Source organism: Halichoerus grypus, chromosome 3, assembly GCF_964656455.1.
Source record: "Halichoerus grypus chromosome 3, mHalGry1.hap1.1, whole genome shotgun sequence".
Classification (NCBI taxonomy): Eukaryota; Metazoa; Chordata; class Mammalia; order Carnivora; family Phocidae; genus Halichoerus; species Halichoerus grypus.
Genome location: NC_135714.1, coordinates 37,838,531 through 37,982,709, shown reverse-complemented (window position 1 = coordinate 37,982,709; position 144,179 = coordinate 37,838,531). Strand labels below are relative to the sequence as shown.

General features: G+C 34.4%; 1 protein-coding gene across 2 annotated transcripts; it reads left to right on the top strand.

Annotated features, from left to right (window-relative positions):
• Positions 1–46,913: 46,913 nt before the first annotated feature.
• On the top strand, positions 46,914–117,207 carry GABRG1 (gamma-aminobutyric acid type A receptor subunit gamma1). 2 transcript variants are annotated; one of them, XM_036072268.2, is made up of 9 exons: positions 46,916–47,211; positions 60,704–60,852; positions 75,289–75,356; positions 96,214–96,434; positions 97,261–97,343; positions 100,547–100,684; positions 100,809–100,961; positions 105,534–105,745; positions 116,758–117,207. In XM_036072268.2, the coding sequence occupies exons 1-9, from the start codon at positions 47,108–47,110 to the stop codon at positions 117,025–117,027; spliced, it is 1,398 nt and encodes a 465-aa protein (XP_035928161.1). In that variant the 5' UTR covers positions 46,916–47,107; the 3' UTR covers positions 117,028–117,207. The 2 variants fall into 2 exon arrangements, with proteins under 2 accessions (XP_035928162.1, XP_035928161.1); XM_036072269.2 differs by lacking the exon at positions 105,534–105,745 and having other exon boundaries at positions 46,914–47,211; positions 116,758–116,951.
• Positions 117,208–144,179: the final 26,972 nt, after the last annotated feature.

The window sequence follows — 144,179 nt, the reverse complement described above, 5'->3', positions numbered from 1 at the left end:
ACCTTCAGGTTTGACCAATTATACAAGGCTATACAGAATCTGATTGTTTACTGTTTCCATCTCGCCTTACACCATTCTCATGCTCCTTTACTACACTGCTCATGGTATCTCTTTCTGCTTGCAATATTCTTTCCCCTGGTCTTTTCAAGCATCTTTCCGTTTTGTCATACAGATCTCCTCTCCATTGTCATCACATTAGAGAGGTCTTCCCTGACTGCCCTGTGTAATATGTTACCTTTCATCTCACCCCTGAGTCACTCTATGAAATCACTGTTTTATTTTCTTCATGGTACTTAAACTATCCAAAATGACCTTATTTATATATTTATATTTTATTTTTCTCCTTGTATTCTAAGCTTGAGAAGAAAAGTACGTATGTCTATCTTGTTCATTACTGATGTGTTTCCAGACCCAAGAACAAATGACTGGCCTATGGTAAAGATAGAGTCGATATTTGTGAAAAAGACAGTGGGTGTTGATAAGTGGGTTAGAGCAGTTGATATTAGTCATTCTTAGTATGCAGGGGGGTTGTGAGATTAATCAATGAATTGCACATTTCCCCAGAAATATCATTTGGGAAAAGATTGTGGGTCTCTTCATCAAAGCTAAGTGAATATGTAAGGCATTTACCATCTTTTTGTGGTTGCTTAACAAGAAAACTGTCCTCTCTCTACTGGTTTTACTCATTGATCTTGGCAGAATTATGTTTATATCTCAGACATCTCTGAATTATTTTGTTAATGCTGGGTCAGAAAATTACCTAGTCATGGTAACGTACAAAATAATTCTTTAGGAACATCATTATGTCACAAAGTTTAATTAGGCTTTGTAATTATCAAAGATAGCAGTAATGATAATTTATAGTTATCAATAATCTAATTAATAATGAATAGCAATCATTATTGGCTTGACAAAGTATGTAAACAAAGTGCTATATTCCTTTTACACATGAAAACACTGGGGTTAGAGAGGTTTAGTTGTCTGAAGAAGGTCATAGCTGCAATAATTATGAGGCCAGTTTTTCCAGACAAGTTGTACTGATGCTAAAGTTTGTGCACCTTAACCATTTTCCTAACTGTCATCAGTAGTATATGTTTATTGAGTCTTGTTATGTCACACAGAGCTTGGATATGAACCCAAATAGTTTGATTTCAGAGCCCATATTTGTAACCAGGATTCTAAGCTATTCCTATCTTGTTTTAAATGTTTACTCTGGTCTTCTTTAGAGACATACTGTTATTTTAAAAAGTTATTTCATGTTACATTGGTATATTTTTAAGGATTATCTTGTCTGGAAGTCTCTTAACAAACTGTGAATGAAAAAAAAATGAAAAAAGAAAAGAGGAAAGTGAGAAATCATCTATAATTCCCTCCTTACAGAAATAACTACTGTCAAGAAGTCTTTGGATTAGAAAACAAAATTGCACTTAGTAGTAAGAGAGAGGAAATTTTAGAAAATATAAAATCCTTTAAAACTCTCAATCAGAAAGTATTCTAATCATCAGAAGAACCATTTAAAACTCTCAGTTCTCACATAGTGTTATAGATAGAAACCACCAAAATGTGCGCACAAATTGTCATATAATATGGTCACTTATCCTTTTGGCACCCAGGTCCTCCTTTGAAATACAAAAATAGTAAGCCCTAACTTATCTATCTTGTGGATGTTTTAAGGATAAAATTAGATTATAAATGTGGCAGCTCTTTGAAATATCTTCCCTTGCTGAGCACTTCCCCACAACTATATTCTATTACTATGGCCTCTGACCCTTATTCTCACTTGAGAATCACTGTGTCTAAGTCGGGGCTTTCTTTGCCTCCTTCAACACAGCATGGAAAATTGCTGGACTACATACTCTCTAGGCTAATTTCTCATTCAGTGCTATGATTTCTGGGAAGACATTAGTGACAAAGTTGCTAGGGAAAAAAAAGGCATACAGAAAAATGTTGGAAAATAGTTATAATATGTCGCCATAGGTCCAATCTGTCCAGGTCTGTGCATCTCCCCTGAGTGGTAAGACTGGTTGCCAAATGATGAAGCATTGAATGATTTTCATACCCCCTACTTAATTTCTTCATTCTGGGGGCTCTCATTCTACCATTTCCCATTTTGTTTTATTTTCAAACTCTCTTTATTCCTATATCTTTTCTACCAGTCTTTAAATCTCATTTCTATCTCATTATTGTCTTATCTAATATCTTATTTTCACGAATAGTCTCTTCATACTGTTGTCCAAATGCACTGATTCTTCTTACTTCCCTCCTCAGGTATACTTTCTTAAAATCACTTATGAAAGTAATATATGCAGTAATGAACATTTCAGGTTAAAAGAATTTATAATTATAATCCAGAATCTCAGTCTCACTTCCCAAAGTAATATTTTCAAAGTCAGTCTCAGGTCCTAAAGTCCACCCATTGTCCCCCCCACATGGCCCTCTCTCAGATCCTCTTATACAAGAGAGCTGAATTCTTCTAGGTGGGGCAGAGAAGCTCTGGTGCTTTGTGTCTCTTCTTATAGGGAATGTCTGCATTTTTTTTTTTTTTTTAAATGGGTCACCTTTAGATCAGGACAGGCTCATTTCTCTTTTGGTTAACTCAAAGTCAACCATCTGGACCTTAATTAAATTTGTAAAATCCATTCACCCTAGCCATATTCTACATACATTTAAAGAGAAAGGAATTGTAAAATCTTGTGGTTTTCAGAAGCTAGAAATCTTGGGAGCCATATTAGAATTCTGCCTACCATAGATTCCTTAGTGTAATGTTTGCATTTGAGTCTGCTTATGATGGTTTTTCTATAAATATATTAAAATTTTATGTAAACTAAATTTTATCAGTCTTTTTCTTTCTATCTTTGGATTTATGCTTTGTTACTAAATCTTTTCCCATTCTGATATATGAGAACAACATATATGGTGGTTTTTTTTTTCAAGTGTTTTTGCAGCTTTATTTCCTTCTTTATTTTTTCTTACTGCATTTTTTTTGTATTAATTCTTTGACATATCTAGATTTTTCTTTTTCTTTCCTTCTTTCTCTCTTTCTTTTTTATTGCTGTTACTTAAAGATCTTCCCAGTTGCCCCAGTGCTATCTATGGATTAAAGCACTTTTTACCTACTGGCTTTAAATGCCACCTTTATCATAATAAATGTTGTGAACAGTTCATTCTCTTGCTTAAAATCTCAATTCTATTTCATAAATCTATTTTTTCTGCATCAAAAGAAACTACTTTTTTATTTCTGTGGCCTTATACGTGTATCTACTCTCTTGTAGGAATATTATCCACTATTTTCTTTTCTTGTACTCAGAATTTTCTTGGATATTTCCAAATGTTTATTTTTCCAAGTGTATTTCAGAAACAGTTTCCCTAAATAAAAACAGTATTGGTAATTTTTATAGGGTCATAATATGCCATATTAATTTATGAATAATTTACACTATAATAATATTGCATGTTATACTGATGAATAATGGATTTGGTTTAGTTAATTCTTTTATGTCCTTTAATAAAGTTTTACTTTTAGGGATCTTCATGCTTTGGGTTCAGCAGATGTCCTGAACTTTACTTTCATGTTTGATTTTATAAATGTAATATTTTTTTCTTGTACTTTTTAAAAAAATTGTTTATTTCCACTGATTTTTGTAAAATAACTTTGGGTCAAGAATCATTTTTTAAATATCTTATTTTTAATAGTTTTTCATTAGGCATTTTAAATTTTCCAGTTATATAATCAAATAAACTGGCAGTGTTGATATTTTTGCCTCTTTCTTTTTCAACTATATTCCTTTTTTTCCCCTCTTGACAAATGATATTGGAAAGTGCAGCCCCCAAAATATTAAATAATGATAATTATAGTGAGTTTTCTTGACTTTTTTTACCATGAGTATTATTTGTCAGAAATTAATCATTATGCTAGAATTTGATCAAAATATATGTATTATGAAACCAAATAAATAACCATCTGACTTATTTTAATAAGCACTTTCTTTTTTATCATGATTTTATTTTATTTTACTTTTTAATGTTTATTACTGAAGTATAATTCTATACATTACACAATGCTCACCAGGTAAGTTTAGTTGCCATCTGTCACAATACAGTGTTATTACAATATTATTGACTATGTTCCCTATGCTGTACTTTTCATCTCTATGACTTATTTGTTTTATAACTGGAAGTTTGTACCTCTTAATCCCCTTCACATATATCACCCACTTCCCCACTACCCTCCCCTCTGCCAACCACCAGTTTGTTCTCTGTATTTATGATTCTATTTTTATTTTGTTTTGTTTTTAGTTCGTTTTATTTTTTAGATTCCACATATAAGTGGAATCATACAGTATTTGTCTTTCTCTGTCTGACTTATATCACTTATTATAATATCCTCTATGTCTATCCAGGTTGGCAAGATACATACTTTTTTATAGCTGAGTAACATTCCACTTTATATAGACATATATAAAGTAATAGATATATATAAATAAAGTGATATATATGTATATAGGTAGATATATATATCATTTCTTCTTCAACCATTCATCTATCGATGTATACTTGGGTTGCTTCCATATCTTGGCTATTGTAAATAATGCTGCAATGAACATAAGGGTGCATATATCTTTTCAAATTACTGTTTTTGTTTTCTTTGGGCAAATACCCAGTAGTGGAATCACTGGATCATATGAAAATTCTATTTTTAAGTTTTTGAAGACTCTCCATATTATTTTTAATCCTGATTGCACCAAATTACATTCCCACCAACAGTGCATGAGGGTTCCCTTTTCTCCACAACCTCACCAACACTTGTTATTTCTTGTCATTTTGATTCTAGTCATTTTGACTGGTATGAGGTGATATCGTATTGTGGTTTTGATTTACATTCCCCTGATAATTAGTGATGTTGAGCATCTTTTCATGCGTCCCTTGGCCATCTTTGTCTTCTTTGGAAAAATGTCTATTCAGGTCTTCTGCCCATTTTTTAATCAGCTTGTGTTTTTGGTGTTGAGTTGTATAAGTTCTTCATACATTTTAGTTATTAACTCTATTGAGTATTTCAACTCCTTATTGAATTTGTACATATCTTCTCCCATTCATTAGGTTGCCTTTTTGTTTCATTGATGACTTCTTTTACTGCGCAAAATCTTTTTATTTTGGTGTAGTCTCGATAGTTTAATTTTGTTTTTGTTTCCCTTTCCTGAGGAGGCCTATTCTTATATAAATTTGTTGCTAAGGCTGAAATCCAAGAGATTACTGCCTATGCCTTCTTTTAAGAGTTTAATGGTTTCAGGACTCACATTTAGATCTTTAATGCATTTTGAGTTTATTTTTGTGTGAATTATAAGAAAGTGGTCTAATTTTATTCTTTTGCATGAGGCTGTCCAGTTTTCCAATACCATTTATTGAAGATATTATCACTTCCCCTATATATATTCTTGCCTCCTTTGTTATAGATCAACTTACCATATAAGTATGGGCTTATTCCTAGGCTTTCTATCCTATTCCATTAAGCTATGTGTCTATCTCTGTGCCAGTACAATACATTTTTTATTACTATAGCTTTGTAGTAAATCTTGAAATCTGGGATGGTGATATCTCCAGTTTTGTTCTTTCTCAAGATTGCTTTGGCCATTCGAGGTCTTTTGTGGCTTCAAACAAATTTTAAGATTCTTTGTTGTAGTTCTGTGAAAAATCCTATTGAATCTGTAGATAGCTTTGGGTAGTTTGGACATTTTAATAATATTGTTCCTTCTAAATCATGAGCATGGTATATTTATTTGTTTGTGTTGTCTTCAATGTAAAATTCATATTTTATGTATAAAATTCAAGTGTGAAAATATCAATGGTTATTTTTTTTACCACATTGGGCATCTATTACCATAGATCAGCTTTAGAATATGTCACAATCCCAATTTAATAGTACTTTTTGATTTAAAAAAAATAGTGTTTGACTACCAATTTTCCACTGTGCTCTTTTGCCTTATAATTTATTTTTTCTTAATGTTTTGTTAGTTATTTTATAATTTTAATCTTTATTTTTTATTGACCAAATTTATTTTATTAAGAAAGAAGATATATTTAACATCTCCATATTACTTGGGGTTTTATTTAATATTTATTAAATGAACTGTTATTTTCATTTTACTGTCTTGTATTTCCCAGGAAATCTAGACTCTAGAACATCACAGTCTTCTGGTATTGTCGATCTCTCTTTGTGCCATTTCTTGGCTCCTCTAGCATTCTCCTTCCTCTGATCTTTTACATAATTTGTTTCTTGGGAAATTGATTCTTTTCCCTATTCTTTTTCTTTTAAAACATATTTTGTCTGGGTATCACTCATCTACATGGCTTAATTACTATTCCTTTGCTGATAGCCTCATATCAACATATTCACCTTGCACCCTTTGCCAAGCCACACATTTGTGCAACTGTGTAGGAACCTCTCCCTTGGAATAATGTATAGGCACTTAAACGTACAATGTTCGGAATAGAGTTCATTGAGTTCTTCTGCTTCTTATCTCCTAACACCCCTTTGCCCTTTTTGCCTATTTGATGCCAAATAAATCATAAGATGCTAACTCTGTTACCTGCTTTATAAGGCTTTTGTTCTGTACTTTGGGTTTAGAATGTGCTCTGCCTCACTCCCCTCTTCATTCATTTCCCTTTTCTTGCTACCCAGTCAACTCCTTTTGTTTACATAACTTACGGAAAGACATTTCAGAGTGTGGTTAAAGGCATGGCCTCGGGCACCAGACTGCCTTCTTTCAAATCTGATTCAGTCACTCAGCTGTGTGATTTTGAGTCATTCTGTGAGCTTAATCTTTCTCTGTCTCATAAAATAGTACACCCATTACAGGGTTGTAATAATGATTTAATCATAAACATATAAAGTAACAGTGCCTGCCAAAAAGTAAGAACCCGGTAGATGTTTGCTTTTATTTTAGGTCCTAGGTCATCTATTTCCTATTACAGAATCCAAAAGCCTCTGGAAACAAAAAGAGTTTTGGAGATTATTTGGCAAGAAAATCGGACTCAACCTGCCCTATGCTTATATGGAAGCAAGATCTGCTTGAACTAATGTGATAACTATTATTTACTAATTAAAGTGAACATTCACATTTCTCTGCTGAAATAGAAATATTTTAAATGCTGGAGTGCTATCTAACTCCCATCAGGAATGTTACATAACACACTATATAACCACCATATTACCTTTCTAAAATGTGAAAAATTCTGAAGTCGGAAACGCATCTGGCTCCAGGATTTCAGGAAAGGGATCATGACCTATATTACACCTTGGACCTTAGATTCAGTATCACCTTCTTGTCCAAGCCTTCCCTGAATTCCAAAACTGATTTTGAAAATCTCTTACATGCTGGCAATTGTGTCTTAAGTTAACCCCATCATAGCACTTTTGAACTACTTTATTTGCTTGTAAAGTGTGTGGTCTTTTATCCAACATAGTACCTGGTAACTGGTAGGTATTCAGTAATTATTTATTGCAGACTATCTGAATAAATGTATTGGATAGAACATCCCTACAGCAAAACAGTCATGTTAACATTTATTTAATGCCTGTTGGGGATTAAATTTGATGCTAGGATTGCAAAGGCAAATAAGACACAGAATCAGCCTTTGAGTCAATTCTAATACAGTGGTTGAAACAAAAACATTAGCACGTGAGTCACTTAAGAGAGATTTATGCTTTGATAAAAAATCCACAGGTGCTTTGGGAACTTTGAGGAAGTATCTTTGGGATCATTGCAGTATTTCCTAGGAAAAAAGGACATTTGAGCTGAGGGTGAAGGAGGAAAAGTTGTTAGCTCTACAATGAGAGGGCACTCTGAGCAGTGAGAGCTAATGAGAAAAATTCAAAAGCCTGACACTGCTAGCTGAGTTTGAGGAATCAGAAGCAAGATGATTTCCTGGAGACAAGGAAGGGTAGGAGAGGAGATTAATAAGAGTCAAAGTCGATTGATGTATCTCCTGTAGACTAATTAATAATAATTGTTTTGCTTTTGTAACTGGAAGAGCCAAAGAGCAAGTGAAATTGTGCTTGAGAAGAATAAACTGTGAATCTATACTAAGCAACTGACTCTTCTAGTGAGGGTCCCATAATCTGAGATTTTCTTCAAATTTAACTTTTAACTAACCATGATTATTTCATGATCAGGTTCTATAAACTTTGGTTTCCTTATCTGAAATTTTTACTGCTCAATTTCTGCCTCTTACAAGTTTGACATGAGAGGAAGTGCAAAATGATTTTTGTTTAAATAGGAGACTATAAAAAATCCAGCATACAATAAACATCCAAGTCCATTATCAAGACTCCTGAAGATTAGAACATCATCCATTGCGATAATTTTGTTAGCAATATTCTGAGATAATATTTTAAAAGTTCAAATTACTGTTCTGAGGAAGGTTAAGATTAGGACTTACTAGACAAACTTTAATACGAACAGCTAGACTAGTACATTTTAGAAAGGAAAATAGATCAGATTTAGATCTCTGGAGAAATCCTCTATATTGTTGGCTTTTATAACTCCTGTATGTAGCGTTCAAACTTATCCTATTCAAAATACAGTTACTTTAACAATATTGGCAACTTGAGGCATTTGAGTTAAAGTAGAAAAAAGGGATGACAAAAACAGGGGCTGGACATTAGACCCCATTGTAACTTGTAGCCTCAGACTTCTATTCTGGAATTGTAGGCTTCTGGTTCATTAATTCAAATTTGGGTAGTGAAAATATGGATTTTTTTTTTTCTGGAATATTTGGAAACTTAATTTCTTTTTTGTAAAGAAAACAATGAATTGTGTTTTGCTATTTGGTTCCTAGGCATAATGTTAGCTTTCAGGATTTAAAAAGAACCACAGTAAGTCAGAGGCTATGTCCAGGTGATACCGATCATAACCAATGGAAAACTGGTTGGACTGAGCAATAAGAGAACAAATCTGTGGATAAATATAGAAACTTCCCTTTTCTCTCTCTCTACATATATTTTACAATATCTTTATTGGATGCTTTGGCACTACTCAATATTAAAATGAGGTTATATCTATAAAATTATGAAAGGTAGAAGGTAATAGGATACTTATTTCACTGAAACAACAGAGGAAGGGTAATCTATTTGGACATTACTTTCAAAGAATTAATTACCAAATGTGTAGGGTAGAAATCATGAAATCCAAAGTTTCACGAATGATTTTTTTTTTCAAGTGCATAAAGCCAATAAAATGTAAGTTCCACAGGGCAATTACTTTGCATGTGTTTTATTATACAAGGAATCCCCAGGGCCTGCATGTTATTTGGAAACAGACATGTGCTAAAAAATAAAATAAAATGTTGGATGAGTAAATAAAGAATGACCATAAAATGGGACATTTAATAAAGAGGCAGGAGGAGACTACTTGCATGTTTTTGATAATTACCTTAATCCTCACAGTAAGTCAATGAGGTAGATGTTAGTATACTCATTTCATGAATGAGAAAATTAAAGCCAAGGTAGAAAGTATATCACCCAAGTTTGTATATATATATATTTATATACATATAATATTTATTATTGTACATATTATATATATGTGCTTGTACACATGCACGTATCTATCATCTTACCTCTTACCTACCTGTCCACATGCCTCCCATCATGTCTAAAATAGTAGATGCTGAATAGATATAAATCTGCTTCTCTATTCCTCTTACTAAAGGTCCTATATTTAACATGCAGATTAAATAAAATCTTACAATGAATTAATATTTAGCCTAGTATAATACTCTTAAGTTCATCAGGTGATTTGAACAGTGAAACTTTTTCTTTCCCTCTCCTTCTCTCATATATATAATAATAATTGATTTGTCTAGCTTTCTTTCCCAATGACTTAGACAAAGATTTTTGTGTCTCAAAAATTATAGCCACCTTACTTGTTCAGAACGTTTATTCATTTCTATGAAAAACCCGACGTTTCTCTATATTTCACACAAATTACCATGTAATATACTTTACACAATATTTGAATTTGTGTCTAGGGATGTCGAAAGGCCAAGAGCTTAAAAGATAGATACAGTGAATCAGAGAGCTAAAGAGATATAAAATTTAGGGCGCCTGGGTGGCTCAGTTGGTTAAGTGACTGCCTTCGGCTCAGGTCATGATCCTGGAGTCCCTGGATCGAGTGCCGCATCGGGCTCCCTGCTTGGCAGGGAGCCTGCTTCTCCCTCTGACCCTCCCCCTTCTCATGTGCTCTCTCTCTCATTCTCTCTGTCTCAAATAAATAAATAAAATCTTAAAAAAAAAAAATAAATAAAGAGATATAAAATTTAGAGTAATATATTCATCTTGATTGTGCTAACCTTTCCCCACAGACTTTGAATAAAATTACTTCTGGAAAAGAACGAGTGTTCAGAGGCTTTAGGTTGTCGAGAAAATGAGGTCAGTACATAAACGGTGGTTAAATGCATCCATAAAAATGATGACTTCAAATTCTGGTATACTTGAAGGAAGTGTTTATCAAGTCATATAGAAAATTTTCTTATAAAACTTAGGGATCTTAATATTGTCCCTTTCGGGATTATTTAGCAAGGCATATTTAACTGTCTCAATATATCATTTTCAGAACTTATTCTTTATAAGTAATTCAACTACTTCACTGTGATTTGTGGTCATTTGGAAGAGATTTTAGGTCTTTTTGCCAAATATTGAGCCAAAGGTAGAATCTAATTCATCTTTATTTTTCCAATAATAAAAAATATTACAGATTTTTTAGAAGAGAAACAAATCCATTAGATAAAGTGTGTCACTCAGACTGATTGCAAACTGTTGACTATTATACCACTAGCCAGAAAATATAGAAATTTTAGTTTTTTATGTAATACAATGCTTTGAAATATTTTAATAGTATTAATTTACGTCCCGGTGAGTTATTTTGGGCCACTCCCATACACAAACATTTTTAGGTCAAGTTGAAAAATTATTTCACATATCTTTGTGGTATATATTTAGATTGTCTTCCAAATTTGATGTGGCTGTGTGACTTGCTTTGGTTAAAGTAATGTGTGCATTTTTTTTTCCCCTAAATGGAAGCCTTAAAATCCAGTGCATGGTTACTTCTATTTTATTTCTTCTGCTACAGTGAACCTGAGAACATGTCAAGGTGGAGTTCTTGTCAGACCAGGTCTCTGAGTGACTATAATGAACAGAGCTCCTTTGCTGACCTAGGTTGCATATGGAACATATATGAGAAATGTACCTTTTACCCAATTCTGTTCTTGTTTGTCTCTTCATTGTAATTTAGCATCTTATGACTGATACACTATGTGGGAAAAAATAATGTTTATGTATATGAATGGCATTTATGTGTATTTAAAAGCATAGAGAAAGTTACACATGAACATGATTGTTAGTAGTTTTATCTAAAAAAAAACTAGACACATATAGTACCTAGGAATAAATAATCATTATGAATTATGACTATGTCAATTCAAATCTAGCCTTCAAGGTTGTTGAGAGAATTCAACCTGACAATGATTGTATGGCTAGGACAGTACAGGGCCTCTTATAGAGGGCACACTTCTATCTTTAGCTTTTAACTGGTAAGGCTCTAACTAGTTCATTTTTAGCAACAATTTAGAACTTGACTAAAATCAGTATTAACTGTGTAAAACTTGAATTATTGAATTCTCAGGTTACTGCATTAATAAAAGCCCTCATTCAGAGTTCTAGAGGGGAAGGGTGTGGGGGGATGGGTTAGCCTGGTGATGGGTATTAAGGAGGGCACATATTGAATGGAGCACTGGGTCTTATACGCAAACAATGAATCATGGAACACTACATCAAAAACTAATGATGTAATGTATGGTGATTAACATAACATAATAAAATAATAAAAAAAAAGAGGGTAAAAAAAGCTCTCATTCACAAAGGATTATAATTTTTTTCTTTTTTTCTCTTTTCTTTATTATTTTATATTATTTTATTTTAATTCCAGTATAGTTAACATACAGTGTTATATTAGTTTCAGGTGTATAATATAGTGATTCAACAATTCCATACATCAAAGGGTTACAGTTTTTAATTAAAGCATAAAGCCCTAAATTATCAGTGATCTACTTCCTCCAGGATAAAGTAATCATATTAGGTGGGTTTGTATGTATTGATAATTCACAAATTAATACAAATACTAAGTCATATGTGTATATGTGCCATAAAATGGTTGGTGTGTCACTGTTGATATATGATATATGCCATGTTTTCTCATAGCTACATGCTTACCCATAAGCTGCTTAACACATAATCACCAAATGCCTAATAAACTGCCACATACTACAATCAGATATAGTTGTTTCTCTTCCGGACATGTCCATTTTCTCCACAACATTACGATTTTCTGGATTCCCAAGAGAGGCTTCATTAACAATTTTATGTATTTTAATGTTCAAAAGAGTGTCAGATATTTAGAAATGACAGAAAGAAGCAACTAAACCTGATTGGGCTTTAACTTATTTCTGTATTTGACTTTCCTGTGATGAAACTGGCCATTTATATCCACAAAATACCCAAAGTCTGACAAATTTCTGCCACATTTCCTCCTGTCATTACTTTAATCTTGACTTTTATCCTTTCACAGAAATTACCACAGTAACTTTTAACTCACTTACTGCAGTCCATCCCCCTCTTCTTATTAATTCTGCATTAAATCACCAGAGTAAATCTCCTGTCTCTACTCTGTACAAATAAAACAAGCACAGCAATACTAGGAGACAGCACTCCTAAGACTACCCTCAAATCTCTCCCATATTTCTATATCCAAGTGGTATGAACCAAATATCCCTATTTCACCAAAGTGGTCAGTGACTGACCAGTGTCCTAGCAAGGGTTTGTCTTTCCATATGCAGGTTAAGTTCCATATTAAGCAATTTCTTCCCTCACTAAACCCCTAAAGAACTTTTATCCCATAAACTTCATTTGGTATTTATTATTTATTGCATAGTATTATGAATTCCTTTGTATTGCATCCACACATTATTTCTGTAACTAAATTTTAAACTCATAGAAAGAATGTTTTGTATTCTCCCAAAATATCTATGACACCTAATGGATATTTATCAATTTAATTCTAAAAATTGATATACTTTAATTTTTTTAAAAAAGAACATTGAAAATTGTCACATTTGTAAGAATTTATATGAGAATTACCCTCAAAAATGATAAACTTATAAATAAATATGTTCTGAGACTTAAAAAAACAAAAGATTTTATATTCTCTAATATTCAGAAAATTTTAGTAGTCTCAAGATCTCTTTTTGTGAAAACTAGTTAAATAAGAGAATTGATCCCTCCTCTCCAATGCTCAGCTTTCACCTTTTGGCATTTATAAATAATTATCCAATCAAGGTGACTTCCATTTTAGTGTGATACTATCTCAAAATGGAGAAGAATAAAAAAGATCCCCAAAATATCTTTTAGAAGAGAAATATGGTTAAAAAATTTAAAAAGACGGAGAAAGAATGAAGGAATGGAAGGAAGGAAGGAAGAAAAAAAAAGGAAGAAAGAAAGAAAAAGAAAGAAAGAAAGAAAAGAAAGAAAGAAAGAAAAGAAAGAAAGAAAGAAAGGAAAATGTTTGTTTTTGTCAAAGCAAACAACAAAGGTAAAGTGGTAAAAGATGGCATTTGTTGGGGTGCTTGGGTGGTTCAGTTGTTAAGCTTCTGCCTTCAGCTCAGGTCATGATCTCAGGGTCCTGGGATTGAGTCCCATGTCGGGCTCCCTGCTCAGTGGGAAGCCTGCTTCTCCCTCTCCCACTCCCCCTGCTTGTGTTCCCTCTCTCGCTGTGTCTCTCTGTCAGATAAATAAAAAATAAAAAAAAGAAAATCTTAAAAAAAGAAAAGATTACATTTGTTAGTGAGCAAATGGAGCCTCCATGTTAATGAAACAATGGGAGATGTGGTTGTAAACTTAGCTACAAAAATAAAGATTGAAAAAGATGAGGAGGATTCATAAAATGTAAGGAACATAAACAGAATTTCAAGTCCAATTGTTGCAGGTGTGTGGGGAGTTAAAATTGCACATTGCTGGAAGCAGGAAACAGCAGAGTTAACAATGATAGTCCCAGATATTTTATAAATAAAGTCCCAGATATTTTTTTTTTATTTTATTCCATTGTGTATATATATATATATATATATATATATATATATATACCACATCTTCTTTATCCATTCATCTGTTGATGGACATCTTGGCTCTTTCCATAGTTTGGCTATTCTGGACATTGCTGCTATAAACATTGGGGTGCACTTACCCCTTTGGATCACTACATTTGTATCTTTGGGGTAAATACCCAGTAGTGCAATTGCTGGGTTGTAGGGTAGCTCTATTTTCAACTTTTGGAGGAACCTCCATACTGTTTTCCAGAGTGGCTGCACCAGCTTGCATTCCCACCAACATGGAGAAGGTATGTTTACTGTAGCGTAGAGCAATGATGACTGGGATGGGTCCTTGATAGCAGTCCTCAAGTATTTATAGGGCTTTCCCTGGGAGAGTGGCCCCGCTTAGGGTCTGGGTGTAGGGGACGACACACTTTCTCTGCGAACTGGCACGAACTCTGGATCGCGGGCCTGTCTCAAAACCCATAATGGCTCCAAAACGCCCAGCTGTAGGCACCAGAAGTTTAGCCTGGAGGAACCTAAAGCAAAGTCCCAGATATTTTATGAGCAGAGTCAGTCTATTCTCTTCTCTAAGAATCTGGAAGGCCAGTGGAAAGAAGAAAGAAAATTCTCAGTCTACAAAGACTAACTAGCCAATTGCTTAAATACTAGATGATAAAAAGTCAGTCCTCCAAAAGGTCACATACCTCCCTTCTGTTTCCAGATCCCCTTAAGAAATAATAATATCAGGTTAATTTTTATAAAATATTTGGTAGCAGAAAGATAGAGCTGGTTTTGGGACTTAAATTTAGAGGGATGACCTAAACTAATTTTTAAAAAAGCTAAATCTAACATAACTGTAAATGCTTTCAGAGAGGAATTATAAAGCAATTGTATCATTTCCCTTCTCCTGGCATTAACCAAGGCCAAGGACAGGATTCAACTCTGGTGAATCTTGGGGTTTATCGGCTAAAGAGCCAGATTCCCCCTTGCCCAGGATACAGGGAGAACAAACTTCCTCCATGTTAGAGATGGTGTTGAATCATGAAGATGGTAAACTTTCAGAGTTCTTAGATTGGATTCCTGCTCTTCTGAGTATTTGGAAGCCTAACTTTTGCCTTTGTTTTACCTCCTCACACCTGGTTAAATTTCTGTACTGTGTAGCAATTCCTCTCTGTCCCCCTTTCCTCCACTCTATCCAGTCCACAAAGCTCCTACATTTAGATTTCTTGTCTCATTGTTCCACCATAATGCTCTTTCATGCTGTGCACCCAAACTACAGATGATGGCTATGTGTCAAGTGACATAGGTCTCTAGTCAAGTCTCAAGTCTTGCCATAGACGATTAACAGCCAGCAAGTTGATTGTTGAAATAACATTGTTCACTGTGCTTGATAACAACACTATTTTTTGCTTTCTTTTAGATGGAAAGAACAATGCATTACAATGAAGGATCTCCACATTTCCTTTTGTCACGGCTCATCTTCAATAAAAATATTAAAATATGATCGTGTCAGCAGCAAGATTTGTATTTATACCAATAACGTGCTAAAATTCCAAAGTATATGTGGTTTTAAATACTTCCACCTGCCCTAAAAACATGGAAATAATCCAATCCATCAAGAATACTGATCATTATAGCTGTGTGAATAGTACCTGGGAAAAGTTCATTGAAGTTTCCATACTTACAAATGGTAGATCAGCACTTAATAGTGTGTATTAAATGCCAGATGGTGTGGAGAACACTGTCAATGCCTCAACCCACCAAGTTTTTGCTCTTGTGACACAAATATTTGTATTTGGATCTTATTCTCTCAAATTCTCATTCTCTATCTTCTTTCTTCCTCTTTCCCTTTCTCTCTCTCTCTTTCATTTTTATAAACAAACCCTGGATAGGAAAACTTTTTTATTTTTTAATACAGAGTATATTTTCAGTTGTGTGTGTGTATATATATAATATATATATATATATAATATATACATATATATTATATATATATAGGATATGTTTGTTGCTATTTTGTTTCATTTAATGTACTATGTATATATCTATTTTTTATAATGTAAACACATTAGCATTTTTATGTGTTTTCAAAATTTTTGTTATTTCTCAACGTAGACATCCATAATTTCTGTTATCTTTCATAGGTCAGTCTCAGGAGCTAACCACTTTAGCGGTTCTTAACCTCTAGATTGCCATTATCATGTTATCTCTCTTTGTGCCTAGTATTTGCTCATCCTTAGTGTTGGATCCTCCCCTCTGGTTTTAGGTCAATTTTTACTTCTGTTATGCTATGGGTTTGCCATATTGAACATATCTGTGAAAGGAAGGCTATTTTTCCCTGTGTTCCATATTACCACTTTTTACTTAAACTATATTAACTATACATAATACTTCCTTGGAAATGTGCAAGAGATTTTCTATTTAGGAAAAAAAGTGAATTCTGTTCGCTATACATTTTTTTCTCTTTTATGCCCAGTTTTTAGTTTTTTCTAGCATATCTAGCATATCTAGCCCTTCTTCCACCCCAATGCCACTTCTACCCAACTATCTCTCTGGTCCACAAATGTTGTCTGCCATTGTTTCTCTCTTTCTTAAAATATTTTCTAAAAAAAATGTGCTTCTTAACCTTGATGCATGACATCTTGAAATAATTACCTGTAGGTTCCATGCTGGAACTTACTAGAACTGGAACTGCAAAGACTATTAACAAAGTTTCAAAAATTGTTGCCCATCTAAGTTGTGAAACATGATGCCCACTATTGTTTTAGTTTACATTGCCTACCTTTATGATTATCTTTCAATTTGAGAGTATTTCTATGTACTTACAAGCTAATTTTAGTAGTATTCACATCTTTATATTATAAAGATTTCCTATTCCAGAATATGAAATATTCTAGTTTATTCCAGTTGTCTTATATGTCCTTCATTAGTGTCAGCAATGCCTTTATACGGACCCTACACATTTGTAAGTTTCATTCCTAGGTTTTTCGTAAGTTTGTTGTTTTTTTTTTTCATTTAATTTTTTCTATATTGCATAGAAAAGTTATGAATGTTTATATATCATTATTTTACCTGGTCACTTTAACACTTATGTATTATGTACTGCTATATGCAATGACATTTCTAGTTTCTGAGGACAAAATAGTCCTTGTTCTTATAGAGTTTACATATCAGCTTATATGATGAGCTTAATGACAGTTACAAATCTTCCTTTTCAAGAGATATAATGTGTGTGTCTTATCAAAGTGCTTCCAAGTTCCCCTCAATTTTTCTGTGAATCTTAAACTGCTCTAAAAAATATAAAGTCAATTTAAAAAATACTTCTAAAATAGTACTGAATAAGAACATCATTCTTATCTAGTCCTTGGCCATAATTGAAAATGTATCTAATTTTACAGCATTAAGTTTGAAGTTTTTGATAGATTTCAGATAGATATTCTCATTAACTAAACAATTTACTTTTAAATCTAAAGTTGTTGCTATTTCTTTGTAATCACAAACGCATGTTAAATTTTCTTGAGTACTTTTTCAATATCTATCAAGATTAAATGGGATTTCTCAACTATATTCAGGAAGGATAATTAAATTAACCATCTTTTCTTTCCTGCAATTAACCATATTGTCATAATATATGATTACTTTAATCAGTTTGAGATTTTATGTCATAATCATCAACCATTTTAAAATATGGACTGTGATTCATAGCTTAATTTCTTTCATTATGCTTAAGAAGTAATTTAGATTTTAAACACTGGTTTAACCATTTTACATTGTAGCTAATGTTTATTGTATTCTATATCTATCTCTTTATTTAAATTGCTTTGTAAAAAATTCTGCCTTACATTCTCATGGAATTCTTTTAAAACTCTTTAAATGACAAGCTGATGAACTAACAATTAATATTTGAAGAGTACTTTTTGACTGAAAATATGTTTCATCTTCCAAAGTTAAATTATTACTGGGAATACAGCTTTGAGTTGAAAATAAATTTCATCCAGAAATTTAAAGACATTATTCTATTTCTAGTATCTAGTGTTTAAAAAGAGAAATTTGATGCAAATTTTATTCTTATTCCTTTACAGTTAATATTTTCATTCCCTCTTAAGGCTTTTAAACTCTTCTTTCATCTTAAGATTTCCATAATTTTGCCAGTTTGTTAATAGGTCAGAGTTAAAGGAAAGAATGAAATGATTGTTTCTCAGCATTTGATAGATTCTTTCAATCTGAGGACTAGTTCTAGGGAAATTAACCCCTTAAAAAGTAAAACTAGGGCAACAGCAAACAAAAGCAACTATAAAAGCTACATACATTTCTCCTCTTCCATTTTCTTTATTCTCTTCTTAAGGAAAACACATTAGCTAGGCCTCTAAATATCTCCTTTGGACTGATGCTCTAGGTTCTGAAAAATTTCTGATTTTTCCCTTCAGGTAACAAATTTTATTTTTATCTAAATCCATCTTTACTTAACTATATTTTTAAATTATAAGTGTGTTATATTGGTTAATATTATCTCCTTTATCCCAGCAGCCTTTTTTTTCCTGGATTAATTTTTCCCAAAAACTGCTTGGAGGGGCACCTGGGTGGCTCAGTCAGTTAAGCTTCTGACTCTTGATGTTGGCTCAGGTCATGATCTCATGGTGGTGAAATCACGCCCTGCTTGAGATTCTCTCTCTACCTCTTCCTCTGGCCCTCTCCCAAGCTCATCTGTGCATGTGTGCTCTCTAAATAAGTAAATAAATAAATAAAATCTTTTTAAAAAACTTCTTTGAGAATTTCTAGTACTCAGGATCTTCTTTGACTTATTTTCTTTCTTCTGGGCTCAGTTATTTTGGTCATTCACTTTTGTCCTTCTCTTTAGGTCTATTAATTTCCTCAAAATTTTAGAAAATTTATTACATTAAGGAAGGAAAATGGAGACTTATATAGGTATAATGTAGGTTTCCATTCAAGTGATATAGGTTGATTTCCCGAACAAGTCTCATCCCAGAATTGGGGCAGGGAGAGGGAGGCTGTCTTCATATTCTGTATAAGTAGGTAAAGTGTCACCTGGCGGGTTTCACTTGAGACTATATGAGTGAAGCATAGAAAGCCTGGTTATGTGCCTTCCTAATTGCCAAAATAAAGAGAATTTTATTCTTGGGATATTGACTTTTTGAGGAGTCCCAAATTTCTAGGCTCTCTTATACCTTTTCTTTTAGTCACTCCCTACCTCTGACCCTTGTCAACACACTAATAAAACTCTTTAGGGGCACCTGGGTGGCTCAGTCGTTAAGTGTCTGCCTTCAGCTCAGATCAGGATCCCAGGGTCCTGGGCTGGAGCCTCACATCTGAGCCTGCTTCTCCCTCTGCCTGCTGCTTCCCCTGCTTGTGTTCTCTCTCTCTGACAAATAAATAAATAAAATCTTAAAAAAACCCCACAAAACTCTTTAGAGAGCTATGCTGTTGTAACAAATTTAACTTCAAGGAAAGTTATATTATTAATTAAATACTCTGAGAATTGACTAAGGAGTCCCTCTCCATCCCTTGTTTCTTTATGTTAATTTTGGAATATCATGGAATTACAATAACCTTTGCAGTAGCTTGCTTTGTATTTTACATTGTGGTGGGTTTGCTTTAGGATCATTATGATCCTAAAGATTATCTATCTCCTAAAAGTTTAAAAAATACATGGCCTATTTATGGTGTACTTTTGTTTTCCAGGGCTATTAAGGGTTTTCCTTTAACAAAAATAGCATTTATGCCAATTCATGATATATAGGCTTGGAGGAGATATATAGGTCTTCTTGATCCTCTGCCTTGATCCAATTTTTGAACCGAACAATCACAATTTGTAAAATAATGCACCATCTTAGCACACAAAGTTGTATTTGGGGTAGATTGGCCCACTTGAAACACTATTCCAACTTCCTTTAAGTGTGTTGAAACTATCTTTCCCAGTTTCCTAGGAGTTAGGACCTTGGATCTGATTTCAATTTTGCTAACCAGATGAATTAGTGTGAGATTTGAATTTGGAAATGAGCTAAGCTAAGTGGGGTAAGAGGTGTCCAAAGCATTTTTTTTTCTGCTAGGAGATTAGTGAAATGGCTCTGAATCCAACATTCTAGAGGGCCATTCTTAATTCCTGATTATAACTGCAAGCCAGTTGCTCTTGGAGCTGATAATTGCAGTTGCGGCTTTCTGATCTTACAATTTCCTGGTCATGACAGAGGTTTAGGGAGTTCTTCCCAAGAGGTTTAGCCTTGAGTTTGCTACTAAATTCCTTTCGTTTAATATCTTTAAAAGTATTAGAAAAGTGCCAGGCACAAGTTAAGCACACTCAAAAAAACTTTAGGTATTATTATTAATTGAATTTTTGTTTTCTGCTTACTATATAGCTTCCATAAAAGCAAGGTCTGTGTTTACCTGAATCTTTTACACTAATGTACTCTTGCTGAATATATAAGTACAAAAGGAATATATGAAACTTATTCAAAATAATTTTTTTAATTCACAAATGTAAACTATAAGACCTATGTTAGGTTTAAATTTTACATCTGAAACATACAACAGAGATTTTATTCTTTTTCCTTAGCAGTGAATAACTTCAGAAGAATGTTTATCCTCCATTTTCATAAAAGTCAAACAGTATTTTTAAGTGTATTCATCAGGACACACTATTAACATAAAGAATAATAATAGAAACTAAATATGTGTGATCATATTCAAGCCAAGATTACAAAGTAATTATCAAGTAAAACAAAACCTACACCATTTTTAAATAATGAAAAACCTGTAATAGCAATTTAAAAATTATTTTTCATTAATATTTTAAAGATTTTTTGGAGAAAAGATTTACTATAGAACTGTACACTCATTAAATTCATGAGTATGGCAATGATTTAATTAGATTAAGAAAATTGTCTTACAAAGTAGTTGAAGAGTAAACTGTGGAATTCAAAATGAACCACACTTGAGAAAGAATCTTTAATATTGAATTAACTTTCTTGTTTTGTATACTTTAGCAGCTACAACTCGGTTAGACATTAAATAGAAGGCATATTAAAAGGGGTCACACAAAATTATAAGATTGAGAACAAATTTGTTTAAAAGTAAGTAGAGAGGGATGCCTGGGTGGCTCAGTCGTTAAATGTCTGCCTTCAGCTCAGGTCATGATCCCAGGGTCCTGGGATAGAGCCCGGCATTGGGCTCCCTGCTCAGCGGGAAGCCTGCTTCTCCCTCTCCTTCTCCCTCTGCTTGTGTTCCCTCTCTTGCTGTATCTCTCTCTGTCAAATAATAAATAAAATCTTTAAAAAAAAATAAAAGCAAGTAGAGAAGTATTTCATTCCTAACACCTTACTGATTGTTTTAATGGTTTATATAGGAAATCCTGATAATTGCTCAATCATAGCAAGACAGGTATGCCAAGAACAGGGTAGGGAGATGGTATGTTATTTTAATTATAAAAGCTATATTATTATATTTTAGATATTTTATTTAGCTTTCATATTTATATTTTATTTATTTACATTTAATATGTTTTATGATTTATATACATCACATATTTTATTATTTACACACACATTTTATAAATACAGTATTTTTTATCTACCCATTGCTTAAAGATCATGTAGTAGAATGATGGTTTTCAACTAGACTCTTTGCAATGCTCATTTAAGAGATTAAGGATTATTGTTGAATGGTATGTGATAAGAACAAACAGCAATGGAAGAAGCAGGCAGGGCTCTGTTACCTGTGCCCTTGATTTATCCATTTCATCTCTGTCTTTACCTTTTTTGTGTATTGGGATTTGTGGAAAGTTTTCCTCTGAGAACAGGACTCTATAACTAAAAATAAACAAAAAATAAAAAATAAACCAAATGTTTAAAAACAACTGATCTAGTTCAAGCTCTACAATGTCAGATGAAGGAACTTAAAACATGCTTACATTAATGCCAAAATCACAATCTAAGACCAATTCCTAATTCATGCTCCAATCCTATTTATGCAATGACATATTGCTTCTCTTTATGTTAGTCTTTATTCATTCTACTTAATTGCTTATCTCAATGAACCTATTACGCTACTCCTGTATTCCATGCATATATTAAGCTCTAGAGATGTGAAGATGGATAATACACGATTTCCTCCCCTCCACAATCTCAGTTTATTTAAAAGACAAGCAGCGAATATAAATTTTTCAGAATACACAAGTAAATGCTATTGTGAGGGGCATCATACTCAAATAGAATTAAAGTTTTGTTATGGCAGAAATAATTGAAAAAGGGATTTTTTCCTGATTTTCTTCATTTTGGGAACAAAAATCTTAATTCTAACATTCAGAAAACATCCACATGGTTCATATATCTATATGAAACAGTATTGGGTGTTTTCATCTTTGTTTTAACTCAGAAATATTTGAAGTTGACAAAAGGATTTACTAGGCATAACTAAGTCTACACTCATTTATGAAAACTATATGGGATTTACTATACCGTTATTATACAGTGAACTCTAAAGGAGAATGACTTTTTAAATTTATTTCCGGTTTCTCTGCATTAGGTAACAAATAACATTTACCCGCCCCCTTTTTTTTTAATAAAAAAGAAGCTGTCGTCCAGTCTGTTTTTTTTTTTTTTTTTTTCTGGCATTCATCATGTTCTTTTCCACATCTTCCAGTCAATCCTGAAATGTTTATATTTCGCTTCAAGACTCCTGTTACTGAAGTCTTTTCTCCTTGTCACTGTAATGACTGATCTCTATCTCTGATCTGAATAATTGTTTCTCTTGAGCCTCCATTGAATCCATGAGTTCCCAAAGGTATCAATGTTTTTCTGACTGGTAGTTAGAGATGGGTTGTACTTTAAATCCCTTTGGCTACAAAAGTTCCTCTGTTCAACATAAAAGAAGGCTCCCATTTGCACAGATGACATTCCCAGGGAATCATCATCAACAATAGCTCAGGACCTGACTTTTTAATCGTGTACTAGTCAATATCACATGTAATGCATAAGGTGAAGCTCAGTGTAAGCTTAATTTATCAGAATTTTCTGCAGCCTTCATTAGAAAATGTCCTACAAGGAAATATCATAACCTGACAGAACTCTTCTCCTCTTTGAGTTATATATACAATACTAGCTTCAAATATCTTTGAGCTATTACCAAGCAGCTATTTTATTACCAGACAGTGACTTAAAGATTCAGAGACCATGGCTCATATTGCTTATATGAATGATTTTTATTTTCTAGTATTTCTCTGTAGTCACCTTTACTGTTTTTACTTCTATACCTGATAAATTATGTTCACCTCTGTAACATTGTGATTATTTAATCTTGTCTTTGAGTAAACCTATGATCTCTTTAATGAGATGCTATGATAAAGACACTTGAGCTGATGTTGTGAGACTGATTTTCTTCATTAACAGATTCTGATATCCTGAGTTTAATTTGCAATCATAAAGTACTGTCAATGAACCCATGCATCTAATAAATTAGAGCTAGTGAACAAAGAAAAGATTGGGAAGATATCTTTAAATTTAGGTGGGAAACATTATGTTAGTTATTTTGGGTATTCGCGTGCCAAGTTTCTCTTATGATTAAAGAAACCAGTGCTTTTTTACCATTGGTATCTAATTTGCAATTTCCTTCTTTGATGTTTTGCTGGCATCATGTTACTTAAATGAAGCAAATATGCTCTTAGTTTTAAGCAGCTACTTAAATCCTTTTGAAGTATAGTAGAAAACAGCAGGGCTCTGGAGTTAGGAAGATCTGAGATTTAAATACCAGCCTGCTATTAAGTAGCTGTGTAACCCTGGGCAAGTTATTTAACTTCTCTGAGTTTCCTTTATTTTGTCTATAAAATAAATATAATAATATTAAAGTGGAAGATTTCTTCTAGGGATTAAATTAAATGAAAAATCTATGCAAAGAGATACATACAAATCCTACTAAAAAGTAATTGTTCCTTTAATGGCACATATTATTAATTTTATATACTGACACAATTTTTAATTTTAATAGTTTACTTTGAGTATACAAATATTTTAGAATAATATCTAATTTCAGCTAATTTTTTCTTTCAAATATTCTAGAAGCTTTCAATTAGTTTTTCTGACATAGTTTTTTATTTCCCCCTGTGTCTCAATCTTCTTTCTCAATTGTGAAATCTACTCTTTATCTCCAGATGAAAGATATTTCAGTAGGAAGTCAAATGACTGAATGCTAAACCAGTGTCCGAAAACTACCACATGTTTGTCAAGGAAATATGCAGTGAAGACACTATAGCAAAATCATTTTTTATTACAATAAAGTGTTTTGTAAAACATTCTATAGACTCTTTAAGCTGTGAGCTAATCTAAGAAAACAAACAAAACAAAACAACAAAATGAAGATGGAGCTCTTATAGTTAATACTAAATATTAATAACCCTTCTTGGAAATTCATAGAATACATAAGCCTTTGAGAATCCCTACAAGATAGGAACCTCAAGTCTCTTGAATCCAGTATTTTCATTTTCATTTATTTGAAACAAATGCAGTTGACCCTGGAACAACATGTATTTGGACTGCATGGGTCCACTTATACGTGAATGTTTTTCAATAAATGCAGTACAGTATTGTAAATGTATTTTCTTTTCTTTATGATTCTCTTAACATTTTCTTTTCTTGAACTTATTTTGTTGTAAGAATACAGTATATAATACATATAACATACAAAATATGTGTTAATTGACTACTTATGTTATCAGTAACATCAGCTTCTGGTTAACAATTGGTTATTAGTAATTAATTTTTGTGGAGTCAAAAGGTTACATGGATTTTGACTTCACAGGGGTTGGTGGCTCTACCTCCCACATCTTTCAAGAGTCAACTATAACTATTTTTTGGAATAAATTTTTGGAAATAAATAAAATCCTTTAGAATTAGTGTTGTGTGAAAGCACTTTGGTAAATCCTGACACATGGCTTTGACACCACACCTTTACAAAGAACACTGAGCTCTGATCAGCAGGGTTGGACAATACATATTTGTATCGATAAGACTCTCTGTATTCCTTTTCTATGGTCTTCATTAAGTATACTGAGTTATATCCTTGGCTCTTTTCTTATGGACTCACAAATTTCTATCTTAATTCTTAATATTTTAATGGCAAGAAGAATAAACTAATGACAAACTCAAAGAAAAGGAGACAAGCAGCACAAAGTATATTTCTGATCTGAGTATTAAATACCAGATTTATAGTTTTGGAGATGGAGCATTTAGGTGCAGAAGAGTGATGAGTCTCTAAATTTGAGCAGAGGAAGAGATCAAGAATCTAAGAGACTAGATGATAGAATTGTTAAAATGCAAACACTTTATAAATTTATTGTAAATGGGATAATTTGTGTAAAGTACATAAGAGTATGCCTAGCATATAGTAGGCATATACTAAATGATATGTTCATTCATTGTTGGTATCCTCAATTTTTGGTAATGATGATAATCAACAATTTCAAAGCATGTCTTAAATTGAAAAATGCTTTTGCAAACCAATGTGTAAATTTGATATTTTTGTCTCCGTTTTATAAATCTGCATATTGAACTCTGAGAGGTTAAGTAATTTGTTTACACTTACATATTTAGAAAAGTACAAGAACTGAGAATAAATAAATAAATAAAACATTTATCTCAAACTACATTTCTCCTTTTACTAATTTCTAGTAAAAGAATATTCACTTTTCTACTTATAAGTACCAGTTTTATTCTTCACAGGGAGCTACAACAAGATAGCTATCATATTTTGCTACTTAATATGATTTCTCATTTGTCTCCTAAACAACCTGTTTCATACACTAATTCTTTAGTCTCCTAGATTGTTCTCAAATGTCATAACTTTTCATTTGTTAATGTTCCTCTTTATGTAGGACAACCAGAATTAAAACATACAAATGTAGTTTCCTTACTTCAGCATTCAGTTTAAACTTTGTTTTCCTTGCTCTTTAAATAGACTTGTATTAATTTAAGTTTTGATATGTATGTACATAAAAGATGTGGTACTTTGACTTCTTTTTCACATGGATTATAGTCATTCCAATCCTTACTTTTTCTGTCATTGTATAATTATTTTTGTATAGCTAAGTGTAAACTTTCATTTCTGCTTAGGATGTAGGAAGCTGCAATGAATGTTCGTGCTACCCTAAAAACAAAAAAAGATTAATAATCTACAAAATCAATACTTTCTTTGATCCCATCAGATTGCTAAGGGGTAAAGGCAACTATGTAAACAAATTCCCAAAGAGGACAGAGGTGACACAGAACTGTTTCACTTTTGGCAAAGCTTAGAAGAAAGAGGAGATCACCATACAACTGAGTAAGAAGAAATTAAAAAAAAATAAGAATAATTAAAGGTAAATCAGGCTAACATACCAGTTTGGAATCACTGGGGGCCCCGGATAAAATGGGAGTCCATGTTAACTAGGAAGCTTTTCTTAACAGGACTTCATCTTATTTTCACAAGAAAGGTTGAGGACAAGATAAAAACAAAACAAAACAAAACAAAACTGGAGAAAGCTGTACTTTGTGGTGCTGGTATACATGAAGATAGGAAACCAGAGGGGGACCTGGTGGTGACAGTCTCAAAGCCCTGCCTGCCTTCCTGGACCCTTCTTTCCAGCAAACTAAGACACTTCACACCACTAGGGAAGAGGCAACAAACAGTTTCACATCAGGATGCAGAAAAAGACTTATTGCTTCTGGGGGAGGAGTAAAAGCAAAAATTTCTACCCCTTAAGAGAGGACTAGGAGACTGGGGCTCAAAATTCTATGTATAATGAAGCATACATTTGGTACCACTGGGAAAAAACAGGGGACGCTACCCCAAGACTAACCATATATAGAAGGAAGAGTTTGGCTGTCATGAGGAGGAAGAGAATAAATGCACAGAAAGCCCTACTCCAAAGTCTAGTAATACAGGGTTAGTCAAGGCTGAGACTGGACCAGGGAAATAGCAAACCACCATCTGTGCACAGCACACAGTTCAAGTACCAAACAAGCATCAACGGTCTGGCACTTGAGAAAGGGCAAAAATGTGTAGAAAGATCCTACTTGGAGTGCAGGTGTGCAAAACTGGTTAAAGTTGAAAAGGGAGCAGAAACACTAAAAAAATGTCTAGCACTCTACTCCTTGCTTTATATACAAGGTAACAACAGCCCAGTTCTAGAGGAATTTGAAGACTATGTATCTATATTAGTCAGGGTTCTTCAGAGAAACCGAATTAATAAGATATATGTGTGTGTGTGTGTGTATATATATATACACACAGATGTGTAGGAAAAGATTTACTATGAGAAACTGTCTCATGCTATTATGGAGATTAAGAATTCCGATGATCTGCCATCTCCAAACTGGAGGCCCAAGCCGGTGGCGCAGTTTCAGTTCAAACCCAAAAGCCTGAAAACCAGGAGACCCAATGGTGTACATCCTAATCTGAGTCCAACGGCCCAAAGTCTCACTTTCAGCCCAAAAGTTCAAGAATTAGAAGCATTGATGTCCTAGGACAGGAGAAGAGGGATGTCCCAGCTCAAGCAGAGAAAGCAGATGAATCTTGCCTTGCCTTATTCTGCCTTTTTGTTTTATTCAGGTCCTCAACAGATTAGATGATGCCTACCTGCATTGGTGACAGTCATCTTCTTTACTCAGTCTACCAGTTCAAACCCTAATCTCTTCTGGACCAGTCCTCACAGATGCACACCTGGGAAAAAAAATTTTTTTTTTTTTTAAAGATTTTATTTATTTATTTGACAGAGAGAGACACAGCGAGAGAGGGAACACAAGCAGGGGGAGTGGGAGAGAGAGAAGCAGGCCTCCCGCCGAGCAGGGAGCCTGATGTGGGGCTTGATCCCAGGACCCTGGGATCATGACCTGAGCCGAAAGCAGACGCTTAACGACTGAGCCACCCAGGCGCCCCTGGGAAAAATGTTTTACCAACTCTCTCTTAGCCCTGTCAAATTGACATATAACATTAACCATCATAGTATCCCTAAAGATAACCATAACAAAACCCAAATTGTGTTCAGCTATGAACTAAATAAGCACATCCCCTACACTAAGAGCATGCCTATTTCCAATAATAAATATTATTTTTAGTCTTTATCATTGTATATACAATGCCTGATATTTACTTAAAAATTGAGACACACAAAGATGTAAGACAAAAAATTAAAATTATTGTCAAGAGATAAAGTAATCAATGAAATCAGACTCAGAAATGGCCTGATATTTGACTATGAGATAGGGACTTTAAAATAACTAAAATTAATATTACAGGAGATACTAGAAAAGGTAGATAATATATATGTATGAGGAAATTTAACAAAATGTAGGATAATTTAAGAAAGTAAAATAAAAAATGCTAGAGTTTTTAAAAACACTATCAGAGATGAAGAATTCTTTTAATGGGTTTATTATTAGATTGGACACAAAAGAAGAGAGAAAAGAAAAAAAGAGAGAATCCCAGAGCAGAGAAACAATAGGAAACAGGCAAGCATACATGTATTGGAGGACCAGAAGGAGGAGAGAAAATTGGGATACAGAGAAAATATTTGAAGATATAATGGCCAAGAAGAGCACAGAACCCCCATCAGCATATATACTAAGAAAACAAACCAAAACCCACCCACCTAGGCACATCTTATTCAAAATATGGGGAGAAAAGGAGAAAAAGAAAACCTTAAATGCAATCAAGAGAAAAAAAGGACACTTTATGTACCAAGAAAAATATAGAAATTGTCTTAAACTTATTGACTAGAAATGATGCAAGCCAAAAGACAATTGATTTCCATCATCACACCACTGGAGGAAAAAAAATAAAAAAACGGAAAGCAGAATTGTACATAAAAATATATCTTCCAGTATTGTTAAAATATCAATGATCCCAAATTGATTTGTGGATTCAACACAATTTCAAACAAAATCCCAGCAGTGCTTTCTTTTGGCTGGGGGGATTGTTTGGTTTTGTTATAGATTGAAAAGTGTATTCTAAAATATTTATAGGCATGTAAAAAACCTAAAATAGTCAAAGAATTTTTGAAAATAAAGAATAAAGTAGAAGAACTCCCAATACTTGATTTCAACATTTAAATCTACAGTAATCCAGGTAATTTGATATTGGCATAAGGATAGACATGTAGATCACTGGACCAGAACAGAGAGTTCAGAAATAGGACTTCATATCTATTAGAAATTAATTTCCACCAGAAGATGGCAAAGTAATTCAATGGGAAAAGGATAGTCTTTCCAACAAATGGTGATGCACCAATTGGGTATCTACAGACAAAAAAGAAGATTTGATGCATAATTAGCAAAATAAAGAAAATTTAACACAAATTGAATCATAAAATGAAACAAAAAACCTACAACTACATCTAGAGAAGTCATACGAGAGAATCTTTTTGACTTTGGAATAGGCAAAGTGTTTTTAGACAGGACACACACAGCAGAAACCATAAAAGAAAACTGAATTGACAACTGTACTTCATCAACCTTAAAAATTTTTAGTCTTCAAAGAACTAAAGAAAATAAAAAGACAAATTGCATACTTGGAGAAAATATTTACAAACCCTATACAGGCATACCTCAGAGATACTGCAAGTTGGTTCCAGACCGCTGCACTAAAGTGAGTTAAATGAGTTTTTTGGTTTCCCACTGCATATAACAGTTATGTTTATACTATACTGTAGTCTATTAAGTGTGCAATATCATTATGTTTCAAAACACAAGGTACATACCTTAATTAAGAAATGCTATGTTGCTAAAAACCACTAACCATCATCTGAGCTTTCAGTGAGTTGTAACCTTTTTGCTGGTGGAGGGTCTTGTCTCGATGTTGACGGCTGCTGACATCAAGGTGGCGATTGCTGATGGTTGGGTGGCTGTGGCAATTTCTTAAAATAAGACAGCAATGAAAAAAAAAAGACAACAATGAAGGTTGCTATATCTATTGATTCTTTTGTGAACAATCTCTCTGTAGCATGCAATGCTGTTTGATAACACTTTACCCACAGTAGAACTTCTTTCAAAATTGGAGTCCTCTCAAATCCTGTCACTCTTATGTAATATTCTAAATGCTTTGTTGTCATTTTAACAGTCTTTGCAGATTTTCACCAGGAGAGAGAGAATCTCAAGTAGACTCCGTGCTGAACACAGACCCGGATGCCAGCTCAGTCTCAGGACCCTGAGATCATGACCTGAGCCGAAATCAAGAGTTGGGCGCTTAACCAACTGAGCCACCCAGGCGCCCCAGAAGTAGATTCCATCTTAAGAAACCACTTTCTTTGCTTATCCCTAAGAAGGAACTCCTCACCCATTAAAGTTTTCTCATGAGATTGCAGCAACTCAGTCCCATCTTCAGGCCCCACTTCTCATTCTAGTTCTCTTGTTACATCTACCACATCTGCAGCTACTTCCTCCACTGAGTCTTGAACCCCTCAAAGTCCTCCATGAGGATTGGAATCCACTTCTTCCAAACTCCTGGTCTTGTTGATATTTTGACCTCTTCCCATGAATCACAAATATTCTTAATGGCATCTAGAATGGTGAATCCTTCCAGAAGATTTTCAGTTTACTCACCATCAGAGGAATCACTACCTAATGGCAACTATAGCCTTATAAAATGTACATTTCTTAAATAATAAGACTTTAAAGTTGAAATTATTCTTTGCTCCAAAATGGATGTTGTATTAGCAGGCATGAAAACATTAATCTTGTTACACATCTCCATCAGAGCTCTGGGGTAACTAGGTTTACTGTCAACAAGCAGTAATATTGTTTTTTATTTTTTTTAAGATATCATTTTTTAAGTAATCTCCACACACAATGTGGGGCTTGTACTCACAACCCTGAGTCGCATGTTCTATCAACTGAGCCATCCAGGCAGCCCTGAGCAGTAATATTTTGACATAAATCTTTTTTTCTGAGCAGCAGATCTCAACAGTGGGCTTAAAATATTCAGTAAACCATGTTGTAAACAGATGTGCTGTCTTCCAGGCTTTGTTGTGTCATTTACAGAGCACAGGCAGATCAGACTTAGCATAATTCTTAAGGGCCCTAGAATTTTCGGAATGTTAATGAGTCTTGGTGTCAACTTGAAGTTACCAGCTGCATTAGGCCCCTAACAGGAGAGTCAGCCTATCTTTTGAAACTTTGAAGCCACCATTGACTTTTCCTCTCTAGCTCTAAAGGTCCGAGATGGCATCTTCTTCCAATACAAGGCTGTTTCATCTCTATTGAAAATCTGTTGTTTAGCGTAGCTACCTTCATTAACTATTTTAGCTAGATCTTCTGAATAACTTGCTGCAGCTTCTATATCAGCACTTGCACCTTTATGGCCTGGAGATGGCTTCTTTTCTTAAACCTCATGACTCAACCTCTGCTAGCTTCAACCTTTTCTTCGGCAGCTTCCCCACCTCCCTCAGCCTTTATAGAGTTGAGAAGAGTTAGGGCCATGCTCTGGATTAGCCTTTGGCTTAAGGGAATATTGTGATTCGTGGTCTTCTATTCAAACCTCTCCAACTTTCTCCACATCAGCAGAAAGGCTGTTTCTCTTTCTTACCATTCATGTGTTCACTGGAATAGAACTTCTCATTTCCTTCAAGAACTTTTCCTTTGCATTCACAGCTTGGCACAAGAGGCTTAGCTTTCCATCGACCTTGGCTTTCAACATGCCTTCCTCACTAAGTTTAATCATTTGTAGCTTTTGATTTAAAATGAGAGACATGCAGCTCTTTCTTTCACATAAACACTTAGAGACCATTGTAAGGTCTAATTTTACTATTGCTGTATCTCAGGGAATAGGGAGTCCTGAAGAGAGGAGAAAGGAGAGGGAACGGCCAGTTGGTGGAGCAGTCAGAACACACACAACATTTATCGATTAAATTTGCTGTCTTATATGGGCACGGTTTATGGAGTCCCAAAACAATTACAATAGTAACATCACCGTAACAAATATAATGATAATCAAAAAATTTGAAATATTACAAGCATTACCAAAATGTGACACAGAGACATAAGGTGAACGAATGTTGTTGGAAAAATGGCACAAATGGACTGGCTGGATGCAGATTGTCACAGAACTTCAATTTGTAAAAAACACAGTATCTATGAAGCACAATATGCCTATATCCATTCAAAAGCTTGTATGGACTCTCACAATTCAATAATAATAGTAACACTAATACATCCACTAAAAGTAGAAAAGAATTGAACAGGCTCTTCCTTATAAAAGAGATATGGATGGCAAACAAACACATTCAAGAAGTTCAGTATCATTATTTATTGGGGAAATGCAAATGAAAACCCAAATGAGATTCATTACACACATATTAGCATGGCTAAAAAATGGCAATGCCAAGTGATGACAAGGATGCAGAACCACTCTTATACATCGCATTCAGGAAAGCACTCTGGAGAGCAATTTAGCACTTCATATATAATATATAAGATGCACGTATTATGTATGTAACATAATATAGATGTAATATGAAAATAATATAATATCGATAATATAATATAAATAATATAGTATAATAATATAATATGCAACCAGCAATCTCCCTCCCAGTCATCTAGCTAAGAGAATGAAGACATATATCCAGAAAAAGACATATATACAAATGTTTATAGTAGTAACTCTATGCATTAAGAAACATGCATCAACTGGTGAATAATAAATAAATCTTGATATAGTCACACAATTAAATATTGTTTAGCAATAAAGGAACATAATATCAATAACACCTAATAAAGTAGAATCTTAAATTTATTATGCAAAATGAAAGACACAGACACACAAGATTGCTTACTTTATGGTTCTATTTATATTACATTCTGAAAAGGCAAAGTATAGAGGTAGAAATCAAGTCAGTAATTTCCAGGGCTGGTTGTGACATGGACTAACTACAAAGGTGCATGGGGAAACTTTGTAGTAATGGGAATATTCTATATCTTCATAGCAACAGTGATTACACAACTGTATCCATTTTTTAAAACCCATGTAATTTTTCACCTAAATAGAAAATTTTACCATTTGTAGATTATACTTCAATTACCATGATTTAAAATAACTTAAATGTTGTTCTTTATATTCATTTCTGCATCAGGGTTTTTCAAAACTTAATTCTGTCATTTAGCATATTAGTAAACTTTCTCTCCTAGTTCGTGTATTTCACTGTCTTGCAAAAAAGTCTTTTAACCTCCCTTCAAGGTGACATTGATCAATTCAATCTATACTGTCCTTGTTTGGTTGACTAAACAACTTTAAACCCACAAAGACTGAAGCTACTAGACAGATTGAAGTAACATGGACTACAAGGACATCAAAACTATGACCTTCCACCCTGTCAACAGAAAGTTCTTGCAATGCAGGTAACTAAACTCTAGAAGAGGGTTGAAGTTAATGAAATGATCTCAAAGTACCAATCTCTATCTTGAATTCCTTTATGGAAAAAAGACAAAAACAAAAACCCAAAACTTCTGTGGCTATTCCATACGTAAATTAATGTGGATAAGTCTTATTGTCTGACTTTCTTTCTCGATCACATGTATCCTTTTTATTCTAAGGGTATATGAGTTCATGGTAATTGCACTATGCTTAAAATTTAAATGATGTTGGTGGTAGGCCTAGAGGAAAGATCAGCATACATGCAAATCAACAGCTGTATGAGTACTTTAGGCCAATAGCCCTTAACCTTTGAGGGAAGGAAATAAGGATCCCTGTAGGTAGTCACATATTTGCTGAATCAATGAGAATGAGATGGAACTTCTTCTGGGGCTGTGGGGGTGGGGAAGCATGTATTTTATTTGTGTAAAAAGGAGTTCAAAGACTGTGAATCCCAACCGTCCTTTCATTATGAGGTCACCAAACTCTAAGAGAAGGATCACTATTATAATGGCTTATAAATACTTGCTAAGTTCTTGGAACTATTTTAACATTCTTAGGAAGGTGAAAAATTTAGCAAAGCAGTAGTTTACTTGTATATTCACTGAACAAATATGTACCAAATGCATTTTGACATTGTATTTGGTGATTTTTATGCAGGTTCTCATATCCTTTACTTATGTATCTACTGAGAGGTTTCTTACAAATTTCAGGATTTTACCTACTGAAACTCTGAATCAGATTGTACAGAATTTCTATTTTTAAGTGCTCCACTAGGTTCTTCTGTTAAATAGGCAGGTTTAGAAATATGGTTCAAAACTTAGTAAGTCCTGTGTTACTTTTCAATGTTTATAAAGGCATGAGATTATCTAAATGTTCTTTATGTTAAACTTCTTTTCAATGCAAAAAATTGACAATGATAAATTTATTTCTAAAGACCATGACAGAAAATTCCATGCCTTCATAACCATTTTAAACATTCGTTCTGGGCAGAATAATTTATAGATGCCTTTAGCAATAAGGAAGAAACCATTACCAAGTGAAATACTGACTTTAGAGAACTAATAATATAACAATAAAATAAAATATAATTTTCAGAGAATAAACACAGATGTTCATAATTTTTTGATGGGAAAAATATCACTGAAATTAATACTATAAAGACCTTTAAGAATCAGCACTAATCAAATATTCAATATTAGAGAAATCCTTAAAATATTATGCATATATGTTTTGTAAATTTTTTCCTTCCCATCTACTCTACTTATAAAATATTTTAATATAAATTTGGTTCTATATTCATTGCCTCATAATTTGCTTCAGTAATTAATTGTCCATACTCCTGGTCTATAACACTACCCTGTATATCCAGACAAATATATTCCTCTTTTTTACCCATGGAATCTGACACAATTTCCCTGATAAACTTTCAAGTCTGTTTTGATGAACAAAAATGCAGTATACACAATTCTGAAGGGCTCAACTTGCACCAAATCCTTGTACCATCTTTATTTCTGATGAGAAAACTCTCCTCATATTAACCTTTATATATCCCATCCTATGCACCCAAGTTTGTAACAAGTCTCCAATTCTTAATTATGTTTTTATGACTTAAATGTTGTTCTCATTTCTGTAGATATACATACTGACAGATAATTCAAAAATTCACTCTTTTTCATTCAACTGTTATAGTGTGCCCACTATAGCCAGATATTAGGAACACGAAGACAAAAACGAGAGTCTTTGCCATAGAGAGTTTACCATTTAGTGACAAACACCATAATATAAAATACAAACTGCTATAAATGGAATACAAATACAGTGTAGAATTACAGAAAAACATGTAGATATCAGATGATGATTACTGTGTCATGTGAGATCTGTCCATAAAGATTTTAATGTAAAAATACTTCAATACTGTGACTCAACACATTAGACCTTGTTTATTTTCAAATACTCTTGGAGACTTTGTAATTTGGACCTCTTACTTTTGCAAAAAATGAGTCAGCCTTCTGTAGAATTTTGTAGGTAGGACCAAATAGCAATTGTGGAAGAAGTGAAAGGATAGAAAGTGAAGAAAAATTGGAAACTGGGGTGTTTTTCACAACCTCCCATCCTGACAATTCAGCTAACTTGCAGAAGAAAATGGCATCCTTGGAAGGGTCCCATTTAATCAACTTATTCCCAGGCAGCTAGTTGATGTCCCTGGGGAATGGTACCATATTGGGAGCTAAGTATTAGTATCTGTTATTAAAAAGCTGGGAAATTGTTTGGGTGCCTGGTGGCCTGGGATCAATGGAGCCCTGCATCAGGCTCCCTACTCAGCAGGGAGTCTGCTTCTCCCTCTGCCCCTCCTCGGGCTTGTGTTCTCTCTCTCTTTCAAATAAATAAGTAAAATACTAAAAAAAAAAAAACAAACCTGGGAAATTGTAAGTCAGACTATATTTGTTGAATCTATGTTGTTGGTACTATGCATAACATTCATCCCTGCTGCCATGTCCACTTTATGTAAGAGACAGTCTGTAAGGACAAGGGTGGCTGGAGAAAGAGGCTGATAGTCATACAAGACATCATCTTGTTCATGTGATTATAAACATCTTATTCTGCTGAAACTACTCCTTGGTGAGCATTCACAGATGGATCAAAAAATATCTTGATATTCTGTGCTCATTCAGAGATATCTATCCAGATATCTCTTCCCATTTCTTCCTGTCACGATTTTTCCTATGTGTTCCTTCCAATCTCTGATCTTTAGTCACAACTTAGGAATCAGTGTGGATCCTGCCTCTGACCATCTCTCACTTCAGGAAAAAAAACCTTAACAAAATAGTTATACTACTCACAAGTTCTGCCTACTGGGAGGACTTTTCTTCCCTGCTTTATTTGGAGGCATCATGGAGTGAAACTGTGGAGCTGCTGTTGTCTGCTCTGGGGTGGTTCTAGTCAATCCTACAGAGCTACTTGTAAATAAGGCCTGATTTTTCCTTCCTCAGTTACTAGTCATAGGAAACTCCTAATGGGGTTCTAAGGATAATGATTGAGAGAGAGGGGTAATGGAGCTGGATTATGGGCCATAGGCATCTGAGCCATTTGTTCATGTGACTTTATCTATGCCTTCATGCTTCACTCAAGCCTGATCTCATGTGTGTTGCTTTCATTTGTTGATAGACTTCTGTCCATGCCCAACAATACCAACTGGTGAAGGGTAGCTCAGGTTGTATGGTAACTTGGTGGCTCATAGAAAGTGTTCATTTTCTGCTATAGACCAGTAGCAAGCCAGAATCTATTTCTTAAAAGAAGAAAATAATCTGAAGAGAATGGCATTGCTTTGCTCTAAAATCTTAAAAGTCTACTTTGTGGTTCACCAATAGGAATTTGTCCATCAGTGCCATAGAGTATCCCTATCTGCTACCATCATTTCGAACATAATTGGATTTGCCGTATCCTGTGGCCCAAATGGTAGAGCAACTTATGCAATAATCTAAACTTACCGAATTTTTAGAGCAGTTTATGCAATAATCTAAACTTACCGAATTTTCTCTTTTCTGAGTCCTGATAAAAACAATAAAAGCACTAATAAAGAACAGACTTTAAGGTTACCTGGCAAATGGGTTGGAGTAATAAACCGGAATAAGGAATCTGTTGCCTCCAAAATCCAGAGACATTCTGTTCCTTCCTTAGTAATAGGAAGGATCTGATACAGCAAATTTCCTTTCACCTTCACAGAGATATCTGAACATGTGCAGGCCATTGAACCCCTAGAAATTTCATCAAGGTTGTAAGGCCCTGAATTTTTGTGGAATTCTTTACCACCTTCAGTTAGCATGTGTCTTATCAAGGTGTTTCGCATAGTGCCTTCTTCTTTTTTACCAGGTCCAATCATTATGGTGTCATCAATGTGACAGAACAGTACGATGTCTTATACAATAGAAAGGCAACTGAAGTGCCTTTAGACTAGATGATGTCCTCAGGATGGATGTTAGATTTAGCCCTGAGGTAACTCAGCAACAGTGTATTGCTGACCCTTTCAGCTAAAAGTCAACTTCTAATGGTTTTCACCAATAAAATATCTGCTAAATACTATTTGTCATGGGATTGTGGAAATTCCAGCAATGAAAACACATGATAACAACTCTAATTGGAATCATTACCTACTTAGATATTTTATAATCCACTGTTATTCTTTCATATCCATTTGCCTTCGGCATAAGCCCACTAGACAGACTGAATATGTATGTCATAAGAAGCACTACTCCTTCACCTTTTAAGTCCTTGATACGGCAGAAGTATGGTACTACATTTTGCCTATTTATTTTGGTAGATAAATGTAGTTCTGTGGCTTTTACCTGGGTTTTTCTCCACAAGTCAAGGAACAAATCTGGTTTTCTGCCAGTTGCTGAGTCTGTTTCTCACAACCATGCATTTTATAGCTGGGATAAAATCACATGATGAGTTTAGGTGCACACAGGCTTACTGTGGTAACCAAACCATTTATCCAGTTATCTCTATAGACATCTACCATGGCTACTGGACTACAGTTGCATTTTGGATCTCCAGGTATTGCCTGTTAGTCAGAACCAGGGCCTTAGAGCCTCACAGTCTAGATATTCAACTTCTACAATACACAGTCACTCTGATAAATGTTGTCAGGGTTTCTTAGAGGAAGGCCATCAAACTGGATTCCCAAAATCCAATGGTGATAATTTAATTCTAGTGATTAAGTGCTGCCACTCAGCTCCTGCGGTCCTGGGGTTTTATCACACCCACTGAATATAGGGAATCCCTGGGATCCCATTATCCCCATTGGATTTTGGGAATCCAGTTTGATGGCACCATTTGCCACTGTCATCCCTGGCCTACAGGTAATAGCCACCCCAGAATTCTTCAAGGCTGCTGGAGCTTCCCTGAGGAATACATTAAGGTTAAGGAAGTATCCTTGGACAAATTTAGGTGCATAGATTAGAGTTGGTGAGTGGGACAAATCTCTGCTAATAACCATTTCTTCCTAAAACTTTGGATACCTACTTTTCGGTATCACAAATGTTTTAACTTCATTATTTCTTACCTTGGGGTAAAAGCTTTAATCAACCATTAAAGCAAACTGCTACAAATACTCTTAGCCCCTTGATTAAACATATTGAATCCAAAATCTTTGCTTAGTACATGTGCTCATTTAACACATTTTGAAAATCCAGCATTATAATCCTTCCACCCTGATCCAACAAACTTAGAATTTATACTTATAAGGGCTCCCCAGATTTCTGTCAATAAAAATAATTCTTTTGGTGTACATGGTACCTCGTCATACAGCTAAGAGGAGAGTTGAAGACCGTACATGGCTTCCCAGTATTTACCTGTAGTTGCTGTGTTTTTTGCCTGACCAAGGGCTACAGTGAGACAATAGAGGGGGGAAATAAACAAGTTGAAGGACCTCTGGATCTTAATGGCTATAGGAAACTATATTATTTTTTAGCTGCTAGCCAAAACCACACAAATAAACATATTGTGGGCTATAAACTAGATGTTAAGGGAGTTAGGTATTGGATAGGGCTCATTCAAAGATGCTCTGGGGCTACTATTTCAATGCCAGTCCTGCTAGCCAGGCATTTTTTAAATAAAATATATTAGACTATATGAGTAATTGATATAATAAAGCTCCATCAAGACCTTTAGGTTTTTCATTAAATGTCAGGCTTTGATGAATCTCCAAGTGCTGGATCTCTCTCCTGTAAGTGTCTCATATCCTAAACAGGACTATATTCCTTTGAAACATGGCTGCTTAAGGGTCATTTTTAAAAACTCTTTCCCACCTTTGACATATTTATGGGCTGGCCCTTTAAAATAAAATATGAAAGATTTTCACAATAATGATGCCCTAGTATGTAGTCACTGAAATAACAGTGTTGGTTAACCTGAGGGGGGAAAGATGTCTTGGCAGACATATGGATGATTTCCTTTAAAGCTGAGATCATGACTTATTGGTCATCTAAAAGACAATATCATGTAGCAGGTCAAAAAATGGGCTCTGAAACCTGAATCCCTAGATTCAAATCCCAGCTCTACCACCTACTTGCTATGTGATGTGGGGAAGTAAATCTCTGCTGCTTAGTTTTGCCATCTGTAAAATAAAGGAATTATAATAGTAAATGTCTCCCAGGATTGTTACGGGCTTTCAATAAATTAAGATATCTAAACAAATTAAGATATCCAATGTTTAGAAAACTGTAAGACTATGTCATTGTTAGTTCTTGATATTTTGTATTTCTTTGTCATGCCTTCTTTAATTACCATGATTTTGTATTGATCATCAAAAAATAATAATAATATCAACAACGAATATTTCTATATCATTTAATGATTTACAAAGAGTAATACTAAAGTTTTTTTTTAATCTTCATATGTGTTTTGGTAGGAGTAATTTTCATCTCTATTTTCTAATTGAGAAACCTTAGGTTACTGAGATAATTGAGAGATATCATGGCTTGCTAAAAATCACAAAAATAATTAATGTAGAGGGATTTAAATTTATGTGACCTAATTCTACATTTCATCTTTTTCCAAATATAACTTAATTATATGATTCATGGTGCTTACAAGGGTTTACTTATGTAATTCCAACTTTCTTGTACTTTCATTCCTTCATTCATTTATTCATTCAGGAAATGGCTCTGATGGGGCAGGATACCAGACATTGGGGACAGTGTGCAAAAAGAAGAAGAGATAAAGTCTTTTGTTATCAAGGAATAACAGCCTAAATAAGAGACAAAAATTAAACAAATGTTTATGGAAAATATGTTTAAGATTGAAGATATATGTAATTTATATTATAGAGAGATCAATAAAATGCTAGCTCCATGAGAGTATGAAACTGTTTTGTTTATTATGGTATCTTTAGTATATAGAAGAATGCTTGAAACCCTAGTGTTTAGTGACTGTTTCTTAAATCAAATAAATCAGTGAATTATAAAATATAGCAAGTGGAAGGAAGGAAGAAAAAGTACTGAAGAAGGAAAGGAAAAGTACCAAGGAAGGAAAGGAAAGGAAGGAAAAGTATTGAGTGCTATTGGATGGCATAATGGAGGACTTAATTTAAATTGGGGAACTAGAGCTTGCTTGGAAATGTGCCTGTTAATCTGAGACTGAAAAGAGGACAATAGCCAGATGAAGGGGGAAGGGTGAATGGAGTGATCCAGGCATGGGGAAATCACCTGCAAACCCCAAAGGTATCAATGAGTCACAACAATGAAAAAACCAAAAGAGGGTCATTCTGGCTGGAATACTTTGAAAGAAGGAAAGGGGTGCTAAGATGGAGTAGGGGAGAAAGGGAAGGATCAGAAGCTAGAGGGTCTCAAAGGCCATAATAATAATATTACAGTTTTATCCTACAATAGGAAATCATTGAATGATTTGCACAGAACATAGTCAATTGTCTACCATCTGCTAGTTATATGAAAAATAAATCAGAGGTAAGTATGACTGGAAATGGAAGGTGTTGTAGTAGTCCAAGTAAAAGAGGATGGCTGCTTGGATTAATTGGCAGTAGAAATAGAAAGAAGTTGGAGAATGATAATAACAACGGCAATAATTAAGATTAACTGAGCGCTTACTATGTGCCAGACACTGTTCTAAGAACTTTATATTCATTAACTAATTTCATTTTTACAGCAATCATATGGGAATTAAGGTATTAAAAAATAAGTAAGCTTCTTATTCTTACACAGTTAGTAGTAGACAATCTTAAGTTTGAACAAGGGCTGTCTTATTTATGAGACCATGGTCACTGCAATCTACACTGGATAGATTGGAGATAAGATCTGGGAATATTGAAGAGTTCATGATAGATTAGATGATGTGTATATCGAGAAAAACTGTGAGGTTTCAGTTTGACTAGGCTGGTATTAGTTGGACATATGTGTCTGAAGTCCAATAGAAATTCCAGACTTGCAATGTGATTTGAAAGGAATCAAATTTTTTAAAAAGATATTTTTAATTTTTTAAAAGATATTTATTTATTTATTTATTTATTTATTTATTTATTTATTTTAGGTGGGGAAGGGCAGACGGAGAGGGAAAGAAAGAATCTCAAGCAGACTCCCTGTTGAACGCAGAGACCAAAGTGGGGCTTGATCTCACAACCCCGAGATCATGACCTGAGCTGAAATCAAAAGTCAGATGCTTGACATAACTGAGCGATCCAAGTGCCTCTTTCCTTTTTTAAAAGTTACATATAGATATAGATATAGATGATATAGATAGAGAGCTTGGGAAATAGATGAGGTTGCTTAATATGAGAGTGTGATGCAAAAAGAAGTTGAACTGATATTTGAGCAATTCCACAATGTTGGGGCCAGATAGAACAAACATGTAAAGAAGCTTAAAAAGAGTTAGCTAAAGATGCATGAGAAAAACCAGGAAAGCATGGTATCATGACATGTATGAGTGTTTTGAGAAAGGAAATTGTCAACTGGATCAAATGCTGATGAAAGATCATAGAAAGTGACTAAGTGGAACATCTACAGGATTTAGCAACATAGAGGCATTGGTGTCATGGGGGCAGAAGGCAGACCATAGAGTTTGGTGAGTGATGAATGGGGAAGAAGTAGGGAAGGATGGCTATTAATGGGAGTAAGTGATAAGCATGGAAGACAGAGTGGGAAATGAGGTTAATATGTGTATATGCATATTTTAATGTTATACATGAGCATATTTGCATATTGGTGGGGAAATCAGATAGAATGGAAAATAGGGAATAAACAAGAAAAAGTAGAGAAAACCAGCAGCAGAAAGCTATATTAAGGAATTACAATACAGAACCAAACAAAAAAATGGGATGGACTTAGGGTTAAAAGCTATAGATCCATTGCTGTCTGCCACCAAGGATCAGTTCTGAACTCCCTCTCTTGGCTGCATTCTAGAGACCACATACAGGATTCAGGAGGTTGGACAGATTGACAGTGTGCCTTCAGTCTTGAAATCTCTTTGTGTTGGCCCTCTCTTCGGTTTAAGTAATAACTTGATTATATAAATTAAGATGACGTGGTTTGTTAATTTTGATCATATTGACCTATATATAGGAAAAGTAATTAATTCCCATGGTCCCATGGAAGGAGTAAGTTAAGCAACACAATCTAGATTTTGTCTACTTGGCGATGGGCACTGAGACTTACGCTGTTGAAGAGAGATCCCTTAAGGGCTCCAGAAATATATAAAAGGATTAAAGCCATCAATGTGTTTATTCATTTGATTATACATTGAATACTTAATTATTCTGCAGATATGTATTGAACATCTATTACTTGCTAGCCACTGCTTTGGACAAAGGGGGTGATGAAAATAAATGAAATCTCTGCCTTCATTGAGCTACACTCTAGGGAGAGAAAGGTAAAGATACACATACTATCATAATATTAAATATACACATATGAGGTCTGATAAGCACTATGACTCTTCAGTATAAAATTTAAAAACACAAAACTGACGGTTTGGGTAGAAATCCAGATAGTTTCCAAAAATGGTGATATATTCTATGATACAAATATGAAGTGGTTACTTTAAGTGAACAGAGGACTATATGCACCTGTAATTTAGAACTGATAAGTATAATGCCTGGTGACACATAGTAAACATTCAGTAGGTTTTAACTATTATTATAGGACAGACTACTCAACAGACTAGCATGGAGTGAATAAGCAATAAGGGCTTGGGGGAAAAATAAGCCCTAAACTTAACTAGGAAGGATGAAGAGAGCAGGCAAATGAAGAGGAGGAAAAGCTTCCTAAGCTGAGGGAGGAGCATCTGACAAGGCAAAACAAGTATGATACTGAGGGATACATTTAGGAACCTGTTATTGTTTTGACTGAAGTACAGTTTGTGGCCATCTGAAGAAAAGTGCATTGGAAGAACCAGAACAGGACTCCAGTGTCTTCTAGCTCTGGAGAAGCCAGGAATCATGGTAATGTTGAGGGTGGGGTGAGAACAGCAGTGTCCCCTAATCCTCTCCACTCTCCCTATTAGACTGTAGCTACTAGAAATAACTACCTGGTGCCAGGTATTATACTTAGGGCTGGAGGAAATAAATTACATTTGAAACCTACTTTCAATGAGTTAACAACAATGACATTTTTTTGAGTAATTTCCACATACATGTACTGTTTAAAGTGATCCCCATATATTAATCCATTTAATCCTTAAAACAACTCTATCAGCTAAATAGAATTCTTATTTCCTTTTTATAAGTGAAGAAACTGAGGCACAAAGTTGCAAGTCTTGTTCACCATTGTATTCTTAAGGCCAGGCATACTGTCTGACATCAGAATTTTTCAATACATATTTTTAATGAATAAATTAATAATGACCAGATGAATCATGTCAAAAACTGGGTTTGTTGGGGCCAGGGTTGCATGTACATAATCAGGTCACTGTCTCCCTGGTTATATTGTGAGATGATTATAGGACAATGGTTCTCAAACTTTCTGATGCATGATTTTCAGAGGCTCTTGCTAACAATCTTATTAGGTCTAGGTAGAAGCCCATGAATCTGCATTTTTAATAGGGATCTCAAACATTTTATTCTAAGATGATACCTGAACAAATTCTGGAAAACAGAAATTTGCTGTGCACCATGAGTTGATAGTCATTGGAGCTAGATACAAGACGAGTGATGGTGGTTGTGGCTCAGCCTATCAAAGGAAGGAGGAGGGGAATGGTGACTGCTAAGAAGTATAAGGAAATCATCAAGTGCAGTGGAATCTGGTTACCTATCTCCTTCATCCATATTGCAGGGGTTCTCAACTTCAGTTTATTGACAATTTGAACTTTTATAATTCTTTGTTGTAGGACAGCTTTCTTTTCAGGTATAGAATGCGTAGCAGCAACTCTGGACTCTAACCCTAGATGCCAGTAGCTTACGCCTCCCCCCCCACCCCAGTTGTGACAACTGAAAATATCTTCAGATATTGATAAAGGTCTCATGGGGTCAAATGACTCGAGTTGGAAATGACTGCCACAATGGAAGACAGCGAGCTTTCTCCAGTCCCTTAGCGGTAGCAATTTCTGGCCTTCTAACCTAGAATCATGCATGACACCTGATCTGTTTTCTCTTGAGTATTACTCTGTGAGACACTATGCTTTTTTTTGACAAGTATAGTATACTTACTTGGCTTTTTCCAGGACTCACAATATGTGTCACCCACCACCCCCCCCATCTGGTTTATTAAATCAAATGAGACAGACTCTCAGGGTCAAGACATGGCTGATATCCAAAATAATTATTCTTTCTTTGGGTTCTGGAGGGCTCAGATCCCTTTTACTCAGTTTACAGGGAATTATAATTAACTATGACAGCAGTTATCAGTTTCCCAGAAGATATATATTATAAAAAGGAAAAAAAATCAAAGAGATAGAAATAGTCAGATAAAATTGCTTGAAAGAAAGGAGTGAGATAAATTTGAAAATATTTCAGCATAAAATTGTCAAAAATCTAGAGTTTGGAAAATACAGGAAATTTCCCAGTCTGGAAATTACTCCAGTCCTTTATCTTCCATAAAAGTAAACTGGCAACATGTAATCACCCAAGGGTATATCCTTCACCTTTCCTCTCCATTAATTTCTCTTAACTGTTCTCAGCATCTTTCAGTTATATATGGGAACAATAAGAGTGAAACCTTGTTAAGAATTTTTGATGGAATAACTATCAACTACTATTGTATAACACTATGCAGTATCATATCCCCAGTAATATATGCAAAAATCTTACCTAATCTTAGCATAATGCAAAGAGTAACCAGGCAAGTATTTGCTATTCACTACATACTTCTAGTGAATTAATTCCTAGTTCACTGGCTAATCAGATCAGTGAATTAGTGTGGGCATCCAATGAAACAGTTAAATAGTTATCCAAAGCACATTCTTAATTAAAGCAGAAAAAAAAAATCTACTCAGATTTATATTGACTTCAACTTTTAACTAAATTTATTTACCTCAGAATCTATTATAACAAAACTTTATTGTTAAATAAATTATTTGGTATGAGCTACCTTGACTAACATGCTTTGTTGAAGAGAATAATGCTGCCTAATTAACGTTTAGTAGGAGAAGAAAAACAAGGAGGTCAATACTATTTTCAGAGGAGACCAAAAAGATGGAGAATCAGTCAGAGAGAAGAGAAAAGCCCAGCACTGCACCATCTGTTATTCTGGGCCAGGAAATATCTGTAACCTTGTTACCCCCATCCAGTTCCTTTAAGTGATTTCAGAAGATAAGGTAGCAACAGTTACCTTATGCTCATGCACAAACACTGTTACTTCTGCCTTGAATTGTCTGCCCGGAGACAAATACTCTCAAGTAACTCCGTGGTTTTTACTTGCCGTTCACCCCTGAATCTGGTCAATTCCAGGTGGTTGTGGGGTGATCAGCGAGACAGCCAAAGACTCCAACTCCAGGTGGCTTCAGTGGGAAGCAGGGATTGAGGAAAGCATAAAGGCAGAAGACGGCTGGGCAGAGACAGCCTGCTTCTACCACCACCACCACCACTGTCTTCGCCTGTACAGTTGTTCAAGCTGCCAGAGGCTTCTGGTTGCCATGGCAACTGTTGGGCTCTGCTGCAAACTCAAAGCAGAGCCTCTGAAGTTAAGTACCAAACACGGAGCTCAACATACCGGAAGGCAACTGGGGAGGGAGCAGAGAGCAAGGATTACCCATGCAATAGGTCTCCAACTCCTATGGCTAAAAGGACCATTTTAAAATAGAATTTTTGTTTATGTTTCTGTAAAATGCGATAGCTCTTGCCGGGCATTATTCATGAGCATCCTTTGGTGCCCTGAGAGAGGAGACTGCCAATCCTTTCACTCGTAAAGGCAGCGAAAGGGGGGTTGGAAATGTGATTACCAGGAATGCACCGAGCCCGCTCATTCATTCATGCAATTAGATATTCAGCCTCTCCTGAGAGCTCATTTGTGCCGGGCACTGTGCCAGGTGCTGGGACTGCAAAGCGAAATGAGACACCGCCCAACACTCAAAATTAACGATAATTAACAAACATTAGCAGAACCTTCGTGAGCCTGGGGAAAACCGATTAGGTACTGTAAGCTTGCCACGGGTCTCTCTGGGAAGGCGGATTCAGAATTCAAACGCGGGAGAGAAAGAGGCAGTGGCCCCCGAAATAGTGTCAGGCAGGAGGGTAGGCCAGGGGGGAAGAGGGAGGCTTCTTCCCCTAGGGAGGGATTCTGTCGAGGCCACTCAAACGTTTCTCCGAGGCTGAGAGAGAGAGAGAGAGAGAGAGAAAGAGAGAGAGAGGTTTGTTTTTCTTTTGGAAAGACGGAGCCCTTTTCCCCACTGGGCTCGATTTCTAGTAGGAGAAGCCCCGCCTCTTTGGGCCTTAGATTGGCCCAACTCTTTTTCAGATAATTTATGCCAGCATCCTCTGGGTCTGATTGGCTCCCCGGCTCAATTCCGCTGGGAGTCGCATCCTACCTGGTTGGGAGGTGTACTGCCTTGCCACTCTCCCCCGCCGTACTCTCCTGGCTGCTGCCGAGGTGCGAGAAAAAGTCCTAGCTTGGAGAACTGAGCGGAAAAAGCGATCCTGATGGGTTCTTGGAAAGCTTTTCTCTTCTCCCCTTTTCTTCTGTGGAGTCAAAGTAGAGTGGTGAGGCTGATGTTCTTGTTACTGACCCTGCATCTGGGAAACTGGTGAGTAAATTCAAGGACTTAAAACTATTCTTTGGGATCAACCCCCTTCCCCCTCATTTCTTTTTTCTTTTTTTTTTTTTTTTGAAAACCATTCTAAGTTAAGTAAGTGGCATTTCTCTGGGCACAAGCGCGGTATTTTACCATCATTTTATTTTCTGGTCAGATACACTTATTTTCAGATAGGATGAGACGAGCCTATGTATGAAAGCATGGAAGGCAGTTCAGTTTTGGATTTGTTTTGTTTTGGCTTGTTTGACTTGGCATAGTAGAAACTAGTAAAGGTTCAGTTCCTGGGAGACGGAGTAAAAATGATTTTGCTACTAAATTTAGCGAATGAATGTCACTGATGAACTTTCTGGATAATTCTGCATTTTAAAGAGAAAGTTATTTTAGAAACTTGTTACACAACATGGTATGTATGATGATTTTCTATAAACAAATATTGCTTTTTCTCTTACCTTTTTTTTTTTTTTTTTTGCTATTCTGGAAAAACCCAAAGTTACATATGGAGAGAGATTATAAATATGGCTTAAAAATCAGGCTTGAGAGTGTGTTATATTTAAGTTAGAGATAACCATGTATATTTTATTGAGCTATCTGAATAATTTTTGTTTTAATTGGTTATCTACAAGGAGGTAAAAAATTGTATGGATATGAATGTGTGTGTGTGTGTGTGTGTGTGTGTGTGTGTGTGTGTGTGTGAGACAAAGAGAGAGAGAGAGAGACATTAGCAACCCCAAGCCTCCAATTTAACAGGAACAGGATTTGGGCTCCTTGGACTGTAATATCTTCCAATAAAACTTTGAAATCGTTCTGACAGAAAAATAAAATGCTCAGGTATTGTACCTGGATATAAGAGTAGTGGCTGAATGGAGTTAAAATATATTAAGACATAGACACTATTAAGGTCTTGGACATACTATTCATATCATGTAACTGTATTTTATATAAATGTATATTTAACATTATATTATTGTATTATGTGATCTTGTTTAGAACTCAAGTAAAATGCAATCACTATGCAGATGGAAACATGTCTTTATAACTACTTGCATCATTACTAAAAAAAAAATGATGATGATGATTAATTTTACTACACAGCTAGAGTGAATATTTATGTCATTACCAGCAGATAGAACAACTATATTTTCTCTCCCAAAACAGAGAATGGATTAAGCTATGCTAAGCAATATTTGACTGGCCAGAAAATGTTTGACATATGATTTTTTTTTAAAAGTATTATGGTTTTAGTTTATTTACCCTTTCCCCTTAGAAACTTAAATTTGTTCTGCATGGGCACGAACATACTACTGACTAATTATTTCCTGTATATAAGTTGTATCATAATCACTTATTTCTTTGAATATATTGTAAAGTTATAGAAGATATTTTGGCCGATCATGTATCAGTGTTTTCATGCATCTTCATAATATTACAAATGAATCTGTATTCTCATAAGTAAAAACAGATTTACCCAGTGGTTTTCTGAAGTAACAACCTGTATGCTCCTTTGCCATTGTAAGTGCAAGTTTCCCTTGGAACCTAATAGACAAGCTGATTGACGAAATATCTAAAACAAAACATCTAAAGAGAGTAAAGAAATCATATCTTTTGTTTTTGAGGCTATTTATATTACAGTTATCATAATTGGCTCCAGAACTCTCTTCAAGTTGCTCAGAGTAAAAGAGTTATGTAGTATAGTGGACAGAGATGGGTTCTGGAAGTCTAGAGACATGATCTGTGTCAAGAGTCCTTACCCTCTTTGAACAGTTAATTCATCTAGGAAATGAAGGGCAGTAGGAGATCACTTATGATTTCTACAAATTTTCATATTCAGTATGTTTTAGATTTGAACTGAAACATAAAACAACTCAATCGTTGCTCTATTGGCTTTTCTTTGCAGTTTTCAAGAGTGAAATTCTAATTGGAATTCCATGTACTTTTTTTTTTTTTTTTACCATATGTAAGAGTGAGTGAGAGAGAAGTGTTATGCAGTTAAAATAGATAAATAATTCATTTTATCATAATAGTATAGATGATTTGGATTATTCTGGCCAAACAATAAAAGAATGTTAAAAAAATAAAGCTATATGTTGCTGTTATAATTAGCTGCCAGGGCCTCCATGATGAGAGTTTATGTCTTTACTTTAAAGTGTCTACAGTTGTGGTGAAGTTTTCACCCTTTTAATATTTAGCTGGAGATAATGGGTGTCAACATGTATAAAACAGTTACATTCATATTTCCTTCTCCCTTTCTCCTTCTTTTGAGGGACGTTTCTTTTAAAACTAATCACAAATGGTTCTGTTTATAAGAATTTTGTTGTCTTATGCTGGTTTCTAAAATAAATCTTCAAAGTCACCTATTTGGGGATTTACCAAACTGGAAGTTGTTATTTCTTATATTTAATCAGAGACAATAGCTTGTTTCCTCATTAGTTTCCATCAAATGCATAAAGGAGAGACACTATTGATTTTTATATTGCTGAACTATGAAAGCCTATCCTATTGTTGTAACTAAAAGCTGTAGTCAAGGTTCCTGTGTTTCGTTCTCTGTGAAGCTCTATGACATCTTGACAAGTTGGTTAAAATCTCTTAAGCTTGATTTGACTTATTTATAATGTTGAGAAAATCTAACTATAATCAGATTTTTAAGAAGAGTTGAAAAAAGTGCTTGGAGGTTTTAGTTATTCTAAAAAGTATTTATCATAAGCTTTGATTAAGAAGTTATATTTTGAGAGAGCCCAGGGAAAATAACTTGTTTTTTTTTTTCCCCAATTTCATGAGTCAATAATCATACAACTTAGCAGTCAGTTGCCAAAACGAAAATATTCAAATACACTTCCTTTATAAAATATATTATTTTCAAGTAATTTCAGTATTTTGTGGAGGTGGTAGTGATTGATTTTTCTTTAGGCATCTAATTTTTGACTTAATTTTCTAATAAAATACTGATGCAAACTTGAGGACAAAATTACCGAGTAATGATGTTCCATGATAACAAAATATTCAAAGAAGGACCGAGAGACAAAATATTTTTGGAAACTAAAATACAAATACTGTAATAGATCAATCCCCTGTGTATAGAGTCTTATAGGTATATCCTTCTATTTTGTTCCATTATATACTATGGGACATACTTTTGCCTAAGCAACAAAAGGAAATGTTCGACTTTTCATTCAATCATTAAATAGGCTAATCTAATATTTTATAGTTATATAAAGGTGATTAAAATTTGTCTAAGAAAGTATTAATGAAGGCAGGGTCCCAAAGGAGAGGGGACAAGGCAGGCTGGAAAATTGGGGGGAAAAAAAGCTCTTGAGATATTATCAAAATATGATAAATGACTGCCATGAGGGAAAGAGGAAAGGTGTGCATAAATTAAATGTATGGGCCTCAGGGGAATAATTCACATATACACAAGGTACCAATTGAGAATCCTGGACTTGGCCATGGGAATGTAAATTCTAGTTTTAGCTCCACCATTTCCCACTAGGGTAATTTCGGGAAAATCTTTGAGGCAGAGAGTCCTCATTTGTGAAAATGGAAATGAAATTCTCCTTCCCAGCTTGTTTCAAGACCAAGAGAGAAAATTATTGCAAAATACATAGCACTTAAAATTTTAACTGAAAAGATATAACAACAGATATTCTGAGAATTACAGTGATTCTACTATTATTTATGCTGGTTAAAGTTGTCTCAATGCAGTAAAGTCCTTGAACCCTTATGCATTATTAGATATGTTTTGGATTCTGGAGAGATCATTCATTCTTTTATTCAACAAATATTTCTTGAAAGCCTGTTATGGGCCATGCACAGTACAGCATGCTGGGTTTACAGTGGCGAGCAGACTAGACGTGAGTGTTACCTGTATGCAGTTTATACTCACTGCTAAGGCCTAGATTTATGGTACTAATCAAAGCAAAACATCTTGTAGTCACAATAAAGAAACATACATTCAGAACTCCCAGGATGAACAGAACAGTCTGCTGTTAGAACAGATCTCAATCAAGGAAAGAAAATTAGAGAGCCATGAGATTTCTCATCACAGTACCAGAAGACTATGGGGGAAATGGCTCCAAGATTATAAAAACAAATGTTCAGCCTAGAACGTTACACTTAGCCAAGCAACCAATCAAGTATGAAGGGATAATACTGCTTAGATACTGTTCTTCTCCCCATTTTGCAGATGGGAAAACTGGGGCACAGCAATTTTTAGGAATTCACTAAACATCTTCTTGCTGATAAATGCTGAATCCAAGACTCAAGTCCATGTGTTCTATGCCCAGAGCCTGCATTCTTAACCACCACACTTCTCAGATTACAAATGCAATATAAGTCAAAGCAAATAACATGACTATGGATGAGTGGGGGAAAAAAGGATAAGAGGGATGGAAGGAATGAGGAAAGGAAAGAAAAGAACAGACAATGCAATTGATAGAAACAGAGGAGGTATAAAAATCTACTGTGTACCTATCACATAATCTGGAATATTATGTGCAGTGCTAGATTAATTATTTTAGGAAAAACTTTAACAAAGTGAAGCCCTTGATCTAGAAAAAATATCATAGGATAAAGAGTTAAAAGCAAGAATTTGGAATTCAGATAAGTTTTTTTGAGGACTCAAATAGCAACTTATTTCTAAGGATGCTATATAAAATCATGGTTGAATTTATTACACATAGGTATAGCGGGACAAATCATAACCAAGTAGTGAAAGCTACGTGAAGGCAGATTTTCTTTCAAAAGGCCTCTAACAGGGGCGCCTGGGTGGCTCAGTCGTTAAGTGTCTGCCTTAGGCTCAGGTCATGATCCCAGGGTCCTGGAATTGAGCCCCGCATCAGGCTCCCTGCTCAGTGGGAAGCCTGCTTCTCCCTCTCCCACTCCCCCTGCTTGTGTTCCCTCTCTCGCTGTGTCTTTCTCTGTCAAATAAATAAATAAAATCTTTAAAAAACAAAACAAAACAAAAACAAAAACAAAAAAAAACAAAAGGCCTCTAACAAAATAATGGATGCCTTATCACTAGACTTCTTCAAGCAGAAGCTTGTTAGAGTTCTTGTACTCTGTGGGAGGCAGATGAAATTTGTCTCTATTTTTAAGTATCTCAGAATCTAATTCTATTTGTAGTAAAATAGTTTAACCAACTGAAGCCTCATGTTTCAGGAAATAGTCTTAGCTATTAATTCACTCAGTAAACATTTATTGAGCATTAGCATTCATTCAACAAATATTTACTCAGTGCCTACTGTGTGTTAAGCTGAGTTCTAGCACCTGGAGATGCAGTGGTAAGTCAGACAGAATCCTTGCCCTCATAGTGTTTGTATCCTGTACACAGGGCATGTATGTAACAGAAATGCTAGATGCGCAGGACCAAGAAGGCAGAGTCCCTGTCCCCAGTGAACCTGTACTCTAGTAGTTTACGTTGATGATAAAATGCTGTATTTGCTATTCAGAATTCTAGATGAGCTATAATGGGGACACCAAGGAAACTGACATCAGTTGCAACTCTGGGGAAACACTGAAGTTCTCACTGTCATGGAACAGTATTAGTGAAGGAAAGAGAGAGGGAGAGAGATAACATTACCGGTCTGTGGCCAGTGGTATGGTCTCACAGTTTAGTAGGCCTTTTGAAATTGAAAACTGTATTCCTATATCTTCTGGGAGATCCTTTACTCTGGTCATCTAACCTGTGGCATTAAAATAGCAACATCCTGTTATAACCTGTATCATTTAGTTTAATAGTGAACTTCTGAACTGTGGGAATCCTTTTCTCCCAGATACAATGTATTTGGAGATTTAAAATTTCTCCTTATTTTTAGACAAATACATTGACTAACAGATACATTGAGTAACCCAGTAGTAGAGATTGCGCTAAGCATTAAGGACGGAGAAGTAAAGTTGACAAAGACCCTCCACTCTAACCTGCAGCTACATGGGCATATCAGAAAGTCTATGATGAGAATATAGTTAGCCTAATATAAATAGTTTAATATTGGTGTGATTTGGTTCTCCAGGTAGCTTTAAGACTGCTAGAATCAAGGATTCTGTACAAGTTAATATTTGAGTAGAGTTAATATTTGAGTAGATTTCTAGGACTGTTACTTGTACAATTTGTGAATTGCTTAAATGCAGGGACATTACCTACCTCTTATGCATCAGATATGTATAACTGGCAGAATAATCTGCCAACACATGAAGAAGAGTGTTTTGAGTAAAGATTGCCTTTTCCACAAAATAGCCATATTGACTAGAACAAAGTAACCATATTGGCTAGATTAAATTTAAGTGTTACTCAGACAGGTATGTTCTATAAACTAATTTGTGGTTCCGTGCAGGTGGCTTATGAGTGTATGTTTGTGTTGTCATTTCCTTAGTAAGGGTTCTTTTTGAAAAACCTTCAAACTGTCACACCTGGAATGACTAGAAAGATAGTTTTGCTGCTTTTGTTCTATGCATCTGTATTCTCTCCTTTTTAAGTGAATGGGTCTGAAGGTATCCTTATGTCAATAAAAATATTTTAATCTCTCATTTTGTGATCCCAAGACTTAGGAAAAAAAGGTATATTTTTCTGCATTCAGAGGAACTAATTGCCATTTCTTTCTTCGGTTTAATTTTAAGATCTTTTAATATGTTTTCTAATTTAATAAAGCTCCTCTTTGCAAAATTTTTAGCAGACTTCTAGAATTTATCTGATGCATAAGAGCACTGAAGGCTTAGAGAATGTGAATGTCATAAAGAATTATATTGTTTCTAAGGCTAATTTATGTTCTGTCAGGATCTATGTATATAAGTTGGAGCAATAGAGAATTTGGTTTTTATTTTAATATACTTTCAAACCAATGGTCATTTTTAATAGACTTAATGAAAATTATGGTTTATTTTACCTCCTCTAAAAAATATGTTTTCTTTTTATTCTGGCAGGGCAAATTTCATCTAACAATTCTCTTGTTTAATGATTTCTTATAAACTCCCATATTGATTCTCCTACTTAGTTATGATGATTTTAACCTCTTACATCTGAATTATGGGATTCTGATTAAAACTTCATTAAATCTATAAGGTAATTTAGGGATAATATATTAACAATGTTGTTTTATAGCCAAAATGTTTACTGTGCCTTTATTTTTTTTCTTTTTATATTCTTCATTTTTTTTGTTTTTTCACATAAGACTTATATCTTCCCTATTACATTTCCTCTTAATAATTTTGTAAGTCATACTGTTATTATGAAAGAAATATTTTTGTTTTTATTTATGAGGGGCTAGTGCTAGTATCAGAAAGATACTTTGTTTTTTTAAATTAATTTTATATTACATTAGCTACAATAATAAATTCTCCTATTAAGGCAAATAGTTATAGTTTTTAGTTGTTTATTTTCTTGATTCACTGTAATTTTACCTGCAAATAGCAAGATGAGATCTAATATTCTTTCCATTTATTCAGTGAGTATTTTTATTGGACACCTACCATGTGTTAGGCATTGGGCTATGTGCCAATGATACCACATTGAAAACCTTAACCCTTACCTTCAATGAGCTTAGAGAAGGTCATAAATAAATAAGGTAGTTAATTAAGATGCAATGTGATCAATTTTATAGGAGAGTTAAGCCCTGGACATTTTGGAAACACAAAGTGGAACACACTTACTTAATATTCTAGGCGAGGCTCCTTTCTCCTTTCTCAAATTTCCTAAGTATTCTTCTCTATGTGTGTTAAGTGATGGATCCTGTATTCCATTGTGCTAAAAAAAAAATGATCATCGAATTGAATGGACTATCATTTCACCTCTCTAAAACTCTGAAAGTTCAGATCTATAACTGTAATGCTTTTACTTCTTTTGCTTCCCTACTAACTTTTACAAATAATAAAAATGATTCAGAGCTACAATTGTAGAAAGGAGCTTTGTACAAAAGAATTTAGCAGCTAGAATATAAAGGAAAAAAGAAAACAAGAAAATTCACATTTTTATTTTTTACTTTACTTTTCTTGTCTTAATTTCAGATCTAAAATCAATGGCTATATCTACTCTTTAAAAGCTAGCTCCCGTAGGCTTTGGCATTAGGATATCTTCTACTCAGAAACATTAGAACAGGTATGTTTCTTTCCTGGAACTTGTCACTTGACTTATGCTTATAGAAACATATCTGATGTTTATAAACAAACACTAATCTGTAATGAGCAACAGCTCAGATGAGGCCTGGCTTTGGAGTTTCATCTCCATTGTCTAAACAGATTAACGGAAGAATTGTCCCCAGGTGTCAGAACCAGGACATTACAGTCACCTTTATATGAACTATATAAAGGGTGACTATGTAATTTATCATCCAAATTAGGCCATTTTGTGAGTGAAAGAGGGTGCTGTTATTATTCTAGGACAACAGGTGTAAATCAAAGCCATCCTGCGCAAACCCTGATGAATATTCAGCCTTTTTATGAAAGACAGTTTCTATTAATTGATTGACTTGGTATAGGCTTATATTATTTTTCTCTAGCTATAAAGGTGAATTCTCGTTATAATTGTATGGTATAACATATGTTGTTTTACTTAGCCTGTCTTAGTTATCACTAGTTCAAAACTTTTGCTTGTTTTATTAAGAACAGTAATACACTCATTAAAGCACTTTTTCACATGCAATAACTTATATAAACAGGTTGATTTGTATCATGTCTTAAAATAGCTTAGACAAAAAAAGACAAACCGACACTGATGTAGGTGACTCAAAATTTTTCGTTAGTAAATAATTAGCGCTGTCAATTAAAAAATGTGAGAAGCAGAAGCCTTGGAGATGCAGATGCCAAGATGAGATTAGACATGGAAGAGATTTTTGAGAGAAATGCCTGTGTGAGATAAAAAGGAGAAGTGGAAGCAAGCTGAGGGGGCCTCTGACGTAATGGAGGTCTGACACCTCCATGGTGGTCGGTGGGGCAGGCCAGGGTGGGGTGGGGTGGGAAGACATTTGTGTCAAAAGAGTCTCAGACTGTCGAGCACTTCTAGGAAAGTTTCGACCAGGCCAGTGAGAGTTGTCTAACATGAGTTGCCCTTTAGAGGAGCCCCTCGTCCTGCAGGAATGGGTGTGTACTAGGACTGCCTCTATGTCCAGTTATTGCTGGAAGCAGCCCAGGGAAGTTTGGGTCTGGTGCAGATGTAGGTCTGGTCCGGAGGGCTGGCGGCTGGGGTGTCAGTCAACTCTGTTCCCGTGGAAGAGCCGAGCAGCAAATTTTCAGGGCTGCCATTGTTTTCTTGGCAGAGCATAAAGTCTGCTTCTCTCTATAAAAGGCTCTGTTTAATTATTTGATTTTATGATTAGAAATTTATTTCAAAACTCTATCTGATTTATAGGAAAAGGCAGCTCATTTTTAGGTAGGCATTAATGACAAATGTATTTATATTACAAAATTCTACAGAAAGACTGTAGCATACTATTAATATACAAACAAAATTCAATTTTCTACAGCTCCGCTAGTGTAGAATACTTAGTGTACTCATTATGCCGCTTTCCCATTAAACCTTCAGCCATTTTATACATAGGTTTTGGTAAAACAAATTGTTATATGTTATTTTTCATATAACATTAGAATATGAAAGTAATTTTCTATTTTCATAGGCTATTCACAAAATCAGTCAAATGGATACATCCATTACACCATAGGGTTACATAATTATTTACTTAAACATACTCATAGTATTTAGAATTTGTGCTATCATAGATAATACTGTGATAAACATCTTTTCATATGATAGTCTTCTATATCATTTGTTTGAATAGTTTTCTCCTTTATTAGAAAATAAGATAATTTAGATCAGGAATACAACTTTGTCTTTGCATTTTCAGAAGTTAGCACACTTGCACTACATGATATTTCCTCTATAAATGAATTAAAGCATTGTATTGGAAGTTAAGCACACATGTTAGAAAGTCTTTTCATCGGAGAATGTGTGTGTGATTCCCTGAAATTATTATTCTAACCTTTTGGAATTCAAGGATGGAGATTAGCATCCTATCCATGCACAATCCAAATGTACTAATTACCTACCATAAGTGTTGCTGCATTCTTATGAATTAGAAAACTCACAGTCCAATCACCCTGGATTTTTTAATAAAGATAAAATGAGATGATACTATGGAACCTTCCAAAAAAAAAAAAAAAAAAAGTGAGAGAAAATAGCCTTCAAATTAAGTTAATCTTCCTGGTTTTATTATTTAATAGGGTATGTCCTGGAAACTCTATAAATCTATTTTTTCTCATCTGTAAAGTAGTAATATTAATATTTATTTCATGAAATTACTCTGGATTAAATGACATAAGATGTGGAAAGAACGTAGCACACAATTCCTGAAACATGGTAAGAACTTAATGGTGCCCTCTAGGCACTCAGTGGTTGTTAGTAACAATAAAAACATCAATCTTTAAAATAACAGTTACTAAAATTTTATACTCAGGGGTCTAAATGTATTTCCATTAATTATAAAATTATACTTATCCAAATTATTTAAAAGAAGTGCTTGAGCACGAGTCAAGAAAATCTCAGTGTTACCTAAGAAAACCATACTTCTTTCCCCCAAATGAATGGTCACTCAATGTATATAAACATTACAAAAATCCCCCAGCCTGTGAAAGATATTGAGACATCAGATAAACTATGTGAACTATTTTTTTAAATTATGACAAGTACTTTTTAATCACCAAAATAATATCAGTAAGATCTTAATGTAATTAAAGAATATTCTGAAAGTAATTTAGAAAGCTTGGAGGGAAGATGTAGAAAAATCAACTATAATGAAATTTCCTTTCTATTATTGCCAAAAATGAAGATAATTAGCTTTGTGATAGCACTGAGATTCTCATATTACCTCTGAGATAGCTGGGGAAATGGGAATATAAACCACTATGAACATGTGCTTTTGGATTATCAGGATGTTGCTACTGTTAAAAAATAGAAAAAGCTTTTTATTTTTTTTTCCCCTGGAGACTTCCATTTAACTACAATCATGTTTCAAAGAAAGATCAACTGATTATATGTGCAGTGGCCTGCCTCTAACCCCCAGATGTTTCATTCTATAAAACTGGGATTTAAAGTTAAATGGATGCTCTGAAATTTGGGTTGTTGCCAGTATCTTAGCAAGTCTAATTAGATAAGATAACTTTCCTGGAGGACACACCAGCAGGGATTCTTAATACTTCAGGATTCTCCATGCTTTAGTTTATGAATGAATGTGTGTGTGTGTCTGTTTATATTTTATTGAAGGAAATAAGAAATTATATTAAATAAATCGTATAACTATATTTCCGTAGTATATACTTTTTGAAGTTAAAGACAGCAGTACAATTAATATAAATAAGCTCTTCATTAAAAACCTGTTAACTAAATGTACCATAGGGGTTCACATATGAATTTAAGTTGTGTACTGTGGTGGTAAACTACCCCCAAATCTCAGTGGCTTATGACACTAAATGTTGATTTCTCACTCAGGCTACATGGCCATTGTAGGTCAGCTGTGGCTTTGTCCATGTTGTCTTCACTCTGGGAATGAAGTAATGGTGTAGCCCCCAAGTATGGCTCAGCTTTTGGTAGAAGGACAAGAGAGATATGGTGAACTGTGCACTGACATTAAATCTTCTGCTTGGTAGTGATACATGTCACTTATATTCCATTAGCCAAAGCAAATCACAAGGCCACATTCGAGTTCAGTAGATCAGGGAAGTATAATCCTCCTGTAAGGAAGGAACATTTCAGGTCACAAGACCAAGTTAGAAGTCAATGGAGTGAAAAGTATAGTTCTCTGACAGGTAGGAGAGAAGAAATATTGAGAATAATAGCCCACCTTATTATTTGCCTATAATAACTATCAATAGAATTACTATGGAGAAAAAATGAGGTAGCAGATACTATAAAGGTGAAGTTTTAATTTATAATGTTAATTTGTACTCATTAAGGATAAAAAGGGTGGATGTTAACTAAACTTATGGTAATAATTTTGCTATATATATATATATATATCAAATCATTCTGTTACACATTTTAAATTTGTAGTATAATATATGTCAATTATATCTCAATAAAACTGGAAATCTTTTTAAAAGATTTATTTATTTTAGAGAGAGAGAGAGAGTGCATGTGAGTAGGAGGAGGGGCAGAAGGAGAGGGAGAAAATCCTTAAGCAGACTCCCCTCTAAGCTCGGAGCCTGAAGTAAGGCTCGATTTCAGGACCCTGAGATCATGACCTGAGCCAAAATCAAGAGTGGGCTGCTTAACTGACTGAGCTACTCAGGTGCCCCTGGAAAAAAAATTTTAAGAAGGATAAAGACAGTGAGGGCTGCATTAGCTAAGATGTTTTAAGTCCAAAGCAAAAGAAATCTAAAAGGATACCGTAGAAAAATCAACTCAAGATACTGAATTAAATTTGCCTGTTTACTGCTAGAAGGAAGACTATCTCTGAAACATATGGAAATAACTCATGTATTTTGGATTTATCTGACTTCACCAATGTAAGTGTTTAGTCTTTGGACCCTTTTTCACTGGAGGACTGAGATTTACTAGAGTAGGTGTTAAGTCTAAGAAGATCATACTCATTTGAAGATGGCATTCTTTATGAGTAATAGAGAAGAGTTGTTTGTTACTTTTGATGAATTGTAGATGAATATCTATATTGCTGCATTTTCTACCATGGTGCAGAATTAAGCTGAATCCATGGGCTTGTTAAACACAGGGGTATAGTGAGAAGCATTAACTGGAGAGTTAGGACTTGATTCTCAGCTTTGCTAATAAGTGAGTTTGTGCATTGGCTAGTTCCCTACTGTCTTCAGTTTTCTCATTTATAAAATAAAGGCAGTGGTGTTATTTGATTTCTAAAGTCTCACTTCTAGTCATAAAACTTGATAGTCATGCCCCCCTCCATATATGTGGCAGGTGAGTTACCCATTCATGATTTGATGACAAGATATTCTCTGACAAAGTTCTTGGAATATGATGCCTGTGTTCTTCTGAATTGAAAGGAAGAAACATAGATGTGTTCAATACTTTTTCCTTTAGTCTTCTTTTCTACACATGCATTTTTAAATATCTCACCAGTTATTACAAATTTTCCTGTATTTATTTACCTTTTATTTTGTACTTTTGGGTATGGTGGTTTAGAGTCACCACGTACAGTTGTGCAGAGTGTGTACTGCACAAATCTATGACCACAGTTCACATTTTCAGTGCCTGATCTCTACAGCCTTTAATGACAGCTGTGGTGGCCAAGGTTTAATTTATTATTTCAATATTATGTGTTATGTTTCTTGTACTGAATTCTTAATTTTTGAGTATTATTATATCAGGATGGTTCCTATGAGGAAAGCATTAGCCTTACTGAATGTAAAATATTATTAATGCTTTTTCCCCTCTTACTATTTCCTAACAAAATTATAAGAATTATGATTATCTTAAACTCTGTTTTTCAATACAGAATTTGGTTGAACTTTCTATCATTCAAATTTTTTTTGAATTATTTAGTGTTGATAAAGCGGATGACGAAGATGATGAGGATTTAACAGTGAACAAAACCTGGGTCTTGGCACCAAAGATTCATGAAGGAGATATAACACAAATCCTCAACTCATTGCTTCAAGGCTATGACAATAAACTTCGCCCAGATATAGGAGGTAAGTTTGAGTTATCTGTTTGGGATTTTGGTGACTTTGGAAACCTTATTTACTGATGTTATTTTAATCATATAGCTCATATTCCTTGGGTATCTGCTGTATGTCAGAGACTGCTAGGTTTGATAATTATTAGTTAAATTGGCACTGTTGAGAAATTCACAGTCTGATGTGGGAAGAAAGGCATATAAATATTTTTGATGTAATTATTTTACAACTGCTACAATAAAGGGCACAATAGCAAAGTTTTGATAAAACTGCCTGAAAAGCTAAGAGGTATTTCATAAAAGAGAATATTTGAAAGGTAAGTAGGGTTCTAATTTTGTGCCAATGCAGCACTGTTTTAATTAATTATAAGCCGGTAATAGTGTTGGTAATCCTACTTTGTTTTTCTTAGTCATTTGCATTTATGTATAAGTTTTATAATAATTAACTTCTAAGTCCCCCCCAATGACTTATTAAAAACAAACAAAAATTATAAACCAGCCAGCATTGTCATTGGGATTGCATTAAATCTATGGTCAATATGGGGAAACTGAAATCATTACCATATTGGATTTTTACTATACTAAATTCATGAGCATCATGTATTTCTTTATTTATATATATATATTTTTATTGTTGCCTATGAAGAAGTGTTGAATATATTTTACTAGATTTAATTCTATGTATTTGGAATTTTTGTTGCAAGTGTAAATAGATTTTTAAAAATTTATTTTCTAATTTTATTTTATTTTATTTTTTTTTTAAAGATTTTATTTATTTATTTGAGAGAGAGAGCACATGAGAGGGGGGAGGGTCAGAGGGAGAAGCAGACTCCCCGCTGAGCAGGGAGCCCGATGCGGGACTCGATCCCGGGACTCCAGGACCATGACCTGAGCCGAAGGCAGTGGCTTAACCAACTGAGCCACCCAGGCGCCCCTTTCTAATTTTATATTAGCAGTATATAGAAAAAAAGTTATCTTGCATATTTATTTTGTCCACAGAAGCCTTGTGAAATTTTAATTACTTACTGTTATATTCTTCTAGATTTTCTACAAAGATAATGACTTACAAATGATGACTACATTGCAAATAGTATCTATTTGCAAAAAATGAATATTTTACTTTATTTCCAAAATTATACTGTTTTCATGCCATGTTGCATTGGCTAAGACTAGAGTAAATTTTGGATAGTTTTGGGCTGTTCCTAACATCAGGGAGAGCAATTCATGTTTCACTATTAGGTATGATTGATGTAGGCTTCTTTTTTTAAGACATTCTTTGTAAATCCTTTCTCTTCTTATTTTGCCAGAGTTCTTTTTTCCTCAATGTTTCAAATACTCTGTGCATCTATTGCAATAATCCTATGACTGTATATTGCCCTTTATTCTACTTACCATTTGTTCTATAAGTAACTGTCTGATTTTTAAACCTTAAACTAAATTTTCATTTCTGGAATAAATAGCACTTAGTTGTGATATGGTAACTTTAAAAAATATCACTAGATTCAGTTTTATATTTTGTTTTGGAATTTTACATCTATGTTCATAAAGGAATAGCCATTTATTTTACTTCCTGTAATGTCTCTTTCAGTTTTGGAACCAAAATCATGCTAAGGTCTACAAATGAGTTCTGTTGTCCCTCACTTTTCATCTTTGAAAGAGTTTATCTAAAATGGATGCTATTTCTTCCTTAAATATTTGGGAGAATTATTTGGTGAAGTCATGCTGGCCTAGAGTTTAATTTGGGAAAGAATTTTTTAACAATTCAATTACTTTAATAGTTTTAGTAAGCTGAACCTCTTAAGGAATATAAATTTTCAAATTTACTAGTGTTAAATTGTTTCATAATAACTTTTGTGATATTTTTAATGTTTCTAGGATCTGAGTTTTTTTCCCCTTTATCATTTCTGATATTAGTAATCTGTTCTTTTATTTATGAATCAATCTTGAAGGACTTTTTCAATTCTATTAGTATTGTCATAAAATCAAAATTTGGCTTTGTCAATTTTCTCTGTTGAAAAATTTTCTTTACTTTTTTTAAAGATTTATTTATTTGAGAGAGAAAGAGAGAGAGAGAAAGAAAGTGCGAGCGTATGCGCAGGGGGAGGGATGGAGGGAGGGAGAGAAAGAGAATCCACAAGCTGAGTAGGAGTGTGGGAGCCTGGCAGGGAGGCTCAATCCCAAGACCCTAGGATCATGACCTGAGCGGAAACCAAGAATTGGCCGCTTAACCGACTGAGCTGCCTGGGGGGTCTGAAAATTTTTCTTAAATTTCATTGTTTTACAACATTTGGCTTATTATGTTAATCTAATTTCCTCATATGCAATTTGATGTTTTCTCAGATTGCTTTAATTATTTAATTTTAAGGTAAAACTTAGACTTAATAAAATAGCATCCATACGTGGAATTTCCACAAACCTTTTAACCCTAATGTTAACATTTTATATAACCATAGAAATCCTAACCTAAGTCAAGAAAATAATATCAAGAATACCATTAACTACTCTACAAACCTTATTTAGATTATGGCATGTGCCTCACTAATGTCTTTTTATTTGTTTCAGAACTCCAACAAAGATCCCACAATGCATTTTGTTCTCATGTCTCTTGATTTTCCTCCAATCTGATATAATTTTTATTTTTCTGTATGTTTCATAAACTTGATAACCTTAAAGAGTACTGGCCAGTGGAATGTCTGTCAGTTTGTCTGATATTTTCATTATTCCATTGAGTTGATACATTTTTTGCTAAGGATAACACGGAAGTGATGTTGTGCCCTTTCAGTGTGTTCTATCAGGAGGTACATGATGTTAGTATATCTTATTGCTGGTGATATTAATTTTAACACTTGGTTTAGTATGGTTTCTTCTAGGTTTCTCCACTGTAAATTTATTATTTTTCCCCTTCTAGATTAATACATATGTTGTGAGGAGATACCGTCAGGAGGACAGCCAACTATATAAAAATGTCTCAGCACATGTTTGTCCATTAAGCTAGTATCCATCAATGATTCTTATCTGTAACAGTATTTATTACTGTGCTGTTTGCCAAATGGTGACTCATTATTATCATCACTCCTTCTATGCATATTATTTGTAATTCTACTATAAGGAAGAGCTGTGGCTTATCCTCCATTTATTTATCTACTCATTTATACTCAGTGTAGACTTATACATATGTTTTATTTTATAGCTTATAACCCATTATTATCATTATTTTGTTGCTAAAAATAAATTTGGCACTGGGACTTCCTATAGTTTGGCTTCTGTGTCCTTTCATATGTCCCCATCATTTTCTGATCACATCCTTACTTTTTAGTACATAAGATATTCCTGGCTTATCTTGATCCAAGCAATAAAATTCACCATTTCTCCAAGGTATTTAGAAATCAAGATCAGGGCAGTAGGTATATTCATTAATATTGGGTGTTATTGCTTCTTAACCATTTCAGTGAGCAGAAGTAGAAAATATATGTTCTACAAACACATTCATGGGCATCTATATTTCTATATCTGTCTTTTCTTACATGTATTATAAACCATGAGTTCATACTGATAGTTCTGCTTCCGAACTAAACACCAAGGGGTTCATTCTAGTGTTTCCTCTTTCCTCATTTGTAATTCCTTTTTCCAACAGTGAGACACCTGGCTCTGATTTATCCATAGTATATTTTCTTATTTTTTCAATTCCAGTAAATACAAAATGTAGTTCTAAAATTTTAACATGTCATTTGTCTATGAAAACAAATTAACTAGAATAAAATACTCAACTACAATTATTTTCATCTTTAGCTTTACAGAATGTAATTAAAATATTTTCAACAAAGTTAACTTAGGTTCTTATCTTTCCTATTCCCTTCAATGGTTATTTTATTCATTTCTAATACGGTTTGGCTCAAGTATTACTGGCTATATTCCACTTTGAGTGGAATTCATCCATGTCTACTTTTAGTACTTGCATGGTTTTATTTGTTTATATTTAATTCCCTAGTCCATTAGGAGTTACTGTATGGTACAAAGTATGAATCTAATTTTTCTCTTTACTGAATGGCTTTTCTGTTGGCTAAACATCATTTATGAAAGAAATCAATCTTTGCTTCTGTTATTTGAGACACCCACTTTCTCATATTTTACATTTTCTTATGAACTTTGGTTATTTCTGATCTTTCTGTTACATTCCCTCATTTGTTTTTCTATGTGTCACTACACTATAGTAATAGTAGAGACTCAACAGTATATTGAGGCTAAAACATTTTGTATTAATGTCTTATAAGGCTAATTCCATGTCATATTTTCATTTGTTTTGTTTTTGCTTTCAGTTTATCTGGCTTCTTCTTTTTTTTTTTGAGAGGGAGAGGGGGGCTGGGAGGGGTGGAGAGAGGGAGAGAGAAAATCTTAAGCAGGCTCTACACCCAGGGCCGAGCCCCATTCGGGGCTCCATCTCATGACACTGAGATCATCACCTGAGCCAGAGTCAAGAGTTGGTTGCTTAATTGACTGGGCTACCCAGGTGCCCTATTTTTGCATTTTTTAATAATAATAAAATTAGCTCTATAAAAAAAAACCTTACAATACTTGTTTGTATGTTTATTGGGATCGTGTTAAATTTGTAAATTAATTTTGGGAGAACTAACATCTTCATAACACTGAGTCATCTAATATGGGAACATGGGCTGTCTTTGAATTCTTCATATTTATTTTGCATCTTTCAGGAATATTTTAAAGATTTACTCATACAGATTTTTCACATTTTAAAAATTGAGTCCTAAGTATTTAATTTTTTCCCTGACGTAAAGGGTAGTTTCTCAACTATAATGTCCTCTACTGGTTATTAATTTTGTGTATCAATGTTATTGATTTATGAATGCTTATTTTATATCCTACTACCCTCCTGCTGCTTTACTGACTTTTTTATGGTTTAAGCATTATCTGACTTTTCAAAATATGCTATCGTATCGTATATAAAGATAATTTTATTTTTTCTTTACCAATTCATATGCAACTAATTGATGATGTCTCTTATCTAATAGCATTTACTAATATCTCTAGTATAATATTGAGTAATAGTGGAGATTGTGAGTTACTTGACCTTTTTCTAGATCTTAGTGGAAATGACTAATGTTTTGTCCTACAAAGATTTACATTAAGAAATTATCCCTCAACTTCCTTGGTTTTGTTTTTATATTTTTAATTTTTATTTATTTATTTATTTATTTGAATAAAATCTTTTTTTTTAAAGATTTTATTTATTTCTGTGTGAGAGAGAGAGAGCACGAGCAGGGGGAGCGGCAGGCGCAGAAAGAGAAGCAGACTCCCCACTGAGCAGGGAGCCTGATGCCAGGCTTGATCCCAGGACCCTGAGATCATGATCAAACCTAAGGCAGCCAATTAACCGACTTAGCCACCCAGGTGCCCCTTGATTTTGTTTTTAAATCAGGAAATTGGTATTAAAATTTGTCAAAGGCATTTTCTGTATTTCTGGAAATAATTATGAATATTTTCCTCCTTAGATCTATTAATATGATAAATAATATTAATTGAAACAATTTGCATCCTGGAGTAAAGCCTCCTTGGCCATGAGGTGTTGGATTCCATTTGCCAATGTACTATTTAGTATTTTGCATTGGTATTCATGAATGATATTCATGTTTCATTTTATATTTGAGTACTGTCTTCATCTTTCTTAGATATCCTTTTTATATTTGTTTCATGATAGGGAGTTTTCATTTATTCTCAAAAGTCTAGCAATTTATTGAGCTTTAGTGACAACTGGTCTTTGGAGATTTTATAGAATTCCATTGTAAAATCATCCAGGTCTCATGTTTTTTGGAAATAATCACCTTGTTTTCCTATGGAAATTGATCTTTTTATACTTTATACTCTGTCAGGATGAATTTTGGTAATCTGTATTTCCTTAAGAAAATGTCCCTTTTACCTATGTTTTCAAGTTTATTTGCAATGAAGTCTTCAAAGTAGTGTCTTAGGATTTTAAAAAGTTTTTTCTATTTTTCTTAAGTCCATTCAGTTTTTGCTTAATATATAATGAAACTCTTTAGGTACATACAAATTTAGGATTCTTATGACTTTTTATTGAATAGAAGTTTTATATTTGGATTTTGTTTACTTTATTATTAAGTATTACAATCTTTTTCTTAAAAATAAAGTGGTTAGCACAGATAAATTTAAGGTAAGTATTGTATATATATTTTTTAAATCTACTGCTATTATATTTGTTTTGTTTTTCTAATCTGCTTAATCTGCTCTACAAAGTTTTTTTTTCTCTATTCTTTCCCTCATTTGGATTCATCACATAGTTATAGTTTTATTTTCTCTTTATAGTATCTTATTAAATATAAAATTATTTATCGTTTTTAGTGATTAAAATGTTTATTCTTACTTTATTAGATTTAATCATAAGCAAATAACTTTATTACAATTCAAGGACATTTCAAGCCATTTACCACAGAAACTCTAGTCCTTTTTTGATATTATATCTATGTATTTTTATGCTGTATTTTGAAATAACAAAATTATTTTAAAGCGTTTAAAAGCAATTAATGTTTACCAAGAAATTACTCCCTTTAGTATTCTTTCCTTTCTTCGTACTGTGTTTCCATTTAGAAAAATATTCCTCTCAGTATTTCTTCTGGTGTAAATCTCATGGCAAAAAATTATTTCAGTTTTTATTAAAAATATTTTTATGTCACCTTCATTTGAATGATATTTTCAATGAATATTTAAACACAGGTTAGCTGCTGTTTCCAAACTTTATAAACCTCACTCCATTTTCTTCTCAATTCTATTATTTCTGTTGAAAAAAATCACTTCTCAACAACAGTGTTACTGTTTTAGAAATAAACTATTTTTTAAATCTCTGTTTGTAGGTTTTCTTTGTCTTTGTTTTCTGCAGTTTTATATAAGGTTCCCAGACTTTTTTGTTGTGTTTTTGGTATTTGGGAGAATTTGCAGGATTTCTTGAATCTGTTTTTGGAATTTCTGATTGCTTTTGGAAAATTCTTCACCAATATTTCTTCAAATATTTTTTCTATCTCAATTTCTCTGTGGCTCCAATTGCTGATGTTTGACTCTTTCCCTATGTCCACTATGTCTCATACACTTTTATATAATTTTCATTGTTTCTCTCCGTGTTTCATTCTCTTTTTTTATTATTGACCCCTTTTCTAGTTTCATAATTCTTACTTGTAGTATTTGCATCTGATTTTTAAAGTATTTCAAGTATTTTATCAAATTTGCCATCTTTTCATCATTTTCTTATATATGTTAACTGTAATTATTTTAAAGTCTGATAATCACAATATCTTGATCACTTGTGTGACTTTTTTAAAAATTTCTTTTTTGGGGGGCCTGGGTGGCTCAGTCGGTTAAGTGTCTGCCTTTGGCTCAGGTCATGATCTCAGGGTTCTGGGATCGAGCCCTGCATCAGGCTCCCTGATCAGCGGAGAGCCTGCTTCTCTCTCTCTCTCCCTCTGCTGCTCCCTCTGCTTGTGCTCTCTATCTGTCTCTCTTTGTGTCAAATAAATAAATAAATAAATAAATAAGTAAATCTTTTTCTTTTTCATTTTATCTCTTGGTTTAAGGTGATTGACCTCTGTTTCATTTATGGTATGTTAATTTTTTATTGAATGCCAGTAGAGTATATTAAAAATAATGGAGATTTAGATGATGTTATTTCTTTCCAGAGAGGATTTTAATTTTGGTAGTAGAGTCAAGAAAGGAAATTGCCTTCATTTGGCTCAAACCAGTATATTTCCTTTTGTAAAACTTTCCTTTTTCCCAGGGCATAACCATTTGAAGTCTCTCAACTGATAGCCTGAGGTTTGTACTAAGAAACCTTCTCCTTGATGACCCCAGAGATGCCGGAAATAGCTGAAACCTCTCCATATTATTTTAGACGCCTAGCAGCTGATTTAAATTTGGTTTCTTAACATCACACTGTGCATATGCACAATTTAGGAATTAGTAAAAACCTTGAGGGGGAATTTCATGTAGAATGTCTGATTGAATCCTCTCTTGTTCATTTAGTTGCAGGGAAGTCTTGGCTGTCTTGACAGCCCTGAACTCCAATTTTGTCTCTCTAGCCCAGTGAGACAGATGCAAGTTCTAAGTCACTCTCCTTTTTTAATCACCATTTCTGTGCAGTAAAACAGCAAATGCACCAAAGGGGAAAAGTGGCCAGTATAATGCAGAGCTTACATCACTGCATTTACATTCTTTCCAGGAAATTGTTGCATCAAATCCTGATTTTGTTAGCTGCTGTGTGATTCTTTCAATAATTTTTTTAATTTTAAATAAATCATATAGTCATGTTCATTGAGATGGTTAATTTGATACCAATTATTTACCATAAGAAGCAGAAATCTGTACTTCCATTTTACTCCTCATACTTCACTATTATTAGTTGATACTCCGTTTTCTTCCTGTAAATAAGATCCCTGAAATAGATCATCACCATATCCCTGGTCGCTAAAACAATACTTGAAGCATAAATTTAAGGTTTCCCTTACTGTTTGCTGAATGAGTATTTGCTGACTAGAAGCCAGTGTATATAATCTTTTTTATTCCATGTGTAGGTATTTTGACAGTCTACCTCATCAATTTAGCATTTTAAGTACATTATTTCAGATCAAGATATGGACTTTCAAATTCCATGTACATCTGTGACATCGTCACTTAGTTTAATAGTGTAGCTTAAACATGTCCTAAGAACCGCGATAATCATACTGTGCATAGTAGCATTTTCTCTGTGCACCTCAGAGTATACATAATGAATGTCTTACTTGTTGAGGTGCTCTTTGCAGGCATTCCTTTCTGTCCAAAATTTCATTAGCATCTTTATTCTTCACTGATGTTATGAAAACTTATATAATGAACTTACTGAAGACTTTTAAACTTAATGGCAAATTGACATTAAGGTTTTATAATTCTAGTAAAGGTTGTATAATTCTAGTAAATTTTCAACTACTGTATGTTGAATCTTTTTCATTTCTTAACAACTTTTTGGGTAGAGTCTATGGCTTTCCAAGAAGTTTCAGTGATTCATATAGTTTGATCTAATCCAGGAATTAATATCTGAACAGAATTAATGCTATCACTCTCCCAGGACACAGGGTAGATAAGTGCCACCAGAGAGGGACTTGGTGGGGTGAGGAAGGGAGCAGATGTGATCTGCTCTTTTATTCAATCTGCTTTACTCTTCTAGGTTCTTAGTGATGGGAACATGCAGGAGATATGAAGAGGAATGGTCTTTGTGTTCATTTAATTGGGTGCAGTTGAAACCTTTGTCTTGTGAGTTTTCACTTCATTTCTGGCACACACCAACTGGCCCTTGATGTACTTTGAGAAGCAGTTGTATAAATAACAAGTTTTATGGGTAGGAGGGTAGGATTGGTTTCTGTTGTTTGTTCATAGGCATTTTAACTGTTTATTTCCTTGACGTGGGAAATTGAGATGGTTCTATCTTCCACCCGCCTTAGCTCCTTTCATCAACAAGATCATGCTCCTGGTGTACAACTTTCTTGTGTCAAAAAACTGGTGAGATCCCTCTAGCCTACTCAGTTTCTTTCGATGTGAGTTATACTCACAAGAAATTACAATATCCTAGACACACTAAAGAGTAGGTAATGCAGACACTCCACTGCTTTTTTTTATTTAGATCCCATCATTCCTTTCTAACTTTCTTCCCACTGCCCTATCCCCTCTGGATCAGATATAGGAGCAGGAGCATGTTGCTAAGTCTGCTGTCTAAAGAAATGTTTAACTATAGAAGGAGAAGCCAATCTTCTATTTTCCTAAGATGACATTTACAATAATTAAATATATATATACTTGATTAAATATATTATGAATTATATTATGTTAAAATAGATTATTAAATATATATTAAAATTGTCATATGTATGTGTATTGAATACTTGATATTGGTTATTGGCTACTGGCTACTTGAAATATGGTTAATATGGCTAAGAGAATACATTTTTACTTTAATTTAATTAATTTCTATTTAAATTTAAGTAGGCATATGTACCTTGCCTAGTAGCATTTTATCTGTTCATCTCAGAGCATACATAATAAATGACTTAACTATTGAAGAGCTCTTTGTAGGCATTTTTTTCTATCCAAAATTTGGGTTAGTATCGTTTCTGGCTTATTGTGTTGGTATCTATTGGCTAAAGTATTAGACTGCACTTAAGAACTTATTTATCCATATGTACCTTTTCATCCATACGTATCCATATGTAACCTGCAGAAGGAGATGGTGAGTGTTAGTTGACATTTCCTTGTTAGCAAGGCCTGGGAAGAAATATCTGGACCCCTGGGATATCTTTGGATTGAGAAACCCCACTGTCTATTCTAGGGCAAGAAAAACATATTAGTTATGGTTTTTTCAAAGTCTGTGTATTTTAACGGTAACATATAAATCATTGGAGCTATTTCTTTTTTTTTTAATGCCTATTCTGTCACAACAGAAAAGACTGTTAAACTTATGTTCCAGGATTAGAGATTTTAATTGACCCGAGTTAATTTTTAATTAACCTTAATTAATTAATTAATCTGAATTAATATACAAAAGTGACCCAGAAGCTACACAATCTGCTAAAGATATCTTAGAGCAATTTGAATATGTCATCTAAGAAAGCATGGTTAAAAACAATTATGAAGTATTTTTAAAATCTGTTTTATTTTATATCTTCTGATTAAAAACTGATTACCCATTTCTACAGTTGGCTGTTTTCCGTTTTGCCTTAGCTACGTGGAAGCTGAGTGTGGAAACTGCATTGATCCAACTGCTTTCTTCTTTTTAAATTCTTTTTTGCTTCTTCTTACTGTTCTCTGCATTTTCTTTAAGTTGCTCGGAATGTCCATTCTTTCTTATATTCATTCCCACTGAGAGTTTATCTTATATTCTGCTGAGATACTTAAAGCAAAGTACTTAGAATCACAACGCAGAAAGAGGCCTTGCAAAAATAATCCAGTGTCCTCTCTACCTGCCTTTCATCTATCAAAAATGTAATTTGCTAGGGTATTACGTTTTTTTCCGTCATTATTATGCTGTCACAAATAAAGCGATCTTTCATCTCCATGTGCGTTGAAGAATTAAACATAGTCTGTGCCCTCTTCCTAAAGATCATTTAATGAGCCTGGAATGACAATTTCCTTTTAGTCTCCTTTTTTATTTTTGAACGGATATCTGATGTTTTCTTTTTTAAGTATCACTAAAACCCTCCAATTGAACAAACTTTGTACTGAGAAAATCATAGAGCTAAGAAAATGTACTTACTCTACCAAGAAGCCTATATTTTAAGTGATTTCACTCACAAGTATTGTTCATAGTATGAATCGATAAAAGTGGTGATGAGTCATTATTAAGGAACAATGACAGTTTTCTGTTGTTTTCCTCTTTACTCTATATTTTGAAGCATATAATCTCTAGCTGGGGTTTTAAAATTAATCTGAAATATTTTAGTTCCCTTTCAGACTTATTCTTTCTCATGTTTTGGGACTGAAGTTTAAAGAACTAGATGAGGGGCGCCTGGGTGGCTCAGTTGGTTAAGCATCTGTCTTCAGCTCAGGTCATGATCCCTGGGTCCTGGGATCCAGCTCCGAGTCAGGCTCCTTACTCAGTGGGGAGCCTACTTCTCCCTCTCCCTCTGCCTGCCGCTCTGCCTACTTGTGCTCTTTCTCTCTGCCAAATAAAAAAATTAAAAACAAAACAAAACATAACATATAAAGAACTAGATGAAATACCAGCAGCCCCAAGTTATAAAATAGGGTACATAATAACTAAGGAAATATTCATAGTTTGCAAATATATATTTATTAAGTTACCTATTGAATATCTTCATCAATAGTAATGATCTACATTGGACTCACTAATGTGATTCTTCTTTTGTCTTATCTCAAATGAACGTGATTTCTGTTGCTCATGAAATATTTCAGTGTGGCTCATGCCCTAATGCAAAAGTTAATACTTTTCTAGTGTTATATATTTGTCTCATGATTGGTTAAGGAAATATTGATATCAGGGAACCAGGATAGAACACTCATATCTAAAACTTTCTATACTATATATGTGAAAAGTATGTCGTATAAATAAAAATGCCCCCAAGAATCATTTATTTCTCAGCATAGGCAATGTTCAGCCCTTATTATCATGTAATAAAGAGATGTTCAGTGTTTGTTGATTTATCAGATGAACTGAAAAAAATCTAATTAAATAAGTCTGGTACGTTGCACTTAATTGCTTATAACTGGCAATAAATATACTTACAAATGGAACTAATAAACGTATGTTTTTTTAAATTAACTGGCTTTCATAAAATCCATTCTGTAAATCTAGCTAAAACTAGCTTAATTGTATGATATTTATTGGCTTCAATTCATAGTCAAAAATAAATGGCAAACAATTAAAGCAAATCATCTCAGAAGTCATCAGCCTAAGTTAAATTATAAAGCCTTCTATAAATCATATGACCTACTTTTATTTAAGAAATCTAATTGTTGGCTAGCAGATTGAATTACATTACCATGTATTGTATAGGTCTAGAGACCTATACTTTTGCATACTAAAACTATTTTTAACAAATATGGTATATACCATGTAATAAAATCTTTACTTGAGGAAAACCAAACTATGTAAACATTATTATGTTTTTCTAAGTGTAGTGTGTTTTTTAATTGCAAAGGATAAAATTAAATATTGTTTTAAAATTATATAATCACTGTTTTTCAAAATACCTCAAGTTTTCCATTGAATTCTTGCTAGCATGGCAAATCTGCCAAATTGGAAGTTTCCAAGACAGGGGACTTGGGGCTGGATAGAGACTCCAGGCAGGCTTAGCTATGTGTTAGAAGGGGAGGTGTGTCCTGCCAGGTCGAACATAGCATCTGAATTGTAAGAATGATAAATATTAGGCCAAAAATGGGAAGTCAGATAAAATTTAGAAAGGAGAACTGAGTAAGTGTTACTAAACATGCCACTTTATTATAGAAACTTTCAATCTACAAGGAGGTTTTTCTGCTTTATTTTGTTTGCATCATCTCTATATAAATCTCTGTGAGATATGATAGGTTTTCTTCTTGAAATGGTTTTCTTCTTCTTGTCTACATTGTGAACCCTTTACATTCACTCTTCAACAAGTATTTGCAAATTAGTAAATGAATTCTTTATATTTTATTTGGTGGGACAGGGGAAATAAAATAAACTATGTGAAAATATTTTTCATAGCAAACTAAAAACCATAATCCAATATTATTGCAGATATTCATTAATCATGTCATTTGATAAACATTTAAAAGGCTGGATCTGCACTACACATTTTGATAGACTATAAAAATACTGATATACAATACATAGCACTTAAGACTAACTGGGAAAACACAAATGGTTATGTACAAAACACAATAGATGAAATCCATAGTGACATCTATACAATATACTCTGTGAAATTTAGACAAAAATACACTTAATTCTGGAGCCAGCATAAACAACCTAAAGGAATGTTGTTAACAGGGAAGAAAGAAGTAAGAACAAATATTTATGAAGCTCCTCATAAGAATCAGACCTGAAGGTGGATGCTTTACAGACATTATCTCCTTTAATCCTCATAACCATGCTTCAAGTCCCATTGTGTGCTAGAACATCCTTTTGCTGGCTCACAATAGCTATTTATTAGATACTGTCCCAACTCTGAATTCAGTGACTTCACGTTTGTATCCTTAAATCAACCATTGTGGGAATATTTACCCATGGGTATCGGCAAAATCTACAAATCAGGGCTTCCCCACTATGGGAACAAGGCTGTTAAACAGTTACCAACACACCACTGATAGGCATTAAGTAGGATTGCATAATATTTAGGTTCTAATATCCATTCGAATTCTAAAACCCTATCATGTAGCAGAGAGCAAATTATCTAGTAAATTTTATTGAATTTACTTCCTTAATTTTAATGAAGGATTTAGATATTTATAACTTTTTTAGGTTGTACATTAAAGTGTTTTTAGGGGTGCCTGGGTGACTCAGTTGGTTAAGCATCCAACTCTTTCAGCTCAAGTCATGATCTTAGGGTCTGGGATCAAGCCCTGAGTCAGGCTCCACATTCAGCATGGATTCTGCTTGGAATTCTCCCTCTCCCTCTCCTTCTGCCCCTCCCCTTGCTCATGCTCTCTCTCTCTCTCTCCCTCTAAAATAAAATAAAAAAATACTTAAAAAATGTTTTTAGTTAAAAATGTTAACTTTTACGTACATAATTGATTTTTTAACTGAAAAGATACTTGTGTTTTTGTAATGGGCGATGTTTCTTAATTTCCCAATGAGGAATATTTTATTATTTAAATGGTAAATGTTATTTATGAAGATTTATTTAAAGCTAAGATTTATTTAACACAACCTCTAATCTTATCTTTGACCATTCTTTGTGTTGGTATTTTGCAGTGAGGCCCACAGTAATTGAAACTGACGTTTATGTAAACAGCATTGGACCAGTTGATCCCATAAATATGGTGAGTGATGAATATTAAAAATAATTGTCTGCCATAGAGTTCTTGAGTATATACCCCAATAATAGAATGGATATGTGATGGATTCTGATAGCTTATCCTGAAAGAGTTCAGAGCAACTGTGAAATGACTGTGTACCAGGTTCAGGGACTAGTGCTAAAATATCCCATATCTAAGAATGTGTAACCTCTTACTCCAATGTGCTGTGTTGGTAGGAACTATGCTAGGGCATGAAAAATTACCACCTCATCCATCACGAGTAGATCCCTGAAGAAATCTGGAGAGAGATAACCACAAGGACTGCGGGGAAAATAGAGAAGGAAAAGGACTTACTGGCAGAGTGGGAACATGCACAAGATGATGGAGGAATGCAACAACCTGATAAGATCAGGGGAACTTCCAGGGGTTTGATAACACTGGAACATAAAGTGCAAGTAAGGAAGTGAGGCTGACAGAATGTCTATGGTCCTTATTAAGGAGAGTCTTCTCAGCCATAATAGGAAGTGTGTGTTATATGAATTGTATTCCCTTAGATCAGAGAAATGATGGAAACTTTTCATCAGGAGGGTATCATAGGTGAATTTATATTTTTAATAAATCACGTTCCAACAGTGTAGAAGATGGACAAGACCATTAAGAGGGTTAGAGACACCAGTTAAGAGGTTGCTGTAGTCTGGGCAATAGATCTTCTATTCTGAGGTAATCCCAAATTCATAGTCTGAGATACTGGAGTTTAGGGCTTCAATATATGAATTTTAGGGGGACACTAGTCAGCCCATAACACCATCCAAAGATAATTCTTAAAACTTTGCTGATTTTCTCTCTTACCTCATTTATTCATTAGTACAATAGTCAAATCATCCCTTTCTTATAGACCTTAGCCCCTTTTTTATCTGAATGGCCATCATGCCTAACAGTTGCCTGTGTCTGATGATTCCTACAGTATTACTGTCAGCCCCGTTTTTTCTCTTACTTAATATGACATTCACATGATTGCCATTAACTTTCGCAGCTGCCTGCATTGACTACTGTACTGACAACATTTGGGCCACACCGTAACTGACATCTTTGTCTCCTTATTGCAAAGGAGTAGGAATTGGCTGTGGAAATAAGTTGAATTTGAGAATCTGAAATGAGGAGCTCTCAGGAGAAAGTTAGAGCTGGAGCAAATATTTGTCAGAAATTAGCTAAACCTCTTAGAGATGGGAACAACAGTCTTAAAGTAAAGAGAAGAAAAAAGGAATAAATATCAGACCTTAAGGAACACATACATTTAAGGACCTGAGAGATGAAGCTGAGATGGTAAAAGAATCAGCAAGGTTGGCAAGAAAATGGAGGCAAAACAGTGGCAAAGAAACCAAGGAGAAGGAAAGTTCCAATACGTTTTCGAGTATTGGCTCTGTCCCAATTGACTTCCTAAACAAACCGCTGGTTTTTGTAAAGCTAAAGCATTCTCTATGCCTGTGTGTATTAATTTAACACTATGCAAATATGAAATTTTATAAAGTAATAGATTACTAAAATGCTAATTTTCTTCTTAGGAGAATCTTACAATGTTTAGTTTCCAATTAACCAATGCTTAAAGAAGACAGGCCCATTAGAGCTTATGGGCGTCTACATTTTCTGAATTGTATATGTTTAGTCTTGGGTTCTTGTTTTTAATTTGAATGAATTGATTTTAAAAAAATGTGGTCATTAAAATAAAGAGAAATAGGATTCAAGGCTGTATTCATATTCCAGAGATACTTTGACAAGAATGAATACTGAGGGGCGCCTGGGTGGCTCAGATGGTTAAGCGTCTGCCTTCGGCTCAGGTCGTGATCCCAGGGTCCTGGGATCGAGTCCCGCATCGGGCTCCCTGCTCCTTGGGAGCCTGCTTCTCCTCTGCCTCTCTCTCTCTGTCTCTCATGAATAAATAAATAAAATCTTTAAAAAAAAAAAAAAGAATGGCTACTGAGAAACTTCTATGATGATCTTCCTGTATAAAAGTTTCATGGTATTAAAGATTTAGTTTTCCCAGGAGGGCAAACTACATACTTATAACCTTGGCCAGTGATAGTTTTTTAAAAAGCTAATTAAATGAAATTGCTATTAAAACTGGTGATACTAAAGCACATACAAGAAAAGAAGACATAGAATACTTGATAGTGTTTATTAAAAGAGAAACATTGTCATACTGGGGATTAATAAGGAGCAGTTTACATAGAAGACTGTTTTAACTAAACAATGCAGGAAAATTAGAATTCAGTTTTCATAAAATGAACAACATTGTTTTGCATATGAGTGTAATCAAGCAAGCAGATCTGAGTGTAATTAAGCAACCAAGAAGATAGGTTTCCCCTTCCCCCCTTAACAACTCATACAATTTAAGTTACTGGTAAGGAACAAAATTAATGTATTAGCTTAATGGTTTTATTTTTTTTTAATTAGCCAATATTTGGCTTCATGAAAAATGGTTATTTATTTTTAAGACTGGCTACAATAAATAATATCTCTTTAGATTACTGGTAAGACCTAAAACAACACTATTCTATAATAAGATATGCTTTTCCTTACCTTTTTTTAGGGTTAGATTAATGACTTCAATCGTGGTATCACTATCAAAAAAGTAGGATATTCAATAATTGAACATTGAACAAATGTATAATTTAGTCAATAAATAGATTAATTCTATAGCTTACATTTTGAGAATTTAAATTCAAAATGAGTAACAGATGCACTAATGAGGACTGAACAAGAATAAAGTAATTTGGATAGAGGCTGTTCAACTATGTGTGCTGTAATTAAAACTCTGAGTTATGTATGAGCACTGAGAACTGTATAGAATTGCTGAATCACTATATTATACACCTGAAACCAATATAACACTGTATCTTAACTATACTGGAATTAAAATTTTTACAAAAAGTTAATAATAAAAAACAATCTTAAATATAAACAGAACAAAAATATACAATCAGAACTGAAGGCAAAAAAAAAAATGTTAATAGAGGTTATTAGCCTGGATTTAAATGTTTTTTAACTTCTTAATTTTGGGGGCTTTGGAGAAATTACGTGATTTTATTCTTTCGGGTAAGTGTCTTAGGATAATAAAACAATAGCAGCTTTTCCTCTGACTAGCTAATACAGCGTTCAAAGGGCATAGCAATTCTCTGAATCAAGTCAAAATCAATAAGACATCTAGGGAATCCAAGATGAAATTATGGGTAACTAAGGAGGCTAAACACAAGGGGAATAAGGGGGCACCTGGGTGGCTCAGTCGGTTAAGAGTCTGATTTCGGCTCAGGTCATGATCTTGGGATCCTGGGATCGAGCCCTAAGGCAGGCTTCCTGATAGGCGGGGAGTCTGCTTGTCCCTCTCCCTCTGCCCTACCCCCCAGCATGTGCTCACTCTCTCCGTCCCTCTGTCTCTCTCAAATAAATAAATAAAAATCTTTATATATAAAAAACACAAGGGGAATAAGTACAGAAACAGTGATAGATGAAAATTCCTGGTATAGCTTGGAGGGAAAGGCCAAGCAGGCTCTGCACGAGGTGGTAGAAATACCACCAGGCCATTGGGTAGGCATACACCATGACCTCCCTGGAAGACACACTGACCATTGTCACTGCGGACCACTCCCATGTCTTCATCTTTGGCAGGTACACCCCCCTGGCAAGGCTATCTTTGGCCCCCATGGTAAGCAATACAGACAAGAAGTCCTTCACTGCCATCCTGTATGGCAATGGGCCTGGCTGCAAGTGGTAGGCCATGAGCGAGAGAATGTCTGCATGGTGGACTATGCTCACAGCGATTACCAGGTGCAGTCTCCCATGCCCGTGCACCCTGAGACCTATGACAGGGAGGACGTAGCCATCTTTGCCAAGGGTCCCATGGCACACCTGCTGCACGGCATCCAGAGCAGAACTACATTCCCCCACGGGATGGCTTACGTGGCCTACATCAGTGCCAACCATGACCACTGTGCCTTGGCCAGCTTAGCAGGCGGCGCGTCCCCAGGCCCCCTGCTTGTTCAGCTAGCCCTGCTCCCCTTGGGCATCCTATTCTGAGGGTCCAGGGCCTGGGCACCCACCAACCTATGACAGATGGCCAGCCTTCCTCTTTTAGCACTGCCCACAGCCTGGGAGCCCACACCTCAATGGCCAGGTGGGTGGGAGTTTTCATAGTCTCTACAGATGCCAGGAGGAGGACCCAGGAAACCAAAGATGGCTGCCTGCCTCACTCTTCTCTGGAATCTTCCACTGAGGCCAGACCAGTGCCTGGCCTCCAACCTCTGCTCCCTCCCTGCTGTTCTTTTGGCCAAGACAGTAGGTTTCTCATGGGTAGGTGGAGAACACAGACTGCAGAAATTCCCAAAGCATCTTATTTTTCTAGCAAACATATTTTCCAGACCTGGAGGCCCTGGAGCTTCCATGGAACATTCCAGATCTAACCTTTCCACTCCCTTCTCCTCTGGAACCACCAGGCCCCACATGCTCATGTCCCTACCTGCAGAAGAGACCAAGTCCTTCTCTGCAGGATGGGGGTTTGCTCCCTCACTCATTCCAAGGCCTTCCAGGGCTCCCATAAAGTGAACTCCTTGGACTGGCCATCCAACCCCAGGGTGGCAGGGCTGGGAAGAGCAGCCTGGAGAGACAGACACTTCCCAGCTCTCAATATGCATGCCCACTCCTCTCTGAAGTGAGACTCCTGTTTGGAAGGGCAAATTTCTTTTTCTCTTTTTGTTGTTGGTTAAAAGGGAACACAAAACATTTAAATAGAACTTCCCCCCCAAAAAAAACCCTTTTCTGAATATTTCTGGCAATAAAAAATAAGAAAATTACAGGTATGATTTGGACATGGGTTTACTTATAGAAACTGGTACACCCTTATTTAGTCCAATATTAAGAGATTACTGAAAAAGCATGGGCCCAGAGAGAGAAGCAAACTCAATGACATAGATGCATCTAGAGGGTGTTATGCTAAGCAAAATAAGTCAGTCAGAGAAAGATAAATACCATGTGATTTCACTCATATGTGGAATTGAAGAAACAAAACCAATGAGCAAAGGGGGAAAAAAAGGAGAGGAAGAGAGTGAGAGGCAAACCAAGACACAGACTCTTAGCTGTAGAGAACAAACCGATGGTTATCAGAGAGGAGGGGGAGGGAGGATGGGTGAAATAGGTGACCCGCACCAGGTGTTGTATGGAAATGATGAATCACTCTGTTGTACACTTGAAACAAATATTACACTGTATGTTAACTAGCTGGAATTTAAATCAAAACTTAAAAAAAGAATGAGGTCCCAGTTGATGTCTGAAGAACTCACTTTATATCATTCTAGCTGCCCGAGTGATACATCACACAGTCCTAGAGTATGGAGCTGAAGCTGACTAGATCCTTCCTGCATTAAACTGCGATTGGTCTTGGTAATGGAGGCAGAGCAGAGGAACCAGGGCACAAGTTATGCGGGGCACAACTTAGAAAGTAGCTGGGGCACCAGCTGGGCTGGACTCCAAAATCACCACTGGCTGGAGATGTCTACAAGACGGTCAGCAGGACACAAACCCTTAAATAAACTTAGCAAAAACCAGGATGCCTTCTTCATGGCTAGTGTAGGCATATTTAAAAATAATCCCCCTTTTCAGACTCCTTTTACGAGAAAAGGAAAATCCAAATCTTCCTTATAAAAGAAAAACAAAACACTCTTTAAAAAAAAAAAAAAATTTATTTGAGAGAGAGAGAGAGAGAGAGAGAGAGAGAAGAGCGCGTGCATGCGTGCGGATGCGCGCGCAGAAGCCGGGGGAGGGGCAGACAGAAGGAGAAGCAGGCTCCCCGCTGAGCAAGGAGCCGCATGTGGGGCTGATCCCAGGGTCCTGGGACCATATTTTGAGCTGAAGTCAGATGCTCAATGACTGAGCCACCGAAGCGTCCCAAAACAAAACACTCTTTTTTTTTTATCCCCAAAACAAAACACTCTTAAACAAAAGCATATTTAGCATTACAAAAGTCATAAACATGATTCATTATGGAGTGGAAATAAAGGATTTTCCCAGCAATCAAATTTTGTTCCATTCATTTAAGTGGATCAGCCAAGTATCAAATGTGTGTGTGTGGGGGGGTGATGGTGAGGGGGGTATAGTTAATAATGTGCATGCAAATGGTGAGGGCTGACTTTTAAGTCTTTTTTTTACTTTATCTTATCACTCATTTTTGATAATAAACTCTCCAGACATATAACTTGTGTTTAAACATTCTAGATATATTGAGAAAGCTGGTGCCCACACAGAGATTTTTCTTCAAGAATTTCTTACACTGCAAGGAACACATTTTTTCAGTGTTTCATGCAATTGGTGCTAATGGTCAACTGGTTTCTCTACCTCTCTCTCTCTGTCGTTCTCTCTCTTTTTTGCCCCTGCTGCTTCTAGATTCAAGGAGGTAATGCATTAGGCATAGCTTCTACATATCAAAGAAACCCTGTTTATTCCTTTTACTATATTAACAGGAATTAGTTGCTCCTTGCCAAGTACATTAAGTTGAGGAATTATGAAACAGCAAAAACATAGAATATATATACACTTTTGTATCTGGATAATTGACCTGAATATGCTAATGGAGGGAAGACAAAGGGTTTTTGTTTTCTTGGCTGTGATAAATTAAAGTACTTGAAGAAATGCATTTATATTTAATGATTTTAAGTTTATTTGCTTGGTTTGTACAATATTTTAAGGCTTGTTTCCATGGATTTAATTTTTTTATTTCTGCATTATGTTAATTTTTTTGGCATTAGATACTCTAAAAACTATTTCTTTTCACAAGCTTCATCTTAAAACAACGTAAAATTTACGTACTTTTTGATTCAACACTAGCAGAGATAAAATTAAAATTTGTAAACGAATGAGTGTTATTTTCATCTCTATGCTTCTTTGATCCAGTATGCTCATTTGCCCCATAAATAGGAAGTTAAAGTTCTAAAATTAAGGAAATTAAATTAACCTCTGAATCTCCAAAACTTATTAAAATAATTTTATTATTTCTTGATGTACACAAATTCATTTTAATTTTTATTTTGTGGTTTTGTTTGTCTTATATTTATTTACTACCTGTATTGTGACAGTTGGTGTATTGGCTGCTAAGTTATAAAAGCTATGACCTCCTTCCTTCAGAGAGGCATAAAACCTAATGGGGAAGATGGCTAAAAAAATGCAGATCATATCAAAACAGAAGGGGAAGTGCCAGGAAGAATGCAGTGTATGAGCCCATACTTATTTTAAGTTACAAATGGTGACCCTATGATTTTTTTCTTAAAAAAGAAAAAACACCATAAAAATTGTGTTTTTTTTTCTTCTTATAAAAGAAATACATGTCCAATATGGGAAAATTAGAAATTCCACTTAGGCCAAAAGAAAAAAATTTAGATTATAACTATCCAGTGTAACTATTGTTACTATCATTTTAATATCTTTATGTATATAGTTTTACCAAATGCTGTAATATTACACATATTGTTTTAGAACTTTGTAACTTTCCACTTATTATATCATGACTGTTATTCCACTTAATTACTTTTTAAAAAATGTCATTAAATATCACATAATATTAGGGGATGTATTTGTACCATAATATATTAATAATCCATTATTTAGCAATTGGAATGTTTCCACTTTGTTGTGATTAAAAGTAATGTTATCAAAATCCATTGGCCACCCATAATTATTTCCTTAGAATATGCGTATAAACACCTCTGAGATCTCTGATACAGCTTGGTCAGATTTTGGAGGTATCTATTTTGAATTCTTTTCTAATGATATGCCTCAAGGTAGAGAGTCCCGGGTTAGTTCCAATTTGAGTCCTTTATGAATTAGTAAATATAGAATGTTGTAGAATGAGCCCATACTACTTGGTAGATCTGGCCTCAGGCTAGGCATAAAAGGGAAACTTCAGGCAGAATGAGGGTCTAGATAGCTGTTTCAACTTGTGACTTTCATACATGTGATTAATAGCTGGTTTTAGCCTTGTTTTCTTCCCAGCTGCTCCAAGTCACTATTTCATTTATTATAGTTGACTCAGACATACCTCTTGATTCCCCTTCTTTTACCCCTTTGTTTGAAATTGAATTATTTGGGTTATATGGTACCTACCAAGGACTTTCAATACTGAACCCAAAGTTAATAGGCAACAACTTAAATTGTTTTGTATCTCAATATAAAATTTATTTATAGAAGCAGAGTGACAAGTGCTAATGCTTTGCTAGTAATATAAAAACATAACAAAACAATAAATGTCTAAGAAAAGGCAGTTTTGCACATGTGGTGGTACTTAGACATGGCCTAAGGTAACTTCAAAGGGTTAATATTTCATGCTTTTAGAAGGCTACATTCTAAAATTGTGTAGAGGTACATATTTTAGTTGAATGTTAAAAAACAAACTTCTCTTAATTACACACACACACACACACACACACACAAGTTCTCATATGCTGATTAATAAAGGGAGCTTATATTTAGAGAGATGGCAGCCTACATGGTTCATTTTGAGGGAATGCTACATAAATTTTCCCATCTGTAGATACTGACTGCAAAAGGTGTTTGAATGCCCTAAGGTTCACAGTTAGAGATCTATTATTCTGTACAGCAAGGATCTCTCTCTCTCTCTTTTACTTTCTTCTTTTTTTCTTTTTGTTTTTTTGCTTTTTGTTTTTTTGCTATGCCGAAAACTAGTGGATATAGTATATAAATGGATTGAGGAAAGGATAGAATCTTGTCAAAAACTTCCCAGCCTTTATAACCCAAACTATATATAAGAAAATAATATTTTTTTTCTTTATAAGAAAAATCCAAATTCTCAGTCATCACTCCAGGAGATTCTGATTCAGTAATTCATGACAGGGATCTGGAATCATAATGTTGAGATGCTCTTCAAAGATTTCTAGTCAACCAAGTTTGGCGGCCATTGCCTGAAGCCATTTTCAACAATCAATTTAGCGGAAATTAAGTGGGATTAAATGAAAGTAACAAAAACACATATATCTCAAAGTAATTTTATGGGGAAGGGTCATTGAAAAACATCATGTTCATTTTAGCCTTTATCCTTGTTTATGTTTAAAACATTTGTTTTTAAGATTTTATTTATTTATTTGACAGAGAGAGACACAGCGAGAGAGGGAACACAAGCAGGGGGAGTGGGAGAGGGAGAAGCAGGCTTTCCACGGAGCAGGGAGCCCAACGCGGGGCTTGATCCCAGGACCCTGGGATCATGACCTGAGCTGAAGACAGACACTTAATGACTGAGCCACCCAGGCGCCCCATGTTTAAAACATTTTTAAAATTAATTTCTAACATTTTATAACATTCTCATGATCAATAATGTTTTCATGATCACCAGGCTTTAGAGCTCAGGATGATCATAATAACGATCTTGCCTCTTGCCCTCATTTTTCCAGAGAGACAGAATAAGTGACTTGGTCAGCATTATATTCTAGAAAGTCACAGATTTGGAACTATGGTATGATTTCCTGATTCCAACCAACCAGTGTTCTTTACACTACATCACAACTTCTCACTACAATACCCTCTTTTGAGGTATCCAGACTCATTTTGTTGATTATCTGACATGTATTTAAAATTGTGCATATAATTAAAAGACAATGCCTTATCTCTTATTCAATATGTTATTTTTATATTTTTTAGTGGAAATGATTTTAATAAAATACTAAAGTTTTAGGCCTAGATTGGCAGTGAATCTGAACAAACATCATTTGCTCTGCAATTTAATTAAAATGTGAAGGAGAAAGAACTTGTTTAAATGTCTTGACATTTGATGTTTTGCTATTATGGAAATTATGACAAATTTCTATAATGGAAATTCTGCAAATTGTGTGCTAAACCTTGGATTTTCTCATAAGAACACTCAGCTTTCTGATGTGCACATTATATTCAAACTACTGAGGTAAACACTGGCAATCAGTTCTTCTAAAGCAGTACAAACAATGCCATTCTAGCAGCAGACTGACAGTGTCAGAAAATTCATTTTCTGCATTAAGAATATGGACAATGGAAAGAATCTATAAAGTGGTAATTAATATAAATAATTTAAAACCTGAGACATGCAGATTCTCTCTAAATATATCATTTCCAAATATAATGTTCCATCTTGCTTAGATAGGAAGACTAATTTTAACAGCAAGAAAATTTTTTTCAGCTTTATTAATGTACCATTGACAAATAAAAATTGTATATATTTAAGGTGTACCACTTGATGTTTTGATATACATACACCTTGTGAAGTGATCACCATAATCGAGCTAATTAACATATCCATCACCTCACATAGTTACCTTTTTTTTCTTTTTCTTTGTGTGTGTGTGTGTGTGTGTGTGTTTGTGGTGAGAGCTCTTGAGATTTTTCCTTTTTTTTTAAAAGATTTTATTTATTTATTTGAGAGAGAGAGACTGAGCAGGAGAGAGAAAGAGAGAGAGAATCTGAAGCAGGTTCCACTCTGAGTAAGGAGCCCAATGTGGAGCCCGATCCCACAACTGCAAGAACATGACCTGAGCTGAAACCAAGAGTCAGATGTTTAACTGACTGAGCCACCCAGGCATCCCGAGATCTATCCTCTTAATAAATTTCAATATACAAGTAAAGAGGAATATATTTTTAATACAGTGTAACTACAGATGCAGGAATACTTGTCACACTCAGACCAGAGAGCAAAGAATCTAGCTATCTAGCATTGAACCAATCAATGGTAAATATTGCCCATGTAGATGGAGCACAGATGGTTCATTGGTGATAGGGCTTCTCTAGGAAGCAGAGTCCTCCCTTGAATATCAATCATCTGTTGCAGAGAATTCCTTACCATGTTTTTAATAGTAACCATGAAGATGATTTCTTTCCAGATGTCATGCTGTGTATTTATACGTTCCCCCTTTAGAATGTAACATTCGCTCACATGTTGCAGAGGTAACAGTATTTGTATAACTCCAGTTTAGATCATAGACCTGTAATTATGAATTTAGTTTAGATCATAGACCTATGTAACTATGAACTCAGGCATGAATTTATGAGATTTTGGCCTAATTCTTGAAGATTAAGTCAAATGCATTACAGACAGCAGGCATTAAAATATATGTATCATCCATTTATCCCATAAACAACTATTTATTGTCTTTTATATGCCAGACACTATTTTTAAGAGTTGAGGTTACAGGTCTGATTCTGCTTTTCATTTGTTTATTCATTTGTTTTGTTTTTTAGATTCCACAAATAAGTGAAATCATATGGTATTTGTCTTTCTCTGTCTGGCTTATTTCACTTAGCATACCTTCTAGATCCATCCATATTGTCACAAATGGCAAGATTTCATCCTTTTTATGACTGAGTAATATTCCATAGTATGTATATATACACATATCTCACATCTTCTTTATCCATTCATCTATCAGTGGATACTTGAGCTGCTTCTATATCTTGGCTATCGTAAATAATGCTGCAGTAAGCATAGGGGTGTATATATCTTTTCAAATTAGTGTTTTTATTATTTTTGAGTAAATACCCAGTAGTGGAATTATTGGATCATATTGTATTTCTATTTTTAATTTTTGAGGAATCTCCATATTGTTTCTACAGTGGCTGTACCAAGTTACATTCCCACCAAGAGTGCACAAGGCTTGCCAGAGGGGAGGGATGTAGAGGTTGGGCAAAATGGGTAAAGGGGGAGTGATGGGAAATATTGTCTTCCAGTTATGAAATGAATAAGACATAGGAATGAATAAAAAGTACAGCATAGGGAATATAGTCAGTGGTATTGTAATAGCATTGCATGGTGACAGAAAGTAGCTACACTTGCAGTGATCTGAGTATATTAACACATGGAGTTGTTGAATCACTATGTTATATGCTTGAAACTAATGTAACATCATGTGTCAATTATACTCAAATAAAAAAACAAAAAATAAATAAAAGAAGAATGCTTGATTTAAAAAAGGAGTTCAAATTATAGTATTGAATAATCAAATACCCTTTGCCCTCATGGAGCTTACATTCTAGTTGGGAGGCACTATAAAATAAGTAAATATAAAACATATGAAGTGGTAATGAATGAATAAAGAGAAATGAGGCAAAACACTTGATAGGAAGAAGGGTCAGGATGGTGGTGAAGTTCTAGTGCATGTAGTAGCCAAAGGAAGTGTCACCCACTAGGTGACATTTAAATAGAAATCAACAGTGTTAAAGAAGAAAGTCAAGCGGATACCTGGAGAGTGCTTTGCCAGAGGGAATAGCAGGAGCAAAGGCTCTGAGATAAGAATGTGCATGGAACAACAAGGAGAACAGTGGTGTTTGTAGTAAAATTAACAAGGGTTAAAAGAGGTAGGAAAAGTTGGTGTATTAGGTTTCAGATCATCTGGAGTCCTTAATACATTGAAAGGATATTGGGTTTTGTTTTTGTTTTTGTTTTTGTTTTTTGTCTGACTGAATATGGGAATGTGATAGAAAAGTGTTGATCAGAGGAGTGATATGACTTAATATTTTCCGTGAGACCATTATCCTTCTGAGTGAAGAATAAACTATAGGAAGCTAATTGTGGAAGCAGGGAAACTAGTTACAAATAATTGCAATGATCAAGGAAAAAGTTGATGATGGTGAAACAAATGAGAATTTATCAGAATCTGTAAATAACTTGAAAATGGGGACACCAAGGTATTTTGAAGACCAGATGTGGAATTGTAGAGAAAAAGAGGCATGAAGAATGAGTCCAAGATTTTTTCACTGAAAACTTGGAAGAATAAAGTTGTCATTTAATGAAATAGAGAAGAGAGACAAGAGGTTTTTTTGGGGTTTTTTTTTGTTGTTGTTGTTTTGGGTTTTTTTGGAAGATATTGAAGATCGAGAGTTCTATTTTGAAATTTTAAGATTGAGGTGTCTATTAGCTATCCAAATAAAAGCATTAAGGAGGCAGTTATACATGCATGTTGGGATTTCAAGGGAAGTATTTGCACTTGGAATATAGCCTTTGCATTCTTCAGACTATATACGTGATACTTAGTCATGAGATTGGATGAGATTATCTTGGGAGTGAAGAGAAGGGAACTGAGTATTATTAAACTGGAGCACTGCATTGCTTAGGCATATGAAAGATGCAGGGGAACTAGCAAAAGGGACTGAGAAGGAGTGGCCACTGAGGTAGGAGAAAAACAAGACTCAGTTGGTGCCCCAAGTTTTGAGTGGGCCAAATATTTCATGAAACAAAAACTGACTAGGTGATTCAAATTCTGCAGATGAGCTAATAATATGAATATTTATAGCTTTCCAGAAGCTAGAGAATTTTTATGACTTAGAATCTTGGTATTGGAACTGGCTGTCTCTATACATGAAAAAATCTCCTCAAAAATAAAACTATTTCTATAAAATGTTCATGTCTTCCAGAGGAGGCATTACATGGCTGTGTCTTATAATCTTTGTAAATTGGAATGTTTGCAAAGGCGCTGTTGCCCCCTTTTTAAAATGATATGACGTCTTTCCTTCATTATTATGACCGTAATATTATAGAATACTTCTTATGTGTGAAATCATTGTTTTAAGTAATTTACATTAAATATTAGCAAGAACCTTATGTATTATAGACAGCAGGGATTCGAGAGAAGGAAGTGAGCCATAACAAGCTGGGAAATTTACTCAAGGTCAACTGAAAATTGTTATATTCAGAATTCAAACCCCAGAAGACTTCCCAATGGTAGCATTCATCCTTAATCACTACACTAAACTGCCCCCCTCTAGATGCAGTCTCACCTCATGAATTCAGAATAGTCCAACTATCCACACTGAAAAGAATTTGGTGATGCAGTGCTATGGTGAATCTAGAAAGCCTTTCTTTTGCCTTCCAGATTGTCTTTGTTTCTCACTTCAGCTCCCTGTGTTGCAGATGCCACACACTTCATGTGCATATCCTTTCCTCTTTTATATCCATCTCAGAAAAGCGGGATGACCGTAAACAACCTTTTGATGCCCATGCATTGGGGAAGTTCCTTGAATTTTTTCAAGAAATTGTCCTTCCGTGTGATATTTGGTATCAGTAGGTCATAATTTTGATGAAACTTCTCAGGGCATGCATAACTGTGGAAGGTTAAATTCACAAATTTATAAATGCTTAGAGGACCTTATTGTTTAAAATTTCAAGATCTGAAGTAATGGATTTCTCATGGTAGACTGATAGAGATATTATTGACATGTCCAAGACTTTTCTCATCCTAGCAGTAGATGTCTGGTAAGAGGACAGCCACACCTCGTATTCTCCTATGAATGGTACAGGGAATAGGCAATATTGTATGTTTGATCTCATGCAGCAATCTTAAGGCAGATAACATTTTGGAATTACTTTGCAAAACATATGACATAAATAAACATAAATCGTATGACTTAATTTGGGAATCCTATAGTTGAAAAACAGAATTCCAAATTTTATTACCTTATACAATGCCAAAATTGAATCTGAGAACTTCTTAACAAGTGGATATCTGTATGGAAAAAAAAATGGTAATCTATATGTTCTGGAGCATATTTGGTGTTTGAAAGGACCAAAAAATCTATTTTTATCCCTCTGCACAGATTCTGAATCCACTGACAAATAGGCGTAGAAGACAGGCAAACAAACCTTTCTAATTAGTGATTGAAGTGGGGATGTAGAATAGGGTTAGGGATCTGGACTCATGGTTTTGCCAGCACTCCTGTGCACCCACTGACTCTAACTTTCCATTGAGATTTGGAGAGAGTTTTTTCAGATCAAATTTGGAGTTCAAAGAATGAAAAAGAGACAAGAATTTATTAAGAAATGATTTTTTTATATATTACATTTAGCCAATTGAGCAATATGGAACAGACTTCTCTGAGAGGTAGAGTGAGTAAGAGATGGGAAAAAATGAAGAGTGTAGATTTACACAGAAACATGAGCTGGGGAAATATGATTCTTCCTGCCACAAAAATTAGTCACTTTAATCTGTCTAGCAAATACACACATGCCTAATTTTTTAAGGCTTCCTGAATCGATGAATGTCTATTCCTAATGTTATAACTCTGTGATGGTCTATTTTATGTGTCCACTCTGTGATGGTCTATTTTATGTGTCCATTTTATGTATACCCAGATATTTGTCTAGATGTTGCTATGAAGACAGTTTTTAGATGTGAGAATCAGTAGACTTTGAGTAAATCAGCTCATCCTTTATAATGTGGATGGGTTTCATTCAATCAGATAAGGCTTTATGAAAAAAGACTGAGGTCCCTCAAGGAAGAAGAGACTCTACCACCAGAGTGGTCTCTTGACTTAAGACTGAAACATTGACTCTTCTCTGTTCTTCAGTCTGCTGGCTTGCCCTGCAAGTTTTTGCCTTTGAAGTCCCCACAATTTCTTGAGTCAAAACCTTAAGATAAATCTATCTGTTATATCTGTCTCTGTCCATCCATCCATCAACCTATCCATCCATTCCATCCATCTTATGGCTTCTGTTTCTCTGGAGAACCCTGACTGAAACAGGTTCATAAGGATTGTTCCCACCCCAGATTTTACGTGACTTATTATATAAATCTAGAATCTAACTCTATCTTCTCTAGTATATTATAAACTTTTTAAGGCCTGGGAATTTTTTTTTTTTTTAATTTGTAAATCCTTTGTAAAGTTTAGCTGTCTGTGATTATTTAAGTTTGATGTTTTATTCTTAGAAATTGTATATTGGGGGTGCCTGGGTGGCTCAGTCGTTAAGCGTCTGCCTTCGGCTCAGGTCATGATCCCAGAGTCCTGGGATCCAGTCCCGCATTGGGCTCCCTGCTCCATGGGAAGCCTACTTCCCCCTCTCCCACTCCCCCTGCTTATGTTCCTACTCTCGCTGTGTATCTCTCTGTCAAATAAATAAATAAAATCTTTAAAAAAAAAGAAATTGTATATTGACTATTATAGAAGAAATATCTAATAGGAAATGTATTATTAAGTATGGTGCATAAAATTAACACATGAAGTATTAGGACTCTCAGTTCATAATACTCAGTTCAGCAATACATGGGGATGGATCTGTGTCTAGGTTCCAGAGTCAATTATTGGTAATTGGTAATTTTAGGTAATTGTTTTCAAAAACTCTTCCAGATATAGAATTTTCTGTATATCTGAGGAATGCACATTCCCTGACGGACAGAAAATGCACCACTTTTTCATTGTATATGACTTACATTCTTTTTTCCCCATTATGCCCTACATTTTACTACCTTTACTTCCTCCCCACTTTTATTATTTGACCCCAGCACGTATCTGAACTTCATATATCCTTCAGGGTTCAGGCTAAATACAACTTCTGTCATAAAGTCTTCCTTAAGTTTCCTCTGCTGTTTCCATTTCTCTTTAACTGTACCTTTCCTAAGTTTTATTAATTTCGATTTTTATTTTATATATAGTATATTCATAACAGGTAGGATCCATTTTCATCTTTGTAAACCCAGAACAACATAGAAGTAACTTAAACACTGAAAAATATTTGTTAAAAAGTTAATTGATGAGTGCACATGATGTTATATTCTTTTCGCAATTTACATTTAGAGACATAAAAGTAAGAGCCTAAAAGTTTGGTAACTGAACCCAGAATTCATGTCTACTTTTTAAATATCTCTCAGTGTTTTTCTGGATGAATTCAGGTTTATCCGGACATATCATCTTTGTTCCTTATCTCTTTTTCTATTTGAAAACTAGAATAATACCAAGATTTTACTTACCATATTGTGATAGTATCAAGAATCGGTGCTTTTATAATAACTGAGCAAAGTGGAGCAGCTATCTATGAACTTTTACCACTAAAGCTATTTGTACTGTGGATTAGCTGCGCCTGTACCCTTTCTTTACATGTCCATAGCCTCAGTATCTAATGTACTGTAAACCATTATTTGGCCCAGCATGCAATTTTGGCCACAGTAATAGCTAGTTTAGGGAGAGATTAATGCCAGGGTGTGAAGACCAGATGAGGATCAAACAAACTTCATGACGAAATTATGCACCTCTATTAATTACTTAGGCAGGTCTGCATTTTGTGTGAAGTTTCTTCCATTAGTAGAAAGACAATAATATTGAATTAACTAGTTCTATTGAATGTGAGACATGTGCATAATTGCAAGTCTGACCACGTAGTAAGAAGACTATAGGACACACACTTTCATCAACTATGTTTTGATTTGACTGAGTTAGAAATCAAGATGACTCACTTCTTCACCTTTATTCACTAATGCTGTTTTCTCAGCTAACTTGGAAGAAAACAAAGTGTCATAATGTACATTGGATCTCGAATGTTAAATGCACTGTTCCTTACTGCAAAATGCTTATACTAGAAGCTATTGTACTTGTTGTCCTGAGTGAATGGACATTCCTTTTCATGTTTCTTTTGCTTCTTTCTTATGCAGATAATTATAACCTCTAAATAAGGACACGAAGAACAATAGCACACTTTGATCATTTTCCAGAAGTTATACTAATACAATGGGTAAATGAAATTGGATTTTTCGATTACATAAAAATAGCACAGACTTTAATGACCTTCTTATCTCAGTGAAGCACTTATTAAGGATTAGCAATTTAAAAGAGCTTGGAGGTATTAGCATCTGCAAAGGGTTTAAGAAAGTTGGATTATCAAGACACATGCTCTATATCTTTCTCCTCTTGGTCCTAGACTGAGGGAATAAATATGGGTAGAAAAATTTCCCCATTTCCCCCAAGACTCTCTGCTCAGAGTTTACTCTTTAGAAATCATAACTCTTTCAATGGAGATTAGCACTTTATCAACAGGTATTCTAAAAAAGATCCTGTCAGTTGCTAAGCAGGATTCACAGTTGCTTGCTAAATCTCACCCCTACACATGTTAGTTCCCTCCCAAGTGCAGCCATTAATGCCCTATGAGTTAGAAACACTGCAGCCAAGTATACCTATCAGGTAGCATGATGTTCCCTTTACCAACCAATGTTGGATCTTTGCCAACCTATAATCCTGGCAGGTAAGCCTCATCCTTTATCTTAAGCAGTTTCTACTGTTGGATTCCATACAAAAGTACAAAGTAATTCTGCCACATAATGTTATTAAATACTCTTTTTAGGATCCACCATAGAATGAGTATAAGGCTTCCTTCTATTTGCATTTACTGTTAAAACCAGAAGCCATGGCATTAACACAGGTTACACTGCTAGACTCTGAATGGCTAAGTTGAAGTGGTTGTTTAGATAAGTCATAATTTATTCCAAAGAAAAGATATCTGGCCTGAGAAGCAGGCGGTCAGAATAAGAGTTAAAGGTAACTGTTGTAAAGCTGTCCAAGTATTTTCCACAAGATTCAGGGAGAAAGTACACCAGTGATATCTTATATGAAGGCTCATTGGCCCCCTAAATGCATGTTCAATCCATTAATGTTACTAAATAATATGATTAAGCATCTACAGAATAAATATACTTCATTATTATGTATTATGAGATACGTTTTGCATTATGACTCCGCTTGAGTTATGGAACGGACATCAGCAAGCTGGTGGCTGTGGAATGTATAGGGCTTACCTGGTTGCAATAGCACCTTCAACCTCTATGCCACAGCACGACTTGATTCGGCGCCATTCCATACCAAGTGGGAAAAAACGAAATTTTCGTCATCTCTCTCTCTAAATCATTCTGGCAACCTCATGGCAATCAAGACTATGTCAGGAGGGGATCATGGTGCAAGTGTGTTTTTGTGCTTAAGTACTTTATGTCTTTACATCCGTGCAAAACAATGACACACAAGAGAGGCTAAATATATGGATAGATTACTGAATGATCACATGTTACATTATAATATGGACAAATTATTCATAGTAGGGGGCCTGGGTGGCTCAGTCATTAAGCGTCTGCCTTCGGCTCAGGTCATGGTCCCAGGGTCCTGGGATCGAGCCCCGCAACGGTCTTCCTGCTCAGCGGGAGGCCTGCTTCTCCCTCTCCCTCTGCCTTCCGCTCCCCTTGCTTGTGCTCTCTTTCTCTGTCTCTCTGTCCAATAAATAAATAAATGAAATCTTTAAAAAATATATTTTATAAAAAAATTATTCATAGTAGGTTATCTATATTGCTTAACCCCTTTATAAAGCACATCTCATACTCAAATGCATAATGTCTAGGGCTTTGTTGGATTTTAAATAATTACTAATATGTATGTGCTTTTCCCAAATTGCAACACTGTTCATCCAAAATAGATAAGATGATGGTGTTTAAGGATACAAACTTGTAATAAGTAAATAAGCCATAGAGATCTAATGCACAGTATAATGAATATAGACAGTAATGTACCATAATTATGTAATGTAATAAATATTGCTACAATGGCAATCTGATTACAGTATATAAACGTATCAAAGTAACTTTATGTATGCTGTATGCTGTACACCTGAAAATTACATAATGTTACATGTCACATTTATTCAATAAATAAATAAAAAGAAAAAAATACATAAAAGAAGGTTTTCCTTTCTAGTCTATATTCTTTCTCTATTCTATTTCCTCACATTCTAGTCACGTAAATTACAATTATAAATATTCTGCCTGGAAATTAGGATTTGATGCAACTTCCCTATTAACAAGTTGACTCCAGTCTGTTTATTTATTATTCTCCTTACCTTTTTTCAAGTCTTCATTCATTTGTCAAACTCTCAATTAAACTTCCATTTCTTATACTAAATATGTCCATCCAGGTAAATTGGCCAATTGCTGGCATTATATCAGGAGAGATCAACCAATCTCCCTCACCACAAGTAACTCATGTAATACCTCATATTTTTCAATTTACTCTTTTATTTCTCTCTTAATATCAAAGTTATACACACACATGCATATAATCACTTTTCTCAATAGCATTGATAATTACTGCATTCTTATTCATTAATTTTATCAAATCAATTTTAATGCTTATAATGTGGCAGGCATTTTGTCAGGATGCAAAGGTAGATAATACCTAATCACTCCCTCAAAGGTTCTCTCGTAACCATGCAATTTCCTGTTTACAGTCATTTGCTGATAATGGGCATAGCCTGTGCTCTAATCCTGGCTCCATCAGGCTCCACTAGGACCACCAATATATGTGGTTGTTGTGGATGTGGATTTGGGATTCAGCCTGGTGTGACTCAGTCTCCTTATTATCTGCTCATTTACCTCTGTGATGTGGGGAGAATTATTTTACTTCTGTATTGCTCAATAAATGTGATTTAAAAATAAAAATTATAACAGTACTTATTTCACAGGTTTGCAGTGAGGCTTTAATGACAGGATATGTACTAAACTCAACATAGTGCTTGGCATGTTATACCCACTTAATAGGGGTGTGTGCATTGTGTGATTGTTTTGAAACTTTTGAAAACAATGGATCTACATAATTGTAATTAATTTTTTTGGACAAAAGACAATATAAGATCTTTTAGATAATTTAGTGAGTATTTGCATCTTGATTTTGTACTTATTTGTGATTTTTTTTAACTTCAGCTCCATGTAAATATCACAAAAATTAATATAATTGTTAACATTAAGATAATTTGCTTTTATATTTTATGTAATAATATAAAATATTTTATATTTTATATATAGCCCACATATTATAAAATCTTGAGTAAAATTTATAAAACAATTATAAAGCCACGATGGGAAGCAGTTATTACTAGAAATTTTGGATTTTATTTTAAATGACTCAGGTAAACAATTAAAGAGGAAGGTTAAGATAATGGCATAGAAAGGACTGAGTTTAAGAGCTATTTACTTATGGAAACTTTATAATGTAAAAATTTAAACATCTGAAGAAAACATCTAAAATAGTGACTTTACTATTATAGGTTGTTACCCTTCTTTTTATCTTTCAGGAATACACAATAGATATAATTTTTGCCCAAACCTGGTTTGACAGTCGTTTAAAATTCAACAGTACCATGAAAGTGCTTATGCTTAACAGTAATATGGTAGGGAAAATTTGGATTCCTGACACATTCTTCAGAAACTCAAGAAAATCTGATGCACATTGGATAACAACTCCTAATCGTCTGCTTCGAATTTGGAATGATGGACGAGTTCTATATACTCTAAGGTAATACTATTTAAAAAAATGTAGTTGTTCTAATTCATTTTCCATACTAATACTTGATCAACTCACAAATTTTCCTTTTTCAGTTTTACAAAGAAAGAAATATGGAGTTCCTTTCATACACTAAAATTTAAAGTGGTGGAATATTTTGGAAACTTTCTTTTTTTAAGCTCAGAGTAACTGGTATATGAAAGGGACTAAAAGCAAAGAAAAAAAACCTCTTGATATCCGCCCCCTCCTGAAACATAAGAAGGTGTGGTGTGACCATTATGTGTTTTAACCCATAATACAAATGGTTGACTGAGATTTTCTCTAGGAGTCAATCCTGCTATAAAATTCAATAATGTAGTAAAACATTCTTAAGAAAGGATTAAATGAAGATTCAAGTTTAATTCATTGTCTTGAACATATCTTAACATATCTTACCAAGAATCATCCCAATCTTATTAAGAATCATCCTTAATGGAAAGAAGTTCATGAAAATTTAAGAGAAAACAATCACCATGCTTAACCATGTATACTCTGTTAATTGTGTGTGTGTGTTTGTTGTGATCCTGAAGTATAAATTTTTAACTGTAAACAGAAATTATACTGAAATATATACAGTGGCAGCTTAGTTGGCTGGAGAGGAAAATGTTAGAATTTTCTTACTCACTTGTGAATGCGATAATATCACCACTTAAAACTTTGAGACATTACAATTATTATTATTTTCTAATATATCACAGTCTGTTAATGTAGGCCAAAATCATTCTTGAAAATTAGACAAAGGATTTTTAATGCTTGAAATTATTTCTTATATTTAATATTTATTTTTTCATTTAAATAGATTGACAATCAATGCAGAATGTTATCTTCAGCTTCATAACTTTCCTATGGATGAACATTCTTGCCCACTGGAATTTTCAAGCTGTAAGTGACAAAATATGTTATAATTTCATAGAATTTTAGCCTCAGACTCTGTTTATTTAAATGTGTAAAATAAAATGAGATAAAATATAACAATTTTCAGAGGTGGGGATTATGTTCGTCTCTCAGATAAAATCGTTACAAATGACGTATTTTCTTGCTTTTAAATTAAAAAATGACAATAAATGCATAGTAAATGTATATATTTAATTATACCTTTGCTTACAAATTTTGGTTTTATCCAGTGTCTTTTTCCTATTTTGATTAAATAAAGTAGTCCTGAAGATAGGTTTGTGTTCAAATGTTTTAACACTGCCATGAATAAAATATTGTTTCAAATTTTATTCATCTCCTGAGGCAAGATTTAATTTTGTTATATTGGATTTTAAAATATGTTTCAAAGATTGGTTTGGTGAATAATATTTACTACATGAATAGCAAATCTTTGAGAAGACTTTAATGAACTGGAAAAACCAAGGTAGAAATAAGGTTATTTTATTCAAAAGAAAGATTGAAACACAGAGAAATGACTAGAGCTAAATAATTTTAATATAAAAAGTATTTTGTTCCAAGAAAATAATTATCTTTGTATATGAATATCAATTTTATTTCATATTTATTAATGTTTACATATATTTTTATAAAAATGCTTTTCTAGATAATATATAATTGAACAAGTCTTAAAAACATGTAAAATGAGTTTAAAAAATGTTATTGCTTATATACACAAATTGTCTGCTATTTTCCTTCTATTGAAACTTGACTTTTTTATATATCACATTCTAAAATTTATTCACTGTAGATTTTATGTATTCACAAGTATTATCCTGCTTCTTCACTTACAAAATTCCCAAATATCTCTTGCTGCTTTTATTAATGATTTTCTTGACTTTTCTTAAAGATTTTTGTCTCATTAAAATGTCCTTTTAAATTTATAATCTATCTCACTGCTTTAATTTTCTAACATCAACTTCTCAATGAATAAAACAGCCAAATCATAACAAAGACTTGATTAATCCAAGCACTCAAGGAATAGTTGGAATGCAAATATTTGAAAATCTAGCAATTATTGTACTTGCCTCCTAGACACCATGACTAAATTCTTGGTGTGATATCTCTTTGGCTTTGATTGTCATTGCTAGAAATTAATAATCTGTCCCTGTGAATGCAATTGGTTATCACTGACATAAATATAATAATCATAGCTAACTTTTCAGGTATTCTACATGGATCCAGCAGAGAATTAAGATTTCTATACCTAATTTCACAACAAATATATTCAAAAATTTCAATACATCCCTATTTAAAAAGTCAATATCATGAAATTTAGAATAGTTAAGTAACAAGCTCACTACTTTTATTAGTGCACACACTCATATACTATGACTATATTCTATTGCATTGATAATGATAATTTAAAAAAAATACAAATTATGGAAAAGCAAAGGTTAGAGCCTGATAGAACAAGAAAGAAGACATGAAAAAAGAAAAGAGAGAACAGATTTTTAATAGGTTAGTGGAGAGATGAGCTATTTCATTGAATGGCTGATGAGGATATCCTGGTACAAAGTGATACAATGTTTTGAAAATTTTTAAAGTTGATAGTGAATTCTGTTCCCATAATGTAGTAGACCAATTCTTCTGTTGAAAACAATTTAAAACTTTATATTATTAAAAATCTTCTCAAAAACATGTAAGTGAAATCACCAGGAAGGCATTGAAGCATAAAAAATTAAGCCAGAAATGTTTATAGTGACTTTTGACCCAAGGACATTTGCCAAACAAGGTAAATTTGAGCTTTGACTTTGACAGCTTTGTGGATTAGGGTTCTAATAGAACATAATTCCTACATACAGCTGGGTTACGAAGGCTGGATGCTTAAGGTAACATGAAGAAGCAACACATACATGTGTATGTATGTACAAACATATTAAAGTCTAAAAGAAAAGTTGCCTCTGCAAACAGCATACTAGGGTGAAGTAATTCCTTGAGAGGATATAATTACAAACCCACCTTCACATGAATTTATAGCCCAAATTTCCTTCACTTGATTACTCCGAAAAGTCCCTGTGGATTTTTCTGACATGTGGCAGAAAAAAAAATTTTTTTTTGAAAGGATACACCTCCATGCTAAGCAACTTCCAAGATGAAAAAGACATTTTCAACACAAATTACTAACAAAGATCTAGTAATCAGGATATATAACTAATTCAGATCAAAAACAGAAAGAGAGAGAGAGAGAGAGAGAAAACCCAATAAAGGAATAGGTGATTCAACAAGCAATTCTCCAAAGAAGAAACCTAAGAATCTAATAAACATATGAAAAAATGACTAAGTTTCATTCATAATCAGGAAAATGTGAAATAAAATTAGCTTACAGACCAGTAAAAATAGACTGTCCACATCAAGTTAAATGAGAATATGGACCCAGGTATACTTTCATACTCTGGCTGGTGAGAGAATTTATTGGTATACTCTTTATGAAAAGAAGATTGGCACTGTCTCATAAAGTAGAAATTATATGCAATCTATGACCCCAGCTATTCCATACCTATATATATCCCAGAGAAACTTGCATACATGTATTTTGTGAGGCATGTATAGTAATGTTACTAGTAGCAATGTTATTATTGACCAAAAGGAAACATTATAGGTGTCTACGACAGTAAAATAGATAAATTTCAGTACATCTTTATGATGGAACAAATTTACTAAAGCTACATACATTAGCATGGATGACTATTACAAATATCATATCAAAAGAAGTAAAATATAAAGTAATGCATCTAGTATGGCAACAATCAAGTAGAATTCAAAAAGAACCTAAAATAAGCTATATTGTTTCAGAAGTGCATATCAGAAAATCTATAACCAAAACACAAGGGAAGGATTATCACAGAAATCAAGTTAGTGGTTACCTCTATTTACAAGAGGGACTACTATATTGGGGTGGACACATGAGTTTTCTGAGACACTAGCATGATTCTATTTTTTTATTTAAGTAGAGTTACACGGATTATCATTATTTAATCATTATATGATTTTTAAACTATACACATATATTTTATGCCATGTTTTCTATATTTGACATACCTATAATACAAACATGAATTTCAAAGAACTTGCCTTGGAATGATGTTGGTATTGAAACAGTAACAGACTTAAATCTTGCTAATCTATATATTTTTATTTTAATTTTTATCTAGATGGCTACCCTAAAAATGAAATTGAGTATAAGTGGAAAAAACCTTCTGTAGAAGTGGCTGATCCTAAATACTGGAGATTATATCAGTTTGCATTTGTAGGGTTACGGAACTCAACTGAAATTTCTCACACAATCTCTGGTAAGAAGGAAACACCAATCACTGAATGATGCTAGCAACAAATGACTATGTATTTAAATCATAGGTTGGAATCTATACTTTTATATATTTTAATAGCAAAAATAAAACTGTTTTTTTCTTCCAGGGGATTATATTATCATGACAATTTTTTTTGACCTGAGCAGACGAATGGGATATTTCACTATTCAAACCTACATTCCATGTATCCTGACAGTTGTTCTTTCCTGGGTGTCTTTTTGGATCAATAAAGATGCAGTTCCTGCAAGAACATCACTTGGTATGATATGAATATTATGCTATAGTATCATGAGACTGTTAAAATATTTTAATGTGAAGAAAGTTTATAGTTGAACATATTAGAATATTCCTCTACATTACAATCAAGCAAAAATTTACAAGTGCTCTAGTGCTTTATAAAATGTTGAAATGAATATATGACAAACAAGTAGGAAATAGAATCACAAAGAATTTAAAATTTCAGAATTTAAAAAATTTTTCCTGCTAATGGAGTTCAAAGGAAACATAAATACTCAGCAGGAATTAATAAACAAAAACCACACATATCTCAATTTGGTCTATATTTTTAATCACTCTTCATCAAGATTTTATTTTATTTTTTAGCTGAACCACTGATAGCCAGCATTTATTAACCGATGTGTGTTTAGAAGGCTTTGAAATCCCCTGCTCTTACAATGGTGCTAATCAACAGTGAACTTTTCTAAAGGGCAAGTCACTGAAAGGGACAAGAAACTTCTGGGCTTCTGTAATCTATAAAATGTGTAATTAGTCTATGAATATTTTGAGAGATGCCTGTACAATAACACTGATTAGAAGGGTAATTTGTAATTCATACGTGAAAAAATAGACTTTTGGTTTCTTTCTTTAGCAATCAATTGCAATAATCAAAATCATATAAAAATGTGTCTAATCACTATACGTTTGTTTAAAAGAAAACAGCATCCATTTATGTATTGATATACAAAGACAACTTATTGATCAATTTCATTCCCAAGATCAGTGCAAGACATGAATCACACTACTGATAATTGTGTCTTAAAAAATATAAAGTTGGGACAGTCTGTTTTCAACAATAAGGAGGTTTTCATGTGGTTTCTATGATAGCTGGTGAATAACTCCATTTAATAAATACAGTAAAATGAAAATCACATAAAAGTGGCAAGATAAAGCCTGAGGCACCCAGCTTTAAACTTGGAAAATACAGTCCCCTTGGGAGTCCAAAGAGAAATGTACATATAGCCAGTGAATAAAATGTACTTAATCCCTGCATTTTGTTTCCTATTTAAACTATTATTATTATTTCAAATTATTTTATGTTTAGAACATACTTTAGAGTAAATAAATTATTTCAGATTCTTTGTATGCTACCATGAGTATGACTTAAATATTACATTTTTGTTTTTAAACATTGTTCTCATATTTTTTTCCCAAAGAAAATTTGAATGGATTATTTCTTTTTTTTTCTTTTTTTAATGTTTATAGCAGCTTTATTCACAATAGCCCCAAACAAGAAATAACCAAATGTCTGTCAATGGGTGAATGAATAAGTAAATTGTAAATTATGGCCAATGGAATACGCCTCTGTAATAAAAAGGAGCATACTACTGATACACAACACAGAGCTACAATATGGATGAATCTCAAAAATAGGATGCTGAGTCAAATAAGCAAGACACAAAAGCATACATACTATAATAAGCTCATTTATATGAAGTTCTTTTTTTAAGTATTTTATTTATTTATTTGATAGGGAGAGACACAGCGAGAGAGGGAACACAAGCAGGGGGAGTGGGAGAGGGAGAAGCAGGCTTCCTGCTGAGCAGGGAGCCCAATGTGGGGCTTGATCCCAGGACCCTGGGATTATGATCTGAGCCGAAGGCAGACGCTTAACGACTGAGCCACCCAGGAGCCCCCATTTATATGAAGTTCTAAAACAGCAAAACTAACCTATGGTGTTAGAAATCAGATCAGCAGTTGTCTTTTTTTTTTTTAAATATTATTATGTTATGTTAATCACCATACATTACATCGTTAGTTTTTGATGTAGTGTTCCATGATTCATTGTTTGCGTATAACACCCAGTGCTCCAACAATACGTGCCCTCTTTAATACCCATCACCAGGCTAACACATCCCCCCACTCCCTCCCTCTAGAACCCTCAGTTTGTTTCTGAGTCCATAGTCTCTCATGCTTCGTCTCCCCCTCCGATTTTCCCCCCTTCATTTTTCCCTTCTTACTATCCTCTTTTCTTTTTTTTTAACATATAATGTATTGTTTGTTTCAGAGGTACAGGTATGTGATTCAACAGTCTTACACAATTCACAGCGCTCACCATAGCACATATCCTCCCCAATGTCTATCACCCAGCCGCCCCATCCCTCCCACCCCCCACCACTCCAGCAACCTTCAGTTTGGTTCCTGAGATTAAGAATTCCTCATATTCGTGAGATCATATGATACATGTCTTTCTCTGATTGACTTATTTAGCTTAAGATAATACCCTCTAGTTCTATCCACGTCGTTGCAAATGGCAAGATTTCGTGGGGTTTTTTTGATGGCTGCATAATATTCCATTGTATATATACCACATCTTCTTTATCCATTCATCTGTTGATGGACATCTTGGCTCTTTCCATAGTTTGGCTATTGTGGACATTGCTGCTATAAACATTGGGGTGCATGTACCCCTTCAGATCCCTACATTTGTATCTTTGGGGTAAATACCAGTAGTGCAATTGCTGGGTCATACTGCAGCTCTATTTTCAACTTTTTGAGGAACCTCCATACTATTTTACAGAGTGGCTGCACCAGCTTGCATTCCCACCAACAGTGTAGGAGGGTTCCCCTTTCTCCGCATCCTCTCCAACATCTGTCATTTCCTGACTTGTTAATTTTAGCTATTCTGACTGGTGTGAGGTGATATCTCATTGAGGTTTTGATTTGGATTTCCCTGATGCCGAGCGATGTGGAGCACTTTTTCATGTGTCTGTTGGCCATTTGGATGTCTTCTTTGGAGAAATGTCTGTTCATGTCTTCTGCTCATTTCTTGATTGGATCATTTGTTCTTTGGGTGTTGAGTTTGATAAGTTCTTTATAGATTTTGGATACTAGCCCTTTATCTGATATGTCATTTGCAAATATCTTCTCCCATTCTGTCGGTTGTCTTTTGGTTTTGTTGACTACTCCCTTTGCTGTGCAGAAGCTTTTTATCTTGATGAAGTCCCAGTAGTTCATTTTTGCTCTTGCTTCTTCCATGATATTTGTATGAAGCCAAAAAAAATGCCATAGTGTCATCAAAGGGAATAGCCAATTGTGGAATTGTGTTGTTATATGAATTCATATTTTTTAATATTAGCATTTGACTATAAAGATAAGCCATAGCCAGATCTAACTTGAAGAATATCTCTTATAATTGTGAGCCGTATGTATTTGGAGCTCAAGATTTTTTTTAAAACAAGTATATGCACATACATACATACATATATATGTCATTGAAGTACAATTTTCTGAGCTTATTTATTCCACGTTGTGTTTTAGCAAACATTTACCAAATGCTTTTTTATGAAACAGGCAGTGTTCTAAGTGCTTCAGTGTTAACAGTGAACAGTAGCTGTAAAATCCCCATGTTCATGGCATTCATGTTTTAGTGGGGTGTGCAGGTAATGTACAAATATGAAGAGCATATAACATCAGTGAGTAATAAAGGCTATGAAGAGAAACCAAAATAAATGGCAAGAAAATGGCAGGGGATGTGCATAAATATGATGTTTGCTATTTTATCCTAGTTTTCTGCTATGTTGTGGATGATTTTAATTCTCATGATTATGTAATGTTCTAAGATGGCTGTTGATGCTCTGGCCATTCCATTCCAGCAGAAAGCTACGAGGAAGAAAGAAAGATGAGCATTTTCTGTCTCTTTAATGCCATCTTTTATTTTTATTGAAATACAATTGACATTATATTAGTTCTAGGAGTACAGCATAATGATTCAATATTTATATCTGTTGCAAAATGATCACCCCATAAGTCTAGTTAACATACATAATCACAGAATTTATTTTCTTATGATGAGAACTTTGGAGATCTACTCTCAGCAACTTTTTTTTTTTTTAAAGATTTTATTTATTTATTTGAGAGAGAGAATGAGATAGAGAAAGCATGAGAGGGGGGAGGGTCAGAGGGAGAAGCAGACTCCCTGCTGAGCAGGGAGCCCGATGTGGGACTCGATCCCGGGACTCCAGGATCATGACCTGAGCCGAAGGCAGTCGCTTAACCAACTGAGCCACCCAGGCGCCCTCTCAGCAACTTTTGAATATACAGCACAGCCTTATTAACTATAATCACCATGCTTTTTGCATTACACCCCCATGACTTACCTATTTCACAATTGTAAATCTGAAATTTTTGACTCCCTTTTTGCATTTTTAATGCCATCTGTTGGACACTGTTTATACCCTTGACTTGATTCTCCTTGGCTAGATCTCAGCCTGTGTCCACACATAGCTGAGCCAAGGTGGCAAAGAAGTTCTTCCATGCAACCTCATGCCAGCTAAAAATTGGACAGTCTCTTGCTGTGGAGGAATGGAAGGATGGGTGTGGGGAGTCAGCTATTTGTAGTCCACAAATTTAGATGATTACAACTCATTGCAGATGCGAAGAGCACATCGAACGTAACGTAGCTATGGTTACCGGTCATTTTTTCTGTAAATCATGAGTAATTTCCTTTCCTTTTGTTTCTCTTGCTTCTTTCTGCTCCCAACATTGCCAAATCAGGTGGAAAAATAAAAATCGGGTGCTATTTTTTACCTTGTATTTTCCCCTCCCTCCACAGGTATCACTACAGTTCTGACTATGACAACTCTGAGCACAATCGCCAGGAAGTCCTTACCTAAGGTTTCTTATGTGACTGCGATGGATCTCTTTGTTTCTGTTTGTTTCATTTTTGTTTTTGCAGCCTTGATGGAATATGGCACCTTGCATTATTTTACCAGCAACAAAAAACTAAAGACTACTAGAGACAGAAAGCTAAAGAATAAAAGCTCGGTATGTTAAAAATCTCTATTTTCATAAACAGCAACTTACTGTTAGAGATATTTTGAATACTCATGTTACACTTGCTTAGACTGATAGGGATTCTTGAGGTACTCCAACAAAAGCCAAATCCCATTAAGATGAAACTGGAGGTTTCAATGACTGTTAGGTCATTGCCCACTAGGAAAAGTATATATAGTTCCCCTTAGAAAAGACTTTTGGATCCCCCTTGTAAAGAGTGGTTTCTTACGCTGTGAATTTTCCTCAAGTGCTAGATTCTTTGTACCTAGAAAATTATTTAAGATCCCTCTTTGATTCAATTTTTTTGGTTAGGATTTGGGCGCTAACAACAGGTGGCCCACAAAATTATTTCATTTTTAAAGATAAAGAACCCTCTTTAATTTTAGTATTCAGCTGTGTTTGGAAGTCATATCTATAAAGTGTTTTTGGTTTGTGTATAATTGCGTGCTCTTACTCCCCCTTCCCTATCATGTATCTACCTCAACACGTATAACATCAAATTGATATATTAGGATTCGTTCTATTAATTCTAAGATACTTAAGTGTTGGATGATTGACTATAAATTCTTATTAGAATGGCAATTACAACAACCTTAAAATAATATCTAACACTTTTACTGAATATGCCAGGTGTTTTATGTGCATGATTTCATTTATGCTCCTATGAGTACAAGTTCAGTAATTTGCACAAGGACAGCCTGAGGAAGTGAAAAATCCAAGACTCATACCCAGGTCTTTTTTGGTGCCAGAGCTGAAGCTTGTAATCCTTCCTTTATACTTCCTGTTCTCATAGGACTCAGAAAAGCAAACATCTGTTTCTCTAATATTGACCAAAAAGGCACTTTATTGCTGATTCCAGTAAATGTTTTCAAAGCAGATTTGTTCCCAAATACCTAAATAAATGAGAACTATATACAACAGCTACGCTTGAGTGGCAAGCTTGAAAGACTACCATAGAGCCTATATAATGAGGCGTGGAGTTTTACATATTATCTCCTAACTTCGTAAGTTCTAGGATGCAATGCTTTTCATCCCTCCTCCCATTTTTCATTAATTTCTTTATAAAACTTTGACATATTTTTAAATTATATTTTACTTTTCATGTTATATTCCAAGGACCAAACCCTATGTAGATTTGCTTTCGGTTTCCCAGAGTATTCCAGGAGAGCAGAGCACATGGCTGGCAGTACACATTTGATAAGTTACATTGCAGAATTAGCCTGTGACTTTCTCAATTTGACTTATTTTAGCTTATCCATGAGACATATTGTAGCCCCTGAAGGGACAAACCATCAGAGGGCAATGATGTCAACTTTAATATCCATTTGCTGAATTTTTAGGTAAAGAAAAATGCAGGTTTTCTACTATTTTCCCTTAATCAAAGCAAATTATCCTCTCTGGATGTTCCATTTTATTTTTTTACTCACCAATAGCTATGTTCAATTACTACTTTGAAAATTTTACTTCTGGAAATTGTGAATAAAATCAGGAAATGTACAATCTCACATAGATTCTCTAATTTCATTCTAAGAATATATAATGTACATACTATTATTATATTATCAAAGACACTCAACCAAGTGTCTACTCTGGGACTATAGCTAATCAGTTTGTCACATTTACTCAGTAAACTTAACCATTGGAGTGCAAACCTTAAAATTATGATGTTTTTTTAATCTTCCATTCACCAAATATTTATTAAGGAAACCCATGTCTTAAGCAATGTTCTAGAATAGTTATTTAAGGAAAAAAAAATCTATATTGAGTATTTAAAATTTAACATCAAGCCCAGGAAGCAAATAGTAAAGATGAAAAAATATGCAATAAAAATTAAATAAGAGCTTTGAAACACTAAATTTCAAACATCAAAATTTAAGTTGATATATATAACTGACTACCTGGGTACAAAAATATTTTCCTTGGAGCCAAAATAAAGTTCTGTAGTCTTTCCTTTCTGTTCAGTTATGTGATTTATGAGTTCTTTTAATACTAAATGACATTTTGATTAAAAAACTGGGATCAGTAATCAAATCTGACTCCCTGCTTGGTTCAGTGTTCAGCCATCTGGTCTTGCTAATCAAGTAAATCAGAATGCACTTTTATGAAGAATAAACAGCTCTGCTTATTGTCGTAAGTGCTCTATTTAATGGTTTGGTGGAGTCTACTTTTACTTCTGCCAGCCAGGACAATCAAACACACAACCTAGACCCAGAAATCTTGCAGCGTCTTGCTTTTACACCTTTTCAAATGTTTCTTTGTAATCGTTGTTCTTCTTCTTTCTGTTCTTCTTCCTCTTCCCCTTCTTTCTTCTCTTAACCCCTCCCCCTTCCCTCCTCCTCCTCCTCCTTCTTCTTCCTCTTCTCCTCCTTCTCTCTCTTTTTCTTCCTTCCATATCCACACTTTCTTCCATTAAGTTCAAAATTCTGAGTAATTTAAAATCTAGCATTTCCTCCTTTTGTTCTCTAGATGACTTATGGTAATAGGTCAGAACCAAAGACCTTGACTAGAGTCATTGAAAGATCAACGTGTCTGTTATTAAGCAAAACCAAAATCACCTTCTTGAGGTCTGACTGCTTAACTGAGAACCCAGAATATTCTAATTTATTTTAAAAAGAGATAATATTTAGGGCACCTGGGTGGCTCAGTTGGTTAAGCGACTGCCTTTGGCTCAGGTCATGATCCTGGAGTCCCTGGATCGAGTCCCGCATCGGGCTCCCTGCTCGGCAGGGAGTCTGTTTCTCCCTCTGACCCTCCCCCCCTCTCATGTGCTCTCTCTCATTCTCTCTCTCTCAAATAAATAAATAAAATCTTAAAAAAAAAAAAAATAAATAAAAAGAGATAATATTTAGATGTGTCCAAATTTAGATTTTTAGCTTCCATGAATCCTCTTAAAAAACATAAATTAATAAAAATGCTTTTTACCTTACTCTACATGTGAAATATTAGGCCCTTTCTCTCCCTCTCTCCCTCACTCTCTCTGTCTCCCCCCTTAACTCACACCTTCCTTCCTTCCTTCGTTCTTTCTGCCTTTTCTCTCCCTCTCTCCCTCACTCTCTCTGTCTCCCCCCTTAACTCCCACCTTCCTTCCGTCCTTCCTTCGTTCCCTCCTTCGATCCTTCTTTCCATATCTTTCTTTCCTCTTTATATTTTTATTGTGAATATCAATGACATTTTAATTTGGTCCACATTTCCATCCCATCTAATACATATTATTGTGTTTTTATTTATACTCATTAAGAATATGATTCAGTTGTGTTTATGTAATTATCTATTTTTTTAAAAAATCTAAGTTAAGAATGTTGGAACATGGAATTAAGACTCTATGAAACAGATAAAGGTCATAGAAATGTAATTATGGTAAGCCACAAGAGTAGTCATGTTGAAACTAGAATATTCCTCCCATAGATGATTAGGAATCTCAGAAAACCATGTTATATATACCTATATCAGGGTCCTGTTTTACCCATTTGAGGACAGACTGACTTATTCGTAACCTCTCAATTTGGTTAAAATGTACAATGATGGAAATTTATTTCACCAACCATGGACAAGGCACTTTGGAGAGAAAAAAACAATAGCATATGTTTTTTGCTTTCATTAATCTTTAAATCTAGTTATGGAAAAATATACTATACATAAAGTACAATACAAATTAAAAATTAAAAGTAAACAAAGATCCTATAGGGGAATTAGCTCAATTAGATGACAGATTTCAAGTACTTTTTCAGAAGCAAATATTTTCTACAATGAATATAAATTAAAAAAAAATTTAGGGGTGCCTGGGTGGTTCAGTTGGTTAAGCGTCTACCTTCAGCTCAGGTCACGATCCCAGAGTCCTGGGATCGAGCCCCGCATCAGGCTACCTGCTCTGCGGGGAGTCTGCTTCTCCCTCTGCCTGCCACTCCCCTGCTTGTGCTCTCTCTCTCTCTCTCAAATAAATAAAATCTTAAAAAAAAAAATTTTTTTTTTTTTTTTTACTTTTTTAAAAGACATTTATCTGAGAGATAGAAAGAGAGCGAGAGAGAGAGAGCATGGGGGGAGGGACAGAAGGACACAGAGAAGGGAAGCAGACTCCCTGCTGAGCATGGAGCCTGACACAGGGCTCAGTCTCAGGATCCTGAGATCATGAACCAAGAGTCAGATGCTTAACCAACAGAGCCACCCAGGTCCTCCGATAAAAAACATTTTTAAAGGAGATGTTCATATTGAAATAGAGATAGGTACCACAAAGCCTGAGCTATGTGTTCTATCCTTTGCACTGAAGAAACCTCCAGATACCATATGATGCAGTCTGTGAAACATTGACTTAAGCATATAACACTGAGAAGAGGCTATGTCAATGTGAGCCACAGTGGATGGCTCCCTTTCATTTCAAGTGTAAATAATTCATTCAAAAAGCTGTAAACCAATTCTTCCAAAGGGGATTTGACAGAGAAAATTACAGAAATCATTGAAGTAGTTCTTTGAAGAATAAGTTGCAAATTTCAGGAGAAAAAATTAGGAAGAGCATTTAAGACAGAAAGAACCACATGAGCCAAGTTGAGTCTTACGTATGAGAATAAAATATAGACTGTTATGTGTTCCAAGCTGTATTGTCCAATGCAGTAGCCATTAGCCATTTATGGCTAGGTTGATTTAAATTAATTGAAATTAACCAAAATTTAAAATTCAGTATCTTAGTATCGTTAGTCCACAATTCAAGTGCTCAATAGCTGCATGTGACTAGTGGCTACCATATTGGACTGTGCAGATCTAGAACATTTTTATCATCACAGAAAGTTGTATTGGAGAGTGCTGGTCTAGAAAATAGGAATCTTCAGAAAGAAAATAACCTAGGTTGAGGATAGAAAAGTGTTTATGGCCAAGTTGTGGAAAGTCTCCAGTACTGTGGTAAAAATTTTACATTCTGTACTGTCAGCACTATTAAGCCAGGCATGTTTTTAAAAACAAGATGGCATATTCATATCTATGTTTCTGAAGGATAATTAGGAGCAGAATAGAATATACACTTGAATGGCAGAAGAGTCAGGGAGATAAATTTGGAAACTATTGCAATAGTTCAAGAAGTAATATATTCCTAAAGCAGGAACCATGGTATTAGAGTGAAGATAATGTGTGGGAAAGTTTTTGTTTTGCCCACAATCCCCAACCTGCAGCCCCTTCTCGGCAAATAAAAGATCTTATTTTCAGTTAGTGCATATCTATGTGCATAAACATTTTTCTACCTTTCAGAATGCTAAAATAATGAAAAGCCACACAGTTTCACAAATTATACATCTTATTTCCTGTAATGATATTTGGCAAAGTTTCCAGAAGGGATCATTTGATACTGATGAGATGTGAAAAACAGGGTTATTTAAATAATTGTAAAGAGTCAGTGGATGTGGGATGTTTTCAATGGGTAGAATAGCCATTTAATATCATTTGTGACAATGGTCATATAATGCTCTTCTAGAGGTATATAAATACCACCGCCACCAACTCCTTGTTTTTTCAAACTTGATTTCCAAATAACACTCCTTGATATTTCTCTTCCTACTAAAACCATAGATTATTACAGCTGAAGTGGACCAGATTAATCACAAGTAAAAAATCTCATTTAAAAAATTAAATTAAAAAAATAATAATACATGCATGGTTGAAACACATGAACAAATCAAGCAATGCAAAATGTATAAGTGAAGAATAAAATTCTTTGCCTTGAACCCTTGCTCCCAGTCTTCAGAATTAACCACACTTTAACCATTTTTGCCCTTACTTTCCTGTGATGATTATTTCCATTATACTTCTGATTCTTGAGGTACCAGATTTCAAAATAGTCATAATTCTTTGGTATAAAAGAAAAATATAGCTTTCCCACTGTCTCCTTATTCTTTCCTTCAATATTTTATCTTACCTTTAATAATTATTGGTTAATTTTCAAATTTTAAATAATACACCTAAATAGCTACTTCTTAATTCATTATTATCCACAATTATAATGTGAATCTGATTATTATTTCTTTGTCAGTAAAGCTTTTTCTTTTCCTACCTGAAAATGTTCATCTTCATCTCTTTCTCCACGGGGTTAAAATTTCTTAAGAATCAGTACACTTTCTTTTTTTTTTTTTTTTTTAAAGATTTTATTTATTTATTTATTTGAGAGAGAGAGAATGAAAGAGAGAGAACACCTGAGAGGGGATAGGGTCAGAGGACGAAGCAGACTCCCTGCCGAGCAGGAAGCCCGATGCGGGACTCGATCCAGGGACTCCGGGATCATGACCTGAGCCGAAGGCAGTCGCTTAACCAACTGAGCCACCCAGGCGCCCCAAGAATCAGTACACTTTCTGTTTTTTTTTTTTTTTTGACCTTAATCATTTCCTCATTGTTTAATATCCTATCTTTCATTTCTGAGAATTTTCTTGATTCTTTATTTCAATTTACTTCTTTTTTCTCCTCTAAAGTTCTTATTAGATAGATTTTAGACCTCTTTGGTTAATTATCCACGTATTCCAGATTTTTTTTTATCATATTTTTTATTGAGGTATTTTTGTCTATATATTGTGGGCAACTTCCCTCCTCAAGATTTTATTTTACAATGCTTTAGGTTTTTTTCTAAATTTACAATAACTTCTTGGATTTCTGAGAGCTCCCATTTTCTAACTGTTCTCCCACCTGTTTTCCTTAAGTGGACACAACATCTCTTCAAGTATTTCTGAGTGAACTAATTCAAAAGTTTAATATTCCTTTATGTTTCCTAAATTACTAGAATCAGTAATTCAGAATCAGTTTGTCTTCATGTTTTTCCTTTATACTGTTAGTTTACCTTGAAAGTTCTTGGTGATTTTTCTCCAGTAGGCCCGGCAAGCTTGACCTGTATGTAACTGTTGAGTGTGCAACTGTCACATTTCATTATCATGTGTGTGGAAGGGGAGCATGACATCTTACTGCTTCCAGACATACACACATACACTCTAAAAGATGATGAGGGTATCACTAGAACATTCCAATAACAACTTCATGAGCCCTAGTCCTCCCTAGAGTGGCATGAATTTATCTGTTTATTTATTTTTAGAAGTTACAGAGTTCTACACATGAGCAGACACCAACCTGTCAGCATCTCTACATTTCTATATGCACAGATGAACAGTGGTTCAAACAGCTGTAGCTATTCTGGAAATGGACATTTAACTACCGCCATGTGTTCCATCCTGCTTATTGTTTCCATTTGTCCTGCATTAGAGTGTTTCTAAAGTGTCTTGGGTGGGAACAATAGCTCCCACATCCAGGTTTCCATTTTCTGAGCCTCTTCTGAAATGGGGCTTCCTTTGGTCTACCTTATCTGTTGGTCTATTTTCACCTGTTGCTTGTCTTTCAAGAACTTAGTATGAATTCTGACATGCTGATTGGCTGCTCCGCATCACCAAGATCCACTGCATGACTGTTTTTAACACTGATGTGGATTTTGTAGTTTTTGAAATCCCGCTTGATACTTCAATGGGCTTTTATAAAAGTGGAGTGGAGAAAACCTGTGCTCAGGCTTGCATTCTCACATGCAAAGTTTTAAATGGGAAATTAATAACCGTGATATTAGTCAGTATTTCATAATATCAGTAACATGACCTAATAACGTTTGATGTTCATATTACTAATATTTAATAACATTGATATTAGTATATGATACAAATAATAATTATAATATACAAGCACATACATAAATATAATTTGCACATAAATATTTTCTTTACTACTTAATATTTCTTTGGCATTAGTGTATCTTGGTGCTTGAAATATATTTTGTATACTTAACTCTATCACTAACATATAAATAATGTAATATATATTTTCTCTCTCAAATAATAAATAAATAAATCTTTAAAAAATAAAGGGGGGAGCACCTGGGTGGCTTAGTTGATTTAGTCTCTGACTCGGTTTCTGCTCAGGTCACGATCTTGAGTCATGAGACTGAGCCTCATGTTGGGCTCTGCGCTGTTGAGGGAGTCTGCTTGAGACTCTCCCTCTTTCTCTGTCTCCCTCTGCTCGGAGCACCCCCCCTCAAATAATAAATAAATCTTTAATATATAAATAATGTAGTATTTAATATATAAGCAGACAAACATATCTTTAATAATGAGAATGGGATTAATTTCTCATAATGTTAAATTCAGCTATATTCTTAGTGACTTTTTCAAATAACAACAAAATGGTATATTCTCAAAATTATATTATTTAAAGTAAAAGAAAATCTTAGTATGTAGTTTCTTTTTATATTACTTAAACTGATTTATTTTTTGTTTTTTCAATACTTGCTATTTTGGTATGCAATAGGAGTTTTACTTGAGAAATTATAAGATGGGTAAAACAAAACAGCTGCACTTCAGATAAATAAGGTTTGGAATGTGTATATTCTTCTGATTACTCTTTTAGTGGTTTCCAGGTCACAATCTATGTGTCAAAATATTTTATTTTATTGCTACTGTGTCAGCTCTTGGGATATTTTTCTCAGCATCTATAAAGTCTATTTCTATTCACATCCATCATTCATTAAAGTGTAGCTTCTTTTACTATATGAGCTTGTGGTGTTTTGAGGGGGTAGCAGGAAACTGGATGTCAATTGAAAGTGTCACTGCTGTAGAAGCTCTCCATGATTTTGACCACCAGAGATTAGTCCAGTTTTAAAATGAACCACTTGCAGTTTTTCTCCACTTTTGGACACTTTAATGTTTAATCATCCCCCTCATGCACAATTGGTATCTTCCAACAAACACATCGTCTTCCTATTTATGGCAGTGCTGAGTGATATATGGAATGTATTTTATGCCATATAACCTTGAAATTGCCAACTAACAAACTTGTATTTTAATCACTTCATTCTGATTAGCATTTGAACATATGCTATTTAAGTATTAAGTGACAAGGAAATGAATACCAATTTGCCTCGTTTTGTACATAATTTTACTGTTCCACTAAAATTTCGGAGTCTAGTCAAGTATCCCCAAGTGTCAAGCTCAAAAGATATGTCATTAACATTTAATAATATACTGCTTCTGCTCTTTAGGATACATCCAGGCAAGTGGAGTCATGAATTTATTTGTGTTTAGGGCATTGCTCCTTATCTTCAGGCTGCACATTTTTTTTCTAATATTATGACTTGTGTGATGCACTTATCTTTTAAAATATCACTAAATATGGTTATTTGCTACTTTTACATCTACTGAATTTTAATATTTAGTAGTTTGGATTCGAAACAAAATGGATTTGAATATAGGTCCAAATATTTAAAAATTCTTTTTTGTGTTTTTAAAAACTTTTCCATACAATGTTTAATTTGCATGGCTTTGAAATTTCTCTATTTCAAAATGCAGGATGAAAAAACTGTTGTAAACATTTTCATCAGGAAGAATTTAAGATCAGGTTAAGATAATTTTTATAATCTCAGCATTATATTTAGTGTTTAGATAATAAAGCCACCAATTATAACAAGTTGTTAAGATTTACATTTTAATATAACCCCTAAAATATGCAGAAATTCTGAAGGGAGAGTTACTAAACTGTAGTTTTCATTAATGTTTTAATTGCCATTTTATTCAAGAGTTCATTAAGTATTTTGTCCAGTAGCATTTTTTTATGAGGTCCATATTGTTGTTGTTATTGTTGCTTGTTTTAGCATGTATTTTATACCAAATGGTGGTATTTCTTCTTCAAGCATCACCACTAGCAATGACAATGACAACAATAATATTACCTATGCTGAATACTTGCTCTGTTTCAAATGTTTTGCTTTGTGCTTTATGTACATCATCTCATTTAATTATCAAATGGATCTATGTATTATTGTGACTTTTGTATAGGAGAGGACACAGAGATAGAAAGAAGAGCACTAACATTTTCTGTTCAGAGTGACATTAACTCTCCTGGGCAGAGCTGGAATTTCTGTCCAAGCCTGTCTGACTCCAAAGTGATTGCTTTAGTGTTTCATGGTATTCTAGACTTGCTTGATTTTTAAATATTTTTTTTAAAAATCTTTTTATTATAAAAGTATTAGTCAGAACCTGACATCATAAAAAGTTAATTTGATATGTGTTTCAAATAATCCTGATAATAATAACTATTATAATTGGACAAGATGGGGCACTCATCATTTAAATAAGCCATGAAACTTACTCATCAAAGCCATCACAAAGATTAGGTGCTAATATAATTCCAGCTGTGAGGATAGCTATATTGGTAGAATGAGTCAAATTTTGGGCACAGTTGTTCTCAAACCTGAGTTTGTTTTTTTTTTTAAAGACTTTTATTTAGTTATTTGACAGAGAAAGACACAGCGAGAGAGGGAACACAAGTAGGGGGAGCGGGAGAGGGAGAAGCAGGCTTCCCCACGAGCAGGGAGCCCGATGCGGGCTTGATCCCAGGATCATGACCTGAGCTGAAGGCAGATGCTGAGCCACCGAGCCACCCAGGCGCCCCATCAAACCTGAGTTTTTAACTCCTGCATATTCTGTCTCCAAAATATGATGCCTTATCCACTGCTATAAACCCAACTCATGTCTTTTTTATTCATTCACAGCTCCTCAAACATTTTCTGCATTATCAAAATGTCATCTTTGCTCTTTGTTCTCATTGTAACTAAAATAAATAAATTACATAATATAATAATAGCAAGCAGATACTTATAGCATTGTGAATGTTTTAGTTTAAAATAGAGAAATATAGAGTTTATTTTTGTTTTAGAATTAGATTCATGTTTAACAATATTTTGGTAGGTTGATTTTCTAAAGCTATAAAATATATTGCATATTTGAGGGATTTTTCCTGCATGGTCTTTGAAATGGAAAATAATATTAAGTTATGTCTTACAAAGTAAATTATGATCTAAAAACACATTAAGATTGAACACCTCTTTGATTTCTGTAGACTAAGATTATTTTTATTGCATATCAGTCTTTTAGAGTTCGCCTTGAGGAGACAAATTGATCTTTCTTTATGATATTTTTTCTCAAAAACTCATTTATTATTTTACTCAGATGTCCCCTGGACTCCATCCTGGATCCACTCTGATTCCAATGAATAGCATTTCTCTGCCACATGGAGAAGAGGATTATGGGTATCAGTGTTTGGAGGGCAAAGACTGTACCAGCTTCTTCTGTTGCTTTGAAGACTGCAGAACAGGGTCATGGAGGGAAGGAAGGATACACATACGCATTGCTAAAATTGACTCCTATTCTCGAATATTTTTCCCAACAGCTTTTGCCCTGTTCAATCTGGTTTACTGGGTTGGCTATCTTTACTTATAAGTTCTATTTACCAGGCAAAAATCATAAGAAGTTTAACTGAATCCAATATAATCTATTGCACTTAAGTAATATGAAGTTTAAATTTAAAATGCAGAGAAACCAATGGTTAAAATGTAAAAGCATTGTAACTATTCTACGGATTCATAGATAAAGTAGCAGCTTTCATGTTAATTACTTCACCATATGTAAAAGAGATTAGTTGCAAAATTCAGTATAGTAAAATACTATTATATATTTTTACTTTAATCTTATTTATTTTACTTGTATCCCATTAGGATTTTGAATTTCTAAGTTCTGTGATTCATATTTTAAAGATGGAATATTTTAATAACTTTAATAATATTTTATTTAAATATAATCTATCATTGTTTGTAATGGGAGCCTAATCTCATGCCTAACGTTTATGTAGTAATTTTTTGCTTGGAAAATATTGTTATTTTGATTTTTTCCCCTTACTTTTTATTTGTATGCCCTGTTTGGAATAGAGCTAGTTAAAACCATAAAGCCATGATTTCCTGGCATTTATATCCAGATGTTTCACTCCCAAGAACAAACTAAATCAGAAGAAAAGACCAATTTTTACCTTATTAAAAGGACAATTTTTATCTGTATTTTAATCAAGTCCATTTCCTGACACAATATTAAATAGAACTGTAGTTACTTTAGTTTTGGTGATTTACAAACTAGGATGGAAACTGCCAAAGTAATTTCTTTTAAATACAGGTGAAAAAAAGTTACATTTAACCATTTTATTCTCTGCCTCACAGCATTTATGAAGTATGAAGTTAACACTGAAATGTTTAGATCTACCAACACTGAAATTAAATACAGAAAGAATTGATTTTTTCTTTATGCTCTACAAAAGTGTTAACGTTCCCTAAGTGGATGAAAAACATTGATGAACAGTGCTTGTATTCACTCATTGTGGGAAAAGAATTATTATCTAGCAAATTGAGTAATGGTTCATATTGAAGATATGGTCTTAAATATGTACTATTAATAATTGCCAGACTAAAAACATCCTAGAAATATAGTTTTAGGTGCGTGTCGTATATTGTCTTTGCCAGGTTCTATGTTTGGACACTGTCAGTTTTATATCTTTGTTGTAAATTGTTATGATGTTCTCTTTTTTAAAAAAATGAGAGGAGGCTCAAAGATGATGGTAAAAGTGGAGTTCTATTAGAGGCCCCTCTAAGGAACACGAGTGTTGGAGCTCTCTAGATTCTTAGAGATAGGAGCTGAGAAAACCACACTAGAGTGTAAGGCCTGTTGGTTGATAGTTTCCCAAATGCCTCTCTCATTAAGAGGAGAATTAAATTTAGGCTTTGGTCATTACATTCCTGTAGATAGTTTGGCATATCTGTCGATTATAAGGACTTCACATGCATCACCACCACCTAATTTTTTGGGAAATCACCAAAGTGATCTTGGAGATAAGCTTTAAAAATTGTTTCCATTGCCAAGAGCAAGCATGAGGATCAGGAGTTTTGTGATCAAAGCTTATCCTAGGGTATGTGGAGGGAGCTAGGGCCTGTGCATTTGATACTAGTTTTTTTTTTTTTTTAATACAGTAATTCTCCCCACATGGTTAGAGAATACGAGTGAGGCTCTGGCATGGTTGTGCTTATCTTTATAGAATATATAGTTGTTTTTTAATCTAAATACATTTCATTGTGCATTCCTCAGCTAAATCAGAGTTTTTTCCTTTGATTATAAACCTCTGAAACAATGTAAGCATGAATTGAGTGATAATGCCCAATATCCACCGACACTACTTTTTTCGAATGGAGAGCCAAATTAAACTTTGGCCATGTATATATTCACTTACAAATTATTCACGCATCCATTTTTATAGCTGAGTATTGATGGATATTTTTAATGTGAACATTCATTTATGGATAAATGGAAAATAAAGTATCCATGAAGGATAAAACACTTCACTAAAATGTATTATGGCTATTTCCATGTTCTCAGCTATAACCTGTTCATTTTCATGAAGGCAATTTTAATTCTGGGATTATTCAACTCTATCTGAGCATGACTGTATTTTAAAATACTTTAAAATGCTTAATATAAATAGCTTTGATTTTCTCATTGGTGTTCCATTAACTTGGTTTTAAATGTTAGCAATATTAACAAGTGGAAATAAAATTAATAAAAATATGAAAGATGCTTTACTATACACATTCATTGTTTAGATCATTAAAACAAACACTTTGTTTTCAAAGCAAGTGGAATTTTGAGCAGCTTTATTTAAATATGTAGATCAGAAAGAGAGATGTGTAAATCTTAGTATTTATAATAATGAGAATAAAAGTTGCAATAAATCGAATTTATTTTTAAAGGGAATGCAGTCTAATTCCTGTCCCTCTCTTCTTTCAAGAAGTTTTATCATCTTGAGAAACAGGTTTCTAAAAAAATCCTCCTTTCAGAGTTATATCTGAATTTATTGGGCTCACTGGAATTTGTGCTTCCTAGCTGCTTTAAATGGTTGTAACACTAATATAGACCAAAGAAGTGGATGTAGAGGATAGGAAGGATAAATGGAGCAGAATCATTTGGGAAAACTTTAATTCATATAGACCCATCCTTTAAATATATGACCAGGATCTACAAGTTCTGAGAAGGGAAACTGTGACTGGCACAATTTTATTCTCTTGAATTTACAATTTCATAATATTTTATTTATTCTTAATTACACAGAAAAACTTAGGCTCACTTGAAATTAATTCCTAAAATGCCAAGTAGTTTCTGAGGGGAAAAAAAGACAGAAAGAAAGAAGGAAAGCAAGAGAAAAGAAAAGAAAAAAAGACAGCCTCCCTGAGAATCTGGTAGGGAGAGGGCAAAATTCCTCAGTAAATCCAACTAAGTATAAAGTTTTAATGTAAATAGAAATTGGACAATTTATTGGATGTTTTTTAAGTTAAAGACATAGATTTCATTAGGGACCTATTAAAACTGATCAACTATAGGTTAAAACACAGTAAATGTGTGTAGCTATGAAATCACCAGGTTGTTTTTTCCTTTAGTGTTCCCATATCTGACATTAATATACTGTCATAGAATATGCTGCAATTTTGCTTAATAGCAAGGCCAAAGTGGAGGGCTGCATGCTTGTCAATGATCTAGCACCAAAAAGGATGATTGATAGTACTCTCAAATCAAGGGGCCCATAATTGTAAAATGGGAAATTGTATTCCAAGTCAGTATGTTGTGTTTTTAAAAGATTCTATGTATTTATTTGAGAGAGAGAGCAAGCAAGAGAGAGCATGCGCACAAGCAGGGGGAGGGGCAGAGGGAGAGGGAGAAGCAGACTAGCCACTGAGCAGGGTCCCCGAAACAGGGCTTAATCCTGGGACTTCAGGTTAGGCCCTGAGCTGAAGGCAGATGCTTAAGGCACCCCCCAAGTGAATATGTTGTAACAAAATGCATCTTGTACTTTGATTACACAAAAGGAGATTTAGATAGGATCATTTGCTCAAGTAAAATTTAAATTAATAACCAATAATTGAATAAGCACCTAATAAATGGATAAGTACATATATAAAATTATCAAACTTCTATGCCAGGGCCATTTTCATTTGGAAAATTTCCTGTAGCAAGATACCACATTCTCAATTATTTCATTGATCTTACTTAGCACTGGAATTGAAGTGACTCAGTGGACATTTAATGAGTTAGCATTTGTCCCACCAAAAACATTTTTGAAAATAATTTCTGACCAAGCTATTATTCTTTACATCATCAAATTTACTTAACTGCTCAATGTCTTGCCATATGAAGTACAGACATACTTGGTCTCATGTTTCTGTTGGTCTTCATTGTTTTTCACTGTTACATGAAGCCCTTGACAAGCCACTGTAAAGTCACAGAAACCATTACCAAATCACTGTCAAAAACACTCCAAATGGGGGCGCCTGGGTGGCATAGTGGGTTAAGCATCCTACTCTTGGCTTCAGCTCGGGTTGTGATCTTGGGGTCGTAGGATCAGGCCCTGTGTGGCGCTCCACACTTAGCGTGGAGTCTGCTTGGAATTCTCTCTCTCTCTGCCCCCCCATTCTCCTCTCTCTAAAAATGGATAAATAAAGTTTTTTTTTTAAATATTCCAAATGGAGTTTCCAAACACTATTGACCATATTGCTCTAGTAAATATAAGGTCAGTTCTGCCTTTTTTTGTCTTTGCATTTTGGAAGAGACATAACCTAATGCAAAATATTTATGCAGCACTTTCTATGCATAGGTACAATAGGGGATATATAAAGATGAAAGCTCAAGAAACATATAGTGAGAGGATTAGTTATGCAATTTAAGGAGGGAAGATAACTCTGGGAAAGTTTCCACAGATGGGAGCTTGAGAATTCAATATGTCACTAGGTGAGGTTAACTAGAGATCACACTTCCAGTTGAGTAAACAGCTTGACTAAAGAAACAGAAGCATGGGCACAAATAAAAGTTCCATTTTAATTGAAAGTTAAGATGCATATAGAGACGATTAAAGATGAGACAAACAAAGATAGGTTAGGCCCTGTGGTAAAGACGCAAAAATACAAACCGCAGTGGGCTGGGTGATAGTCTAAATTCATGGAGAGTTCACAAAGATACTTAAGGAGAAAAGAATCATTGTTAATACTGCAGAACTTTCCTCTTATTGGTGTGTGATGTTTGGAGTAAGAAAAGCCAAAGCCAGTTAGGAAGCAACTATAAAACAGGAGGTGAGGGAGGAAGAAGGTTAGTACTGCGGTGCTACAAGTTCAGTGGAGGAGAGGGAAAGCTAGCCCCTGAATGAGACAGGAAAATGGAGACGGAACTGTGATTAACAGGCAGCATTAACGGAGTGACATGGTGTGCGTGAGGAGAGCAGGGGTCCTGTAGCGAACAGTACGGACATGTGTGTAAATAGACGCGAAAACACTACAAGGAAGTTATGGAGGCATTACAATCTTGTTTGCTGTTACTTTGAACATTTTAATCGAATGCTTATTTTTTTTCTATTGATCTATGTTTTTCCCACATTAGGGATGAGGAAAAAGAAAATCTCCTGAAGCACAAATCATAAGGCAGCTCTGTCCAGATTATTATTTAAATCTATTTCTCATTAAAAGGGCTTTCTTTTCAAATAATTTTCTCTTCTTTCTTTCTGAGAAAGAAAAAATAATGTATTTGGACAAAGAAGGGAGGAAAACTGGCAGTAGGAAATAGGTTGCTGTGGGACGAGACAAATCCAAGAAGTTGATTTGTATTCTCAATTTCTGAAATGTTTACCTCAAAATAAATAAATAAATTTTTATTGTTGGACCATGAAAAGTACCTGGACCATGAATAGTTTGAATCTTTGAATGGATAGGATAAGCCTGTGAAAACTGTAAGGCAGTTAAGCACAAAGGGCTAATTAACAGACTTTAAAGACATGACTGACCTAAATGGAAATAGTTTGGATCTCGATAAATCACTGTAATAACAGCTATTTGCATCCGTTAAGTGTATCCGGTCACTTCATATAATAAAGTTTTATGGCTTGTGATTGTAATGGCTTCTGTTGTCTGCTTCTGCCTTATCATTTTGGGGAGCATTTTGTGAGTGTGTGGCAAAGGTATCTCAACTTTTCAAAGTATTCTGTACTTTGATGATTCTAAGTGCAAAATAAAGTCAGTAACTTTGGAATGAGAAACAGTGTTACGTTCTCTTAAAATGTGTTTTTCTGAATAGTTTTCCTACAGATATGTCCCTTTATTGTTTTGTAGTATATAATCATGACTTTAGTGCTTAAATTAGTTTCTGATCAATGTTGTTTTACGTTTTTCCAATGAAAAACATAAACGTAAGGTTTTCTCTTTGATAGAGAGCTCTGAAAATGAACTATAAAAAGGTAGGTAAGGATAGTTCATCTTTATGCATGATTTTCACTACAAAGACTATGAATTTCTGGATTATTCTAACAACCTGTGATTTCATCCTAATACGAACTGTGAGATATTCTTCCCCAGGTGAGTCAATGAGAGCAATATATATTACATGGATTAGTACCCAGGCCATTCCAAATACTCCATGTCATGAAAATGTCTTATTTTATTTGAGGAAATAGTGACGGAAAATTAAAAGCCAGAAAATCACCAAAGAGGGTATTTTCTGCTTCACCCTTGCAGTTCTCTGTTCTCTGCCACCATGGCAGAGTACTTAAAAAAGAAAAGAATTTATGAGTTTTCCTTCAGGTCCAATGCTGTTTCCATAAAATACTGAAGAAGATGGAGGAGGATTTAATGTTTATTGAGCACCTGCCATTGTCTGGAACTTTAAGCATTCTACATTAATAATGTAGTATTCAGAGCAAAGAGCTCTATTTAACAGATGGGAAAACCAAGGCTCAGTATATTAGAGTCATTCTCCAAGCTCATATGCCTGTAACCTGAAATTAAATTTAGAGACCCTTATCTTTCAATTACATGGAACTACTCTAATGACAAAATGATTGTTCATATTCTAACACTAGAACAGATTTCCTTCACAAAAGAGAAATTTAGACCGAAAATTCAACCTACTCAGTTCTGTTTAAAGCACAAAAATATTCTATTATTTAGTAAGAGCATGATCTTTACCAGCTTATTTGTTATTTCCAATGTGGACTTCATTTTAGCTGAAATGTTTTAAATATGTACTAAAAGTGTTCTGAAAAATTCTCCTGCCATCCAATCAAATATAATACAGACTGTTGACTTTCTAGAAAAGGAATTGGCAAACTATGGCTACAACACTGGTGATTTGAACACAGCCACTCCGTTCATGTATGTATTGTCTATGGTTTCTTTTGCACTGCAATAGCACTGTTGAGTAGGTGCAACAAAAATCAAGTGGCCCATAAGGGCTAAATATTTTTCTCTGGCACTTTAGAGAGAAAGTTTGCCAACTTATATTTTGGAATAACTTTACTTGTGACATTTAAAAAGGTACCACATTTTAAAAAATTCATTTTCTTAATTTTTTATTTTAATTTTTTAAAAAGATTTTATTTATTTATTTGAGAGAGAGAGAGACAGAGAGAGAGAGAGAGAACATGGGCTGGGGGAGGGGAAGAGGGAGAAACAGACTCCCCGCTGAGCAGGGAGCCCAATGTGGGGCTCGATTCCAGGACCCCAAGATCATGACCTGAGCCGAAGGCAGACACTTAACTGACTGAGCCACCGAAGACCCCCTTTTTTATTTTAATTTAAAAGAAAAAGATCTTAGTTAAAAAGAGTTTTATGTGAAATAATGCACTTAATTGCTTTCCACTGTATTTTATAGTTTCAGCCCCTCTCAAATAGACATTAATTGAGGCTATGTTTTCTTGTTTAGAATTTGTAAAAAAAATTATTGTAAATCTGTTTTATTAATGAAAATACATGCTTCCTCATAATTATTTCAATGTTGTTTGAAGTAGATAAAGTAGATTAATCTAGAGAGAAGATTGCTATTGCCACCAAAATTGACACAAGATGCTTTAAGTAAAAGAAAAGTGATAAATGCAAATATTAAAGTAATTTTAATATTTTCCCCCTTGAGAAAACATGAAGTATGTTTTCTCATTAAAATTGTTTATGTCAAAATAAAATCTTGCTTTTAACATTTTCACGGTATTAAAATCTAAGCAGCCCTTTCTGAATAATTTCACTGGAATAAATATTTAATTTACTGTGCATATTACTCATGTACTTTCCTTCTGCATTTCAGGATGTGCACTTCAATTATTAAAATTTACATTTCAAATAGTCACCAAAAGTAGTTTGTTAAAAATTGTACACTGTGAATAAAATAGGAATGCTTCTTTCGGATAATTCTATATAAGAAGTAACTTAGTAATGACATACTCAACATTTAGCATAAATCAAATTTCTGAATATTGATTCAAGTATATTACTAAAATTTTCTTATATTCAAACTAAGATTTAGATTCTTAATTATTTTTAGCTTCTAACCTTCAAATAATTGTGCTAATATTTCAATTCTTCATTCTGACTTGTCTTTTTAAAAGATTACACTCATAATAAAAATTTTGAAAACCTCATTTTGCATTATTATAAATAATTAATATTAGCATACTGTTTTACTACACAAGTATCTTTATATTAATGATCTCAGCTGACCATTAGCAAAGTCTATGGGAAATGAGGGACCAATAGTAAGTAAGCACTCCATTTGGCAAACAAGATAACTGTAAACCAGAGAGTGTGGGAGACCTAGTGAACATCCCACATCAAGCTCACGCCTTTTTCTTATAAATTCTGTGTTTACAATGTAAACTCTGGATTTTAAGGCATGTTAAAAAAGAATTTGAATGATTTGTACAGCATGCATAATCCCTCCCATCTTCCCTAACTCTGTCTCCCTTTTTGTAAGAAAATGTATTTTCACCTCAGTGTTTTTGATGTGTTTTTCAGTCATGATCCCAGAAAGAGAATGATGGGATATTTGAATTGTATAATTTGAGAAGGGTTTAATAAAAGAACACTTTATGAAAGTACAGATAAGAGTTAGAAAAGCCCCCAAGCATCTTCTAGGATCCTGAAACTAATTACAGAAGGAGTAGTGAGTGCTAAAGGACCAAGGGGAAGGGAATAGGCAGGAAGCTAGAAGGAAAGAGCTGTAGGCAAAAGGACGTTTGAGAGGTGCCTAGGTGGCTCAGTCCGTTAAGTGTCTGCCTTCGGCTCAGGTCATGATCCCAAGGTCCTGGGATTGAGTCCCATATTGGGCTCCCTGCTCAGCAGAGAGCCAGTTCTCCCTCTCCCTCTGCCTGCCGCTCTGCCTATCTGTGCTCTCTCTCTATCTCTCTGTCAAATAAATAAATAAAATCTTTTTTTAAAAAAGGACATTTGACAGGCACTGTGACCTTTAACTGAAGGACACTGGTATCTCATGGCAACTCTGCTGGAGGGAACCTGTAGAATAAATATCTCACTGACATCTCTTCCCTTCTTCCCTTTGATTTTCTGCTAGTGCTCATCATTGGCAAACCCAACTGAAAGCCAGAGGTCAAGGGGGACTTTAATCTAATCCTTACAGTCAGTTTTCTGGGACACAGAGCAGAGAGCAGAAGGCTAGAGGAATTTGGAGGGGAAATGGAACATACTCAGAATAATGTTTGAGGACAATACTGGAAGATTCAGAAATGATTACAATTAATACACCTTAAGGTCATATATTTATTTTCTCTCTACCTGGAAAATAAGAGTTAGAAGCACTCCAGGCAATTCTGAGTTCTGTGCTTCCTACTGCAGGGTCAATAGCCATGACTGGGCCAAGACGCCTTGGCAAGCTTGACTTATGCATCAAGGAAGCTTCTCCGTCTCTCCAGCTCCATTTTCTCTGATATTGGGAGGTAAAATTTTGACACAGTGGTGCAATAAATTTCTAAGTATATATTTGCTCTAAGAGCCAAGGACTACTTTGCTAGATTTTTTTTAAAGTGACATTTGTTGCCAAAGTTCTGGTTAATATTAGTGATTTTCTTTTCTTTTCTTTTTTGGTCTCCATGGTAAATTTTTTTTTTTTCTTACCAGTTTGAATGGAGGAAGAGAAGCTGGACCAAGAAAGACAAGATTTGAATCTTCCTAGTGCTTCCTTTCTTGCTAAGGTTACAATGAATATGACATACTTTCTGAGTTTGATAATTGTTATAAAGCATAATAAAATAGTATACACTGAGCTTTTACTATGTGTCCAGAATTATTTACAAAAATTCAATATGAATGAGGGTGTGACTTTAAAACATATCGGTAGTATTGGCTGGCCCCACAACTGAACATTTATGATTCAACATAAACACACCATAGTCCAATTCTAATTTAACCACCTTCGACAAATAATTAATACAGGAAATTGCAGGTGACATGTTGAATAACTATCATGGGACTAAGAACCATGTTTTTCTATGAGGACTTGTAGGACAGAATGGTTTCTGAGAATGAAAAAGGAGTGGGCAATAACAAATAATATGACAATAAGAAAAGTAATTATAGCCAGCACATAATATTCACTTGATATTGTCCTAAGAGCTTTATTCATATTAACCAGCTTAATCCTTATAATAGCCTAAGAATTAGATAGTATTATTATCCCCAATTTACATAAATGGAAGCTGAGGCACAGAGTGGTTGAGATACTTGCCCAAGGACACAGAGAAAATGAGTGGTACAACTGGGATTAAACCCAGGCATGCCAGCCTGGAGCCTGTCCTCTATATCACACTACAAAACTGCCTCTCTGGGCATCTAAGCTCCACATACCCAGTCTAAGCCCTAAATTAATTAAATGTATTTCTTTTGTATTCATTGACATTGAAGGATAGAATTAGCAGGACATGCATGTCCAGAATGGGATTAAAAGCAGAAGATTTCATTAAGGGTCTAACAATCTGGATAAACAAGATTATTTGTATACCTCTATAACTGGAGAGTCAAAGGCCACAGGTTAATTGTTCTAACATAAAACTACAAGGATGCAGGGGTAGATAAAAAGGGCAATCTCCAAATGAAATCTACAGATTTAATGTTTTAAATTATTTTATTAATTAAAATTACTTCTATAATGATCCAGCAATACTATCCATATCCAAAAGAATTGAAAGCAGGATCTTTGTACACCCATGTTCATTGTAGCTTTATTCACAATAGCTAAAAGGTGGAAGCAACCCAATGACCATGGACAGATGAATGGATGAAGAAAATGTAGTATATACATACAATGGAATCTGATTCAGCTTTTAAAAAGAAATAAATTATGTGACATGCTACAACATGGATGAAACTTGAAGACAATATGCTAAGTGAAATAAGCCAGTCACCAGAAGATAAATACTGTAGATTCCATTAATATGAGGTATCTGAGGTGGTCAAAGTCACAGAAACAAAAAATTGAATTGTAGTTGCCATGGGATGTTGGAAATGGGGAGTTGTTCAATAGGCATAGAGTTTCAGTTTTGCAAGCTGAAAAAGTTTTAAAGATCTGTTGCAAAATAATGTAAATATAATTAACACATCTGAACTGTACACTTAAAAATGGTTAAACTGATAAACTTTATATTCTGAGTTTTTAACCATAATTAAATATGTATCTGTTAGTAGATAGGTAGATGATAGATTGATAGATGATGGGTAGATAGATAGATAGATAAATGATAGATAAATTACCTCTAAAATCTTCTTTGCAGAGTGGATATAAGTGGGTGGCATCTGGAACAGTCATTATATTTAGGAAAATTATAACCCTTGTTGTGTAGTAAAAAACAAAAACAAAAACAAAACGGCTTTGAAATTATGTGGAATTAGAACCAAATCCTAGCCCTCCCTTATTTTTGTATGACCATAGACAAATTTCTTAAACTTGTAAGCCTTACTGTTTTGTTTTAATTGATTTAGTAAAGATAACTTTTAAGAAACTTTTGGCATCTTTCAGATGATCCAAAATTATTAATATCTGCTCTGATGATTATGTGAGGGGAAAGAGTTATGAAAAAGAGATTTCTTGAAATAATGACTTTCTGATCCAGGTGGTAATAGGAAGATGCATTGTACAGCAGTTGAAAATGTTAGATGCCCAGTTTGTAGCCCAGCTCCATTAGTTACTGACTATATGACACTGGGGAAACTACTTCACCCCGCCAACCACCCTCATCTCAACTGTAAAACAAGGATGACAATAAATGCAATGACTCCATAGGATGTGCAGTAGATAACGTGAAGTGAGTGCCAAAAAAGATTATTCACAGCTCCTTTTTTTCCCCCAGCCTTGCTCTTCTATAGAGGCAAAAGAAGCAAATAAGTATTTGTCTCCTTGTACTTTTTTTTATAATCTAAAGGTGACCACGTGATCCAATCCCCATTAATTAGATGTAAGAAAGTACCTGAGTCTTCCTTCCAGCAAACTTTTCTTTTTCTTGTTAAGAATTATACAAGGCTGGTGGGTACATTCAGTCCTTAGATCTGTCAGCTTTTGGCTTTTCCCTTCTTCCTCCCTCAAATTTAGACACAAGACCTGGAGGTGTAAAAATTGATGTATAGAAAGAACAGGGATCATACCCCTGCTGAGTTGCTAAATAAGCCTGAGACTGTTTATCCCAAGATTTCTTATCTTTATGAGTTAAAAAATAAGCTTCTATTTTTTAAAGACACTGTACAGGCATATTGCAAGCATTACAAGAAGCAGAGGAAGGAAAGCACTTACTTGCCTGCAGCAAGTTATTATTGACAGACGTGGGTGCCAAGTTGCATATGCATCTCATGACCCTTCTATTTCATATTCTATGATGCAGAATATATGCTAGAAGAAGAATGCATTAGTATCAATCTCCATGTAAGCCATAATTCAATATTTTTATCACTTCCTTAACTTTTGCCAATAAATACATAATTGTAAGAGGCCAAATATATTACGAGTTTCCTCAGTTTTTTCACGGGGCTGTTGTCCAATATATTTTGACTGATTAGTTGAACAGTAAGGAAGGTAGACATTCAAGAATGCATGTGAATAAATTGTGAGAACTTTCAAAGCGTTTGCAAAAAATCATTTTTGGTAAGGATTTCACAGTTGCATTAAAAAAAATTGGATGTGCATCTGGTTTGGACCATTTTAATGAGCTTAAAATATCTTGGGGGGAGTAGAGTGTGTATACCATATGCTGAAGCCTTAGTTCATTGATTAGTTTATTGAGCGGTGCTGACTTCCTAGTATAAAGCTGATTCATTTTGTGATTCATCATAGGAAAGCTAATAAGTTGAAATGCTTCTTTGACTATTCTGAAAAATGTGTTTCCTAATGGTCTTTAAATGGTGTGGTTTTCAACCATGACCTGCTTTCTTTAAAACTATCAAGATGAAAATTAAAATAACATTTAAACTAAGATGAAACATGCAATGAAGTAATGATGTGGCTGGCTCTTTGCAAATACTATATAAAGCAAATTATACTTCCAGAGTTCCATTATTTACTGTATCAGTTGCACGGTAGACTGTGTATTTCAGAAATGGTGGCAACAGCATTGCCGAATGCACATGTTCTTTTTACAATGTGATTTTGACCTTCCTCCAATTAAGAGGTAGGATTTATGTTATTTCTTTATAATCTGGAAAGGCTTGTAATTCTAGTGGAAGTAATGATACAAGCATTCCAATGTTAGATCATAAAAAATAATACAACTTTTACCTAGTTCTCTTGGGGTACTCGGTCCTACAACCTACCTAGTATACTGTGAGGAAGCCCAAAATAGCCTACACGGAGAAATCACATGGAGAAATAATATGTAGGTGTTCTTAGCCGTTAGGCCAACTAAGGTCCCAGCTGACAGTATCAAACTACTCAACAAGTGAGTGAAGATGTCCCCAGATTAATTCCAGTCCTCAGGCACTGAATTGCCTCTACCCATTTAATCTTCCCTGAGGCCCCAGACATAGTGGAATCAGGACAAATCATTCCCATTGTGCCATATCTGAATTCTTAATCTATAAAAACCAAGAGCATATCAACAGGAGTGTTTCATGCAGTAAGTTTTGAGGTATTTTAGGCAGTAATAGTAACTACTGCAACTTTTCTTCTTTAGAAATGAAGGAGCTGTGAGTGATGGAACCTAGGATTCTTTAGTGATAGTAATGCTATAACCTATATATTTATTCTATATCATCTCTCCAATTCTGAATAAATGTGAGCCTCATGAATGCAGGGATATATATGTATTTCTTAATTTAAATGCCTTCTAGGCCAGGTGGGTTATTTAAATATACAATTTCTGAAGCAGCCTACCCAAGACTGGTATGAGTAGATAGAGTAGCAAACTGAAAAGCATATATACTAAGTAAGGCACTTAAATTAGTATTTGTTTCAATATTCTGGGAAAACACATACATATTACATACTACATACCTGTTGTTCCTACTTTTGTGATTTATTTGTCTCTAGTTCCACTGTGAGCTCATAAACACAATCTTCATTATCCCCTGAACTCCTAAATTGGCTCAATATTCTGATGTTTCTCTTTCCACCCTTATTCATTGCAATCTAATCTCCACACACTTTGAAGTTTGTTTGTTTGTTAATATAAATTCATTCAGTTACTCATTTACTAGAAAGTCATGTAAGATTTGGCCTTGCCAACATCTACGAGATTGTCTAGTGTCATTTCAAAGCCCCTGGGGTGCTAATAACTAAGAACTTTGTTATAATTTATTATTTTTGCTTAGACTACTCTTTCCCCTATAGTTTGCTTTGTTGTCCCTTTCTTATATTTTAGATCTAAGCTTAATTGTAATCTAAAGGAGGCATCCTCTGATTACTCTATAAATGTGGTACCCTACAATTATTCTCTGTTCTCCATATCCGACTGATCTGAGTCCCATTTATTCACTTTGAAGCACTTATAATAAACAGTAACTTTTATAAATATTTACACAAATATTGATCTATTGGTTAATTGATTGTCTATTTTCTATGTTGTAAACTTCAGAAAGTCAGGGTCCAAAATAGCTGCCACATAAGAGGAAATTAATAACTATTATTTGAAAAAAATATTGAAATAATGGTTCAAAGACAGAAAAGCTATAATTATACCCTGATTATAAGACAACAAATGTGTGAAAAATTTCCTTTAAAAAGTATGGAACAAGATATAGTCTATTGAGCAAATGGACGGTATTTAATGTATCATTATCAACGAGAAAAAAAGAAAATGGATAGAAGAAAAATTCAATCAAATAATATAACAAATGCAAGAAAAACTAAAAAAGAGGAAAATGACAAAGACAGAAAATTGTAAAGTGATAAACATGATGTGAATTGAATGGATTAACACAGGCAAGCAATTAAAAAATAAAGAAGAAAAAGCACTGATAAAACAAGTGAGATAATTCATGTAATCAATGTTGGAAATGTAAGCAAGATAAAACATCAGATAAAGAAAGACTTGAGACATCTTAAAGTACTTTGTATAATTACACAATAGTAACAAGTCAGTAAGAACTACCCAAGATTGACATGGAAGTATTAACTATCGCAGTAACACTGTGAATCAAGAAGGAAAGGCACTGCAGCCGGAGAAATGTAACAAGGAATTATTTTACATTTCAAGGAATAGACTACAAATAAATTTTTTAAATTTCTCAATTTGACTTTCCACAAAACTTATTTAAAATCTGGAAAAAAAGGAGGAACTAAGAAAACTATAGGCCCGTTGCATAGGTATCGGTAATACATTTCATATGAAATTCCAGCAAACAAAATTCAGCAACTATAATTCCATGACTGACAGAATATTACTGGCAACATATCACCCAGATCTTCTGAGGTTATAATCCAAGAGGGTTGTGATCACCAATACCTCACAGAAATCATGAAGACATGAATTAAATACATTATGATACATTCTTTATATATTCTTATTATAGAGATGTGTGTGTGTGTATATGTATATACACACACATATATATTATACATTATTTCATTTAATTTCTAGAGTTTCCCTATGTTATTTTTTTAAATTTTATTTATTTATTTGTCAGAGAGAGAGAGCACAAGCAGGGGGAGCAGCAGACAGAGGGAGAAGCAGGCTCTCGCTGAACAGGGAGCTCAATGCGGGACTCGATCCCAGGATCCTGGAATCATGACCTGAGCCGAAGGCCGACACTTAATGGGCTGAGCCACCCAGGCATCCCTTCCCTATGTTATTTTAAAATGAGGTAGTGAAGGGGCACCTGGGTGGCACAGTCTGTTAAACATCCAACTCTTGATTTCATCTCAGGTCATGATCTCTGTCAGGGTCCTGAGATGGAGCCCCGGGTTAGGCTCCTCCCTCAGCAGGATTCTCTCTCTCCCTCTCCTCCTTCTCTCTCTCTCTCTCAAATAAATAAAGTCTTTTTTAAAAATTAAAAAAAATAAAATGATGTAGTGAAGGTTTTGGTAGTAGAATTATCTGTTCAGGTCATGTTGTTGGTAAATGGCAGAGTAAGATTTGAAGTTAGATTACCCTGACTAATTACAATGTGTGTTTGTGTGTGTGTTTCTTTATTTCACAGTTGGATATAGAGAAAAATAAAAGAAATGTGGTTACCTCTATAAAAAGCAAAATAAATTAACAATTAAGTCACAGAAACATTAGGAACAGTGGCTCTCAATGTGAAATATTATAAACATCATGGATTATTTTCTCAAATGATATTGTTTTAGAACAATATTTTATTTCCAAATTGCTGAAATACCACAAATACAAACATATTCTCATTTCAAAAGTGCATTAATAAGTGATAAAAGTGAAGGGAAAGTAATAAAGTGAAGACAAATTGCCCTCGGGATTGATGAGAGCACCTATTAATGAAATTAGACTTTTAAAGGCCATAAAAATGATAAATAAAAAACTTAAACTTTTGTAGTAAATTGTAAAAAATGGAATAATCAGCCTGTTTGTGATAATCGCAAAGTGCTCGAGGAATCTTGCTATTGTTTTAATGCCTATTAAAATTAATTGGAATCTAAATATGATTTCTTTCAGTGGTCACAGGCTACCCCAAACAAACAAAAACCCTGGACTCAGCTTTCTGAGTCCTTCAACTTCTGCCTCCATCAACTTTTCCGTGAGTCACTTCTAATTTTCAATTCTACTAAATACAGAAATTCTTCATTAAATATTCAACATTGAATTTTGATGGACATTTACCCAAGAGTATGTAGACAACTTTCAAGTTTGAAATATTTTCTGTTATGTTTGTTTTGTGAAACGCTGACTATGCTTCTGATGGTAATCATTTGACATATATTACACCTAGTGCTTTCATATACACTGGGAAAACGTGCAATTAGAGTCAAACAGACCACTCTCCATCTACTACTATCCAATCACATTAAAAAAAACCGCTTGAGTTTTCCATTTACTAGTTCCGGAACAATTAGATACCATCCAAGTGTTTTGAATCTCATCTTTAACATCTGAATCAAAAGTCCTTCCAATCTACGAAAAACCATCTGTTATTTATTTCTGTTTCAGAAACTTCTTCCAGACACAGCATGGTATCTATTGGTCTTGAGAATTAGTGTAAAAACACTTGGAGTCATAAGACCTAACCTTAGAAATTAAGAACCATCAAGCAATTTCAAATACTGTTGATGTTATTAAGAGTAACACGATAGCCTCATCTCACCAGAGTCCAATAATTTTTATTCCTATTACTGGTTCCAAACTACAGGAATATTTTATCTAATTTTTTTAATGTGACTTTTTTGAAGTCATGTGTGTGACGTGGTGGGGTGGCACATGTAAACTTATGGAGGGATGGTTGGGTTCTCCAGGAAGGAGAAAGTCATGATGGGATAAGGTATGCAAGAGATTTATTGGAGGAGATGCCAGAGGATTTACCATTACCATCTTTACCTTGCATGATTTTTTAAAAAATAAAACTTGGATATATTGTAATTAAATGGTATATTTCTATACCTAGGTTGTCAGGCTTTTTAAGGATATCAGTTTTTTAATATGTAAATGATACCCAAAGCACCTTCTTGACTAAATGTACCTTGTTCCTAGGCAGTGTTCTATGCCATTCCTTTCAATTCAACAATAGAGAATAGATCTTATATCTGGAAGGCCTCTGTTAAACACTCAAACACCTCTTCATAATGACGGAAGTTTTTCAGAGACTTGTCACTGTCTTTCTTCCACTGGCATGGATATGTTTATCTGAACTGTAATATCTACTTGCTTTTTACATGTTTTACTGTTTACAAGGCACCTTACAGGGAACCTTATTTCATTAGATCTTCAAATGTGAAGAGTAGCTAAAGACTACCACTAACTCCACTGCACTGTTAAGGAAACAAGAACTAGTTATTTTCTTAAAGTTAGAAAAGTAGTCATTGAAGACCAAATATTTGAGCCTTCTTAGGGCTAATTCCAGAATTCTTTCTACCACAACACCATTCCTTCCTGATTAGTGACCTTGCACTTTGGCCAGCCCAGCTAATTTAGATGTGAGGAAGGAGACAGAGGGCTCTGTCTGAGAGAAGGGACTGGGCCCACAGGAGCAAATATTCTTTGGATAAATAACTATCTGAGATCATTCGGCCTGGTGGGCAGTAAGGAAGCAAGATGGAGAAGAGCTGAAGGCATTGAGAAGTGGAAAAGGAAGACTACAAACTTGCCTAGGTACGGTCGACCTCTTGCCACATAGGAGATTCAATACATTTCACCAAGAAACTCCACAAATCTAATATCGTAATAAAAATACTGAAGGGTTGAGTAGTCACAATACATGTCATTTTAAACTATACCAACTAATTTGATTCCTGAAATAAAACAATGTTTTGACATTTAATTTTCGAGCTAAGAAAATTGGAATTCAGAGAGGTTTGGTGACTTCGATAGAACTCCTCAGCTACCAAGTTCCAGAGTTGAAAACAGAACCAGTTTTTACACCTATCCCCATTTAATTTTCTCTACATAAGTCTCAGTGAACTGTACTTGTCATGTGTAAGACATTTTGGTCCTTTGAGTCCTAATGACAACATTAAAAATAGAATTAAGAATAATATTTAAATAATATTATAATTCCTATGAAACATAAAGTAGTGGGTAAAAGCTAAGTAATCTTAATAGACACATTTCACTTTTCATAATGATGCATAAGTAATCTTTTTTCCTACATATCTAGAATCAAAATGGAATTGACTTTGACTGAATTTTAGTATATTGTCTTTTCAAGAGAATCTTAGGACATGTTATCTGTTCAATAATGACAGATTTTCATGTAGATTAAATTTTGTTTATAAATTATAGTACTAAACAAGAAATACAAATAAGTCTGGGAAAATTGATTAATTGTAGTTATACTCAAGTAATTTGTATAAAACCAAGTTTGTGGCTTACCATTAATTCATTGGGGGTATAATTATTTAACAAGGCTGTTAGAAAGAATTAGCAGGAGAAAGAGCCTAGTGAGTAAAATATGATTTGTTTATTAATTTTTTTGCCAAGGCATCAGTGGGAATATACAAGCATTAACATAAAGCCAGAGCAGTATTTGCCTACAAAAATAGTGCTTATAGGATTTTTGGAATAATTACCTGAACATCAAGAAATGTTGAAATCATAATCTATTTCAAATGTAGAAAAATACCTTGATAAAATTTAATCTACACAATGTTAGTAAAATATATTGAATTTGTTCTGATAAAATAATGTAAACAGTTGACTGACACTGTCAAGAGCTCAGCTGAACTGAGAAAGAGAACAGACACTGGTGTTGGAGTAGCCCATTCAAGCAACAAACCAAAAATAAAAGTGTTAAGCCTTTAATTACTTCTATAATTTAAACAAGAGTCTGAAACTGGAAAAAGTGTCAATCCCCCATTCCATTTCCCCACCCCAAACAGCACACCAGTCCAGTGTCAGGTGAGCGGACAAAGACAAAGACATAAGGGTTGGGTTGGCTCACTGTTGAGGAAGCCCTGAACAAAAGGCATTGGCAATTTTATGGATTTTGGGGTTGGGAGGAGACAAAAGAGAAAGGATAGGGGCAGAAAAGTATTGGGTCAACCTGAGTAAGAGTGCCTCTAGGTTTTCTTCCTCCTTCCGCTATAAGGAGGTCTCAGCAGACGCACTGGAAGACCTTTGCACAAGATCTCAAGATCTAGGCATAAGGAAAGTAGGTTCTATAGTTAGGAATGCAAATATGAGAAGAGCATGACCAGCAAGTGGGGCCCTGAACTCTTGACTTCAACTCCCCCCAGAAGCTGCAATGCAGTTGTTGTGCCCCAAATCTGGTATGGAGACAGCAGCTTTCCCCATAAGGCCGGACATGGAAAGCCTTTGTAATTGCCCATGGTTGGGCCTGAAAAAAAATCACATTTAGGTTTGTAAACAGAAGCCAAACTCCTCACACATAGTTCTCTCTTTCTCTCTGTGGAGGCAAGATCTAGTCCATTTCTTTTTATTCTAAAAAAATAAAATAAATGACAATTCATAATGAGTGCAATCAACCAATGATTCCCTTATTTTCAAGACATATCTTTATTTTTCAATTGTTGCAAGGGTGGGACTTGATAGGTCTGATGAAGGAATTTTAATCTTGTGTTCTGTTTTTAGGGTATAGGAATTTGTACTTAGATCTTAACTGTTAGACTATTTTCTTTACTAAATCACTCTCTTCCTAAGTGATTTCATCCAGGAAACACTGCCGAAATGCTAATGGCTCCCCAATTCATAACTCTTCCTTGAACTCTATACTCAGCTGCTAAATTATCATCTTTCCTTGGTTCTCCAACAGACATCATAATCCTGCCCCAATTTCTTGATTTTCATCTCCTTAAACATGCTCCTCCTTTAGTCTTCTCCATGTTCATAAAAGATAACTGCATCCTTCTGGTTAGTTGCTCAGGCTAAATACCTTGGGTTTGTGACTGACCAAACACTTAGCTTAAGCACAAATCTTGCTGGTTCTTTCTAAATATTTGCCAAGTTTATAGCTACTTCCTGTTCTTCCCAAGCTCTCTCCATGGTGACAAGTCACCATCATATCTTGCCTGGCTTGAATGGACTCTTCATTTGCATCCTCTGTTCTCCACACCACAGTCAGAGTGATCCTTTTGACATGTAAGTAAATCAGATCATTCCAGTCCTCTGCTTGAAATGTTTTAATGGCTTCCCATCTCTTTCAAGTAAAAATCCAAAATCCCTAAAATGAGCTACAAAGTTACATGGACTGACCTGGGACTACATTCCAGACTTCTCCTTCCACTCCCTCCCTCATTCCTTCCACCTCAGCTGCACTAGTTTTCTTACAATTTGCTCAAATACAACATGCATACTCCCAGCCACAATTTGTGCTTGATGTTCCTTCTGCCTAAAAAGTCCTCCTTCTGATATCTTCATAATTAGCCTCCTCACATTCTTCAGCTCACTGTTCAAATATCACCTGATCAAAGAGGCCTTCCCTAACCTACATAAAATAACAACCTCTTTTCCCCCTCTCAACTGCAGTTGATAATGCCTCACTCTACTTGATTTTTCTCCATGACTTTTCGTGACAATTGTGGATTAAATCAAATGATTATTCCCTGATTGTTTTTTTTTTAATATTCTATTTATGTATTACCAAGGTTAAGTGTTTTTTACATAGGATTTTTAATGGATAAAACTATGGTGTTACAAACCAGAACTGGTGTTCAACAAATCCTTTTGAATTTATGTTCTTTCAGTATTCATTTTAAGTAAAATGAAGCCCTTTCTAATTTTCTTAACAGTCAATATATGGGGCTAAACTTTACCATTATCTAAAAAAAAAAAGAGATTTATTATAGGGGAAAAAGTAATTTGTGAGATATTTTGTTCAATTGAAACAAACTCCTCAAACATTGTCATTCATTTTGCCATTCACTTAACCATTTATATAGGCAGAAACTTTCACTTTGTTCCTTCTATATACATCAGGCTCTAGGTTAACCTTTCTATATGCAAAGAAAAATAAAGCTTAGCTCTTGCTTTTATCTTTCTCCAAATGTGAAATGTCCAATTTAATCATAATTGTGATCTAATCAATAATGCATGTCCTGATAAACTACCCTTATGTGTCAATACCATTTAAAATGACTTCATATTTTATGATCTTTGTAGAAGCTGATTGTCTTTAATTTTCCAAAGATTCTGATTTTTCAGCAATTCAGATAGCATTTCCTAATTCCACATCAGTGAAATTTGATATTAACCTTTATATTTCTCTTTTGCAAGAAACTGCTTTAAGGCCATTTAAAAGAAGACTAATTTGTTCTTTTAATATCTTGCCAAGATAATTGACATAATTTTTTCTACCTACATCTTCTGCAAGATGGATACATTCATATTTCAAGAAACTAAACTTATACAGTATCTGCTGTAATTCTTAAATCATTAAGAACAAAACTACTTACACTGTTGTTGTTTTTTTTCCCCAAGGAGGACGAAATTCATATCCAGTTGACTTTGGATACACATACACTAATAGAAAATGTTTGTATTTTCTTCATTAATCAGATTTTCCATTCTTTAAATCAGTGATGAGTCCTAACAACTATTATCACATGATATTAGTTATTATGATCCACAAGAATATGAAGTTAGATGTTAGAACATGTAGGTTAGCTGTTTTTTATAACACATGTTCTAGTTATAGTTATAGAGATCTATTTTTAAATACCTTGATGTCTGACTTCCCAACTCCAGGAAAGACAAGGAAATCTGGTAAATCAAGGAAAGATCTAGCAATTTTAATAAACCATCCATACTGAAATAATTTTTTCCTACTTGTCAGTTTATGACTGTAGCCTCGAAAGATATCTCAAATTAGATTTTTAAGTAGTGATGAAACAAATGTTCGTTATGACAGGTTACCTGCCTACACCAAAGTTTGAATCATATCAAAAAATTACCAAATGACTTTCTGTTTCTATAACTAACCTTTAGTTTTTAATGTCAAGTCAAAATTATCTCCTAGGCTCGTGGTGCATACTTGCATTTTCCCAGAAACTAAGAAGGAAACAAGAGATATAAAAAAAATGAAACGATGCCCCTTAATTATAAAAACTTACAGTCCTGTTGTTATTATGACAAAGTCAGCTGACATATCATTAATTACTTTAGAATGTGAAAATTAAGTGGTGTTTTTAGTCAGTATTATAAAAATGTCAACTTGGGAAAAGTAATTGATAAATTCAGAAAGCTGCTATGAATTTTTCTTATAAGATTAACATTATTTCTGATAGATTTCCTTTATTGCTTCCTTGTCATTCACCAACTTAGCAAATATAACCAATTTAAAAAAAAAATTAAAGCAGAGGAAAAGTACTATACATCAGGTGGTCAGGAAGGAAATATCTATACAAAACAACTATTAAAAAAAGAAAAGAAATAGAATCTATAGGTAAAATATCCAATATCATACTTTAATGTTAGTGGAAGTTTGCTGAAATCATACAAAAATAAAAATTGAGGAAGAACATGTGGTACATCAGAATTCATCAAGAAAAGAGTTAATGATTCTGAAGATTAGAGACAGAAGTGGAAAATAAGCTATTCAATTTAGATAATTGGTCAAAATATTGCTAAGAATTCTAAATCACACCATGAAATTCAGAATAGTTTTGGGAAAAAAGAAAGCCATCAGCATCGCATCCAGACTTTTAATATATCTTTTCTATAAAACCTCTTTCTTTTATATTTGTGTGGACTACACTTGGCCATTATCGCTCATAGTTTCACTTACAAAGAATTAAGCCAAAGGTAATGTAGAAAAACGCTGTATGAAAAATCATCCTGACCTGAATTTATTCTTTTTTTTTCTTTGAAAAAGAGAGAGAGAGAGAGCACGAGCTGGGACGGGCAGAGAGGAGAGAGAATCTTAAGCAGGCTCTTTGCCCAGCACAGAGCCTGATGCTGGGCCTGATCTCACAACCGTGAGTCAGATGCTTACCTGACTGAGCCACCCAGGTGCCCTCCTGAATTTATTCTCACTTTATTGGTTGCAAAATAGTGATTTTTCTGACTATATCATCTTTTTGGCAATTATTAGTTAGCATTGTACTGTAAGGAAGAGCATTCCGTTCTCCCCGAATTTATTTGTTTGCTTGATCTTTAGTGTTAATATGTGATTCATGAATTTTTTTGTGCTTGTTGTGTCCTTTTCTTTTCATTGACCAAATCTCTTCTCATTTATTTTCATAGCATCCACGGGTAGTAGCAAACTAATTATTTAGAAAACTATAAAGGAGTGAGACACTTACTCAAAATATTTAGCATACAGTATATAACAGCAAATGTAATTCTTCTGTTATTTTTAATTTTATAAGAAAATACTCCCCGTGTAACTTGAGTATCTGACCCCTTAACAGCACAGAGATTGGGGTGCCAATGCCCTGTGAACTCAAAAATCTGCATAAACTTTTGACTAACCAAAACTACCTACTAATAGCCTGCTGTTGACCTGAAGCTTTGCTGATAACAAGGTTAATTAACACATATTTTGTACGTTATATGCATTGGTACAAGATTGTAAGCTAGAGAAATGAAAATGTTTTTAAGAAAATCATAAAAAGAGAGAATATATTCAAATGACAAAAATTATCCCTTTATGCTGATAATGCCAAATAAATACAGTAAGGTTTTTCTTTCCCCATTCTGTATTTATTTGTCTTTTCTTCCATAATAAGAACGCTGGCTCCCAACAATATCAATGTATTTACTCATTTGCTCAGTCCTACAATACACATGGCATAATTCCTGTTTCTATATTCTTTTTCTTTTTTCTTTTTTTTATTATTATTATTTTTTAAAGATTTATTTATTTATTTGAGAGAGTGAGAATGAGAGAGAGAGAGAGTACATGAGAGGGGGGAGGGTTAGAGGGAGAAGCAGGCTCCTCGCCGAGCAGGGAGCCCGATGCGGGACTCGATCCCAGGACTCCAGGATCATGACCTGAGCCGAAGGCAGTCGCTTAACCAACTGAGCCACCCAGGCGCCCCTATTCTTTTTCTTTTTTAAAGTAGGCTCCACGCCCAACATGGGGCTTGAACTCATGATCCTGAGATCAAGAGTCAGAGGCTCTATGGACTGAGCCAGCCAGGCACCCCTCCTGCTCCTATGCTCTGAAAGGGTACAGAAGCAGTGGAATTACAGTCACAGTGAGTGCACTGCACAGCTTGCTTTCTAAATAAGTACCGTACTGTATTTATATTAAAAAAAAAAATCTGTATATAAGTGCACTGCCCAGGTCAAACCCATGTTGTTCAAGGGTCAACTGTATGTATGTGTGTGTGTGTGTAAAATATATATAATGTATATATATCTTGTCGTCCTGTACATCTCTGGTCTCTGCAATACTTGTTAAAAATACTCATTGTGTTTTAATACATAACTGTCATTATTTATTTTGAAGATTTCCTTTCCCAGCTTTGGTCAGTGGGAAATTTGTCAAGTTGGTTCTTGTGTCATTTGTACCTGACCCCTCATTTTTGAGTGATTGCATAGTTCCTGGCTCAGTAAGATATTCCAGAATCATCTTGTAATCAACCATTACCCTAAGCACTCCTGTTTTGCATTTAATGAGGAAGAGTATTTACAAGACAAGCTGTGAGGTGTGCTCACTGTGACTGTAGTTCCATTGCTACTATATTCTTTTGGAATATAGAAACAGGAATTAAACCGTGTAGTACAGGACTGAGCAAATGAGCAAACACAATGGTATTGTTGGGAGCCAGGATTCTTACTATGGAAGAAAAGACAAATACAGAACAGAGAAAGAAAAAAATCTTACTGTATTTGGTTGGCATTATTGCATAAAAAGATAATTTTTTTGTCATTTGAATGTATTATATTTTTCTAAAGAAGCCTTTAACTTTTGAACTCATTTCAGTTTTCTCAACTAATGGACTATTGTTCTTTTCACTTCCATTCCCATTGACATGAATACAATTTTTGCAAGTGTTTTTAACAGAACGTTATTCCCACAATATGTGTTAGAGTTGAATAAAGATTTTGTAGTCATTAATTTTGGAAAACACTGTGTTCTCTCTCTCCTTTCTCGAGATAGATAATGCATAACAGAATTTTAAACTCTTAAGAAATCCATCAGCAAAGGAACCTGTCTAATCAGTTTTCCTAAACTATTTGATCACAGAATTCTTTTCCCCTTTTGAAAAGGGAAAAACTAATCAAACTAGTATTGCACAGAACACATTTTAAGAATGTTCTTCTAGATAATTTCTACAGAAAGACCTTTCCCAGTTTGTCAATGCGGCCCTTAAGCAGCAGGGGCAAAGCTAGAGGTAACATATTATTTTCACATTTGCAAACTGTACAGAAAGGATGCTTTATTGCCTTGAGAAAGGAGACATTCAAGGATAAATTCTTCTGGCAAGATCCAAAGGCAAATTTAGCCAGAGTCTGCTGATGAGGCTCTAGACTGCCTCCAGATTACAGCTTGTAGGTGATGGTTCAATATGTATTAGGCAGTCCTAGTCAGTGACTTAATGATCATTTATACAAAGCCTCTTTTTAACACCAAATCCAGGAAACAAATAAATTGCTGCCTCCTCAGTCTTCAAGAATTTGTCTTTCTTATGTAACAGCAATGATTTAAGCATAAGAAGACTTGGAATTACAATATGAGAAATGTTACTGTATGTGTGAGAGCTGCATTTACTACACATCTACCTCCACTGTTGAAAAATTTATGTCAGCCTTGAATGAATAAAGAGTAGTTAGAAATGTAGAAATTGAAGTTAGTTTATGTAATACAATTTTTGCTAAAGACTATGCTCATGATTATCTTATACAAATTAAAACTCAAAGAAACTCTTTGCAGACCCTAGATAGACATATAATTTCTTTTGGTAGAAATGATGAACGAGTCAAGCCACTAATTCTTAAAACTGCATAATATTTTCAATAAATGAGAGAATTACACAATTCAAATGATTAGCTTCTTTTACTATTTTTCTCCTGGTTTTATAGGAAGAAATTGGAAGCATGTAAAAGTAGCATAAATTCATTTTTCAAATTTCTCTCATGCCTCAATAAGCACCAAAGCTCTAAAGTTAAGATATCTTAAATGAAATTCATTGACATACATATTTTTGCATGATTTTTATACTGCCTTTATTTAATATAGGTGATACTGTCTCTTCAGTTCAAAACCAAATTTTTTACTCACTCTGCAAATATTCACTCAGCCGTATTTGCCGGATACAATTTTAGAGGTTTAAAGAATACAAAAATGAAGAATACATGTGTTCTGCCATCAAGATGCTCACAGTTTAGAAAGAAGACAGGCATGTAATGAGATATATGAGTGAACAGTGCCAGAGGAACCCTAAAAAATGATGAATGAAAAAAATATATAATGAATAAAACTTTATAGGATGTAGGGACTAGATCAACTACCTCTAATGTTTATAAACACTAACTCTTTTCTGAATTTTCTTTTTTCTTTTTTTTTAATTTTATTATGTTATGTTAGTCACCATACAGTACATCATTAGTTTTTGATGTAGTGATCCATGATTCACTGTTTGCATGTAACACCCAGTGCTCCATGCAGTACGTGTCCTCCTTAATTTTCATTAAGAGCTTCACCTTAACCACCAGGGTAAAATTATGTGAAGATAGGGGCAAAATGAATTCT

Coding starts and splice junctions, on each gene's coding strand:
- GABRG1 (XM_036072268.2), top strand. CDS start 47,108: ATGGGTTCTTGGAAAGCTTTTCTCTTCTCCCCTTTTCTTCTGTGGAGT. Junction 47,212..60,703: donor ACCCTGCATCTGGGAAACTG/GTGAGTAAATTC, acceptor TGAATTATTTAG/TGTTGATAAAGCGGATGACG. Junction 97,344..100,546: donor CCCACTGGAATTTTCAAGCT/GTAAGTGACAAA, acceptor ATTTTTATCTAG/ATGGCTACCCTAAAAATGAA.